The sequence below is a fragment of the Nerophis ophidion genome, linkage group LG12 (assembly GCF_033978795.1).
Source record: "Nerophis ophidion isolate RoL-2023_Sa linkage group LG12, RoL_Noph_v1.0, whole genome shotgun sequence".
Lineage (NCBI taxonomy): Eukaryota > Metazoa > Chordata > Actinopteri > Syngnathiformes > Syngnathidae > Nerophis > Nerophis ophidion.
Genome location: NC_084622.1, coordinates 27,249,800 through 27,378,543, shown reverse-complemented (window position 1 = coordinate 27,378,543; position 128,744 = coordinate 27,249,800). Strand labels below are relative to the sequence as shown.

The following is a 128,744-nucleotide window of genomic DNA, read 5'->3' as shown; positions in this document are numbered from 1 at the left end:
TTATATATATATATATATATATATATATATATATATATATATATATATATATATACACACACACACACACACACACACACACACACACACAGGGTTCCCCGCAACGCTTTGTTGTTAAGGCGGCCGCCTTAACAATAAAGAGTTATTATAAAATATGTTTAGAGACTCTTAACTTCTGTCTCTTGATGTCGCTGGCAAAAGAGGTGAGCTGCAGCGCACACTTGCTTGGCACTGTTGCTTTAGTTTCACTTTCTCTTCTTAAAAGTCGCCACTGTCCTCTAAGTATTTGCATTTGTAGATGGCTGTCCGTGGGTATATCTGCAATATATATAAAAATCAGGTCCACATCACAGACATGCTGACAACGCTCTAGACCAGGCGTCGGGAACCTTTTTGGCTGAGAGATCTATAAATATTTTTAAAAAGTATTTCCGTGAGAGCCATATAATTATTTATTTTTTTTACACTGAATTCAACTATATGCGTGCATTTTTAAGAAAGACCAACATTTTTTCGAGTATAATAAGTCTCTTATTCTTTTTAACATTGTTATTCTGAGGCTAACCAACAATAAATAATACACTTCTTACCATTAATGCGACTTCTTGAACAGGTGCGGTAGAAACCGGATGGATGGATGAAAATGCATGAGAATGTTTATATTTGGAACGTTATTTTTGACACTGTGATTACCAACGGAATTATTCATTACTTATCGTGTTAAGCAACGTCACACACACACACACACACACACACACACACACACACACACACACACACACACACACACACACACACACACACACACACACACACACACACACACGCGCAGGGTTCCCCGCAACGCTTTGTTGTTAAGGCGGCCGCCTTAACAATAAAGAGTTATTATAAAATATGTTTAGAGACTCTTAACTTCTGTCTCTTGATGTCGCTGGCAAAAGAGGTGAGCTGCAGCGCACACTTGCTTGGCACTGTTGCTTTAGTTTCACTTTCTCTTCTTAAAAGTCGCCACTGTCCTCTAAGTATTTGCATTTGTAGATGGCTGTCCGTGGGTATATCTGCAATATATATAAAAATCAGGTCCACATCGCAGACATGCTGACAACGCTCTAGACCAGGCGTCGGGAACCTTTTTGGCTGAGAGAGCTATAAATATTTATAAATAATAGCTAAGATTTATCTGAGAGCCAGAGGCAGTCATCAAAATAACCACATCTGGCTCTAGAGCCGTAGGTTCCCTACCCCTGCTCTAGACAATGCCGTGCGTTTTGTTGACATCCAGTTTCGGTAGCACGGTTTTTGGTGATAAGTCATTTTTCGGTGGTCAAGTTTTCGGCACATCACTTGTTAATAGTGTGCAAATAACAGGCTATATGTATTATATATACTTTAACGACCAGGTAATGGTAATGTTTAATTTCCGTGTGTTTTTTTTCCCATGTTTGCAAACATACTATCCATGCCTGAAAGGTGATTGGCGGAGAATGGGGAAGTGTTGTGTGTCCAGGGAAGAGCAAACTCACCAGACTTGTTGGAATTGTGCCGTTTGTTGTCATAACATTGGTAATAAATGTTAAAAAAAAATAGTGTCTGACTTTGTGGGATTACTTCTGGAGGCTAAATTTGTTTTCAAGTAAAAAAAACTAACAAAACTTATTTTCAAGGTGTGGTGATAATGAAAATGCTGTCGTGGCGCACCACATTGTGTGGGTGAGCGGTTTGCTGACGTCATTATTGTGAATCAAGTGGCCCATGGTGGGGGTGTGGTTATGGTATGGGCAGGCGTATGTTATGGACAATGAATGCAAGTGCCTTTTATTGATGGTATGTTGAATGCACAGATATACTGTGACGAGATCCTGAGGTCCAATTAAGTGCTATTCACCCGAAACCATCACATCATGTTGCAGCATGATGATGCACGGCCCCATGTTTCAAGGATCTGTACACCATTCCTGGAAGCTGAAAACATCCCAGTTCTTGCATGGCCAGCATACTCACTGGACATGTCACCCATTGAGCATGTATGGGACGCTGTGGAGCAGCGTGTACAACAGCGTGTTCCAGTTCCTGTCAATATCTAGCAAATTCACGCAGCCATTAAAGAGTGGAGCAACATTCTACAGTCTATAATCAACAAACTGATCAACTCCATGCAAAGGAGATGTGTTGCACTGCATGAGGCAACTGGTGGTCACACCATGAATTAATTAACGAGTTGTACTTAAACGAGTTGAAAAACTTATTCGGGTGTTACCATTTAGTGGTCAATTGTACGGAATATGTACTGAACTGTGCAATCTACTAATAAAAGTTTTAATCAATCAATCAATCAAACCAGATACTGACTGCTTTTCTGACCGCCCCAGACCCCAATAAAGCAAAACAACACATTTCAGTCGCCTTTTATTGTGGGCAGCTTAAGGCACGCCTGGGTGTAACGCAGGTGTCAAATACTTACATACATTTGTGGAGACTATTAGGCTCTTGCCTTTTTATTTACTCTTTGCGCTCTTCCTGGTCACGTGACCGCCACAGTCCAATCAGCTTTAGTTGTATGCCGGTAGCAGGAAGTGACTGGTATGCTCTAGCTCGGTTTACTCTTTGGGAGCTCAGCGCACTCTTCCTCGTCACGTGACCGCCGAGGTCCAATTAGTGGTGCTTATAAGCCAGTTGCAGGAAGTAGCCAGGAAACAGGACATGAGGGAAGATCGATTGTATTTCAGCTTGAGGTAGGTTTTAAATCTCAGTTTCCCCTGAAAAATTGTGCTGACGGATTTTAAACTGCATGCCTATTTGTAACTTCATAGAGCCGACTTCTAGCGCCGGATTCTTTGTTATTAAGCTGTGTTGACTGTAGAAGCTGAGTTGGTGAGTCCATATTTATGACAATAGCACCTTAAGCATTAATCTTTTTTCATTTCCACATTCTTTGTGGCATATTCTCAATCGTCCATATAAAAGGTTTATGACTTAAACTAATGATCACAATTGTGCATTGAATGTACTTTTATATGTGTTTAGATAAGTGCACTGACTGCTTTGTATAGGTCAAAATTATGCTGCTAATGGTTATTTTAGCATTTTATTGCATATTGTGATTCTGATGTTTATTGATTTATATTGTACAATATTGAGGAAAGAACTAGAAATGATTGAATATTTATTATGAATACTAATAATATTTTGAATAACATATTATGTACACATGGATTTATAAGAATGGTCCTGGCTCTTAGGCAGGCCAGGCTTCTCTTTCTGATGGCGAGCTAAGGAAAAGAATCACCTAGTCCAAGGATCGGTTTTGGAAGATTCCATCCAGCAACCTCACCACCTGCTCTGTCTGGGCTGGTAGGAGGCTCTCAAGCCAACCCTTTACAAATTTTCACCTTTACCTGCAGTACATGCACTGTACTGCCATCCTTTTTTCCAAGAACTATTATCTGAACTGAGATTTGAACAAGATCCAGAGACACTGATTAGTTTAAATTGAATTGTATATATTTATATAGTACTTGTGTTTTTTCTTCAAATTGCGTTCATGTTAAATGGCCATTCAACTCATTGTGTGCGTATATATCTGCTGCCCATCACTAATTCACTAATACACGGTGTCAACCAAACTACAATTCAAGCTCTGCCTCTTTCTACGAGTTGAAACTAGTCTTCTGTTCCTAGCCCATAACACCCCATATGTATATATTGCATTGATTTGTAGCACGTATAGGTAATCATGGTGTTTAACCAGCATCTTGACATGCTACACCTGCGAGGTGGGAAGGATTATCTTGGCAAAGAAGAAATGCTCACTAAAACAGATTTAAACATATTTCTGAACAATATTTAAGAGGAAAATATATTTTGTGTCTATGGTACAAGTTTTAGATCTTTGAGTTCAACTCAAGAAAAATCGTAGCTAAAACAAAAGTGTTGCTTTTACATTTTTGTTAAGTATATATATATATATATATATATATATATATATATATATATATATACACACACACACACACACACACACATGTATTTATTAGGGATGTCAACGTTAACGCATGTGATTAATAAAAATAAATTACTGGGTTATCAAATATGAATTAGGATTAATCACATTTAATCACATCCGGGTTAACCTCACAATATGAAGGTCCTGGGTAGTCCTGAGTTCAATCCCGGGCTACACAGTGTTACCAATTTGGTGACTTTGTCGCTAAATCTGGCGATTATCCAATCCTCCTGGTGACATTTTTGTAAACAGCTAATCACGACAACTCTAGCTACTTTTCCCGGTGATATTGAAGACATTTTGTGTCTGGGAGACTCTGGAAGCACGCAGCAGTCACCGTCTTCGGCAAACAATGACGAGTGCTGCCGGTCAAAGCGGCCGCGCTGATAGCTACATGATAGCACGCTAGCATGAATGCTAGTTACATCGAAAATAACCACAGGAGAACGAAGTTTACTTAGTAATGGTTGTCGACAAAAGTACCACAGTTAAGTTAAACATATGGCTTTTCTAAACAGACAGCCACCGCATGTAGAACACCTAACCTTTGGGAAGACCAAGTCCTGCAAAATATTTCATTATTCATATCACCACAGCTCTCCCGTCCAAAGGCAAAACCCAGTAACTCAATGTTGGTCAAAACTGAGCTGATAATAATTTTGGAGTTCCAAGGTGATATGCTTTACATTAGTGTATGCGAAATTGTAATTTGTTCCATAAGTAAGCTGTTACGCGCATGGTAGGACCTAGCAACTACCACATAACCGCGTAGATACAACAGAAAAACCTAGTATCTCAAGGGACCAATGAGAGCTTCTTTGTCAGTCGCCTTGTCTTTAATGAGACATTTGCACGAATGGGGGCCGACGCTCAACCTGATTATGTGATATTATGGCACGAGGGGATATTTGGAAGATTGGCCCAGGAACTTGCAAGCACCTTCATTAAATGTATTGTTCTTGATTCTTCCCCTTGCATACTCTTTTGGGCAGATAACTGTGGAGGTCAAAATAAAAACTGGACGCTGTACACGGCTCTTGCCCAGTGTGCAAACGCAGAATGGGGCCCACCCGAGATTGTGATAAAATATCTGGAGGAAGGGCACACACGTTCGTTCATGAGATCAGATTCAATCCATGGCTCAATCGGCAAGAAAATGAAAGCTCAAGAAAACATCTATACATTTGATGACTTTGTAAATCTTTGTAAGACAGCATCAAGATAGATTGGTTTTCCTTTGTTTTCTCAAAATCAGCTAGAAGTGAGTTACTAGGATTTGCCTTTGGACGGGAGAGCTGATCAGTCGTCATTCCTGGAGAACATGCATTACAGTTTGGTACATGCTGGTTTGTCACATTAAGAGCAGGGCATCTCTCTTTTGAACTAATAAGGAGTAATGTTTATTTTTTTAAATAGGCATTGTAGTATACAAGTGCATGCTTCTGTCGAAAATACTCGATATATTGCGGGTTTGTCTCTGTGCGATATAGAAAATTACTATATTGTGATATTTGAGTTTTTGAAATATCTTCTGTGACATCATGCACAAAAGTGCACTTTATTTGTTTTAAACTATTGTAGTGGCATTCTGTACAAAAAGTGCACTTTAATTTAGTGTTGTTTTGATATGTCATCTTAGTGACATCATGCACAAAAGTGCAATAATAGCTTGTTTTAAAATGTCTCTGACAATCTTGCATGTTCTGTTTTGGAAATGACATGAATGTGTCTGCCACTGCTTAATAACTATTTGATAAATTCAATTTTGGTATATTGACTTAGTTGTGATTTCCCTTTCTGCATGAAAGTTTAAAATGAGCATATATTAATGCAGCATGAAGAAGAATGTTTTAATGTAGACACAGAATCATCATACTGCTGTGATTATATTCATCAAGTGTTCATTCAAGGCTAAGGAAAAATATCGATTATATATATTGTGTATTGTGACATGGCCTAAAAATATCGAGATATTAATAAAAGGCCATATCACCCAGCCCTACTTCTGTCTTTTAATGGCAGAGGACATCGGTTTGATTCCCGCTCAGTGTCACGTCAGAAAGTAGGCCAAAACCATTCATGTGAGTGACTTGCTGTGGTGACGTCTAAAAGGAAAAAAGCTAAAAGGAGAAAATGAATACATTTGATTAGATAAAGCTAAAAATTGCTCATTGTCCATTTCATAACAATTCAATGTCAACACTTACATGTGCTATAACTGTGACGACACTGCCTGCCGCCTCAACTAAGCTCCCTTTAGTTGATTCCATGTGTTGCGTCAGCACTCGGAGCAATGAGGCAAGGCTCCAACATGTGTCTTAAGTTTAAAAAACAACCACCATTACTGTTGCTTTTAGCAGCTCGTCTGCAGTCACGCTCAATCAAGTCCATCAAGCTGTCTTAAGCCACCTAAGAAGCTTTGCTTCTTGTTTAACTCAACTAATCACAAAGCTGCTACAAGGCCTTCTTCCTTATGTATATTTCCAATCAAGCTTGGTATACAACATAAAAAGGGGTAGCTAAAAAAGGCAGCCGAGTGAGTAAGTGGGGTGGATGAATGAACAGAGGGTACTTGTGACACCCTGTCTGCTACAAGGGGGGCAACACAGCCTCCCAGCAGACTCCTTCCCTCGCTCATCAAGTGACTCATTGTGGAACGTGCCTTTGACAACAGCAGCTCCTGCTGCTTGAAGAAAGTTTTCCATTTCCTCATCTTGAACTCCCAAAAGTCCCCTCCGTGGGGATTTTGAAAGAGGGGGAGAAGACGGAGGAGGGGTGGCAAAGGAGAGCGAAATGGTGGATGCTAGTGCCGGTGGAGAAGACATAAAGGCTTTTGGATGGAGAGGATGGAAAGTCTGGAGTGTGTGCGCCTATATTTAATTCTGGTCGCCCGGCAACTGATGAGCAACACTGGAAGAGAAGGGATGGCGAAAGGAGGGACCACACTGGGTGATGCATGTGACTCAACCAAAAGAGGGCACGTTTGCAGAATATTGTTGGCACACAAAGTGGATGCAGCAGCTGCACCATACAAGTCTATTGGGGGGCAGGCACACCACTAACTCTGAACATGACATCACTGAGTGCAAGCAGGCCAGCACATTTTCGGCTTTGGTGTTCTCCAGGCCAAAGTCATTAATTAAAACAAGCAATATCTTTATGCACGTTAAAGGACCTCCGTTTTACCAGAGGAGTCTGGTCAAAACGTTAATCCCAGGTCTTCTATGTGACAGGCAAGCTCTGCTGTTTTCAAGAACGTACCATGAAAAAACCCTACAAATATTCTACGTGGCAGGAGAGTGCTACTTTTTCAACGACCTTCTACAAAGCACTATCCCAATATCTTCTATGTGACTGGAGCACTCTGCTGACATTGACATATGAAGGTCCTGAGTATTCCTGGGTTCAATCCTGGGCTCGCAATCTTTCTGTGTGGAGTTTGCATGTTCTCGCTGTGACTGCGTGGGTTCCCTCCGGGTACTCCGGCTTCTTCCCACTTCCAAAGACATGCACCTGGGGATAGGTTGATTGGCAACACTAAATTGGCCCTAGTGTGTGAATGTGAGTGTGAATGTTGTCCGTCTATCTGTGTTGGCCTTGTGTTGAAGTGGCAACTTGTCCAGGGTGTACTCCGCCTTGAGTCGGAATCCAGCTAAGATAGGCTCCACCACCCCCGCGACCCCAAAAGGGACAAGCGGTAGAAAATGAAAGGATGGATGACCGGGTTGGCCCATTATATCAACGTATCCACGATATTGGATGTGTGGCAGATTTGCCCCGTCAACTATCCATCCATCCATTTTCTACCGCTTGTCCCAGTTGGGGTCGCTGGAGCCTATCTCAGCTGCATTCAGGCAGAAGGCAGGGTACACCATGGACAAGTCCCCACCTCATCGCAGGCCCCGTCAACTAATGCAAGGAAACGGACCGAACGTCACATACGCTTTAAGTCCATGCCTTTTATTAACACATATTCTCTGTTCGCTTTTGCCACATTCATAATGGCGGTGATGTCTATGTGTGATTCAGCACTCAAAATATATGTTTTTAAGGATGTACTGCAAAAAAGCTAGCCAAAGATCCTCTACAGGACAGGCCCGCTCTGCACTTTTAATGGATTTACAGCAAAAATATTAGTTCAATCTCGACTATGTGACAGGAGTGCACTGATGTTTTAAGGACCTATGCAAAAACATTAGCAAGGACAAGGACCACTCCACATGAGTGCTCTGGAGATACTGTAAAAGATCCTTTATACAGTCGTGGTCAAAAGTTTACATACACTTGTAAAGAAGATAAAGTCATGGCTGTCTTGAGTTTCCAATAATTTCGACAAATCTTATTTTTTTGTGATAGAGTGATTGGAGCACATACTTGTTTGTCACAAAAACATTCATGAAGTTTGGTTCTTTTATGAGTTAATAAAACAATCTGACCACAGAACTTTCCCCCATAAGGTATTATCTTTGTCCATGTAATGTTAGATGAAACAAAATTTGAGCTGTTTGGCCACAATACCCAGCAATATGTTTGGAGGAGAAAAGTTGAGGCCTTTAATCCCAGGAACACCATGCTTACCGTCAAGCATGGTGGTGGTAGTATTATGCTCTGGGCTTGTTTTGCTGCCTATGGAACTGGTGCTTTACAGAGAGTAAATGGGACAATGAAAAAGGAGGATTACCTCCAAATTCTTCAGGACAACCTAAAATCATCAGCCCTGAGGTGGGGTCATGGGCTCAGTTGGGTGTTCCAACAGGACAATGACCCCAAACACACGTCAAAAGTTTATACAGTAACGGCTAAATCAGGCTAGAATTAACGTTTTAGAATGGCCTTCCCAAAGTCCGGACTTAAACGTGTCGATAATGCTGAAGAAAGAAGTCCATGTCAGAAAACCAACAAATTTAGCTGAACTGCACAAATTCTGTCAAGAGGAGTGGTCAAAAATTCAACCAGAAGCTAGCCAGAAGCTTGTGGATGGCTACCAAAAGTGCCTTATTGCAGTGAAACTTGCCAAGGGACATGTAACCAAATATTAACATTGCTGTATGTATACTTTTGACCCAGCAGATTTGGTCACATTTTCAGTACACTCATAATAAATTAATAAAAGAACCAAACTGCATCAATGCTTTTTGTGACCAAAAACTTTGTGCTCCAATCACTCTATCACAAAAAAATAAGAGTTGTAGAAACTATTGGAAACTCAAGACAGCCATGACATTATGTCCTTCACAAGTGTATGTAAACTTTTGACTACAACTGTATATTAAGACTCAACTGCAAAAACACTCGTCTAAGATGTATGACATGTGTCCCCTGATGTTTTTAAAAACCTACAGCAAAAATGTTCCTCCCACCTCCAAAGACATGCACCAGGGTATAGGTTGATTGGCAAAAATAAATTGGCCCTAGTGTGTGAATGTGAGTGTGGATGTTGTCTGTCTATCTGCGATGAAATAGCGACTTGTCCAGGGTGTACCCCGCCTTCCGCCGGAATGCAGCTGAGATAGGCTCCGGCATCCCCTGCGATCCCCAAAAAGGGACAAGCAGTAGACAAATGGATGGATGGATGGATGGATGGATGGATAGTTGCCATCTATTGTACTGGTGGTATGAGGGTAAATTCCTGACTGGTGGTGTTGTTGCAAGGTAAAAATCACTGTTTGGCCTGTGAACCTTTGGTACATTTTCACATTGGCCCTTGGAAGAAAAAAGTTCAAGCACCACTTATAGAGTCTGACTAAACTATTACGCTTTTTCTAGGACTTATTAAAAAAAAAAATAGTCAAATCTCCTCTATATGACAAGACACATTTGCAGTGTTTAAGGATGTAATAAAAAAACACTAGTCAAAGATGCTCAATATGACAAAAGTGCTCATGTTTTTAGGACTCAGCCTGAAAAATGTTGGTGGCTCCCAAATCTTGAACCGATTTCACAGGCCATTTTTTTGTCCACAGGTCACCTGTGGAATATCCCTGCATTAGAATGTGTAGACACTAGACCACTGGTGTCTAACTCAAGGCCCGGGGACCAGATGTGGCCAGCCACTTCATTTTATTTGCCCCTCGAAAGCCTGGAAATAATATGTATCAATAAAGTACTGTGACTTTTCTTACTAAATGCAGTCTTTCTTACAATTTTGGAGAGAAAAAAAATATATGTAATCCATGTAATCGCAAATTATGTTAACTTAAACACTGTCTAATTATGCAAAAATATATTAAACATTCAAACCATTTTTTAACAGAAATAAATACTAATAATAATAATAATAATAATGATTTCAAAGCAAATTATCCATCACATTGTGCAATGTGAATGTTGCAATAGATTTCATGGTAAAATTGTGAAATGTACTGTGGTTTTTAAAGCATTTTTCTCTAAATTAAAATGTGTTTACTTTTTTTTACTGAAATACATTGTTTTGGCATTTACAGTAACACACAGAAAAATCTACAGTTGTTGATTATCAGGGGGGAAAAAAAAACCTGACAGCTCAGGTGCCAAATTTTAACTTTCTTTAATCGAATTTTTACAGTAAAATTCTGGCAACTTAGCTGCCTTTCTTTACCATAAATAACAACAGTGCTGTTTTCCCATTTACAGTAACATACACTAAATTTTGAAGTGAAATTATTGCAATTTATAACTTTTTTTTTTTAATGTTAGTTTAAAAAAAAATCTACTAAAAATGCATCAAAAATGGTGTAATAATAGTATATTCACTGTTAGAAACGGCGCTCTGTGGCCAGACATAACTGCGATGTGGCCCTTAGTTAAAACGACTTTGACACCTCTGCACTAGACCAGGGGTCCCCAACCATTTTTTGCACGACGGACTGGGTTAATTTAGGCATTATTTTCAAGTACTGGTATTCCACTTGTGCCAGATAAATACAGCCAAAATAAGTGCACAAAAAATACAACTCAGTATAATGCTGAATTAGTGGGAGCCCTGGGCTTGTTTCTTTGCAATGAGCTGCAGATGGAAAAAAGCCTTTGGCTACAATCTGTCACATTATTTTATTTGTTCATTAATTTGCATTATATCATGTCACAAATTTGTAACCAATTTAACAAACGACAACTTTCTAAGAGGAATTTTATCGTACATCTATAAACAAGCTTATTGGTGTTTCCAATCCAGTGTTTTTCAACCACTGTGCCGTGAGATACAGTCTGGTGTGCCGCGGGAGATTATGCAGTTTCACCTATTTGGGTTTAAACATTTTTTTTGCAAACCAGTAATTATAATCTGCAAATAGTGTGCCGTTGTTGAGTGTCAGTGCTGCCTAGAGCTTGGCAGCGTAAACACGTTATACCATACCATATCAGTAGGTGGAAACTTTGTAGATGTCGGGAACAAGTCGTGTGAGACGACGATATTTTGTCGTGCTCACAATATGCAGGCGACAGCGGGAGGCAGTGTGCAAGTAAAAACGTATCTAACTCTTAAACCAAAAATAAACAAAAGGCGAGTGAGAAAAGGCATTGAAACTTACGGATGGCTATGCAGAACGAAACTAAAACTGAACTGGCTACACAGTAAAGAAAAACAGCATGCTGGACGACAGCAAAGACTTACAGCGTGTGGAGCAGACGGCGTACACAAAGTACACCCATACATGACAATGAACAATGTTCACTCAAAGAAGGATAGCGTCCGCACAACTTAAATCGTCTTGATTGCAAAAACAAAGCAGGTGCGGGGAATGTTCAAGGAAGACATGAAACTGCTACAGGAAAATACCAACAAAACAGGTAAAAGCCACCAAAATAGGAGCGCAAGAGAAGAATTAAAACACTACGCACGGGAAAACACCAAAAAACTCCAAATAAATATCGGCGTGATGTGACAGGTCATGACAGTACACCTAGTTTAAGACAAGAGCTAAAGTGATGATGATATAAAGTCATATCTAATCGAGGACAATGACTTTTTACTGTCAATAACTGAGTTTCATTTTTTAATGATTTCTGCTGCTGGTGTGCCTCAGGATTTTTTCAATGAAGTGAATGGACGTGAAGTGAATTATATTTATATAGCGCTTTTCTTTAGCGGCTCAACGCGCTTTACATAGTGAAACCCAATATTTAAGTTACATTTAAACCAGTGTGGGTGGCACTGGGAGCAGGTGTGTAACGTGTCTTGCCCAAGGACTCAAAGGTAGTGACTAGGATGGCGGAAGCGGGGATCAAAACTGGAACCCTCAAGTTGCTGGCACTGGGAGCAGGTGGGTAAAGTGTCTTGCCCAAGGACACAACGGCAGTGACTAGGATGGCGAAAGCGGGGATCGAAACTGGAACCCTCAAGTTGCTGCCACGGCCACTCCACCAACCGAGCTATGCCGCCCCAAAACGAAAAGAAAATGTGCCTTGGGCTGAAAAAAGGTTGGAAAACACTGCACTAGACAGTTTAATATTTGGGACTGTATAGCTCGGTTGGTAGAATGGCCGTGCCAGCAGCTTGAGTGTTCCAGCTTCCGCCATCCTTGTCACTGCCATTGTGTCCTTGGGCAAGACACTTTACCCGACTGCTCCCACTGACACCCACTTATCAGTGGTTCTCAACCTTTTTTCAGTGATGTACCCCCTGTGAAAATTTTTTTTGTTCAAGTACCCCCTAATCAGAGCAATAATCAGAGCAAAGCATTTTTGGTTGAAAAAAAAAGAGATAAAGAAGTAAAATACAGCACTATGTCATCAGTTTCTGGCTTCCTCCCACCTCCAAAGACATGCACCTGGGGATAAGTTGATTGGCAACACTAATTGTGTGAATGTGAGTGTGAATGTTGTCCGTCTATCTGTGTTGGCCCTGTGATGAGGTGGCGACTTGTTCAGGGTGTACCCCGCCTTCCGCCTGATTGTAGCTGAGATAGGAACCAGCGCCCCCCGCTATCAATCAATCAATGAATCAATCAATGAATCAATCAATGTTTATTTATATAGCCCCAAATCACAAATGTCTCAAAGGACTGCACAAATCATTACGACTACAACATCCTCGGAAGAACCCACAAAAGGGCAAGGAAAACTACTCCATAGGGAATTAGCGGTAGAAAATGGATGGATGGATGCATGGATTTATAACAGTGCAAAATATTGCTCATTTGTAGTGGTCTTTCTTGAACTATTTGGAAAACAAAAACAAAAAAAACACTAAAAATTTGACGGTATAGCTCGGTTGATAGAGTGGCCGTGCCAGCAGCTTGAGGGTTCCAGGTTCAATCCCGGCTTCCGCCATCCTTGTCACTGCCGTTGTGTCCTTGAGCAAGACCCTTTACCCGGCTGCTCACACTGACACCCACTTATCAGTGGTTCTCAACCCTTTTTCAGTGATGTACCCCCTGTGAACATTTTTTTTTAATTCAAGTATACCCTGTAATCAGAGCAAAGCATTTTTGGTTGGAAAAAGAGAGATAAAGAAGCAAAATACAGCACTATGTCATCAGTTTCTGGCTTCCTCCCACCTCCAAAGACATGCACCTGGGGATAAGTTGATTGACAACACTAAATTGGCCCTAGCGTGTGAATGTGAGTGTGAATGTTGTCTGTCTATCTGTGTTGGCCCTGCGATGACGTGGCGATTTGTCCAGGGTGTACGCCGCCTTCCGCCCGATTGTAGCTGAGATAGGCGCCAGCGTCCCCCGCGACCCCAAAGGGAATAAGCGGTAGAAAATGGATGTATGGATATATAATAGTGCCATGAATTGATTAAAGTGGACCCCGACCTAAACAAGTTGAAAAACTTATTCGGGTGATACCATTTAGTGGTCAATTGTACGGAATATGTACTGAACTGTGCAATCTACAAATAAAAGTATCAACCAATCAATCAATGCAAAATATTGCTTATTCGTAGTGGTCTTTCTTGAACTATTTGGAAAACAAAAACAAAAAAAAACACTAAAAACTTGACAGTATAGCTCGGTTGGTAGAGTGGCCGTGCCAGCAGCTTGAGGATTCCAGGTTGGATCCCGGCTTCCGCCGTCCTTGTCACTGCCGTTGTGTCCTTGGGCAAGACACTTTTCCCACACTGGTGTGAATGTAACTTAGATATTGGGTTTCACTATGCAAAAGCCCTTTGAGTCACTAGAGAAAAGCGTTATAAAATTATAATTCACTTCACTTGACTTAATATCAATTTAAAGGCGACATTCAAACTTGTGTGTAAACTTTATGAGCCATATGGTGTGTTTACGACATGATGCATGATAGTAGAAGGGGAAATGGTGCATCCCTGAAGACTTTGTATGACAGTGGAGATGTCCAGTCTGACTCAAGAAGAGAACGACACAGAGGCATGTGTTGCTTAAGCACGTGATTTGTCATGTTTTAGTGTGGCTAAAACAACTAGTTGTGTTCATTATTAGTGTGATACAGTTGTGGTAAAAACAAAATATGCCGTGTATAGAGATTGCCGTGTCGTGTTTGCAACGTGACACAAAAAGTATCCGTGTGTAACAATGTGTCCAAACAAGCCACGTATGATAGTGCTGATGACGACGCTTGTTGAAGAAAATCAACACAAAGAGAACAATGTGTTGTACCCCAACTTTAAGCGCCACTCGCGGCTAACGGAAATGTTTCGATTAACTCAGCTCTACACTCGTTTGAGCTACAAACCGTACACGTTTCGTTTAAAAGTTGAGTAAAAGTTCAGAAAGTGACTTCCGACCTGGTGGAGCGCTGTCAGGCCGTCAATGTTGGCGTGGTTGATGTCAGCTCCCTGCCGGAGCAGAGCCGCCACCTCTTCCCGGTCCCCGGCGGAGCAGGCGGCCATAAACACGGCACCCTGAGCGAAGCGGACCCTCGCCCGACGTGTCCCCGAGCCATCCGCCGTGTGGCGGGCTTCCGAGCCCGTCTGGTCGGTCTCCGAGCCCAGCCAACGTTGGAGCTGATCCTGCCGTCGCTGTTTGGCAGCTTCGGACCGGGACTGGTCAGTGGCCGCCATCTTCCCAGGTCTGTCCCGGACAGATTCAGCTCATGGTGCGGGAGAAGAGAGTGGATGGCGGATTGGATTCGTGAAACTCTCCCGGGCTTCGCCCCCTGGTGGACAGATGCTGGGGAAGTCGTGAACTGAACAGTATAAAGTACGGTGGGTTCGAGGGATAAGTGGTAGTTCACTGTCACTCGGAAATTCCTAAACGCAAACAAAACAAAAAAAACCCAAAACAATTACTTGTTTTTTGTTTTTGTTTTTTGACTACAATGAATAACTGACTACAGAGGTCAACTGCAGGTATGAGTGAAACCATGTTACATATCCGATACAATTGTGACTCGCCAGATTTTGACGCGCAAAACAGCCTTCCAAACGTATCACACAACAAATGACATTACGTCATCCTAGTGCATCAGTGGCTCTGACATACAAAATACACTCCATTTGATCTAAATACAGAACTCGAAATGAATTCAAACGATACAATACAAAAAGCCTATTAACATTTGTGACTTTTATTGAATAGTTTCTGAACATGTTATCCATTCCTCTGGAATGTTTCTTGTTTTTCTATGTTGTATTGCTCAAAAAGTCAAAGTTCTGAAGAAGGAATAAAGCAGAAGTATCCAAGTAGATACATTACAAGAACCTTACAGAATAATTTGTAATTAATGATAGTGGTAAAACAAGTATATTATGATTGACACGACCAGAGACCAGTTTGCTTATGGTTTAGCCTATTTTGAACATGTTGTTAATTAAATTAATTAATTAAAATTGTTAATTAATACATCACATGTTTACACTTGCACAAATCAACATGTCCAAAAAGGAGTAGGAAAAAGCAGATCTAATTCAACCCTTAAGTCTCAAAGGTTGGAATTGGGGGTTAATTCACCAAAATGACTCCCGAGCGTGGCCATCGATGCTGCTCACTGCTCCTTTCACCTCCCAGGGGGTGGAACAAGGGGATGGGTCAAATGCAGAGAGTAGTTTCACCATACCTAGTGTGTGTGTGACTATCATCCAGCCATCCATTTTCTACCACTTATTCCCTTTGGGGTCGCGGGGGGCACTGGTGCCTATCTCAGCTACAATCGGACGGAAGGCGGGGTACACACTGAACAAGTCGCCACCTCATCGCAGGGCCAACACAGATAGACAGACAACATCCACACTCACATTCACATTTACACACTACTGCCAATTTAGTGTTGCCAATCAACTTATATATAACCCCAGGTGCATAAGCCGGAGTACCCGGAGGGAACCCACGCAGTCAAGGTGAGGACATGCAAACTCCACACAGAAAGATCCTGAGCCCGGGATTGAACCCAGGACTACTCAGGACCTTCGTATTGTGAGGCAGACGCACTAACCCCTCTCTCACCGTGCTACCCGTGTGACTATCAGTGATACTTTTAGCTTTCACTTTTAACTTCACGCTACACCCCTTCTCAGAGACTCAGCAATCACTGATAGTTGGTTCACTTCCTGTGGTTACCATGTTCCAGGTTACCATTTTATAATAAGGAAAGAAAAGGATGTGTAAAAGTAAAGTTAATATGATAGGATTTGAGATATTGTATTCAATAATAAAATAATACAATAATAAAATATTGTTGTCTCTGTATCAAACAATAATAAAATAATGCCCATCCATCCATTTTCTACCGCTTATTCCCTTTGGGGTCGTGAGGGACGCTGGTGCCCAACTCAGCTACAATCAGGCGGAAGGCGGTGTACACTCTGGCCAAGTCGCCAACTCATCGCAGTAATAAAATAATGATAAAATATCATTTTTTGTGTATCATAAAACTACTCTGTTCAAAGCACAATCATTCCATTAACACCATTTTAACATTGCCTACCAAAACTCACCATTATCGCTGTATAAAGTTTATTCTGGTGTACCTACACTATTTTGGCAAAAAGTATTTAGCCACCCATCCAAATAATCAGAATCAGGTTTCCTAATCAATTGGCCCGGCCACATGTGTATAAAATCAAGCACTTAGGCATGGAGACTCTTTCTACAAACATTTTGTGAAAGAATGGGCCGCTCTCAGGAGCTCAGTGATTTCCAGCGTCATAGGATGCCACCTGTGCAACCAATCCAGTCGTGAAATGTCCTTGCTTGTAAATATTCCAAAGTCAACTGTTGGCTTTATTGTAAGAAAATGGAAGAGTGAAACCCACGCAGCTAAGGGGAGGACATGCAAACTCCACACAGAAAGATCCCGAGCCCGGTATTGAACCCAGGACTACTCAGAACCTTCGTATTGTGAGGCAGACGCACTAACCCCTCCTCCATCGTGCTGTCCATGTGACTATCAGTGATACTTTTAACTTTCACTTTTAACTTCACGCTACACCCCTTCTCAGAGACTCAGCAATCACTAATAGTTGCTTCACTTCCTGTGGTTAACATGAGAACAACAGCAACTCAGCCAAAAAGTGGTAGACCACGTAACCTGACAGAGACGGGTCAGTGGATGCTGAAGCGGACAGCGCAAAGAGGTCGCCGACTTTCTGCACAGTCAGTTGCTACAGAACTCCAAACTTCATGTGACCCTCCAATGAACCCACGTACAGTACGCAGAGACCTTCATGGAATGGGTTTCCATGGCCGGGCAACTGCATCTAAGCCATACATCACCAAGTCCAATGCAAAGCGTAGAATGCAGTGGTGTAAAGCACGTCACTGGACTCTAGCGCAGTGGAGACGCCTTCTCTGGACAGATGAATTACACTTTTCCATCTGGCAATCTGATGGACGAGTCTGGGTTTGGAGGTTGCCAGGAGAACTGTACATTTCGGACTGCATTGTGCCAAGTGTGAATTTAAAGACCTACTGAAACCCACTACTACCGATCACGCATTCTGATAGTATATATATATATATATATATATATATATATATATATATATATATATATATATATCCTCATTGATATATATATATATATATATATATATATATATATATATATATATATATATCAATGATGAAATCTTAACATTGCAACACATGCCAATACGGCCGGTTTAGTTTACTAAATTGCAATTTTAAATTTCCCGCGAAGTGTCCTGTTGAAAACGTCGCGGAATGATGACGCGTATAATGACGCCTGCGCGTGACGTCACCGGTTGTAGCGGACATGTTCTTCCAGCACCGCTCACGGCTAAAAGTCGTCTGCTTTAATCGAATAGTTACACAGTATTCTGGACATCTGTGTTGCTGAATCTTTTGCAATTTGTTCAACTAATAATGGAGAAGTCAAAGAAGAAAGATGTAGGTGGGAAGCGGTGTATTGCAGCTGCCTTTAGCAACACAAACACAGCCATTGTTTCCTTGTTTACATTCCCGAAGGTGAAGCTTTACTATGGAACAGAGCGGTCAAGCGAACATGGTTCCCGACCACATGTCCACCGGCAGGTTTCGGTGGGAAAATTGTGGTAATAAGTCGGCTCTTACCGTAGTTATGAGCGGAGCTTGCGTCATCCTGCAGCTGCTGCGGACTATTACCTCCTCCCACCGGAGACACCGGTGGTCACCACACCCGTGGCCACACCCCTCCGACTTTCAGGTACCATATAATCTCACTAAAACACTAGTAACAGAATAAGCAGATAAGGGATTTTCCAGAATTATTCTAGTAAATGTGTCTAATAACATCTGAATCGCTCCCACTGTCCCCGCCTTTTTTTTTCTTTCTAGTTCTTCACTCTCACTATCCTCATCCACAAATCTTTCATCCTCGCTCAAATTAATGGGGAAATTGTCGCTTTCTCGGTCCGAATTGCTTTAGCTGCTGGTGGCCATGATTGTAAACAATGTTCAGATGTGAGGAGCTCCACAACCAGTGACGACACGCGCACATCGTCTGCTACTTCCGGTAAAGGTAAGGCTTTTTTATTAAAGACCAAAAGTTGCGAACTTCATTGTCGATGTTCTCTACTAAATCCTTTCAGCAAAAATATGGCAATATCGCGAAATGATCAAGTATGACACATAGAATGGACCTGCTATCCCCGTTTGAATAAGAAAATCTCATTTCAGTAGGCCTTTAAGTGGAGAGGGAATTATGGTGTGGGGTTGTTTTTCAGGAGTTGGGGTTGGCCCTTTAGTTCCAGTGAAAGGAAATTTGAATTCTCCAGGATACCAAAACGTTTTGAACAATTCCATGCTCCCAACCTTGTGGGAACAGTTTGGAGCGGGCCCCTTCCTCTCCCAACATGACTGCAAAAGGTGGACCGACATCATATTGAACTCTATGGGTTAGGAATGGGATGGCACTTCAAGTTCATATGTGAGTCAGTCAAGGCAGGTGGCCAAATACTTTTGGCAATATAGTGTAACTACTGGTGTACCTTACTTTGTGACCAGGGTCAGGGTGTTCCACTTCCGAGAACTGAAGTCACTATCAAATGAACTGGGACTTCCAGCAGTGTATGGCACCTATAGTGGTGTGGTTCCAAACTCCAGTTTGAGTAACAGCCTGTCATGTATGACACCATGATTCTCGGTGACTTCTCATTTAACTGCTTATGCAGAACATCACTACATATGAATGTCTAGTGTCAATATTAGTGATTAGTGAGACCAATCAATCACTTTGTGGAAGCAACTTATTGATCTGCTGCTGATCAATGAAACATATGATTACAAGCCCAATCTCGCTTTGTTTACATATTTTTAGGTAGATATTTTGTGCTTAAACAGTCTCTACTGCAATTATGCATAATACTACATTAAATTTGCATTTACATTAGAAACAGCTCCACAAGTAGTACAATTCTGAATTGAAATAGTACAACAGGAAGTCCTTTTCATAATATTTGAGACGATCAACACTACTGTGTGTCAGGCAGACTTCTCCTAATCATATAATAGTTTCATTATTTTACTGCTTTACAGTCATAAAATATTAATGAACTGAGAATATTTATCAAATTCCAGGAATTATTTCTCAAAAACATGTTTACAGCTGTTTTTGTAAACATTTGTATATTTCACAGCTTATCTGAGTGGAATGTGGAACGCAATCATAACAACTGTTTAATACAAACAACACCAGTTTATTTGTTGGTCACAAAAATGTTATTCCCTGTATCAGTCTAATTACACATTAAAAGCATTGACATTTAATTACAACATTTTAAGTTTAAGGCACTTTAGGCTCAGTCACACAGTTGCAGTGTCTCATGATGTGAAATAAAAAGCTAAGACAATAGATGTAGATTATCTGTCACTGTACATACCAGTGAATCATTCCAATTCATAATAGACAGGCTGATTCTTTGGTTAAACAAGTTCTTATTGCATTAGACATATTGGTTTAAAAAGGATACTGTAATCAAAAGATACCATGATAACCATGTTTTTAAAAGCTGTAATGAAGATGAAGGGGAAACATAATTAGTATACACATACAGTATATGCTATATACTGTATATATACACACATACACATAATGAATGTATATAAAACACAAACACATACACATATAGTACACACACCTGAGACAAAATACAGTATTATGTTCATAATACTTCATTGGCACTTGCTTAAAACATATGGCGCAACTACCTGCAATTGGCTAAGTTTAGCATTTCCTTCCTACACTGTTTCTCTTTTGTACTACAACCTTTGAAATCATTCAGTTGTCCATATACTATATATTCTCATGCATGAGACCAAACTCCAACTCCTTCCTATGGTTAAGTACAAGTTTAACCACATTCCACAAAAACATAAACACTAACCTTCTTCAGCCATGCTACATCAAGAGTTCATGTTTGTTTACTATTCAAATTTGCACGACTATACACACCTGCCTTTAACCTTTAGAAATGTTACATCTATGGGGTTTTCTGAGCCACTGCGGGCTTATTTGAAATGTGTGCGTTATCATACATATGTGATGGTAAATTAATACGATTTACAATTAGCCTCAACACGAAAACACTATACCTATCAGCTTTTTGAACACATATTTAAAACTGATAGTAACTTGTTTCCTCTGCTCCTGGCTTTAAAAGAGGTAAGTCTGAATCGCAATGCTGCATAGCGGCTTTAGAGTCAGCAGCGGACGGAACGTTAAGACCATCTTTGTGCAACGGGAAGCTTTCTGTGGGGAGGAACAAAGCAGAGGCGTCATCTGTTAACATGGGCCCGGCTTTGAAGGACCCTTTTAGATCCATATTGATGCAAAATGCACCAGAGAGCAGCTGTCTCTTGTACTGGTCTAGACGCGTGAAGATGTCCTGGACTGAAAGGCTGCCGCTGCCCATCCAGGTGGCGAGCAGGCTGGTGGAGCAAAACTGGGAAGGGAGGGATTGGTAGTGGTACAGCTCCAGCTGACAGGAAAATCTAGAGTACACATTAGCATATTGTATGTAGACGTGTTATGGGAACTTATGACTCAACAAACCCTGCTGCTAGTATCACCACCTAACTAACAATTATCATGTTTTTGTGGCGCCCTGCCCAGGCAGTTTTTTGGTCATTATTTCCTGTTCTGCTGTACTGTATGTAATTAATTCTGCTTACAAAACTTGCAAAATACAAAAGCCATTTCTTTTTTTTTGCCAAATAAAATTGACACAATCATTCCTTTCATGAACCTCGGTGTGTCAAGCAAGAGTTTATTGAAGTCGAGTACAAAAAAAAGCCATTCCTCGGCATTTACTTCCAAGCTCTTTTCTTAGAGCACATGCTACCCATTGCATAAAGTGCTGCATACCACAAACAGTTCAACCCTGGTGGATCTCTGCACTTTACATAATGCTATTCTACTTTAGAATGTCTTGCAACAAAAATTGATGTCATGAAATGTATCAACTTTAAACATAAAACGCCTGTTTTGTAATGTATTTAATGTCTTCTGTGGTTTCCTAAATTTTTATTAAAACATTTTTATTTTGCAGAAAATTAAAAAAAAGATTGCAGCATTTTCTATTAGGACTTGGTTAATATTTTAACACCCAACGTGATGAGAATAATCTCTTTTTTACAGAATGTTGGGTCTATGCCACCAAGAGGACCATGTAGATCAGGGGTTCTGAAACCTTTTGGGACCATGGACCTCTTGAAGAGAGAATATTTTCCAAGGACATCCTTATAATTGTAATGCTAATCAAAAATATATATATTTTCTATTTGTACTAGGTACCATAGAAATTAAGGAAGTTCTGTTTTTTGCTGACAATTCCAATACCGATCATAATGAATGAGATTGGCCGATACCAATACTGATATTCAATCAGGTGGGTTAACTGTACATTCTTACATTTATTTATGGTACGTGCTATTGACAGTTTCAACACAATATTGGATTTAGTTCCTTATTCTCTTCCTCTGTGTGTTATATGTTCAGCCTTGTCCTCCAGTGGTAATGCGACTTGATAATGATAGCTAAGATACAAAGAATTGCAGTTTATTTGCCGTGATGGGAGTGATTATTATTAGCTATTATATTACAGCAGTGGCTCCACACGGTGTATTGAGACACATAATTAGCTGATAGCTGCTTGTCAGCCGGGGCATTGAAAATAAATACAGAGTCAGTCAGAGGGGATTAGCAATTAAATGCATTAATCAGCAATGACGATCACATACTTTTCATGAAAATCACCCACAGCTGATCGATCAGCACATCCGTAATGTAAATTATTTATATTAAAACATTTCAACCTGGACTTGTTCAATATGTACCCCCCACAACCCCGAGAGAGACAAGCGGTAGAAAATGGATGAATGGGCATTTTAACCTAAATACTTGAAACATGTTTCTCAGAGGTTTGAATTCACTAACCCTGTACTGTTTGACAATATGCCACAATTTCATGAACAAAAATGTTGTCCCCTAGGTGTTGTTTTGAACATTTCTGATATAAACTGCCTATTTGTGTTGAGTTCCTTCTGTTGAATAGAGTTGTCTCTAAATACATGGAAACTCTAAATGGAATGTGTGAATGCACAGTCACTTACCGGGCATAAACATGCTGGGTAATGCTTTTGGAGGCCTGACGCAAAACATGATGAAGGACTTTCAGTAACTGCTCTCGAATCCAGCTGACATCTTCCTGCACATCTGGCAGCCACTCCAAAAGCCTAAATAGGAAATTAGAATGACATTAAAATCTCAGGATACACACATAATACTACGACAATCCACCAGTACCTGAGAGTCAAGGACAAAGCGGACTCCAGGGGGAGAGTGTAGGGAAGCATCATGGCAGATGCCATCCTGACAGGAAACAGGTTGCTTAGCGACTGCGCCAGACTTCTTCTTTCTGTGCAGGCCTCAATCAGGGCTGTAGGGGGAGACAAAGAGGCACACATTGGAGTACACCTCCAGGCAACTTCAACACTTTACTAACACCCTCCCCTTCACATCACATCTCCCCGGATTGTAAATCTATCCATCCATTTCTACCGCTTATTCCCTTTCGGAGTCGCAGGGGGCGCTGGCGCCTATCTCAGCTACAATCGGGCGGAAGGCGGGGTACACCCTGGACAAGTCGCCACCTCATCACAGGGCCAACACAGATAGACAGACAACATTCACACTCACATTCACTCACTAAGGCCAATTTAGTGTTGCCAATCAACCTATCACCAGGTGCATGTCTTTGGAAGTGGGAGGAAGCCGGAGTACCCGGAAAGAACCCACACATTCACGGGGAGAACATGCAAACTCCACACAGAAAGATACTCAGCCTGGAATTGAACCCGGGACTGCAGGACCTTCGTATTGTGAGGCAGACGCACTAACCCCTCTGCCACCTTGAAGCCCAGGATTGTAAATAAACAAATGTAAATAATCAAATGTATTTCTAATGTATATACTTGTTCCTATGCTATCTGACCTCACTATGTTCTCTGCTCGCTGTACATATCCTACTAAGTCAAACATACACGGTTACAATGTCTATATCTTTGATGATGCAATTGTTGATGACTCAAGTGCTGATATCAACCAAACCCTCCTCATCCCACCCCCCAGATTGTAAATAATGTAAATAATTCAATGTACATACTTTGATTATTAACCTGTGTGATGACTGTATTATCCATCCATCCATTTTCTACCGGTTATTCCCTTTGGGGTCACGGGGGGCGCTGGTGCCTATCTCAGCTACAATCGGGCGGAAGGCGGGGTACACCCTGGACAAGTCGCTACCTCATCTCAGATGACTGTATTATGCTGATAGTATATATTTGTACCATGAATTGATTAACGTAGACCCCGACTTAAACAAGTTCAAAAACTTATTTGGGTGTTACCATTTAGTGGTCATTTGTACGGAATATTTACTGTACTGTGCAATCTACTAATAAAAATGTCAATCAATCAATCAAAGAAGTAGACATTGTGAGGATTTAAAGGTGCTGTTTGCAACTTGCTCAAAGTCACATTTAAAATTAACGAACAAATATAACAAAAACACCACATTGTATATATTTGCACAATTACAAATTATATTGAATAAAAATTAGGGCTGTGATTAATAAAAATAAGTCATTGTGTTATTAAATATGAATGAATATTAATCACAACCCGATCAACCCGGAAGACGTGCACATTGTTACACGGTCTGTGATCACAATGAGAGGCAGTCAATTTTGCTTCAAAACAGAACTTTAGATGAAACTGATGTAACTTTTTGGTATTGCGACGACAGACATTCTCATCATCGGCCTACATCAAGTTTAAAATACCATCTTTAAAGCAAAACACGTACTCGAGGTAGGGTTTGGCGATATGGCCTTTTATTAATATCTCGATATTTTTAAGCCATATCACGATACACAATATATATCTCAATATTTTGCCTTAGACTTGAATGAACACTTGATGCATGTAATCATCTATGTGTCTACATTAAAACATTCTTGTTCATACTGCATTAATATATGCTCATTTTAAACTTTCATGCAGAGAGGGAAACCAAAATTAAGTCAATTGACCAACATTTTTATGTATTAAACAGTTATTAAGCAGTGGAACAAACATTCATGTCATTTCAAAACAGAAAGTGCAAGATTGTCAGAGACATTTTAAAAAAGATAGATTGACAGATAGTACTTTATGTCAGACATCTTAAAACAGACAGATAGATGAATAGTACTTTATGTCAGACATCTTAAAACAGACAGATAGATAAATAGTACTTTATTGATTCCTTCAGGAATCAATAAAGTACAAAAAAAAAGTAAAAACAAGCTATTAGTGCACTTTTTTGCATGATGTCCCTAAGATGACATATCAAAACAACACTAAATTAAAGTGCACTTTTTTTACAGAACACAACTAGTTTAAAACAAATAAAGTGCACTTTTGTACATAATGTCACACAAAATATTTCAATAACTGTCAAATAAAAATGAGCTGCATAACAGGAAATCAAATAGTGTATGTCCTTTGGTGTGTGGTGGGTTAATACGGACTTTATTAAATTCTGTTGTTGACTATTTTTTTCATACAATCTGGAAACGGTTGCTTCGGCATTTTGTGGGTATGGCACCGAACAGAGATGTTGACATGCAGTTTCAAGCCCTCTTCATCCTCTAGCAGGGGATTTTTCAAATGATACTACAAATTAGCAGTAGGTGCTACTTTAACGCTTTTGCCACACACTTGTTCGACATCTTCCCGCTTGAACCCAAACAACCGCCAGACGGGGATGGATCCCATGCTCTTTTTCTTAGTAATTAATTCTTACTTTGTTTGTTACCAGATTCGCACCTTCTCTCTCTCGTATTACCACTCGCACGGCTCTGCTAGCATCACAACTAATGTTACCCATGCTGCTACCTCTCATGCGAGGGCGTATGACGCGGCAGTATGTGACGTATGTAAGAAGGTGCGCTTGTCTGTGAGAAGGAGAGGCAGGAAAGAGTGATAAACACCTGCAGTGTAATGCCTGCAGCTAAAAGCAACTGCGTGAGAACGTATACTTGAATATCACGAAATAGTCATTTTCTATATCGCAGAGAGACAAACCCGCGATATATCGAGTATATCGATATATATCGCCCAACCCTAATTCGAGGATAACGGCGAAAGCATGAATGCAAGCTACATTGAAATGGTAGTTCACCTACGTCAATGTTGTCAACAAAAGTAGCACAGTTAAGTTGAACATATGTCTTTGCTAAACTGACATCTACCCCATGTAAACTACTGAACATCTGTGAAGACCATGTCCTGCAAGAAGATGTCATTCATATCACCACAGCTGATCTGTCGTACAATACCATGGAGAGGGACGATTACAGCAAGGATGAACCAACTGTACCACACAAACAAGGGCATTAATTATAGGCCTACTGAAATGAGATGTTCTTATTCAAACGGGGATAGCAGGTACATTCTATGTGTCATACTTGATCATTTCACGATATTGCCATATTTTTGCTGAAAGGATTTAGTACAGAACATCGACGATAAAGTTTGCAACTTTTGGTCGCTAATAAAAAAGTCTTGCCTGTACCCAGAAGTAGCAGACGATATGCGCGTGACGTCAAGGGTTGTGGAGCTACTCACATTGTTTACAATCATGGCCACCAGCAGCGAGAGCGGTTCGGATAGAGAAAGCGACAATTTCCCCATTATTTTGAGCGAGGATGAAAGATTTGTGGATGAGGAAAGTGAGAGTGAAGGACTAGAAAAAAAAACAAAACAAAAAAAAAACTAGAGGGCAGTGGGAGCGATTAAGATGTTATTAGACAAATTTACTAGGATAATTCTGGAAAACCCCTCTCTGCTTATTGTGTTACTAGTGTTTTAGTGAGATTATATGGTCGTACCTGTACAACCTGAAGGTCGGCCCCACACCTTTCTTCAGCACCAGTCGACGGGTCGATACACGATCTTTCGAAATGATCGCTGCATAATATGCTGTACTTTGTGTGTGTGGTCCAATCTAATAGCAATAGTGTGCGGCAAGAAAGTGGCGTAAACCTGGCCCTTTTGTCAACGAAATTTGGCACAGCAGTGGAAAAAAAAAAGCCGGAGGGGTGTGGTGACTGCCAGTGTCCCCAAGGGAAGCCACGTTTCTCGACGAGGCGAAGGCGGCCGGTGGGGGCGGGCTGAGATTTTTAATTTTTTTCCCCTCATCCACGGTGGAAGCATCCGACGGTCGGGGGCGGCCGGTGGGAGGAGGCAAGAGAGTCCGAAGCTGCCGCACCGCACTGCCTCTTTGACAGGCGCAGGAGGAACGACGCAAGCTCTCCGCTCATGTCTACGGTAAGAGCCGACTTATTACCACCATTTTCTCACCGAAACCTACCGGTTGACATGTGGTATTGGACCGTGTTCGCTTGACCGCTCTGTTCCATAGTAAACCTTCACCGTCATCTTTCGGGAATGTAAACAATGAAACACCGGCTGTGTTTGTGTTGCTACAGCCGGCCGCAATACACCACTTCCCACCTACAGCTTTTTTCTTTGATGTCTCCATTGTTCATTGAACAAATTGCAAAAGATTCAGCAACACAGATGTTCAGAATACTGTGGAATTTTGCGATGAAAACAGACGACTTAATAGCTGGGAACGATACTAGAAGAAAATGTCCTCTACAATCAGTGACGTCACGCGCACGCGTCATCATACTAAGATGTTTCAGCAGGATTTTTCGGCGCAAAATTTAAAATTGCAATTTAGTAAACTAACCCGTATTGGCATGTGTTGCAATGTTAAGATTTCATCATTAATATATAAACTATCAGGCTGCGTGGTCGGTAGTAGTGGGTTTCAGTAGGCCTTTAAGTTGCAACTACTGGCTAAAAGTGAATTTATTTTGCTTCCTTGAGATCATGGGACATCTGTAAGTAATCACAACAAGCTGGGGTTGTATTGTACCAAAATAAGAGATCAAGACTGTAATCTGAGGAGGTAAACAAGCTTGTTTGGTTAAACAACTGGTTGAACTAAAAAAAAAAAAAGGAGTAAACACAGATGGTGCACATGACGTTAAGTTGTTTATGAGTGCGTTTACTATATTAGCGATTAATAACTGAACCTTGTTTGCAAAATTATTGCAAAGACTTTCCAAATGTTAAGTTAAGTTGAAGTACAAATGAGTGTCACACACACACACTAGGTGTGGCAAAATTATTCTCTGCATTCAACCCATCACCCTTGATCACACCCTGGGAGGTGAGGGGAGCAGTGGGCAGCAGCGGTGGCTGCGCCTGGGAATCATATACTGGTGTACTTTCTGTTACCAAGTTTTGAGCAAATCAATGACTTGCAGTTAAGAAAAACATTTAATAAAACATTCTTGTGTGACATTCTGACTACAAAATTGCATTTTTATCCAAATACTGTGGTATGTATTTATTAATCATGATTAATCACATTTCTAGAGTTGGATTAGTCTGATTTAAAAACAATCACTTGACAGCCCGAGGAATTAGTCTGCCGTCAAGCTGTCACTCACCGCTGTCTCGTACACAGTCATGCGCACAGAGCGCAAGAACATATACACAAAAACATTCCGAGAAGCACCTAATAGTTTGCAGTCATGTTGTTTGAAACGATAGGCTATATATTCATAGATAGTCAATGTTAGTAGCTAATCTCAGCCAAATCTTACATGGAGTGTAATTTACGTGTTCAAAGATGTAAGAGGGTGGGACATTATGGTTACAACACTTTAGAAAGTTAGTGCCCTCTATTCAGCTATGTAAACATTGCAAACAGTCCCTTCAACTGTCAAATATGCTGTATATATCTCAACAATAAATGCGATATTGCTGCTTCTAACTAATTTGAAGGGTCATACATTACATTATTAATAAAGTGTATAATGCTTACATACCTTTGTGCAGTGTAGGTGGAAGGTGAACAATGATCTGCTCCTCTATCGAGGGATGAACGGTCATTGCGCCTCCGACCTCCTCCATATTTAGCTTTTCCTCTTCTCCAACACCTCTGGCATCACCATGAGCACAATCAATTTGATCCTCGTACTCTTCCCTGTTAGCGTGCAGAACTCTGTCTATGTGGGGGCCCTGGAAATTGAGTAATCCTGAAAAATAAAAACAAAACGAGTGTTTTATCGCTACGTCGTCGTGGTAAGATTTATGATTGAACTATCTTGACCTCAGCACACAATGTATAACACAATGACAAGCTGTCGAGTAGCCATGACGAATAAACATAATGGGCCACATCTACTAAGATCAGAGAATACCAGGCGCTAAACAGCATGTGCAATCTATAAAATAGCTTGTACTATTAGTGGGTGTGTTGCTTGCGATCCACTATCATTGAACATTATTAAATCTTGCAAACCACCTTGTTGAAATGAAGTTATGTGTCTTTCAGCACGAAGACACTCGATCATTTGAAGTTAAAGTTAATGTACAAATGAGCAGTGGTCGCGCCCGGGAATAAGTTTTGGTAATTTAACCCCCAATTCCAATCCCTTGATGCTGTGTGCCATGCAGGGAAAGAATGGGTCCCATTTTTATAGTCTTTGTTATGACTCGGCCGGGGTTTGAACCTCAACCTATCGTTCTCATGGCAGACACTCTAACCTTTACTGCATATTAATGTTATTCTGCTACTACCGGTGGCGTTTTGGTACGTCTTCAACTAAGTCGGAGACATGTACCACTTTTTCTGGGCATTTTCAAAGCAGTCGTGCAGTGCATCTACATTTTTTTGTATTGTATTGTACCATATGTCCCAGCAAGAAATCTGCGTTCAAAGGACTCCAGCTTATGAGTGATTCCAAGAGCCCAAAAAAAGTCTGCGGGCTATAGAGCGTTTTCAATTTGGGCTCCAGTACTCTGGAATGTTCGAGATGCTACCTCAGTAGAAGTATTTAAGTCTCATCTTAAAACTCATTTGTACACTCTAGCCTTTAAATAGACCCCCTTTTTAGACCAGTTGATCTGCCGATTCTTTTCTTTTTCTCCTCTGTCCCCTTCTGCCTTGTGGAGGGGGTCCGGTCCGGTGGCCATGGATGAAGTACTGGCTGTCCAAAGTCGGGACCCAGGATGGACCCCTCGCCTGTGTATCGGCTGGGGACATCTCTGCGCTGCTGATCCGCCTCCGCTTGGGATGGTTTCCTGCTGGCTCCACTTTAGACGGGACTCTCGCTACTATTTTGGATCCACTTTAGACTGGACACTCACGGTTATGTTAGATCCACTATGGATTTGACTTTCACAATATCATGTTAGACCCGCTCGACATCCATTGCTTTCAGTCCCCTGGGGACTGCCCACATATGCGGTCCTCTCCAAGGTTTCTTATAGTCATCATTGTCACTGTCACCAACGTCCCATTGGTGTTAGTTTTTCCTTGCCCTTATGTGGGCTCTACCGAGGATGTCGTTGTGGTTCGTGCAGCCCTTTGAGACATTTGTGATTTATGGCTATATAAATAAACATTGATAGATTTTTTTTGTGTGCTGAAGGTATACTTATGAGAGAGAGTATGCACTTACTGCACTCAAGATGCAAAAAAATGCACCCTCCAACAAGTGTTTTCATATTGGAGATATTATAATAATATATCATCTGTAAAAAAATTAACAACCCTTAAAAAAACACTATAGGACACCAAAACGCGTCAATTGAATGTTTTTTGATCAGTTAAATTATCCAGCAGTTATAAAATTATAAATGGGTGCGCCCACCTGTGTGCGAAGTGTTTAACCACCAGCACACATCTATAATCTGTCACACATTTTCTGAATTGCAATATAGACTATGAAAACATTTTAACACACTGGCGGTGCTTTCTGTGTGCGAGGCAGTAGATCACATCAACAAAGCACATTTTTGCACCTGAATGATCCAAATACAACAAATGCACGATGAAACATGTTTTTTTTTTTTACATAGGAGATATATTACAATAAATATATTAAAATAAAATGCCAAGACACACTAAAATGCATCAATTGAATTTGTTTTAATCAGCCCCTTAGCATATTATAAAATAATATTGCTGAATGTGTCTAATAACTTTATTTCTGACAGCTCAAATATGTTCTCACAGCAGTGTGCGTGCGTAACTCACAGTTTGCACATACTTTTCAGACATCCATCCATCCATTTTCAGACATGCTAAATAAAATTCTAAATAGTGCTCGCAAGACAGTAATCAGTGTTGATTAACCACATTGCACATTGTATGTTGTATTAGAATGTTCTCATCCTATTTTTATGGGGCGTTCTGATAATCAAAATATACGTTTGTATACTGCATATTCATGAAGATAGGGATGCTAAATGGATTGCGCTCCTTAATCTGCTTACTTAACAGATGTCCACCACGTTTAGTGGATCAGCTTTGTGTGTGCTATCAAGTTTGCATGCGCTTTAGTACACGCAAACCTTTAGTAGATCAGGCCCAATGTGTTGGCTCTTACCATTCTTCTTTAGGAAGTGCAGAGCGTCATTGTATCCTTGTTTACACATGGCTTTCATAACCTAGACACAAGAAAAATCATTCATTAAGTTCACTGGAGTTCATGCAAGTCAATCAATCAGCCCATGGAATGTGTATACATTGAGGAGGGAAGGAGACATACCATTGGATCTGGTGGAAAAAGTGCCCGGGAAATTCTGTAAAGGTTGGTGAGAGTGAACTGGATGCTGGTGTTGGTGAAGCGGAGCTCGTGTATATTGGTGGAAGTGTCTCGCGGGCAGATGTCGCTCTCTCCAGAGAACGGTGACACGGTGATGGTGTTTTTCAGTTCGTAGTGCGGCAAGTTGTCAGAGATACCTCCGTCGACGTACCGCTGAATGGAAAAAGGGAGTTACAGGTTGTACCTTAGGACCAAATATGGTAATCACTGGACTAAATATATGGACATTTCACAGAACCCTGAAACACCACCATGTTGCCTGTGCTTATATATTTCTGACCAATACTTAACATAATAGCACTATTATTAAACCTCAAAGTTTAAGCCCATAAATTGTTGTTGTATGTGCTCTAGAAAACACCCATTGTAACTTTCGGGTGTTTCAACGTATCACCACAACATTTGGTACACACATTTTGGGGAATGAAAATCACATGTCTGTCAAAATTCAGGCGCTATTAGGTGGGAAAGCACGGCTGCCTTAACCAAAACATCACTATAGACCGTGGTCAAGGAGCGCAGGTGAGACGTTCCCTCCAGGGCCGATATATTGTCGGGGGTAACACTTTCCATTTTACCCGGCATTGGGTCCTTGCAGTTCCGCTCTTTGGTCGGAAGGATGAGGCCGTCGATTTGTTACAACTCTCTATTTATGTTTTTCACTAAGCCAACCGGAAATCCACCATGCTATTAACACTGAACATGCTAGCCATCCCTCTCCTAACTTGCCCACTCACTTACACATGTCACTCACCACACATCCATCTTTCTTAAGGCCATCATAAAGCCAGAGATGAAATACTAGAGGCATTGAGTGCCACTCTATCAAATGACATTGAAAATAAATTGCAAAAATCTAAGTTTGTTGGCATTATTTGCCATGAAAGTGTAGATGTGGCGTTTTTTAAACGACTAATGATCTACATACAGGTGAGAATAATCAATTAAATTTATCATATGCATGTATGCCCTGGCACACGATTATCATCATTTCATAACCGAAGCAAAATACTTTTTACACTTTTACACTGAAATAAATACACCTACAACTTATTAAATAAAAATATAGAAAATAATAACGGCAGTGGTAAAGTTTAGATCCATGAAGGAAAGAAGAAAGTGAATGAATGTTTATAACTGAATGCATTTACCTATGGCTAAAAATTTGTTTTATTTATTTTTTTATTAATTAAGTAACATTTATGACAACGTTTTTTCCAAAACATAATATATAATGTGAGATATAACAGGATAATGCATACATGTATCATTTGTTTTCAAAACGGTTACAAAAAAGTGGGACCCCAAAAATGTACTTTGGAATCACATTTTTATGACTTGAAGGGGTCCCTGGGAATTTGTAGCGCCAACACTGATGTATGTGAAATTAATTATAATTACATAGCGCTTTTTCTCTAGAGACTCAAAGCGCTTTACATTGTGAAAACCCATTAGCTACATTTTAAGGAGGGTGAAGTGTCTTGCCAAAGGACACAACAGCTGTGACTACGATGGCAGAAGCTGGCACTCTAGTTTCTAGCTGGCTGCCCTGCGATCTGAACCACATTGATGCATATATGGTAGGTAGCATGTCTTCCAGATTATTTTCAACACAAGCCTTAGATACAGTCAGATCAATCGAGGTCAGGTGTTCCTTCTTAGATCTTATTCAGGCAAAAGTTGTCCCGCTTGTTCAGCTATCTATTGATTTTTAAATACATCAACTCTAAAAAGGCTGAGGTAGAGGAGGTTAAAGGTCATATGAGGGGCTATTTTTGTCAGCAATCTTCTGCAACAAATGTTTTTCAGTAAGGTGCACCACAATTAGGCAGTTACTTAATAAAAAGTGATTTCGAGTTGGTTTACTGCATTTCTTTTCGATAATGTTTTCATTAAAAAGGTTATTTAAGGCCCATTGGGTCAGCTGATAGAATCACAGTGACATCAGCCTTCTGAAATGAGACACAACAGGTACAGTAGGCGAGTACAGAACAACCCGTAAGTCTGAGCCAACATGCTCCCATCTGGCATTGCCACTCTAAAATGTTGGTCACAAGCTCTGTGTACACACAAGCACGCGCAAGCGCTCGGAAATCCATCACAAAGGCCACAGAGGGAGGAGTGCGGAAGGCTGCTATTGCTTCATGACATTTCACAGAAAACCTCTCAAAAAGACATGTCCTGAGAAAAGGGACGGCGTGGCGCATTGGGAGAGTGGCCGTGCGCAACCCGAGGGTCACTGGTTCAAATCCCACCTAGAACCAACTTCGTCACGTCCGTTGTGTCCTGAGCAAGACACTTCACCCTTGCTCCTGATGGGTGCTGGTTGGCGCCTTGCATGGCAGCTCCCTCCATCAGTGTGTGAATGTGTGTGTGAATGGGTAAATGTGGAAGTAGTGTCAAAGCGCTTTGAGTACCTTGAAGGTAGAAAAGCGCTATACAAGTACAACCCATTTATAAAAGTAGAATTTCAACTTTGCCCATTAAGGAGAAACTACAGCACATATATTACTCACAACAGCAACTTTCCTGAGCATAAAAGGGCTTTGTGGAACAGCTCAAAATGAACAACAACAAAAATGACAGGAAACACAGTACTAATCAAATGTTCTGTAGACTCACCACTCCTTGCAGTGTGGGAGGAATAAGGCCACAATACACTGGAATGTAGGCACTGCAAACACATGCCTAGGGAACAAAATGGTCTTTATAACATCATAAGTGTAAAGGATCTTTATTGATAGACTCACCTGTACAATCTCCTCCTTGTTGTTAAAGTGAGACACCAAGACATTTTCTCCATCCGTTACTCTGGTCAGAGAGATTCCCAGCCTCCCGTTGGCGAGATGGTGAGAGTCCACAGGCAGTGTGCGCCGCAACATGAAGCGTACGATCTTCACCAGGTTGAAGGAAGGGTGCATGGGTCCAAGGAATCGCTTTCTTGCTTCTTTGGCAACCTCGATGATACTGGCACCAGCCTCTCCTGTAATTTATGTATGAAAAGTAGCAAACATTGTATGTAAAACTGTTTATTGCTTTACAACAAGGGTACCCACACTTTACCAGCAGGTGATCTACTTATCAAATGACCAAGTCGAAAAGAACTACCTCATAGGAAGAAACACATTGAGGCTATTCCATCCCTAAAGGTACACGTTTCCCTGCTCTTCAGAGGAGTTTTATATGCACGCACGCACGCACACACAAATATATATATATATATATATATATATATATATATATATATATATATATATATATATATATATATATATATATATATATATATATATATATATATATATACACCTCACACCTGTGAAGTGACAACCATTTCAGGTGACTACCTCTTGAAGCTCATTGAGAGAATGCCAAGAGTGTGCAAAGCAGTAGTCAGAGCAAAGGGTGGCTATTTTGAAGAAACTAGAATATAAAAACATGTTTTCAGTTATTTCACCTTTTTTAGTTAAATACATAACTCCACGTGTTCATTCATCATTATGATGCCATTAGAGACAAACCACAATGTAAATAGTCATGAAAATTAAGGAAAAACACAATGAATGAGGACAAGGTGTGTCCAATCTTTTGTGTTTAATAAAAATACAAGCATGTTGAAAGTCCTACTGAAACCCACTACTACTGACCACGCAGTCTGATAGTTTATATATCAATGATAAAAACTTAACATTGCAACACATGCCAATACGGCCGGTTTAGTTTACTGAATTGCAATTTTAAATTTCCCGCGATGTGTCCTGTTGAAAACGTCGCGGAATGATGACGCTTATGTTGACGCGTGCTTGTGACGTTATTGGTTGGAGCGGACATTTTATCCCAGCACCACTCACGGCTAAAAGTCGTCTGCTTTAATTGCATAATTATACAGTATTTTGGACATCTGTGTTGCTGAATCTTTTACAATTTGTTCAATTAATAATGGGGACTATAAAGAAGAATGCTGTTGGTGGAAAGCGGTGGATTGCAGCTGCCTTTAGCAACCAAAACATAGCCGGTGTTTCTTTGTTTGTTGTGAAACTTTAATATGGAACATAGCGGTCAAGCGAACATGTTTCTCTACCACATGTCAACCGGCAGGTTTCGGTGAGAAAATTGTGGTAATAAGTCGGCTCTTACTGGAGACATGAGCGGAGCTTGCGTCCTCCTGCAGCAGCTGTCAAAGAGGCAGCCTCGACTTTCTTGGCTCCTCCATGGCTTCCATCAGAGACACTGTCAGTCACCACAGCCCCTCCGACTTTCAGGTATGACTTTATAATCTCACTAAAAAACTAGTAACACAATAAGCAGATAAGGGATTTTCCAGAATTATCCTAGTAAATGTGTCTAGTAACATCTGAATCGCTCCCACTGCCGTCGCCTTTTTTTTTTCCCTAGTGCTTCACTCTAACTTTCTTCATCTGCGAATCTTTCATCCTCGCCCAAATCACGGGGAAACTGTCGCTTTCTCGTCCGAATCGCTCTTGCTGCTGGTGGCTATGATTGTAAACAATGTGAGGAGTCCTACAACCCGTAACGTCTTGGCACATCGTCTGCTATTTCCGGTACAGGCAAGGCTTTTTTATTAGCGACCAAAAGTTGCAAACTTTATTGTCGATGTTCTCTACTAAATCCTTTCAGCAAAAATATGGCAATATCGCGAAATGATCAAGTATGACACATAGAATGGACCTGCTATCCCCGTTTGAATAAGAAAATCTCATTTCAGTAGGTCTTTAATACATAAAGATTCCCTTATTACATAAAGAAAATAATATAAGTTGGTGTATTATCTTATTCTGATAACTTGCATTGATTGGACTCAGACAGGATTTACGGGAGTTGCTGATAAGTTCCACAACTTTGAATTTACATTTTGGTGGAAGAAAAAGTCTTCCTCTCTTTCCAAAAGCACATGAAGAAATCGTTTTTATAACCTTGACAAGAAATACTGGCACTGACACATCCTCCGTGTTAGACTGATAGCTCGCGATAGACGTCATGGACACAGCCTTTAGACTTTGTGTAAAAGGACATGTCTCCCAGAAACATGCCATACTCCTCCTTCTATCAATATTCATCAGTATCTATGAAAGTTAAGCGATTGCATGTTTTATCTAACATAACTTTTGTTATCAACACTGGTTATCCTTTTTTTACACTTGTATGACAGTTAAGAAAATACAACACAATGAGGAAAGTTTCCTACAGTTTATATTATAGGTACCTAATTATTTCCAAGTTTTACTGTACAGTTTGTATCAGTGTATGTACAGTTAACAGTTTAACGGTATGGAGAATTTGACTATAATTACTACTATTTTCTTTGAGCAAAAATATTCTAAATCCGATTAATTTGTAGGTCAAGAAGCATCTTGAAATAGATTGTGTTTGACCTCAAAAGGTTCCACTGTGACAATGTCCATGCACCCGCAGGGCCACACACATTGTCGAGTATTCATTCAGCATGTCTTATCATGTAACCTCACACTGAGTTTTAGGTGTTACAAGAATTTCCAGTTAAATATCACTTAAAAAAAAAAGGTACTTTCCCTTGCAAAGTTCAAGTCCAGAGAAAACTTCAGAGGAGAAACAGCAGCTTAAAGGAAAATTTCACTTTTTAGTTTTTCCCATCATCCACAATTACATTGTGATCCCACATATTTCCTTGTCTGTGCCTTGTAGGTAGTTGAAAAAACTGCTAAAAACTGTGGCTAACAATGCAGGAAATGGGGAGTCATCTATTCTGCTTGTAAATCCCTCTACAAATATTTTACAAAAAACATAACTTAGACGAGACAACATCGCCAGGAATACTCAGAAAGATGCTCACTTGTGCTCAGTATTGTTTATCTAAGGACTCTTTTGAATTTACCAGTTGAAGGAGTACGCAGGTGTTGTGCTAAAAGATACAACCATCCAATAAGTAAAAATTTCAGTAAGAGGCAAAGTTGTAAGTGACTGTTTGATAATGTTATTATTTTCTCCATGAAACGTTTAGCACTGGTGCTACATAATAACACTCCAAGGCTGTTAGAAAGTCTGAGCAAACACGGAAAGTGCGCTCTATGCTGTTGCTGAAGGAAGTAGCGCTCGTTACAATGGACTCTGTGCAAAGGAAAGAAGTTACACTATAAAATATAACCAGGACTCCACAGCATTCAACAGTATTTTTTTCCGCAGTAAACTACTATAATCCAAATTTACTGCAACAATACAAAAAATAACTGTAAAAATTAGGATATCCTTATATTTCACAGCAAATAACTGTTATTTTTAAAATGAAAACCGATTTGTCTCTTAATAGAGTGCATTGCACACTCTTCTACTGTAAGTGGCAGTATGTTGTTAAACCAAAGGAGTAATTAACTATAAAATTACAATTGTGTAATTACAGCAAACAGTTGTAACTTTATGGTAATTAACCGTAAAATTACAGCTCTGTCGTTAAAGTAACTTGCTGTACAGATATTCCATCCATCCATCCATCATCTTCCGCTTATCCGAGATCGGGTCGCGGGGGCAACAGCCTAAGCAGGGAAACCCAGACTTCCCTCTCCCCAGCCACTTCGTCTAGCTCTTCCCGGGGGATCCCGAGGTGTTCCCAGGCCAGCCGGGAGACATAGTCTTCCCAACGTGTCCTGGGTCTTCCCCGTGGCCTCCTACCGGTTGGACGTGCCCTAAACACCTCCTTAGGGAGGCGTTCGGGTGGCATCCTGACCAGATCCCCGAACCACCTCATCTGGCTCCTCTCGATGTGAAGGAGCAGCGGCTTTACTTTGAGTTCCTCCCGGATGGCAGAGCTTCTCACCCTATTTCTAAGGGAGAGCCCCGTCACACGGCGGAGGAAACTCATTTCGGCCGCTTGTACCCGTGATCTTATCCTTTCGGTCATGACCCAAAGCTCATGACCATAGGTGAGGATGGGAGCGTAGATCGACCGGTAAATTGAGAGTTTTGCCTTCCGGCTCAGCTCGTTCTTCACCACAACGGATCGGTACAACGTCCGCATTACTGAAGACGCCGCACCGATCCGCCTGTCGATTTCACAATCCATTCTTCTCTCACTCGTGAACAAGACTCCTAGGTACTTGAACTCCTCCACTTGGGGCAGGGTCTCCTCCCTGGCCCGGAGATGGCATTCCACCCTTTTCCGGGCGAGAACCATGGACTCGGACTTGGAGGTGCTGATTCTCATTCCGGCCGCTTCACACTCGGCTGCGAACCGATCCAGCGAGAGCTGAAGATCCCGGTCAGATGAAGCCATCAGGACCACATCATCTGCAAAAAGCAGAGATCTAATCCTGCGGTTACCAAACCGGAACTCCTCAACGCCTTGACTGCGCCTAAAAATTCTGTCCATAAAAGTTATGAACAGAATCAGTGACAAAGGAAAGCCTTGGCGGAGTCCAACCCTCACTGGAAATGTGTTCGACTTACTGCCGGCAATGCGGACCAAGCTCTGGCACTGATCGTACAGGGAGCGGACCGCCACAATAGGACAGTCCGATACCCCATACTCTCTGAGTACTCCCCACAGGACTTCCCGAGGGACACGGTCGAATGCCTTCTCCAAGTCCACAAAGCACATGTAGACTGGTTGGGCAAACTCCCATACACCCTCAAGAACCCTGCCGAGAGTATAGAGCTGGTCCACAGTTCCACGACCAGGACGAAAACCACACTGTTCCTCCTGAATCCGAGGTTCGACTATCCGGCGTAGCCTCTTCTCCAGTACACCTGAATAAACCTTACCGGGAAGGCTGAGGAGTGTGATCCCACGATAGTTGGAACACACCGTCCGGTCCCCCTTCTTAAAGAGAGGAACCACCACCCCGGTCTGCCAATCCAGAGGTACCGCCCCCGATGTCCACGCGATGCTGCAAAGACTTGTCAACCAAGACAGCCCCACAGCATCCAGAGCCTTAAGGAACTCCGGGCGGACCTTATCCACCCTTGTGGCCTTTCCCCCGAGGAGCTTTTTAACTACCTCAGCGACCTCAGCCCCAGAAATAGGAGAGTCCACCACAGATTCCCCAGGCACTGCTTCCTCATAGGAAGACGTGTTGGTGGGATTGAGGAGGTCTTCGAAGTATTCCTTCCACCTATCCACAACATCCGCAGTTGAGGTCCGCAGAACACCATCCGCACCATACACGGTGTTGTTAGTGCACTGCTTCCCCTTCCTGAGGCGGCGGACGGTGGTCCAGAATCGCTTCGAAGCCATCCGGAAGTCGTTTTCCATGGCTTCCCCGAACTCCTCCCATGTCCGAGTTTTTGCCTCCGCGACCGCTGAAGCTGCACACCGCTTGGCCTGTCGGTAACTGTCCACTGCCTCCGGAGTCCTATGAGCCAAAAGGACGCGATAGGACTCCTTCTTCAGCGTGACGGCATCCCTCACCGCTGGTGTCCACCAAGGGGTTTTAGGATTGCCGCCCCGACAGGCACCAACTACCTTGCGGCCACAGCTCCGATCTGCCGCCTCGACAATAGAAGTGCGGAACATGGTCCACTCGGACTCAATGTCCAGCACCTCCCTCGTGACATGTTCAAAGTTCTTCCGGAGGTGGGAATTGAAACTTTGTCTGACAGGAGACTCTGCCAGACGTTCCCAGCAGACCCTCACAATGCGTTTGGGCCTCCCAGGTCTGTCCGGCATCCTCCCCCACCATCGCAGCCAACTCACCACCAGGTGGTGATCGGTAGAAAGCTCCGCCCCTCTCTTCACCCGAGTGTCCAAAACATAAGGCCGCAAATCCGATGACACAACTACAAAGTCGATCATGGAACTGCGGCCTAGGGTGTCCTGGTGCCAAGTGCACATATGGGCACCCTTATGTTTGAACATGGTGTTTGTTATGGACAAACTGTGAGGAGCACAAAAGTCCAATAACAAAACACCACTCGGGTTCAGATCCGGGCGGCCATTCTTCCCAATCACGCCTCTCCAGGTTTCACTGTCGTTGCCAACGTGAGCGTTGAAGTCTCCCAGTAGGACAAGGGAATCACCCGGGGGAGCACTTTCCAGTACTCCCTCGAGTGCTCCCAAAAAGGGTGGGTACTCTGAACTGCTGTTTGGTGCGTAAGTACAAACAACAGTCAGGACCCGTCCCCCCCACCCGAAGGCGTAGGGAGGCTACCCTTTCGTCCACCAGGTTGAACTCCAACGTACAGGCTTTGAGCCGGGGGGGAACAAGAATTGCCACCCCAGCCCGTCGCCTCTCACTGCCGGCAACGCCAGAGTGGAAGAGGGTCCAAACCCTCTCGAGAGAAGTGGTTCCAGAGCCCTTGCTGTGCGTCGAAGTTAGTCTGACTATATCCAGCCGGAATTTCTCGACTTTGCGCACTAGCTCAGGCTCTTTCCCCCCAGTGACGTGACGTTCCACGTCCCAAGAGCTATCTTCTGTAGCCGAGGATCGGACCGCCAAGTGCCCTGCCTTTGGCTGCCGCCCAGCTCACATTGCACCCGACCTCTATGGCCCCTGCTATGGGTGGTGAGCCCATTGGAGGGGTGACCCACGTTGCTTCTTCGGGCTGTGCCCGGCCGGGCCCCATAGGAACAGGCCCGGCCACCAGGCGCTCGCCATCGTGCCCCACCTCCGGGCCTGCCTCCAGAGGGGGGCCCCGGTGACCCGCGTCCGGGCGAGGGAAATCTGGGTCCATGCTTTTTCTTCTTCATAAAGGTCTTCGAGCTGCTCTTTGTCTGATCCCTCACCTAGAACCTGTTTGCCTTGGGAGACCCTACCAGGGGGCTTTATGTCCCCGGACAACATAGCTCCTAGGATCATTGGGACACACAAACTCCTCTACCACGATAAGGTTGCAGCTCAGAGAGGAGTACAGATATTCCCAGTAAATGTAACTTTGAAAATAATTATTTGCAAGTAAGTTCCTGTGTATTTACTATTTTGCTTACAATGACCTTACTGTAATTGGGGGTTAAATCACCAAAATTATTCCCTGAGCGTGGCTCAATGCTCCCCTCACCTCCAAGGGGGGTGGAAGAAGTCAATGGGTCAAATGCAGAGGTTACTTTCACCACACCTAGTGTGTGTGTGACTATCAGTGGTACTTTAACTTTAACCTAACTTGAATACATGTTAAAAAATGTTTGTTGTTCCTGTCTCGCATTGAGATTGTGAAAAAAAGAGAGAAAAAAAGTTTGTGTATTTCTGGTCTTGCCATCCCCTCCTGGGTCGAGGGCCGACGCAGCTGCTGAGTTGGATCAAAAGCAACGTCGGAAATGCTTTGCTGAACCAAAAGTTTCTTTATTATATAAACGAGCGTCATTTTACACATCGGTGAAGGCACCATTGATGCTGAATGGTCCATACAGGTTTTTGAGCAACATATGTTGTCATCCATGCAACGTTATCATGGACGCCTCTGCTTATTTCAGCAAGACAAGTGTTACAACAGCATGGCTTAGTAAAAAAAGAGTGCGGGTACTTTCCTGGCCCGCCTGCAGTCCAGACCTGTCTCCCATCGAAAATGAGTGGCGCATTATGAAGCGTAAAATACGACAGCGGAGACCCCGGACTGTTGGACGACTGACGTTTTACTTAAAACAAGAATGGGAAATAATTCTACTTTCAAAGCTTCAATAATTAGTTTCCTCAGTTCCCAAACGTTTATTGAGTGTTGTTAAAAGAAAAGGAGATGTAACACAGTGGTGACCATGTCCTTTCCCAACTACTTTGGCACGTGTTGCAGCCATGAAATTCTAAGTTAATTATTATTTGCAAAAAAAATAAAGTTTATGAGTTTGAACATCAAATATCTTGTCTTTGTAGTGCATTCAATTGAATACGGGTTGAAAAGGATTTGCAAATCATTGTATTCCGTTTATATTTACATCTAACACAATTTCCCAACTCATATGGAAACGGGGTTTGTACAAACTGAGTTCTGAGGGGAAGTGCCGCCAGAAAGACCGCGCTCCACACAAGAAGTGACGTCAGAAAGAACACGCCACAACAAGCTTCATAATAAAGCGGTTTCGTAACTCGGAGCTAACCACAGGAAATATGGAGACGAGTCATCCAGACATGCCCGTGTTTCTCCTTCAGTCTGTACAGACGCTTGTGGAAATCACACATGAATAACTTAAAAGAAAGCGATTGCAGCTATTTCGGGTACAACATTTCTCAGATGGCAAGAGAACTTTCAAATGTCCAGGTCAGCTGTGATTTTAAGGAGTGACAACAAGAATGCGGGCTCCTGTGGATGTGATGAAAAAGGTAGTGTGTGCTTTGTATTACCTGGCCGCCTGTATCAGTTATTGTCCGCCATGTATGTCACGGATTCAACGTCAAAGTCCAGAGAATATAAAGTCACCAAAAACGAATGGACAATGAAGGTGAGGCAAACGAGTGAGGAGTGTCCTGACCAGATATCTAGATCCTTAGTTTGATTGATGTACAATGTTATTTATCACATTGTTTACGTGTCTAATAAAGATTTGATTAATTTATGATGGCTCAGGTGTGATTCACTATGATAGGGCCTCACGGCACACTGGATTCCAGTTCATTGAAATACCACAACACTGGATATTGTTCAGATAAGTAAAATTTAAGAACTTGCGCCCAAAAATGAGGTGACTATGACGTGCGCATTTTCTGCACATGCGTATTAGGTTGCGTTGCGCCAGCGGACGGAGGGTGTCTTAAACGGCGGCAGTTATGTGTGGACATGGATAATGTGAAGTGTGATTTACCCTTCATAACCTTATCCAGCTTAGAGTAAACGGGGCCTTAGTCAAAAATGGAGGATTCCTTCCTTGGAGAAGCCAAACCATCAGTTTATATATTCCCTTTTTGGGTGTGCGCTACGTCTAAACAGCAACACCTGACCATGAAAGGAGATGTTTGTGTGTTAGTGTCTGGAAAACAACTCCTTTAAGTCATAACTTATGTACATAATCATGTACATAGTGTACATACAGTAGTCCCCCCACCTCATTTTTTGTTTATCAAATCACCTGACATGTTTGTATACTGTGTACATGTACATAATGTATCCATTTTTTTAACATATTTTTATATACATGTTACAAGTTATACATCTTTTATTATCAAATGTATCAAATGTGATGGATATTTAATAGACCACAATGGAAACAAGCCTTTTGGCTTTTGGTGCCATCCATTCGTCTTTTTAAAGCATTACATGGATTCAATTCTTTAAGATGTCAATAAACTTCTCAATCAATCCCTTTAAATTTAAAGGTTGGTGTTTGAACTCGACAGGTAGTCTCCTCTCAAAGATATGGCTATCACTTTTGCATTCCCGAAGTCCCAAATGGGGCCTCCTTCCAGCGAAAATTGATCCGATTCACCTGGGAATACCAAACTAAAGGGCCCTTATCTAATGTGCTCGAACTGAAATACCACCGTGTACTCAAACTTGTAGGTTTGTTGTTGTTGTACTTGTACTTGTATAGCGCTTTTCTACCTTCAAGGTACTCAAAGCGCTTTGACACTACTTCCACATTTACCCATTGCTTTCTCCAAGACGATTATGAGCATTCACCATATGTAGAACATAATATCCATCCATTTCCAACCGCCTTTCCCTTTTGGGATTGCGGGGGGTGCTCGAGCCTTTCTCAGGTGCATTCGGGCGGTAGAACTTAATATGAGTTAGTTAATACACTTCACTGTCTTAAGAAATTAATTCATTGTATTTCCTAGAGTGAGACAGTAAACAGAGTTTGGGGAATCCATCTACTGCTTGTCCTTTTTGGGCTGCGATGAGGTGGCGACTTGTCCAGGGTGTACGCCGCCTTCCGCCCGATTGTAGCTGATATAGGTGCCAGATCCCCCCGCGACCCCAAAAGGGAATAAGCAGTAGAAAAATGGATGGATGGATGTCCTTTTTGGGATCGCGGGGGTTGCTGGAGCCTATCTCAGCTGCATTCGGGCGGAAGGCGGGGTACACCTTGGACAATATGTGTCCTGGGCATGACGTTAAAGTGCATCCGGCAATGGAGGCTCCTCAATGGGGTCTTGGGGCACTAGGAGGTTAACCCCTTTACTACTGTTACCCCAGGTGGCCCTTGGCAAAGTAAATGGTAAATGGTAATGATAAATGGGTTGTACTTGTATAGCGCTTTTCTACCTTTTGTTAAGGAACTCGAAGCCTTTTGACACTATTTCCACATTCACCCATTCACACACACACATTCACACACTGATGGCGGGAGCTGCCATGCACGGCGCTAACCAGGACCCATCAGGAGCAAGGGTGAAGTTGACAAGTGAAGCTCAAGGACACAACAGACGTTACTACGATGGTAGAAGGTGGGAATTGAACCAGTAACCCTCAGATTGCTGGCACGGCCCTTTCCCAACTTCGCCACGCCATCCCCTAGGCCTAGTACCTGACTGCCCCTTAGCCAGGGATACGGTGAAGACCTCACCGGCGGAGCAGGCGGAAGATGGTAGATTTTAAGAACTACCACAATGGCTGCGAAGGCGGAAGAAGGCTGTAGCAGAATAGGGTCCCCAGTCGTCTTGGACTCCATGCCACTGAGCCCTGACCCGATTCTGTCAAGGATCGTGTGGTGACTGCCTGTGCACCAGTCTGCCCACGTTAAACTAAGTCACACACAGGCATCCTCCATAAATAGGTCGTGAGTTCAAATCCCAGCTGAGTCATACCAAAGACTATAAAAATGGGACCCGTTACCTCCCTGCTTGGCACTCAGCATTAAGGGTTGGAATTGGGGGTTAAATCACCATAAATGATTCCTGGGCGCGGCACCTCTGCTGCCCACTGCTCCCCTCACCTCCCAGGGGGTGATCAAGGGTGATGGGACAAATGCAGAGAATAATTTCGCCACATCTAGTATGTGAGTGACAATCATTGGTACTTTAACTTTAACTTTAAAGGGATACACCCCTACCAGGAGGATTGTCGTACTCGTTCGAGTGACCGCCGATGACACCCTGGACAAGTAGCCACCTCATCGCAGGGCCAACACAGATAGACAAACAACATTCACACTCACATTCACACACTAGGGCCAATTTAGTGTTGCCAATCAACCTATCCCTAGGTGCATGTTTTTGGAGGTGGGAGGAAGCCGGAGTACCCGGAGGGAACCCACGCAGTCACGGGGAGAACATACAAACTCCACACAGAAAGATCCCGAGCTCAGGATTGAACTCTGGACTAATCAGGACCTTCGTATTGTGAGGCATATGCACTAACCCAGGGGTGACCAATGCGGTGCCCGCGGGCACCAAGTAGCCCGTAAGGACCAGATGAGTAGCCCGCTGGCCTGTTCTAAAAATAGCTCGAATAGCAGCACTTACCAGTGAACTGTCTCTATTTTTTAAATTGTATTTATTTACTAGCAAGCTGGTCTCGCTTTGCTCGACATTTTTAATTCTAAGAGACAAAAAAATCAAATACAATTTGAAAATCCAAGAAAATATTTTAAAGACTTGGTCTTCACTTGTTTAAATAAATTCATTTATTTTTTTACTTTACTTCTCATAACTTTCAGAAAGACAATTTTAGAGAAAACATACAACCTTAAAAATGATTTTAGGATTTTTAAACACCTTTTTACCTTATAAATGCTTCCTCATCTTTCCTTTTTTTATTTTAAAGAATAATAAATACATTTTAATTTAATTCTTCATTTTAACTTCTGTTTTTTTGACAAAGAATATTTGTGAAATACTTCTACAAACTTATTATGATTAAAATTAAAAAAAAATATTCTGGCAAATCTAGAAAATCTGTAGAATCAAATTTTAATCTTATTTCAAAGTCTTTTGAATGTATTTTTAAATTTTTGTTCTGGAAAATCTGGAAGAAATAATGATTTGTCTTTGTTAGAAATATAGATTGGTCCAATTTGTTATATATATAAAGTGCAGATTGGATTTTAACCTATTTAAAACATGTGATCAAAATTCTAAAATTAATCTTAATCAGGAAAAATTACTAATGATGTTCCATAAATAATGTTTTTAATTTTTTCAAAAAGATTCGAATTAGCTAGTTTTTCTCTTCTTTTTTTCGGTAGAATTTTGAATTTTAAAGAGTCAAAATTGAAGATTAACTATGTTTGATAGTTTATATTTTTTGGGAGAAATCATTAAAGGCCTACTGAAACCCACGACTACCCACCATGCAGTCTAATAGTTTATATATCAATGATGAAATATTAACATTGCAACACATGCCACAACGGCTTTTTTAGTTTACTAAATTACAATTTTAAATTTCCCGGGAGTTTCGTCTTGAAAACGTCGCGTAATGATGACGTGTACGCAAGATGTCACGCGTTTTTAGGAAGTATGAGCGCTACGCACACACACAGCTAAATGTCGTCAGCTTTAACGGCATAATTACACAGTATTTTGGACATCTGTGTTGCTGAATCTTTTGCAATTTGTTCAATTAATATTGGAGGAGTCACAGAAGAAAGATGGAGTTGGGAAGCTTTAGCCTTTAGCCACACAAACACACGGTGATTCCTTGTTTAGAATTCCCGGAGCTGAAACTTTCCTATGGATCAGAGCACGGTCAAGCAGACATGGATCCCAACCGAATGTCAACCAGCAGGTTTCGGTGAGAAAATTGTGGTTAAAAAGTCAGTTCTTAATGGACAAAAGCTGAGCTTGTGCCGTCCATAAAGCTGCCGTCGACTCCCCTGAGACATTGCGCGTCAACACATCCATGTAGGCACCCTTCCGACTATCAGGTAATATTTAACTCACTAAAACACTAGCAAAACAATAGAAAGATAAGGGATTTCCCAGAATTATCCTAGTAGATGTGTTTAAAAACATCGGAATCAGTCCCAATGCAATCGCGTTTTATTTTTTTTAACTCGTTTTTAATTTTCTTATTTTTTTTCTAGTCTGCCTCTATCAATATCCTCAAACACGAATCTTTAATCCTCGCTCAAATTAATGGGGAAATTGTTGTTTTCTCGGTCCGAATATCACTTTTTGTTGGAGGCTCCCATTAAAAACAATGTGAATATGTGAGGAGCTCCCACACGTGTGACGTCATCGTCTGCGACTTCCGGTAGAAGCAGGGCATTTCTCCTAACACCGACAGTTGCGAACTTTATCGTGGATGTTCTCTACTAAATCCTTTCAGCAAAAATGGGTTGTACTGGGTTGTACTTGTATAGCGCTTTTCTACCTTCAAGCGCTTTGACACTACTTCCACATTTACCCATTCACACACACATTCACACACTGATGGAGGGAGCTGCCATGCAAGGCGCCAACCAGCACCCATCAGGAGCAAGGGTGAAGTGTCTTGCTCAGGACACAACGGACGTGACGAGGTTGGTACTAAGTGGGATTTGAACCCGGGCCCCTCGGGTTGCGCACGGCCACTCTCCCACTGCGCCACGCCGAAATATGGCAATATCGCGAAATGATCAAGTATGACACATAGAATGGACCTGCTATCCCCGTTTAAATAAGAAAATCTCATTTCAGTAGGCCTTTGAGATGATCAGTGTTTCCACAAAGATAAATATCATTAATTATTAAAAACAACATAGAGTTAAAGGTAAATTGAGAAAATTGGCTATTCCTGGCCATTTATTTAAGTGTGTATCAAACTGGTAGCCCTTCACATTAATCAGTACCCAAGAAGTAGTTATTGGTTTCAAAAAGGTTGGTGACCCCTGCACTAACCCCTATACCGAGTCTAAAACCTACAGATCCCTGTAGGATCAAACCAAGGACTACTCAGGGCTCTCAAATAAATTATTTTTTTGTATTTCCGAGAGTGAAACAGTAAACAGAGTCTGGGGCAAAGTATGTTCCAGAAAATCTGTTTTTTGGTGGACTTTGTAGAGCCCCTGGTTAAGAAAAACAAAGCCTCCAACAATACAAAACAACAGATACGTTTCTATCTCCGTTCTTGTGCGTTTAGCGTGGATTAATGTTATGTTTTGCAGAGCAGGGATCCCCACTAAGTACGTTCTCCCTCCAGTAGTCTACTTGTGATTAAAGTGACGTACCAAGACACACGCCGGAGACCAGAGCGGTGGCGGTGAGGGCTCCAGCGGAAGCTCCGTAGATGTGCTTGGCGTTGTGCACCAGGAAAGGAGCCTGCTCCAGCAGACAGCTGGCGACGCCGACATGGTAGATGCCCAGGAAGCCGCAACCTGCGAACGAGATGTTCCATGGCGAGTCTAACGGGAACATGCCGCGCGTTGACGGGAGGGTCGAAGGTCGTCGGTCCAGTTAGAACACGATGTTCTCTTCCTGGTTTACTTGGCTGAAGAAAAAAAAATAATAACACAACAATTTGCTTTCAAGGTCTCCGCGCCGCTGCTTGGATTAATAGCGGCTGTTTACATGCTGTGTGTAAATTAGCAGTCAATAGCCGTAGAGCGTTCTGACTAGCCCGACCTTTGTCCCACATTACACCGCTAAACTAACATAGTTCTGAAACAGAACACTGAATTTAACTAAACTGAGGATTTGCCTCGGCGAAACGTAGCAGGCACTAAAGTTCACCCCAGAAACTATCTTGTGTTGACGAACATTCGTTACGTTTTTATTCACAAAGGGGGCGGGCTTACAAGGAAGTCACCAGCGAGTCCAATAATGAGCGACGTCGCAAAGCATATCGACCAATGAAAACGGACATAGTTGGAAAACTGACCAATCACATGTCGCAATGCTGGAACTCCAGTGAACTACTAACAAATGTCACGTGCAATGCTATTATTTAACAACTATGTTGTCCCTACTCTATTTAGAAGTAGTTTATGTCTTTATATAATTTGTGAATTTTGGAGAAACGCGTGTATTTTGAGTACACACACTTGCTTGTTTTAAACAAATCGAATACGATGAACTTTTGTACACTAATCTAAAGTTCAGGTTATTGGTTGTCATGGCAACACTCTCACGCTGCGATGTAAAAAAAAAAAACGTCAACACGATGTACAAATGTCGTCACCTGGCAAGTGGAGTGGTCACAAAGTCTCGGGGAAGCCTGTTATAAAACACATTTACACCGAAGTGTTTTTGTGTGGAATGTTCCTGTTTTAATGTTGTTGTGCAGTGATCCAAGTAGGAACATGACTCCCCCAGGAGCATATTCTGTTGTGCAACATGTTCAGGGTATAGCAACAAAAAAACAGAAAAAAAAAGTGTGTCTGCAAGTGCTTATTGATTGTTGACAATCAAGGCAAGATAAGAAGGGCCTAAAAGGACAACACCATCAGATTCACATAGTAGCAATTGATTTGATCTCATCCTGTATTACAATATGTTTTAAGACATTGTCTATGTAAATGTGCTCAAATATCTAAAACTCCCTTTTACTTCTCCAGTGATGAGTCAGTCTGATAACAGACTAACCTCACCACTGATATTGTTTATCTGATTACTGATATTGTAATTATTATATAATCGTTGTATCATGGATTTTTCAAAGAAACGGACGTACATTTGTTTCAATGTTGCCCACATTGAAATTTAATTTGAATGAAACATTGAGTAACTAAAAGACAGAGAGTCAAAGGTTTGTGGATGTATTTTTTGATTATGTTGATGTCATTTACAATATGATTAGGTTAAAGGCCTACTGAAATTAGATTTTCTTATTTAAACGGGGATAGCAGGTCCATTCTATGTGTCATACTTGATCATTTTGCGACATTGCCATATTTTTGCTGAAAGGATTTAGTAGAGAACATCTACGATAAAGTTCGCAACTTTCAGTGCTAAGAGAAATCCCTTGCCTCTACCGGAAGTCGCAGACGATGACGTCACATGTTTGATGGCTCCTCACGTATTCACATTGTGTTTAATGGGAGTCTCCAACAAAAAGTGCTATTCGGACCGAAAAAACGACAATTTCCCCATTAATTTGAGCGAGGATGAAAGATTCGTGTTTGAGGATATTAAAAGCGATGGACTAGGGGAAAAAAAAAAAAGTTACAAAAAAAAAACGCGATTGCATTGGGACGGTTTCCGATGTTTTGAGACACATTTACTAGGTTAATTCTGGAAAATCCCTTATCTTTCTATTGTGTTGCTAGTGTTTTAGTGAGTTTAATATTACCTGATAGTCTGAAGGGTGTCTCCATGGGTGTCTTGACGCGCAGTGTCTCAGGAGAGTCGACGGCAGCTATGGACGGTAAGAACTGACTTTTTAACCACAATTTTCTCACCGAAACCTGCTGGTTGACATTCGGTAGGATCCATGTTTGTTTGACCGCGCTCTGATCCATAGGAAAGTTTCACCTCCAGGAATTTTAAACAAGGAATCACCGTGTGTTTGTGTGGCTAAAGGCTAAAGCTTCCCAACTCCATCTTGCTACTTTGACTTCTCCAATATTAATTGAACAAATTGCAAAAGATTCAGCAACACAGATGCCCAAAAAAACGGTATAATTATGCCGTTAAAGCAGACGACATTTAGCTGTGTGTGTGTGCAGCGCTCATACTTCCTAAAAAAACGTGACGTCTTACATACACGTCATTATTACACGACGTTTCGAAGACGAAACTCCCGGGAAATTTAAATTTGTAATTTAGTAAACTAAAACGGCCGTATTGGCATGTGTTGCAATGTTAATATTTCATCATTGATATATAAACTATCAGACTGCGTGGTGGGTAGTAGTGGGTTTCAGTAGACCTTTAAGACGAACCTGGTACAGTTGAAGTATCTGCAAATAAGAAGCTATCACCAACTGGTGAGTGTACAATGCCTGTTTGTAAAATCAACATACATATGTTACAAAAATAATACTAATTATATATAAGTAAGCAAATGTGGCTTTTTGTTGTAACTAATGCACACTCATTCAAAAGAATTGCACAACATAATAGACATGTGTATTTGTCATTGTACAGCATACACCAAAACTGTAACTGTCATAGTAAATTTTGACTATGAAAAATAAAATTACATTAAGGAATTCCTTAATGTAATTTTTATAGTGTGTGAATATGAGTGTGAATGTTGTCTGTCTATCTGTGTTGGCCCTGCGATGAGGTGGCGATTTGTCCAAGGTGTACGCCGCCTTCCGCTCGATTGTAGCTGAGATAAGCTCCAGTGCCCCCCGCCACCCCGAAGGGAATAAGCGGTAGAAATGGATGGATTGATGGAATAATAGTAGCACGCCTTGTGTTATTACAAATCCATTATTTCTAAGTTCTAATGTGTTAATTTTTTCAGATATTGTGTTTTTAAAAACAATGGAAAATATGTTTAGAGTAAAGAACAACAGCCTTCCAGCTTGTATTCTTAGGTTATTTAAATTAAGAGGAGAAAACTATAGTTAACAGGGATATGGATTTTTGAAATAGTTAAAGTAAGAACGAATATAAAATACAAATGTATTTCAGTTATAGGAGTTAAATAGTGGAACATGCTCAGTGATGAGCTGAAGAGACGTAGTTCTTTGTTAAGGTTTAAGAAAACCTTGAAAGGTCAAATGAAAAAAAATACAAAATACAGTAACAATTATTTTCATCCATTTTTTTTTTTTTTTAACGTTGATGTTCCAGGCAATCTCATAAACAGCGGCTATTAATCCAAGCAGCAGTGCGGAGACCATGACGTTAAAGTGCATCCGGCAATGGAGGCTCCTCTATGGGGTCTTGGGGCACTAGGAGGTTAACCCCTTTACTACTGTTACCCCAGGTGGCCCTTGGCAAAGTAAATGGTAATGATAAATGGGTTGTACTTGTATAGCACTTTTCTACCTTTTGTTAAGGAACTCGAAGCCTTTTGACACTATTTCCACATTCACATTCACACACTGATGGCGGGAGCTGCCATGCACGGTGCTAACCAGGACCCATCAGGAGCAAGGGTGAAGTGGACAAGTGAAGCTCAAGGACACAACGGATGTTACTAGGATGGTAGAAGGTGGGGATTGAACCAGTAACCCTCAGATTGCTGGCACGGCCACTCTCCCAACTTCGCCACACCGTCCCCTAGGCCTAGTACCTAATGTAATAAAATTACATTAAGGAATAGTGTGTGAATATGAGTGTGAATGTTGTCTGTCTGTGTTGGCCCTGCAATGAGGTGGCGACTTGTCCAAGGTGTACGCCGCCTTCCGCTCGATTGTAGCTGAGATAGGCTCCAGTGCCCCCTGCGATCCCGAAGGGAATACGCGGTAGGAAATAGATGGATTGATGGAATAATACACAAGGCGTGCTACTATGAACATAGAAATCCATTATTTCTAAGTTGTAATGTGTTATATTTTTCAGATATTGTGTTTTTAAAAATGGAAAATATGTTTAGAGTAAAGAACAACAGCTTTCCAGCTTGTATTCTTAGGTTATTTAAATTAAGAGGAGAAAACTATAGTTTACGGGGGATATTGATATTTTAAATAGTTCAATCAATCAATCAATCAATGTTTACTTATATAGCCCTAAATCACTAGTGTCTCAAAGGGCTGCACAAACCACTACGACATCCTCGGTAGGCCCACATAAGGGCAAGGAAAACTCACACCCAGTGGGACATCGGTGACAATAATGACCCAGTGGGACGTCGGTGACAATGATGACTATGAGAACCTTGGAGAGGAGGAAAGCAATGGATGTCGAGCGTAAAGTAAGAACGAATAGAAAATACAAATGTATTTCAGTTTTAGGAGTTAAATGGTGGAACAAGCTCAGTGATGAGCTGAAGACATGTATTTCTTTGTTAAGGTTTAAGAAAACCTTGAGAGGTGAAATAATTAAAAAAATACAAAATACAGTAACAACTATTTTCCTCCATTTTTTTTCAACGTCGATGTTCCAGGCAATCTCATTTTCAGTGAGTGTATAGAATGGGCAAATATAAGCTTTGGCTTCAATTCCTTTTTTTGGTCTTTTTTTTTTTCTTTTCTTTTTGTGTGTAAATGCGTATGATTATTAAATATGTCTAATCTGTACTGTTACTCTGGTAACATAAAATGGTTGATTATATGACCGAAATAAATGTATGTCACTCATTCAATATTATATGATACGGTTACGCTTATAAATTAAACAAGCCCGAAAAGTAGTAGGGAGAAGCCTATCATACCAAACCCTTACGTTTAAATATAAAAACATATTAACAGTACACGTTTCATATTTTGCACAAACCATAACAAATATGTCAATTGGAGGCAGTAAACAGCGCAACCTATTGAGGGATGGAAGCAGCCACAAGTCCCAACCACATGGCTCCCCGCCATGAGTTTAGAAAGCCGAGCTGAGAGCAGGGATGACCACGCCCCGCGCTCCCCTGACCTCATTTGATTGGTCGATGCACAGTCCTTTCTTCTTCTTCTGGCTGCTCTCGCTGATTTCTCACGCAGTGCGTCTCTTTTGCCCCCATCGGTCGCCGAATAGAATAGAATGCCTTTTTATTGTGACTATAGACCAGGTCTAGGCAAATTAAGGCCCGGGGGCCACATGCGGCCCGTTGAGCTTTTCAACACGGCCCACCGGACATACCCAAATAATTTTTTTAGATCTTTAAAGGCCTACTGAAACCCACTACTACCGACCATGCAGTCTGATAGTTTATACATCAATGATGAAATATTAACATTGCAACACATGCCAATACGGCCGTTTTAGTATACTAAATTGCAATTTTAAATTTCCCGCGCGTTTCTTGTTGAAAACTTTGCAGAATGATGACGCGCACGCGTGACGTCCCAGATTGTAAGGAAATATTAGCGCTGCACCACACACAGCTAAAAGTCGTCTGCTTTGATCGCATAATTACACAGTATTTTGGACATCTCTGTTGCTGAATCTTTTGTAATTTGTTCATTTAATGATGGAGACTATAAAGAACAATGCTGTTGGTGGAAAGCGGTGGATTGCAGCTGTCTTTAGCACCGAGACACAACCGGTGTTTCTCTGTTTGTTGTGAAGCAGAGCGGTCAAGCGAACATGTTTTCTCTACATCAACCAGCATGTTTTTGGATGGGGAAATTGTGATATATGTCTTACCGTGGACATCAATGGATTATTCGTCATCCTGCAGCAGCTGGCATGTCAAAAAGGCAGCTGTGAGCTTGGCTCCTCGGCTTCTCTCTGAGACACTGCGTGTTCACCGCAGCCATCCGACCTCGAGGTATGCCTTTACAATCTTTAAAATCTCACTAAAACACTATTAAAACAATAAGCAGATAAGAGATCATCCAGAATTATCCTAGTAAATGTGTCTATTTACATCTGAAACGCTCACTCTGCTGCCGCCCAGAGCCGTCGCTTTTTTTTCTTTCTAGTCCTTCACTATCAATATCCTAATTCACAAATCTTTCATCCTCGCTCAAATTAACGGGGAAATTGCCGCATTCTCGGTCCGAATTGCTCTTACTGCTGGTGGCTCCCATTATAAACAACGTGAATATGTGTGGAGCCCTGCGACTCGTGATGTCACGAGCTCATACTTCCAGTAAAGGCAGGGCTTTTCTATTAGCGACCAAAAGTTGCGAACTTTATCGTCGATGTTCTCTACTAAATCCTTACAGCAAAAATATGGCAATATCGCAAAATGATCAAGTATGACACATAGAATGGACCTGCTATTCCCGTTTGAATAAGAAAATCTCAATTCAGTAGGCCTTTAAGATGGAAAGTGCAGCTGCCATTATGATGTGCAGTGATGTTTTCTACCGACCGTAAGTCTTGAACTATACAAAGTATTTCAATGTTTGGAATCTGCGCTTATGGATGATATATACCAGTTACTATGGTCATCTAATTAGTTACTATGGTAATGTAAGTCACAGCAGCTCAGACGGGGCACCAAGCAGAGTGGGTGGGGAGCATTTCCACAGACGCGGAGGGAGATTTTCACAAAAAAGTTCCAAAGCTTAGTGATGTATCAGATATATCAGATCGTAGGTGGGTTTATTTTGTACCCTTCGCGTTCCTATTTCACTGTTTGTTGCACTTTTGTTGCATTTCACTTGATAATAAAATGTGTCGATCGAAACGGGGTGTGACGCTCATATTTTGTCAATATTCAGCATTTTATCCTTAATAGAAAAATGTAAAATTCCATTATGTTTTTTAAGGCGGTCTGTCATAACGTTTTTAGCATTCAATCAGACTTTATTGTGAGGTTTTGTATTAGTGTTCATAAAAATAGATATACCGGCCCCCAAACACATTGTTTTCTCTAAATGTGGCCCCTGAGTCTAAATACAATCACACAATGAGAATAAAAGCAACTCCAGTATCAGTGCGACAGTCTACAAATATGAAAAACATAGGAAGAAAAGAATGAAAAATAGTGCAACAGGAGGTAAGGTGCACAGTCCAGTCCTGAGAACGAACTTTCACAATGCGTTGTTTACAGGAATAAATATTATACTATGTACATTGATTGATTGATTGATTGATTGAGACTTTGATTAGTATATTGCACAGTACAGTACATATTCCGTACAATTGAGCACTAAATGGTAACACCCGAATAAGTTTTTTAACATGTTTAAGTCGGGCTCCACGTTAATCAATTCATGGTAAAAATATATACTATAAGCATAATACATCCATCCATCCATTTTCTACCGCTTATTCCCTTTGGGGTCGCGGGGGGTGCCGGTGCCTATCTCAGCTACGATCGGGCCAACAGCATAATACAGTCATCACACAAATTAATCATCATCCAAGCATTTACATTGAATTATTTACAATATTTACAATACGGGGGGTGAGATGTGGATGGGGTTGGGGCGGATGAGATAGGTTTGGTTGATATCAGCACTTCAGTCATCAATAATTCTATCATCTGAGAAATGGACATTGAAACAGTGTAGGTCAGACTTCGTAGGATATGTACAGCAAGCAGTGAACATAGTGAGCTCAGAAAGCATAAAAATACGTATATAGATTTGATTATTTTAATGTGATTAATTACAATCCGGGGAGGTGGGATGTGGTGGGGGGAATACAGATACAATTTGAATACAGAAGCATTTAGATTGTGGGTGGAAAGTAAAAATTGCACACAAAGAGGTGCTAAACTATAAAATCAGTGCCTATGAGAATTCCCCGTGGTTATGGCTTTCGGGAAAAAACTGTTCTTGGGTCTGTTTGTCTTAGACCTGATGATCCTTTAGTGCCTTCCTGAGGGCAGCAGGTCAAACAGGTCGGAGCCAGGGTGGGAGCTGTCCTTGATAATGTGATATCCATTAATTGATTAACGTGGACCCCGACTGAAACCAGTTGAAAAACTTATTCGGGTGTTAACATTTAGTGGTCAATTGTACAGAATATGTACTGTACTGTGCAATCTACTAATAACAGTTTCTATCAATTAATCTAATAAAAGAAGTTTCAATCAAACAGTGAGTGCGCACACAAAATAAATTACAATAAATAGAAAGAAACAAAAAACAGATTTCGGCCATTTTGCATGTTTTTGCAAGTTATGCAGGTAATCTATAACATCCATCCATCCATCCATCTTCTTCCGCTTATCCGAGGTCGGGTCGCGGGGGCAACAGCCTAAGGAGGGAAACCCAGACTCCCCTTTCCCCAGCCACTTCTTTTAGCTCTTCCCGGGGGATCCCGAGGCGTTCCCAGGCCAGCCGGGAGACATAGTCTTCGCAACGTGTCCTGGGTCTTCCCCTTGGCCTCCTACCGGTTGGAGGTGCCCTAAACACCTCCCTAGGGAGGCGTTCGGGTGGCATCCTAACCAGATGCCCGAACCACCTCATCTGGCTCCTCTCGATGTGAAGGAGCAGCGGCTTTACTTTGAGCTCCTCCCGGATGGCAGAGCTTCTCACCCTATCTCTAAGGGAGAGCCCCGCCACACGGCGGAGGAAACTCATTTCGGCCACTTGTACCCGTGATCTTATCCTTTCGGTCATGACCCAAAGCTCATGACCATAGGTGAGGATGGGAACGTAGATCGACCGTACCGATCCGTTGTGGTGAAAAAGGAGCTGAGCCGGAAGGCAAAGCTCCTTCTTCACCACAACGGATCGGTACAACGTCCGCATTACTGAAGACGCCGCACCGATCCGCCTGTGGATCTCATGATCCACTCTTCCCTCACTCGTGAACAAGACTCCTAGGTACTTAAACTCCTCCACTTGGGGCATGGTCTCCTCCCCAACCCGGAGATGGCATTCCACCCTTTTCCGGGCGAGAACCATGGACTCGAACTTGGAGGTGCTGATTCTCATTCCGGTCGCTTCACACTCGGCTGCGAACTGATCCAGTGAGAGCTGAAGATCCCGGTCAGCTGAAGCCATCAGGACCACATCATCTGCAAAAAGCAGAGACCTAATCCTGCAGTCACCCAACTGGAACCCTCAACGCCTTGACTGTGCCTAGAAATTCGGTCCATAAAAGTTATGAACAGAATCGGTGACAAAGGACAGCCTTGGCGGAGTCCAACCCTCACTGGAAATGTGTTTGACTTACTGCCGGCAATGCGGGCCAAGCTCTGGCACTGATCGTACAGGGAGCGGACCACCACAATAAGACAGTCCGATACCCCATACTCTCTGAGCACTCCCCACAGGACTTCCCGAGGGACACGGTCGAATGCCTTCTCCAAGTCCACAAAGCACATGTAAACTAGTTGGGCAAACTCCCATGCACCCTCAAGAACCCTGCCGAGAGTATAGAGCTGGTCCACAGTTCCACGACCAGGACGAAAACCACACTGCTCCTCCTGAATCCGAGGTTCGACTATCCGGCATAGCCTCCTCTCCAGTACACCTGAATATAACCTTACCGGGAAGGCTGAGGAGTGGGATCCACGATAGTTGGATCACACCCTCCGGTCCCCCTTCTTAAAGAGAGGAACCACCACCTCGGTCTGCCAATTCAGAGGTACCGCCCCCGATGTCCACGCGATGCTGCAGAGTCTTGTCAACCAAGACAGCCCCACAGCATCCAGAGCCTTAAGGAACTCCGGGCGGACCTCATCCACCCTTGGGGCCTTGCCACCGAGGAGTTTTCTAACTACCTCAGCGACCTCAGCCCCAGAAATAGGAGAGTCCACCACAGATTCCCCAGGCACTGCTTCCTCATAGGAAGACTTGTTGGTGGGATTGAGGAGGTCTTCGAAGTATTCCTTCCACCTATCCACAACATCCGCAGTTGAGGTCAGCAGAACACCATCCGCACCATACACGGTGTTGATAGTGCACTGCTTCCCCTTCCTGAGGCGGCGGACGGTGGTCCAGAATCGCTTCGAAGCCGTCCGGAAGTCGTTTTCCATGGCTTCCCCGAACTCCTCCCATGTCCGAGTTTTTGCCTCCGCGACCGTTGAAGCTGCACACCGCTTGGCCTGTCGGTAACTGTCCACTGCCTCCGGAGTCCTATGAGCCAAAAGGACGCGATAGGACTCCTTCTTCAGCGTGACGGCATCCCTCACCGCTGGTGTCCACCAAGGGGATTTAGGATTTCCGCCCCGACAGGCACCAACTACCTTGCGGCCACAGCTCCGATCTGCCGCCTCGACAATAGAGGTGCGGAACATGGTCCAATCGGACTCAATGTCCAGCACCTCCCTCGTGACATGTTCAAAGTTTTTCCGGAGGTGGGAATTGAAACTTTGTCTGACAGGAGACTCTGCCAGACGTTCCCAGCAGACCCTCACAATGCGTTTGGGCCTCCCAGGTCTGTCCGGCATCCTCCCCCACCATCGCAGCCAACTCACCACCAGGTGGTGATCGGTAGAAAGCTCCGCCCCTCTCTTCACCCGAGTGTCCAAAACATAAGGCCGCAAATCCGATGACACAACTACAAAGTCGATCATGGAACTGCGGCCTAGGGTGTCCTGGTGCCAAGTGCACATATGTACACCCTTATGTTTGAACATGGTGTTTGTTATTGACAAACTGTGAGGAGCACAAAAGTCCAATAACAAAACACCTCTCTGGTTCAGATCCGGGCAGCCATTCTTCCCAATCACGCCTCTCCAGGTTTCACTGTCGTTGCCAACGTGAGCGTTGAAGTCCCCCAGTAGGACAAGGGAATCACCCGGGGGAGAACTTTCCAGTACTCCCTAGGGTGTTCCCAAAAAGGGTGGGTACTCTGAACTGCCGTTTGGTGCGTAAGCACAAACAACAGTCAGGACCCGTCCCCCCACCCGAAGGCGGAGGGAGTCTACCCTTTCATCCACCGGGTTGAACTCCAACGTGCAGGCTTTGAGCCGGGGGGGAGACAATAATTGCCACCCCAGCCCGTCGCCTCTCACTGCCGGCAATGTACCCTCTCGAGAGGGTACATTCCCTCTCGAGAGAAGTGGTTCCAGAGCCCTTGCTGTGCGTCGAAGTGAGTCCGACTATATCCAGCCGGAACTTCTCCACTTCGCGCACTAGCTCAGGCTCTTTTCCCCCCCAGTGAGGTAACGTTCCACGTCCCAAGAGCTAGCTTCTGTAGCCGAGGATCGGACCGCCAAGTGCCCTGCCTTCGCCTGCCGCCCAGCTCACATTGCACCTGACCTCTATGGCCCCTGCTATGGGTGGTGAGCCCATTAAAGGGGTGACCCACGTTGCCTCTTCGGGCTGTGCCCGGCCGGGCTCCATGGGAACAGGCGCTCGCCATCGTGCCAGAGGGGGGGCGAGGGAAATCTGGGTCCATGCTTTTACTTTTTCATTGAGGTCTTCGAGCTGCTCTTTGTCTGATCCCTCACCTAGAACCTGTTTTCCTTGGGAGACCCTACCGGACAACATAGCTCCTACGATCATTGGGACACGCAAACTCCTTTACCACGATAAGGTGGCAGCTCAGAGAGGAGTAATCTATAACAGTGGTTCTCAAATGGTGGTACGTGTACCCCTGGGGGTACTTGAAGGTAGGCCAAGGGGTACATGACATTTTTGAAAAAATATTCTAAATATATCAACAATTGAAAAATACTTTATAAATATATTTATTGACTAATACTTCAACAAAATATGAATGTACGTCCATAAACTGTGAAAAAAATACAACAATGCAATATTCAGTGTTGACAGCCAGATTTTTGTGAATATGTTCCATAAATATTGATGTTAAAGATTCATTTTTTTAAGAAGAAATGTTTAGAATTAAGTTCATGAATCCAGATGGATCTCTATTACAATCCCCAAAGAGGGCACTGTAAGTTGATGATTACTTCTATGTGTAGAAATCTTTACTTACAATTGAATCACTTCTTTATTTTTCAACAAGTTTTTAGTTATTTTTATAACTTTTTTTTCCAAATAGTTCAAGACAGACCACAACAAATGAGCAATATTTTGCACTGTTATACAATTTAATAAATCAGAAACTGATGACATAGTGCTGTATTTTACTTCTTTATCTCTTTTTTTCCAACCAAAATTGCTTTGCTCTGATTAGGGGGTACTTGAATTAAAACAATGTTCACAGGGGCTACATCACTGAAAAAAGGTTGAGAACCACTAAACTATAAATAAAAGTAGAGTTGCGTTTCCTTCAGTGCTCAAGGCACAAGCTAGAGACTTTGCAGCGACCAATCAAATGAGCTCCCGGGAGCGCGGGGCGTGGCCATCTCTGCTCCGTGCAATATCAGTGTCTAAACTCGCTGCCCGCCATGAGTTGAAACTTTCGCGGCGTTTGCAAAAGTGCGTTTGCTATATTCACAACAAAAGCCCAAACGGGCGGTGCGCGCTGCTATTTAACAGCAGTCCATGTTTCCATTCTTCCCGCCGGCAGGGAGCGGTATCCAAAACGAGCCAACGTTCGAGACGTCAGTTTTTTTTTAAGCGAGAAGTCCAAGCTGAGTGTGAACCTGTAGTTTTGTAAGATATTGTTTAACGTCATTGCTACTTTCTATGTACAATATTTCATATAACAAAAACCCACATTTTAAGCCGAATCGTGGTGCTGAAGTTCAGGTTTAAAAAATGTCTCGCATTCGTGTTAACTCGGTGAGTACTACCAATGGGGATCTATCTAATAACATAATGGCTTTCAATGGCGATAAACATGTCTAGACGTGTTCCGCACACACACCCATGAAACAGATAGGACAACTCCACGTTGCCGCACTTTGTTCACCGTCGAGAAACGTAAACTTTAAAGTGCGTTTTCTATGGAGAACAGCGACGAGGAAGATAACGCCAACGATGAAGATGGGGCAGAGGTGAACAACCTGAACTTGAGGCGTGGCAGGTTGGAGGAAGAACATGATGGAGTGACACCCGAATGTGAGGAACCTGACATTTTCGGGCTGGACTGGGAAGGACTATACAGTGAACAGGTGGAATCAGACAGAACCAATGGAGAAGAGACAAACAGTGATGGGAGGGAGTATCTTTCTCTGTCTTCCTGCAGCTTCATGAACACCTGCAATCCTTTTATACCCAGCCTCTCCTCCTCAAACGTCTCCACCCATTATCATACTTGTATTTCAACCTCATCCTCTTCCTCTTCTGTCTTGGGTCTGACACCACCCTTACCTCCCACCGTGGACCTCTTGGCTGTTTTGACTGATACCAAGCTGAACTTGGATGTTTACCGAAGCGGAGCATCTGTACTGCCAAGGCTATGGGCCTCCATTCCAGAGCACCTGAGAGGAATTCACTACCTGAGACTTGGCTCTGAGGATAAAACTGCATTGGATGGCGCACTTGATGTCCTCCCAGATTTGAAAGATCTTCGCTCACTCGCCATTCGAGGTACTTCCTGCACACGTTTGTTGTTGACATCACCTCATTTTCTACCACTCATGTATGGAAGTAGAATTGTCTCACATCAACTTATATATATATCAATATGATTATAATACATACGTATATCTTAATAAATATACAAATACATATTTTGTATAAATAAAACGCATATTTGTAAATATATTTTCCGTACATGATATGACAATCAACAATGTCCACACAAAAGTAGATAGCAACAAATTAAAGGCCTACTGAAATAAGATTTTCTTATTTAAACGGGGATATCAGGTCCATTCTATGTGTCATACTTGATCATTTTGCGATATTGCCATATTTTTGCTGAAAGGATTTAGTAGAGAACATCCACGATAAAGTTCGCAACTTTGGGTCGGTAATAAAAAAGCTTTGCCTTTACCTGAAGTTGCAGACGATGACGTCACAAGGGTGAGGGCTCCTCACATCCTCACATTGCTCATAATGGGAGCCTCCAGCAGCAAGAGCTATTCGGACCGAGAAAACGTCAATTTTCCCATTAATTTGAGCGAGGATGAAACATTCATGGCTTAGGATCTTGATAGCGAAGGACTAGAAAAAAAAAAAAAAAAAAGTTAAAAAAAAGGCGATTGCATTGGGACCAATTCAGATGTTTTTAGACAAATTTACTAGGATAATTCTGGGAAATCCCTTATCTTTCTATTGTGTTGCTAGTGATGCCAGTCTTTGAGGGAAGTCAATGGCAGCTGCATGGACGGTGCAAGCTCAGCTGATCTCCGGTAAGAGGCGAATTTTTACCACAATTTTTCCACAGAAACCTGCCGGTTGACAAGTGGTCGGGATCCATGTTCGCTTGACCGCTCTAAACCATAGTAAAGCTTCACCTCCGGGAATTTTAAAGAAGGAAACACCTCGTGTTTGTGTGGCTAAAGGCTAATGCTTCCCTCCTCCATCTTTCTACTTTGACTTCTCCATTATTAATTGAACAAATTGCAAAAGATTCAGCAACACAGATGTCCAGACTACTGTTTATTTGCGCGATGAAAAGAGATTACTTTTAGCCGCAAATGGTGCTGCTCTAATATGTCCTCTACAGTCCGTGACGTCATGCGCACGCGTCATCATCCCGCGACGTTTTCAACAAGAAACTCCGCGGGAAACTTAAAATTGTAATTTAGTAAACTAAACCGGCCCTATTGGCATGTGTTGCAATGTTAATATTTCATCATTGATGTATAAACTATCAGACTGCGTGGTCGGTAGTAATGGGTTTTAGTAGGCCGTTAAATATTCTTGATTAAATTCAAAAGTATTTTTTTACATTTCAAAAAACACTCACTAGTCACAATGGAAACATCGCTTAATATGACTCATATCTCATTTTGGAATAGCATCTGGTTTGTTTCTAAGTATTTTTGTATCTAATCATCATTTTCTCTTTACTTTAAGGGCACGTTGTGTATGATTCACAAGGGACCCCTCTGCCAGGCCTCCTTACCACTCTACCCACATCCCTCTCTTCCCTCTCTCTTCTGGTGCATGTGGATCTCTCCTTTAACCAGCTCTGCATCCTTCCATCTTGTCTTCTCCGCTTACCTGTGCTGTCCACCCTAGTCCTTAGTTACAACCGCCTGCGGGAGCTGCCCTCTAATGTCGGCCATCTATCTACTCTCACCTACCTCTCTCTCATTGGGAACAAGCTGGTTTCTCTTCCTGTGAGTTTAGGCCAGCTGAAAGCACTACAGTCGCTGGATGTTTCGGATAACCTCCTCGAGGAGCTGCCAAATGAAATTGGTTCTTTGGGAGAGCTTGTTACACTGGTACTGTCCAACAACAAGCTGAAACGGCTACCGGAGACCATAGGTTAGAGAATGTATCTGTAGTTTATTAGAGGAAAATGAAAACAATAATTCAAGGAAACACCTGTCCTTTATGTCTAGGCTGTCTCCACTCCCTGAGGGAACTTATCACCTTCAGCAATGACCTTCGCTTTATTCCACCTTGCCTGGAAAAAAAGCCTCTGCTGAAAATTGATGTTCGTGACAATCCTTTAGGCCGACCGCCAACACCTCCCCCACTCCCCCTCAGACCTGGTGAGCACACAAACAGGCTTCAAGCAATTATTGTTTTGTCAGCGGATGCTTTATTTATGTGCATTTAGATATTCAAACTTGAAACCGTTTTCTCACCAGACTTAACAAATATTCCCGAATGGAATCTTCTTTTCAACCAGCGCAGGTATTGTATGGAAATGTTTTTGTTCGTTTCTCTTACGAGTTTTTCAACATCTAAAAGTAAAAAAACACAAATTTTTCTATTCAGTTTTAGTGTTACGTCTGCTGGATGTCATGTTTTTCTCCCAGGGGGGGCTGTGCTGCTGTTCCCCCCGGGTTGTGTGCATAAACCCACAACACTGGAGTGGGTCGAGAGAGGACCCCAAAGAAAGTGGGTGCTGCTCGAGGAACATGATATCCTCCTCAGCCGTCCACTAGAACTTCGTCCTCATGGGGTCACGTTCCTTAAGGTACTGTGCATTGACTGGACTTATCTTATTTGGAAAAAAAAAAAACCCAGCTTTCTGGAAATGTGTTGTGATTATTTGCATAATCCTTTAAACAGCCAGTGGAAGTGTGTGTACCACACCACCGGAAAAAAGGCAGGGAGGTGGTTGTGAGGAAGTACGATGGAAAATCATGGAGCACTTTGACCACGGTCCTCAAGAAAGGAATTAAGCGACACTGCATTCGGTCAGATGGACGTCCAGTTAGGGTAAAAAAAAAAAGCATGTACATCCAAATAATATCGGCAATAGTCTAAACCAAATGGGTTGTGTGAATGCAGCTGGCTTGCTGCTTTGTGAGCCAATTTTCCTGGTTTATTGTTGTGGCCCGCCCAGTGACAGACAGCTGCTCAGTTACACCAGCAGGAGCACTTTTGGTGTCCAGTGCTGAACCTGGAGTCAAGCTTTACTTCCCCCCAGACTCCACCAGTCAAACCTGTGCCATAACTTTACAGGTCAAGACAATGTGGTGTATTACTTACATTATGTGTCAGTGTTGTATACACGGTCGTGAGGTGTTTCTCTGTTTGTAGGTGCTGCAAGTGTCCGTAGCAGAGGTACAGACGCTTTGTGGTGATCCACAGGCGAGCGTCAGCCCTCTCCTCTGCCTCTCACAGATTCCCAGCATACAATTCCTGCAGCCAATCAGAGTGCAGGTCCCGCTGCCGCCCGGGGTTACAGGTAATGTTGCTCTTTTATTCATTATTATTTATGCAACACAATTGGTTCCATAGTTTCCTCACATACAATCTTCATGTTTAACATTTCAACAAAGCTAAATGTTTCCAGCACAGTAGATCAAGTGGTCCGCATAGCTGCCCTATAACCAGGTGCTTCTGGGTTTGGATCTCAGTTCAGACACCTCTGTGTGGCGTTTTATTGCTCTCGTTGAATGCTTCTACTGTATGAGTCCTACAGTATAAACATGCGTGCTACATTAATTGGAGAATCTAATTTGTCCATTGGTGTAAATGTAAATGTGCATAATTCTTGGTCTGTACTTGTCCTCACATAATACAATGATACAATGAGACTGTATAATGCATATGTTCCTTCTTGACAGCACTTAAATGTAGAATATATGTAGAATATATTTATATTATTCATATATTTTGTATTATATATATATAATATATTATATATATATAATATATTATATATATATTATATTATTTATTATTATCATTGTTTATTGTGACCTAACTGTGGTGCTGAATTTCCCCCAGGGATCCATAAAGTACATTCTATTCTATTCTATACTATTCTATTGTACAAGAAATGACGCCGACGGGACAAGCGGTAGTAAATGGATGGATGGATGAAGAAATGTCTACAAAGCTATCTAGCCATTTAAATGAGGATAAAAGGACCATAATGTCACTCTGTATCAACTATCAAAAAAGCAAAGTTTTCATCATTGTCTTGTGAGTGCGACCACAGCGGAAGGGCACTGCACGTATATTGGCCGTGTTTTAAGATCCCGGTACAAATATACAACGTATTTAGACCACAGGTATGAAACTCATGGCTCGGAGGCCAGATATGGCCCGCCACATCATTTTATGTGCCCTGCAAATATCAGAAATTATTATGCATCTTTTCTTACTAATTGTTGTCAACTTTCCATTTTGACAGAAAATATACGTGTTTTCTGCTATCAATATCACATCTTTTAAACAGGATCTAATATTACATTACAAAACATTTTTTGTTAAAATCAAAATAAATAATTAAATATTGACTCATGATTTTATAGAAAGTTATCCATCAAATTGTGGACTGTAAAAATTATTTTTACGGAAAAAGCTCAGTCACCAATATTTTACCGTAAATAAAAACAAAGCTGTGGTATAGTTTTTACACTTACACTAATACATCGTAAAAAAAAAGTTGATTCTACTGTAAAAACTGTGGTACTGTTTTTCATTTTGCATTTGAATGAAGTAAAAAATATTAAAATTTAACAACAATAGGTTTTTGAGTCTTAAACCTACAGATTTTTTTCCACGCTGAATGCAAAAAGTCTGTCAAGTGAATAATTTTTAATCAGATCAATCAAACTCTAATTCAGTGATTAATCATGATTATCCTGAAGAGACGGACAGAAAGCGGTTTGAAAACAGTCGGTAAAACCTAATCTATGCAAAATGTTGACCCAAAGAACCACCATTACATGTTTTGTAGGCCACAAAAAAGTTTTTTAAATGTAGGGAAAAAAATCACAATATCACAATATAAAAATCCCTTTAAATACTTTTGCCTGATTTATGTCGAATGTGCACATTTGGCAGGCTGGATGGGAGAATATTAATAGAATAAACTTGCGTATTTTAAAGCATGTAAAAAAACGCTGAAGTACAAACGGCCCTTAGTGACTTCTGTTAAACATATATTTCTATACATATACATTATTCTCAAATCAGGTACTATTTGTTTTGCATATATATTTTTAACCTTTTTGTTTTTAATATCTTATACAATAGCTGTGTATTAGTTACACTGCTGATACGAGTTTCACTAAGATAATTGTTTTAATTTGTGTAGGTGACACAGTTGATATGTCCTGTTTATATCTGCTGCATGGAGACCCTACTGCTGAAACCTGGACGGACATCACCTCTCAAGTATCTCTCTATGTCACCCATTTGTATGCTATATTCTACATTACGCATTTCTCTTGGTACGTCTCGCCAATGGATTCTCAAGTTGTTTATATCTGTTTATCTGTTATAAGTTGTTCAACTTATTACTGTAGCTTACTTTTACTTTTTAGGTACTGGTTGTGGTACAAGAGTCAGACAATTGTTGGCGGCATGGTTAGAAAGGTATACCAAAGGCTAAAACAGTTCAAAGTCCAATTCTTGGTCCTCCAGCGGAAAACTGATCCTTCACAAGTCCTGCTACAGTGTTTACCGACTAACAAGGTGAGGTATTTTGTCCGTGTGCACTTACTACTACAGTATTGGGCATGTAATTGCAAATGAAAACCAATCACGATCGTAGTTCGAGACATAGTGTGTTTAATACGTCAACTTGAGGATCATCACTACTGTTTGTGATGGTTTCTTCTTAGGTGGAAGACCAGGTGCAGTCACTGTCAGAGCGGTATGACGGACCCCAGCCTTCAGACCTGTGCGAACTACTCGAAGGAGAGCAGTTCTTTGCTGGCTTTGAGAGAGGCTTAGATATTTACACAGGTCGGAAGTCCTTTTTTACAAGCTTCATCAGAAATCGATATTTACGCTCAGCTTTTCAAGTATGACATGCGGTTTTGGACCAACTTTTGTGTAATGGGTTTTACAAGCAGTGTTGAGAGACCTATTTCCTGTTCTAACCAGACAGGCCAGACTGTGTCGGGGGGAGACTGTGTTTTGTGTTTCACTCCAGCTGGAAGAATCTGAAGGAAGTTTACATCTCTCCTGCTCAGGGCCTCCAGGGGCCAGTGAGGGGACAAGTAAGATCATTTAAAAAAATAATCACAGTAATTGGAATTGCAATATTTTTTATATTACATGACATTGACTTGGAAATTCATAGTCCAGTCCAAATAAGTCATAGATTATACCAATGTATAAATGTTATACCAACCGTTCAAATATTTTATACCAGGGTGTCCAATGTGTGCAACGGGGGGCAGTTGTTGCTTCTGGAATGTACTTGAACACAGGTATCAAAGTCAAGGCCCAGGGCCAGATCTGGCCCACCATATATGGCTTGCGAAATTCTGGAAATAATATCTAAGTATCTTTTCCTATCAAATATATTCATTCTTCATATTTTGACCCCAAAAAAATACAATTGCATATTTTTTTACATTTATTATCTAATAATACAACTAATATTTACTTGAATATCTGCATGACTATTGTGTCAAAGCAAGTTATCCATCAAATTTTGCACAGGAAAAATGTCAGCAGATTTTACAGGAAAAAAACTGTCAAGTTAGTCACCAGAAAATTTTACCGAAAAAAAAGTAGTATTGTTTTTCCATTACAGTAATACACCGTAAAAACAACAACCATAGATTTTGTATAAAAAAAACTTGCAGCGCAGGTCTTTTATTTTGAAATGCTACTTTGGACCTAAATCAAGCATCCTTGGTGACATCCTGGGATAGCTGTGATTAAATGAACTATTATTCATAATTCCACTTATGGTGAAGTGTAAGTCTATGAGATAAATTGAAAGAAAACAAAAATCAACCTTTTCTGTTACGTTCTGTTGGACTGTAACCCCAAGATGCAGAGACGGCAGGTGGCAGCAAGTAAACATAGAGTACCGTATTTTTCGGACTATAAGTTGCAGTTTTTTTCATAGTTTGGGCGGGGGTACGACTTATACTCAGGAGCGACTTATGTGTGAAATTATTAACACGTTACCGTAAAATATCAAATAATATTATTTAGCTCATTCACGTAAGACAGTGGTTCTCAAATTGGGGTACGCCTACCCCTGGGGGTACTTGAAGGTATGCCAAGGGGTACGTGAGATTTTTTTTAAATATTCTAAAAATAGCAACAATTCAAAAATCTTTTATAAATATATTTATTGGATAATACTTCAGAAAATATGAATGTAAGTTCATAAACTGTGAAAAGAAATGCAACAATGCAACATTCAGTGTTGACAGCTAGATTTTTTTGTGGACATGTTCCATAAATATTGATGTTAAAGATTTCTTTTTTTGTGAAGAAATGTTTAGAATTAAGTTGATGAATCCATTGATTACAATCCCCAAAGAGGGCACTTTAAGTTGATGATTACTTCTATGTTTAGAAATCTTTGTTTATATTTGAATCACTTGTTTATTTTTCAACAAGTTTTTAGTTATTTTTATATCTTTTTTTCCAAATAGTTCAAGAAAGACCACTACAAATGACCAATATTTTGCACTGTCATACAATTTAATACATCAGAAACTGATGACATGGTGCTGTATTTTACTTCTTTATCTCTTTTTTTCAACCAAAAATGCTTTGCTCTGATTAGGGGGTACTTCAATTAAAAAAATGTTCACAGGGGGTACATCACTAAAAAAATGTTGAGAACCACTGACGTAAGAGACCAGACGTATAAGATTTCATCAGATTTAGCGATTAGGAGTTACAGATTGTTTGGTAAACGTATAGCATGTTCTATATGTTATAGTTATTTGAATGACTCTTACCATAATATGTTACGTTAACATACCAAGCACCTTCTCAGTTGGTTAATTATGCATCATATAACGTACACTTATTCAGCCTGATGTTCACTGTTCTTTATTTATTTTAAATTGCCTTTCAAATGTCTATTCTTGGTGTTGGGTTTTATCAAATAAATATTCCCCAAAAAATGCGACTTATACTCCAGTGCAACTTATATATGTTTTTTTCCTTCTTTATTATGCGTTTTCGGCAGGTGAGACTTATACTCCAGAGCTACTTATTCTCCAAAAAATATGGTATATGTAATCACAAGCAAAACAAAGAATGCATCGAAGCAAAACACCATGAGCAAGGCAAGACTAAGGGCCTGATTTACTAAGATCCAAATACCACGTGCTCGACAGCGTGTGCAAAAAATAAATTATTAGCGTGTCGTAGAAGTGGGTGTATTGTGTGTTATCTACTGGTTTTGTGTGCATACGGGGCTTTTACAACAGAGATAATAATTTTTTGCACATTGTTATCATGTTCCTCTTACTTGTGTGCGATGTGTTGAACCAGCAGCACACATCTATAATTCGTAACACTATTTTTTGAATCGCAATCTAGACGACAGAAACATGTGCACAGCAGGGTTGTCCCATTACCAATATTTTGGTACCGGTATCGGTACCAAAATGTTTATCGATGCTTTGCGACACTTTTCAAAAGAAAGGGGACTAGAAAAAAATAAATGATTTGCTTCATTTCACCTAAAAAATCTTACAATCCATTAAACATATGTTTCTTATTGCACTCAAAGAACAATTTTAGAAGACTAAAACAAAAAATTTAATTAATTAATCACATTTAGCTTTTCTTATTGCACCGAAAGGACAATTTGCAATTTTACATACAGGATTACATACAGCCTGCCATTATCTAGGATTAGATTAGAATAAAATCGAGCGTTTTATTAAAAATATATTAAATGCTTCATGATTTATGGTTGCCACTCTTGGTCTGTGCATGCTTTAAGAAAAAATAAAATAATTAATAAATAATAATAAAAATCATACTATGTCTAAAACTACACATATAAGACATGTAGCAGGTAAAACACACATTGGTTAAGATAAAACACAAATTAAATTGTGGGAATTTTTTACAAAATTCAGTCATTTCACTTGCATTAGTTTATGCTAAATGGGTGGTTTCGACTAATAATTGGCAACAAGCTAACCAATTGTGTATGCGTCTACCTATCTACAGTATATGTGCACAGCAGGGGAGCTAGTTAACTGCCATACATTACCTGTCACTCTTTAAAGTCCTTGTGGTTATTTAAATATTTCCTACGTCTGAGTGCAATGCAGTATACAGAGACCTTTGGCAAGGCATGTTTTTATGCTTGCTTTTGTGTTTAAAGCCTCACCTTAATTGTTCGGGTTTAAGGCCAGATACCTCCATATTGCGCTTCACACACAATTAACCAGTAGAATTGCTCTTTTGTGCCATTCTTCCTCTGTACACTGTTTTCTGCTTGTATGCGCTTTGTGTGTGACACACTTAACATGCACCTCAGCCCAGCAACGTCACCGTTGTACGGCATTATGGGGATGAAAAAAAAGTCTGTTATTTTTCAAAGGAAAGTTTTAGAGACTGGTATGGGGAGCCAGCGCGCAAACCAAAGTGGTGGAGGCAGAGTAGACAGGAAGTAGAACTGCGAATAGTAGCACTGAAAAAGAAACCATACAAAACACAGTGAAATAATTAAACAAAGTCCAAACCCGTCATGATACTTTCCCTGTATTGCAGTGGTTCCTCAGGGTGATTTAATGACAATTAGCAGTGTTATTTGAAATAATTAATAATGATAATAATTTTCACTAACTCACCCTTTAAAGGCCAATAGTTGGACCTTTCAAAAAAGCAATACTGTCATAGTAGTACTACAGGAGGTGATTTCCACCCAGTTCCCTCTCCACCTGCATGAATACAGAAGTTCTAATCAAAGATACAGTTGTGGTGTTAATCCCCTGAAAGAGAAACCCCTCTGTTACAGGTCTCCTTTTACAGAGGGGAGAGTTCCAGGAATTTGCCAGAGGAAGTAGCGAGGAAGAGGAAAGGACAGGACAGCCAGTGGCTCGCAACATTACCCCTGAGACTTCCTGTCAGTTCAGTATATTGCATTTGGACATGATCTAATGTCATACAGCAGATTGCCTGTTTTTCTGGGGGGACTGTTATTTGTGTCAGGCTAATGTTGTTGTACACAACCTAACCTAACCGGTGCAAAATTATTGTGTGCGGAAAAAGTTTTTTGTGTAAGAGAGTTTCCTTTCCTGCTGACAGTTTAGGCTAAAACTTCAGCCTTCGTCAGAGCTGTTGTAGCTTCGTGGTGCGACATGTCAAAACCAGTTGACTGGATCGGGAAAACTTTCAAAATAAAGTACCCCGACTTTGCCTTATCTGTTCTCCGCCCTGGATTTGCCGATGAAGGACAATGTCCCAGGTGTACGGAAGAATGTATGCCCCCTCGTCCCTATTGATGGTTTTGGCCCTTTGCTTCCAGATTTCCATAGCTTCCTTGATCCATTTTTTGTATTTATTGGTTTCCGATGATATGACCTCTTTCTTGTCCCAGTCTATGAGGTGACTGTTCCTCCTGCAGTTGTCTGTAATAGCGGATTTATTTTTGTTTTATTCTGCTGTTTGTTATTATGTTCTGTTAAACTCTGCAACTGTCTCCTGCTCGCATTCGTTTTTGTGTTCTTTTTTCCGAGTGCTGAAAGTTTGTCCAGTCTCTCAAATATATGCATGGGGTTTTGTAGATGATGTCACATTTTCTATCCTGTGTTATTGTATCTTTTGTGTGTACGAGTTGTTGTTTTTATTTATCCGTATGGTTTTATTGGTGTGTTTATTTGAAATGTTTTCATGGTGCGTTGCATGGGTTCTTTTATTCCTCTGATTTATGGTAGGGTTATCATATCTTTATTTCCTGCGGCTGTTTTTTGTTTTTGTCTTTTTTCTGCCTTGCTTATTTTATCTTCTACATAGCCCATTGGCAGCATGTGAGAGCATGTTGGATGTATTTTTCTTTCTCCTGCCTGTCTTTTTCATCCATTATGATACTATTTGGTTGTAAATAGTTCTGACTGCCGAGTTTGTTTGCAGTGGGTTGTTCTGATGTCCAAAGAAGGTACCGGTCCGTATGTGTGTTTCCTGTATACTTTGGTTTGAATGTTATCATCTTCTTTGTGGTGTAAGTTTACGTCCAAAAATGATATTGTGCTGTTTATTTCTTCTTCATGCCTGAGTTGTATCTTACCAGTGCTGTTTATGTTCAAGTGATCCGTAAGCTCTTGTGTGTGTCCAGTCTTAATTATTTCTAACATGTCGTCTAAATAACGCTTTCAAATAATTGTTTTTTATTGCAGGGAGGCAGTTTGAATGGCTGTTTTCTCCAAGTCCCCCATGAAAAAGTTGCTCATGACAGCGGATAGTGGGTGTCCCGTGGCGAAACCTTCTTTCTGTCTATATATCAGAGTTGTACTGGAAGTATGTTGATTTGGTTATTGTCAAGTTTGTGCGTGTCGTGAGGGTTCTGTCTTGTTTGAGTCTTTTTTGTGGCAATATGATGGATTACATCTACAGGGTTTTGTGAACAATGCGGGGACATCACGAGATATGATGTTTCATCCTTTTTACGAGTTATGTTTTTTAGATCCTGTGTCAGCTGTTGGGAGTTCTTGCAGTGGTGTTTTGTGTTAACGAGCAGGGAGCTGACAATATCAACCATAGTTATATGGGAGTTAACCTATGCTGTCAACTGTTGTTCGAAATGGTGTGTTTTTCTTGTTTGTTTTTATAGTTTTATATATACGAGGGGTAACGTTGGCTGTGGGTATTAAATCGTTGTGTTATTTAGTTGGATTCTAGTACTACATTGGGTAATGTCATCTACATCCTTTTCTTTTCCTCTCTGGGGTCTTTTTTCAATACTTTGTATGTGTCATTGTCTTGGAGCATGGTTTCCATCTGTTTGTGATATGTGTCTTGTGTCTTAAACAAAAAACTTTGTCTGAAGACAAACATTTTGCACCTATTTATTTGAGAAGATAAAATAACGCGCTCACTTTACTAATTAGATCTTATACAAGAGCTGTATAGACACTCAAATCTTAACTACAATAATGAACAAAATGTTTGATGAATACATTGTTGTGAATGTATCTATAGAAGAGAGGCATACTAGACTAGCAATGGTAAGATAGGGGTTAGTCATTGAAATGTTATTCACATGATTGTGTTATTCTGTTCAATTCAATTTGCTTGGATGCACTGTTCCATGTAAATCTGAATCAAACATAGTACAGACTGTTCATATTGCCTCCTCGCTGGTCTACTGTCAGGCTCTCAATTCGGAGAACAAGTGCATTGTGGAAGAGTTCCAGATACCTCCTCTGAACTTGGGAGACCCAGAGAGCGGCTACCTGACAGAAGCCAACTTGCTGTCAATCTCTCTTCGGATTGGACAGGATTGGCACATTATTGGCATCAATCTGGGTTTAAAATACCAGGAATTAGAGCGCATCCAGTACAAATACAGGTTAGTGTTGGCAAACACAAAAATATGTTTAATCACAGTGGATCCAAAAATGTTGCAAATACTAAGCTTTTCTGTTTATTTTACTGAATTGTTGAGTATCATTCATACACACAACAGGGCCTCTTCATGTATTTATGTTTTTTTCACTAAGTTTAAGGGAATTCTATACTACAGAAATAAATACTGACACAAACATGATGGTATCTCTTCTAGGGATGGTCTGATGTGATAGTTTGGATTGTTATTGCTCTGATACTGGCCAAATATGCTTGAACAAATATTGAAAAAAATATATAACCAAAACCCAAACTACAATGTAAATGGTCAACTCTGCACGGATTACTATCAACAGAAAGGCAGCAGCTGCAAGACAATGTAGCACAGTAGCTAGCAAACACTTTTAGTTAGCCTCATATCAGCTGTGTGGAGTTACTTTACATACAAAGAAAGTAAAAGAGCTGAGTGCAATTCATGCAACGCAAGTTTGTCAAGGGGCTACATTTCAACACCCAACTTTTTTTTTTTTTTTTTTAAACATTCCTCATGCACGCAATCCAAACGGTGGTGCCAAATGACTCTACCCTAAATGTGTCAGAGCTTTTCTTCCTGCCACTCTTACACCATTGAGTTGGATATTTTTTAAGGTATTGATGATCAAGTCCTCAAATACATTTTTACCAGTTAAGTCACATAAACAAAATAAATGTGGAATATAATTTCACTGATGGTGCAAATGTGCTAAAATGTTTGTTTGCCATAAAAAAAAGATTGATTGTCTTTTATTGTTCCAAAGGGGGTTTCTAAAGCAATTGAATAAAAAAGATGTAATGTCACCTATTCCACTTACTCAAATATTTTATTAATATATACACAAACATGCCAGAACAAAATACAATTACAGTATTATGTTTAAAGCATTTACAGATGAATAGGTAAGAGATGAAATTGTGGTGTGCATGTGTTAGTGCAACTAAAAGAGTGTAATAACAGAGTGAGATGTGACGTGACTGCAGAAATTGTAGCGAATTCCGACTGTTTTAATCTGCGCCGTCAAATTCTGCTAAACCATCTGGGGCATTGCAGGAGATTACAAAGACATGCTGATGCTCATCTGGCCCTCCCACTGCGTCTCATGCTTGCACGCTGCATCCCGCAGGCGTACCAGCAAAAGAAACTACATTGATGCCATGGTTTAGAGAATGAGGGATATGTTTTATGAAACATTGGGGTTCTTTTTCATGTCTCTGCTGTGTATAGTTAGTGTGATCAATATTTACAAAACAAATGTGTGTACATTAATGTTTCTAGTTTAGCAGTGCCCAAAGCACTTAAAAATACTTATCAGGTCCATTCATCCAGATGGTGGCTTTAATATCATGTTTAGTTTGGTTCTTGCCTCCACTTGATGTGGTGAAATGTGACAGTCTTCTCTCCTCACTAGGGACAATCTTGGTGCGATGGTACTGGACATGCTATTCCTATGGGCCCAAGGACAGACGAACGCCGGGCCCGGGGCTGTTTCGCGATTGGCGTCTGCCATGATTCAGAGCGGCAGGAAAGACATTGCAGATGAGCTCGAGGACATAGTCTGCCTAGGAAGGCAAAAGTACAATGAGTCACTGAGAAGAGTGGGCCTGGAGGCGGAGGAGCAGCCCCTCTGTGAAAGTCAGCAGGAGAGAAACCCTCACAGTGTGCAGGTGGCCGACACGTGACTTCCTTATTTTAATGTGCCCTTGTTTTAGCTACACAACTGTAGTCTCAGATGCAGGAATTGCCAAACAGAAATGCTGTTAAGTAAATAATAAAAATAAAAAAACAACCCCCATTTCAACTCACTCTAATTAATGTAAGCAATACATGAGTTTTTAACAAAATAAAAACCTGTAATGTTGTACATGGTAATTGTTATATATTGTACATGTGATATAGACATAATATAATATATCAGTATATATAATATACTGTACATGTATTATGTAAATATTACGTTTTTATTTTATATTTTATATTGCTATATTTACTCTATTTATACCTGCATTGTCCTTTCCATCATTGTAACTGAGCTACTGTGTGGAAATATTTTCCCTTGTGGATCATTAAAGTTTGTCTATGTCTAATTCAACCATGTTGTCTTAACACTTTCCTTTCATTTGACTCTCCATTGAACTAACGTTGAACCGCATGGGTTTCACTATGAACTGGCAGGATAAGCAAACACTAGTATCTGTTGCTCTTTTTCACAGGTCAAACTATTGTACCATAAGAGCCAGACATGGCTGAGTTTGTTAAATAATTCACTTAGAAGCCATTTTAGCTACCTGTCAGTTTCACAAAATAATGTGATGCTCTAATATTGTTGGAATATTTATCCCATTCCTGTCATTATTGTTCCACTTGTTAACTGATCACTCTAAAAGCATCATTTGATAAATAAAGTAGGGGCAGGTAAGCTATTATTTTACTAATCTCAAAGACATTTTGATTTCTTTTTTCACAAGTAGTATCAATGGCAAAGTTAATGCAGAGAAAATATACTACGCTCTAGTTGCACTTGAAGGTATTCAACATGTTTTGTCAATTACTTTCATTTTCAAAATGCACAAACCTTTAATGGACAGCCAATTGAATAATTTCTAAAGCTATTTTACTCACTACCAAATGGCATATTTACATTGTTTTCTGTAGTTTGCTATAATATGCTCTGATGTGTTGACCATCTAAACAAATTATGTAATAGTGTTTCTATGCATCAATCCATCCATCTTCTTCTGCTTAGCCGGGGTCGGGTCGCGGGGGCAGCAGCCTAAGCAGGGAAGCCCAGACTTCCCTCTCCCCAGCCACTTCGTCTAGCTCTTCCCGGGGGATCCCGAGGCGTTCCCAAGCCAGCCGGGAGTCATAGTCTTCCCAACTTGTCCTGGGTCTTCCCTGTGGCCTCCTACCGGTTGGACGTGCCCTAAACACTTCCCTAGGGAGGCGTTCGGGTGGCATCCTGACCAGATGCCCGAACCACCTCATCCGGCTCCTCTCGATGTAAAGGAGCAGCGGCTTTACTTTGAGCTCCTCCCGGATGACAGAGCTTCTCACCCTAAGGGAGAGCCCCGCCACCCGGCGGAGGAAGCTCATTTCGGCCGCTTGTACAATATATTTTTATTCCCAGTTCTATTTACATAGTAGCCATTTTAAATGTTAAGTAAATCTGTGATTAGGTGGCGACTTGTCCAGGGTGTACACCGCCTTCCGCCCGAATGCAGCTGAGATAGGCTCCAGCATCCCCCGCGACCCCAAAAGGGACAAGCGGTAGAAAATGAATGGATGGATGGATAAATATATGGCTTTAGAGTCTGGAGATTCAGGTTCAAATCTCTGCACTAATCTCCCTTCTACAGCGTGAATCAGTGGTTCTCAACCTTTTTTCAGTGATGTACAGCCTGTGAACATTTTTTTAAATTCAAGTACCCCCTAAGATAACAAAGGTAAATACAGCACTATGTCATCAGTTTCTGATTTATTAAATTGTTTAACATGCAAAATATTGCTCATTTGTAGTGTTCTTTCTTGAACTATTTGGAAAAAAAGATATACAAATAACTGAAAACTTGTTGAAAAATAAACAAGTGATTCAATTATAATTAAAGATTTCTGCATAAAGAAGTGATCATCAACTTAAAGTGCCCTCTTTGGGGATTGTAATAGAGATCCATCTGGATTCATGAACTTAATTCTAAACATTTCTTCACAAAAAAAGAAATCTTTAACATCAATATTTATGGAACATGTCTGCAAAAAATCTAGCTGTCAACACTGAATATTGCATTGTTGCATTTCTTTTCAAAGTTTATGAACTTAAATTAATATTTTGTTGAAGTATTAATCAATAAATATATTTATAAAGGATTTTCAGAATATTTTAAAAAAATGTTACGTACCCCTTGGCATACCTTCAAGTACCCCCAGAGGTACATGTACCCCCATTTGAGAACCACTGGCTTAAATCATGCAAGTTAGGCAAATTGGAAGCTCTAAATCATGCTATTCAACTGGCGGCCTAGGAATGACGCCATACAGTATAAACATTTTGCAGCAATTTCCTAAAAACACTAGTTTCTCTGTTCTAAAGAGGAACTTGGACCACTGTAAACACATTGGCCGATCCTTGCATTGACACTTTAGCCTTGCTAGTAAACATGCACTGGGATCCAAATATGCAATTTACACAACTGAGGCATTCCTCCAGGCAACATTTTAAATCCTCTCCTTATTTGGCAGTTAATTTTTTTTTGTATTGGGATTTACAGTATATAACTGAGGTGTTGCTGTAGTTTGTTTATGCCAGATACAGCCAGTGGTCATTTGTTTGACTTGGGTTATACTAATAGTGTTCCTCAAGGTTCCATTTTAGGTCCTCTCTTTTTCATCATTTGGGTTTGTTCAACTGGTGGTTCAGTTAAAAAAACTGGGGGGGGGGGGAGACTCACATTTTTACAGCAAATTCATAAAAACTGTGTTGTCATAGATATGATCTCTGACTAGCTTTTTTGCAGAAGGTCCTTAGAAACAGCGGCGCTCTCCTGTAACTCTGACATGAAGTGTGAGTGTGCACGGTTTGTCGAGATGTGACCTGTGGTTGACTGGTGACCAGTCTAGGCCGTACCCAAGTCAGCTGGGAGAAGTGGGTAGTCACCTGTGACTCTACAAGCAATAGAAAATGGATGATTTATTCAAACTATTATATTTAAACTACTGCAAGTGTATAAAGTCGTGGTCAAAAGTTTAAAAACACTTGTAAAGAACAAAATGCCATGGCTGTCATGAGTTTCCTATAATTTCTACAACTCATTTTTTTTTTGTGATAGAGTGATTGGAGCACATACTTGTTTTTCACAAAAAAACATTCATGAAGTTTGGTTCTTTTATGAATTTATTATGGGTCTAATGAAAATGTGACCAAATCTGCTGGGTCAAAAGTATACATACAGCAATGTTTATATTTGGTTACATGTTCCTTGGCAAGTTTCACTGCAATAAGGCACTTTTGGTAGCCATCCACAAGCTTCTGGCTGAATTTTTGACCGCTCCTCTTGACAAGATTGGTGCAGTTCAGCTTAATGTGTTATTTTTCTGACATGGACTTGTTTCTTTAGCATTGTCCACACGTTTAAGTCAGGACTCCGGTAAGGTCATTCTAAAACCTTAATTCTAGCCTGATTTAGCCATTCCTTTACGACTTTTGATGTGTGTTTGGGGTCATTGTCCTGTTTGAACACCCAACTGCGCCCAAGACTCAACCTCGGAGCTGATGATTTTAGGTTGGCCTGAAGAATTTGGAGGTAAACATCCTTTTTCATTGTCCCATTTGAAGCACCAGTTCCAATAGCAGCAAAAAAGGCCAAGAGCATAATACTACCAACACCGTGCTTGTCGGTGGGCATGGTGTTCCTGGGATTAAAAGCCTCACCTTTTCTCCTCCAAACATATTGCTGGGGGTTGTGGCCTAACAGCTCTATTTTAGTTTCATCTGACATCACATAGACAAAGATAAGCCCTTAAGTGCTTTTGGTAGCCATCCACAAGCTTCTGGCATGCTTCTGGTTGAATACTTGAACACTACTCTTGACAAAATTAGTGCAGTTCAGCTAAATTTGTTGATTTTCTGACATGGACTTGTTTCTTCAGCATTGTCCACACGTCAGGACTTTGGGAAAGCCATTCTAAAACCTTAAAGGCCTACTGAAATGCGATTTTCTTATTTAAACTGGGATAGCAGCTCCATTCTATTTGTCATACTTGATCATTTTGCGATATTGCCATATTTTTGCTGAAAGGATTTAGTAGAGAACATCGACAATAAAGTTTGCAACTTTTGGTGCTGATAAAAAAGCCTTGCCTGTACCGGAAGTAGCAGACGATATGCGCGTCACATCACGGGTTGTGGAGCTCCTCACATCTGAACATTGTTTACAATCATGGCCACCAGCAGCGAGAGCGATTCGGACCGAGAAAGCGACGATTTCCCCATTAATTTGAGCGAGGATGAATGATTTGTGGCTGAGGAAAGCGAGAGTGAAGAACTAGGAAAAAAAAAGACTAAAGGGCAGTGGGAGCGATTCAGATAGGGAAGATGCTGTGAGAGGCGCTGTGGCAGCCGTGGGGGTGTCAGGACCACTCGGCCAGGCCCAACCGCAACAAGGGATAGAGCCATACCGCTTTGAACCCGACGCTGACGGTGTTGGTCAGGAGGACGCTGCTGATATTGATGCTGGAGTAGCACACGACATAGATCGCCTTCAGAATACAGAATGGTAAAATGTTATTTATTTTTTTGAAATGATCGCTGCATAATACACTGTACTTTGTGTGTATGGTCCAATCCAACCCTGTTTGCTTGACATCTCTGTTCCATAGTAAAGTTTGACTGTCATCTTTTGGGAATGTAAACAATGAAACACCGACTGTGTTTGTGTTGCTAAAGCCGGCCGCAATACAGCACTTCCCACCTACAGCTTTCTTCTTTGATGTCTCCATTGTTCACTGAACAAATTGTAAAAGATTAACCAACACAGATATCCAGAATACTGCGGAATTTTGTGATGAAAACAGACGACTTAATAGCTGTGCACAAAATGTCCTCTACAATCCGTGACGTCACGCGCAGGCGTCATCATACCGAGACGTTTTCAGCAGGATTTTTTGGCGCAAAATTTAAAATTGCACTCTAGTAAGTTAACCTGGCCATATTGGCATGTGTTGCAATGTTAAGATTTTATCATTGATGTATAAACTATCAGACTGTTTGGTTGGTAGTAGTGGGTTTCAGTAGGCCTTTAATTGTAGCTTAATTTTTGTTTCATCTGACCACATAACTTTCTTTGTCCATGTGATGTCAGATGAAACAAAAATTAAGATGTTTGGCCACAACCCCCAGCAAAATGTTTGGAGGAAAAAATGTGAGGCCTTTAATCCCAGGAACCGTCAAGCATGGTGGCAGTAGTTTTATGCTCTGGGCCTGTTTTGCTGCCAATGGGACTGGTGCTTTACAGACAGCAAATGGCACAATGAAAAAGGAGGATTACCTCCAAATTACAACCTAAAATCATCAGCCCGGAGGTTGGGTCTTGAGTGCAGTTGGGTGTTCCAACAGGACCATGACCCCAAACACACAAAAGGAATGGTTAAATCAGGCTAGAATTAAGGTTTTAGAATTGCCTTCCCAAAGTCCTGACAATGCTGAAGAAACAAGTCCATGTCAAAAAACCAACAAATTTAGCTGAACTGCACCGATTTTATCGAGAAATGGTCAAAAATTCAACCAGAAGCTTGTGGATGGCAAACCAAAATCGCCTTATTGCAGTGAAACTTGCCAAGGGACATGTAACCAAATATTAACATTGCTGTATGTATACTTTTGACCCAGCAGATTTGGTCACATTTTCAGTAGACCCATAATAAATTCATAAAAGAACCAAACTTCATGAATGTTTTTGTGACCAACAAGTATGTGCTCCAATCACTCTATCACAAAAAAAAAAAATAATAGTTGTAGAGATTATTGGAAAATCAAGACAGCCATGACATTATGTTCTTTACAAGTGTATGTAAACTTTTGACCACAACTGTACAGTAGATACTATGGGGGTTAAATCATTTTGGTTGCAACAACATATCACTTGAGGGGATTTACTTTATGTCGTGATGTTTTAACACTCATCTCTTTGCAAGAATTTGCCATTTTAAATTCTATTTACATACGAGTCATTCATAAAACGGTACTCTAATGCAGTGGTCCCCAACCACTGCATTAGTACATCGATTGGTACCGGGCCGCAGAAGAATTTTTTATTTTATATATATATATATATTTTTTTTTAAATTAAATCAACATAAAAAAAACACAAGATACACTTACAGTTAGTGCACCAACCCCCAAAAAACTCCCCTTTTCATGACAACAAACAAAAAAAAAAAGAATCCCTCACTGGGCCGCGTTACAAATGATCAAGCGTTGACCGGTCCACAGCTACAAAAAGGTTGGGGACCACTGCTCTAATGCACAAAACAGAAAACCATAGTTGCACATCATGGCATTTAAGTCAGGATAGTGGTAATGCCTTTCTTTCTGTTAATATTTTCTTCTTACTCATCCCTGTAGATCAGACCTGGACAATTATTTTGGCTCAGGGACCACATTTAGAGAAAAAATGTGTCTGGGGGCCCGGTATATCTATTTTTAGGAACACTAATACAAAACCTCACAATGTCTGATTGAATGCTAAAAACATTATGACAGACCGCCTTAAAAAACGTGATGGAATTTTTAATTTTTCTATAAACGATAAAGCCCTGAATATTGACAAAATATGAATGTCACACCCGCTTTCGATCGACATATTTTACAATCAAGTGAAACGTAACAAAAATGCAACAAACAGTGAAATATGAACGCGAAGGGTACAAAATAAACCCACCTACAATCTGATAACTCTGATATTTGCTGAATTCCTCCCAGGGATCAATAACGTACTTTCTATTCTATTTTATTCTATTCTATACATCACTAAGCTTTAGAACTTTGTTGTGAAAATCTCCTTCCGCGTCTGTGGAAACGCTCCCCGCCCACACTGCTTGGTGCCTCATCTGAGCTGCTGTGATTTAGATGACTATAGTAACTAATTACATTACCATAGTACAGGGGTAGGGAACGTATGGCTCTAGAGCCAGATGTGCCTCTTACGATGACTGCACCTGGCTCTCAGATAAATCTTAGCTGAGATTGCTTAACACGGTAAGTAATGAATAATTCCGCTGGTAATCACAGTGTCAAAAATAACGTTCAAAATATAAAACATTTTCATGCATTTTAATCCATCCATCCGTTTTCTACCGCACCTGTTCAAGAAGTCGCATTATTGGTAAGAAGTATTTTATTTATTGTTGGTTAGCTTCAGAATAACAATGTTATTAAAAATAATAAGAGACTTGTTATACTCGGAAAATGTTGGTCTTATTTGAAAATGCATGCATTTAGTTGGATTCAGTCTTAAAAAAATATTATATGGCTCTCACTGTAATACTTTTTAAAATATTTGGCTTGAATGGCTCTCTGAGCCAAAAAGGTTCCCGACCCCTGCCATTGTACAGAGATGGGAATTTTCCGCGGATCCGCGGAATTCAGCCGATTTTGGCGCCGCCAAGTACATTTATATAGTATAATGTGTTAAGGCACCAGATTGGCTAGCTCTACTATTAGCTGACGACATCAACCAATGCCATTGCCCGTTATAAGCATCTGCACGCGTTGTTTGCCGACAATATCTAGTCCCTGATCCTCAATCATTGTGAGCGTTTCTGAACTTGTATTCTGTTCATATTGGTTGTGTTTATCGGCGACTAATCTGGAAAGAAAACACAGTAGCTCTCAATTAACACGTTTTTTTTATTGACATAACAGTTTCAGATATGGTTAAGCTTATTCAAGATAGGACTGCTTCATTAGCGAAATATATCAATAAGGGCGTGAGAAACAAGTGGAACTGGGCATGGCTCGATATAGCTCTCAAACTGAAGGTGAAGATTAACAACAATATCGTAGAAGTAGACGAACTGATCTGCGATTTCATTGCAAAGTGCGATGAACCGGGACGTGCTCAGTGCTTATATTGCAAGGACATTGTGTACTATGGATCTCGGGGAAAGGTGGCACTCTTTGACCACGCGAACTCGGCAAGGCATCGAAGTAAGGTGAGTTTACGGGGAAGTAATTTTTCACTGGGATCTGCCTTCAAGCTGAAGTCAAACATCGTCACAAATGCAGCCTCAAATCAACTATCGAAGCCTCCCACCTCCGACTCGGCTCCTCTCACACCAATCTACGACAGACGAGTCCATTCAGAGGTACAATACACGATCGTATGTATTTCAAAATTTTTATATTTTGAATTCTGGTTAATCCATTTGTAGGCGTATTTTTGTCTATAATCCAAAAGTGTGCAATAATTTTATATATGTGTAAACTTGTATACAAACATTTCATCACATGATACATTTTTATGACAATATTTACTAATAAATGTGAAATTTTGGTCAGGAGAATATTGTTACATTTTGACTCAAAATAGCAGGAAATGCATCCTAAGCTAACATAGATTTCCAAATTTTTAGGGGGGGGGGGCATGCACCCAGACCCCCCTAGCAGTGGGGGCCTCCCGCAAAGCGGTGTTTTAGGATTAAACAATTTTCAGCTGGGCTTTGTGGACTTGGAGAAGGCATTCGACCGTGTCCCTCAGGAAGTCCTGTGGGGAGTGCTCAGAGAGTATGGGGTACTGGACTGTCTTATTGTGGCGGTCCGCTCCCTGTATGATCAGTGTCAGAGCTTGCTCCGCATTGCCGGCAGTAAGTCGGACACTTTTCCAGTGAGGGTTGGACTCCGCCAAGGCTGCCCTTTGTCACCGATTCTGTTCATAACTTTTATGGACACAATTTCTAGGTGGAGTCAAGGCGTTGAGGGGTTCCGGTTATGTGGCCGCGGGATTAGGTCTCTGCTTTTTGCAGATGATGTGGTCATGGTGGCTTCATCTGGCCGGGATCTTCAGCTCTCACTGGATCGGTTCGCAGCCGAGTGTGAAGTGACCGGAAGTCCGAGTCCATGGTTCTCGCCCGGAAAAGGGTGGAGTGCCATCTCCGGATTGGGGAGGAGACCCTGCCCCAAGTGGAGGAGTTCAAGTACCTCGGAGTCTTGTTCACGAGTGGGGGAAGAGTGGATCGTGAGATCGACAGGCGGATCGGTCCGGCGTCTTCAGTAATGCGGACGTTGTACCGATCCGTTGTGGTGAAGAAGGAGCTGCGTTCCCACCCTCACCTATGGTCATGAGCTTTGGGTCATGACCGAAAGGATAAGATCACGGGTACAAGCGGATAAAATGAGTTTCCCCCACCGTGTGGCGGGGCTCTCCCTTAGAGATAGGGTGAGAAGCTCTGCCATCCGGGAGGAACTCAAAGTAAAGCCGCAGCTCCTCCACATCGAGAGGAGCCAGATGAGGTGGTTCGGGCATCTGGTCAGGATGCCACCCGAACGCCTCCCTAGGGAGGTGTTTAGGGCACGCCCAACCGGTAGGAGGCCACGGGGAAGACCCAGGACACATTGGGAAGACTATGTCTCCCGGCTCGCCTGGGAACGCCTCAGGATCCCCCGGGGAGAGCTAGACGAATTGGCTGGGGAGAGGGAAGTCTGGGCTTCCCTGCTTAGGCTGCTGCCCCCGCGACCCGACTTCGGATAAGCGGAAGAAGATGGATGGATGGATGGAATTTTCAGCTGATTTTGTAAATCTTCATCCCCATCCCTGATTGTACATGGTATATCATCCATAAGCGCAGATTCCAACCATTGAAATACTTTCTACAGTTGAAGACTTACGGTCATTAGAAAACATGACTGCGCGTCATAATGGCAGCTACACTTTCCATCTTAAAGATCTAAAAAAAATATTTGGGAATGTCCGGCGGGCCAGATTGAAAAGCTCAACGGGCAGCGTGTGGCCCCCGGGCCTTAATTTGCACAGGTCTGCTGTAGTGAAGTGAATTATATTTATATAGCGCTTTTCTCTAGTGACTCAAAGCGCTTTTTACATAGTGAAACCCTCTATCTAAGTTACATTTAAACCAGTGTGGGTGGCACTGGGAGCAGGTGGGTAAAGTGTCTTGCCCAAGGACACAACGGCAGTGACTAGGATGGCGGAAGCGGGAATCGAACCTACAACCCTTTAAGTTGCTGGCACGACCACTCTACCAACCGAGATATACTACTACTGCGCATATTTATGGCTGCTCAAGGTCACCATAGCAAAGGCTTGCCATCCCCATCCCCCCACCCCTACACCTTGTTCTGTACAAAATGCATGTGCACTTCCGCTATGAACCACTAGAGGACCCCTTTTTAATTCAAACCATTCTCCATGGAGTGTCAGCTTCCCTCTCTCCCTCTCCTCTTCTTCCCATTCCCGGTCCTCAGATGCAAGTAAGACGGGTGCTCAGCAGTTCCCTGTCAGCCTAAAACCGCTTTCATTTGACCTTATCTTCACTGACTCCACTGGAAAAAAGAGGGGATAATCGCAGCAGCTATTTGTGGTATGTAGTCAACAACAATATGCCTGTTTTTTTTGTCTATGTGGCGGCTGTCCGAACCAGCAAGATGTCCATTATCGTGACAATATACCTGCGTTTTTGTAACATATCCATCCCAAAAAAATTAGGTTAGTGCGTCGTGAGGAGAATGAGCTCGACGAGAGCGAGCTAGCTTTGCTCGATAAAGCCGGCGAGGCTTGTGTTGCGTTATTTGACATTTATGCCATTTTAATAGCAGCTATGATTCATTTGGGGGTGGTACTTAAGAGGGAAACTGTTTTTAGTGGTTCAAATATTATCAATTACCAGTATAGTAGACCTGCTATAGTAAAATACGATATATGTCAGCTTGTGTACTCGGGAGCCGTGGTCGTCTTATGCCGGTTTCCGTGCCTCATCAGCGGTCAATCACGTGGGATTGTAAGCGGTGGCAGAGATGGAAGCAATGGAGGACGAGCACGCCTCTTTTTTCATTTAATCCAGAGAGTCAATTATCAAGCATAAATAATTATACTATTTTCGAAGCTGAGCAGATTTAAAGGTATTGTTAGATTTAGAAGGTCAAAAGTGCATATTTAAAGGCCTACTGAAACGCACTACTACCCACCACACAGTCTGATAGTTTATATATCAATGATGAAATATTAACATTGCAACACATGCCAATACAGCCTTTTTAGTTTACTAAATTAAAATTTTAAATTTCCCGGGAGTTTTGTCTTGAAAACGTGGTGTAATGATGACGTTGTACGCAAGATGTCACGGGTTTTAAGGAAATATGAGCGCTGCACACACACACAGCTAAAAGTCGTCTGCTTCAACGGCATAATTACACAGTATTTTGGAGATCTGTGTTGCTGAATCTTTTGCAATTTGTTCAATTAATAATGGAGAAGTCAAAGTAGAAAGATGGAGGAGGGAAGCATTAGCCTTTAGCCATACAAACACACTGTGATTCCTTGTTTAAAATTTCTGGAGGTGAAACTTTCTTATGGATCAGATCGCGGGCGGTCAAGCCAACATGGATCCCTACCAAATGTCAACCAGCAGGTTTCGGTGAGAAAATTGTGGTTAAAAAGTCAGTTCTTACCGGAGAAAAGCTGAGCTTGTGCCGTCCATAGCTGCCGTCGACTCCCCTGAGACACTGCGTGTCAAGACACCTGTGGAGACACCCTTCTGACAATCAGGTAATATTAAACTCACTAAAACACTAGCAACACAATAGAAAGGTAAGGGATTTCCCAGAATTGTCCTAGTAAATGTCTCTAAAAACATCGGAATCCGTACCAATGCAATCGTTTTTTTAATTTTTTTAACTTATTTTTTTAAATCATTTTTTTTTTCTAGTCCGTCGCTATCAATATCCTCAAACACGAATCTTTTATCCTCGCTCAAATTAATGGGGAAATTGTCGTTTTCTCGGTCCGAATAGCCCTTTTTGTTGGAGGCTCCCATTAAACACAATGTGAATACGTGAGGAGCCATCAAACATGTGACGTCATCGTCTGCGACTTCCGGTAGAGGCAGGGCATTTCTCTTAACACCGAAAGTTGCGAACTTTATCGTGGATGTTCTCTACTAAATCCTTTCAGCAAATGATCAAGTATGACACATAGAATGGAACTGCTATCCCCGTTTAAATAAGAAAATCTCATTTCAGTAGGCCTTTAAAGGCCCTGCAGTCATGAAATTATTGATGAGCTAAGCCATTTTTGGTGTAGGGTGACAGGGATTCAGTGCTCCTTTCGCCACATTTCTTTTCCCTTCTGTTACAATTAAGGATTGTTGTACTTGTCTGGTCAGGAAGGGAAGCGTGACTGTCACTTTTCTTTTCATGTTGTAAGACAGGAGTGTCAAACGTACGGCCTGAGGGCCGTATCAGGCCCTCGAACAGGTTTTATCTGTCCTGCGGCATGAGTTTGCTAAGTATAAAAATTAACCTGAAATTTCCGAGTGAAATAAATTGTTGTTCTAAGTTTGTCCACTGGATGTTGTAACAGCAATGATTTCTACAGTACGTACAAAATAACCCACATGATGTTAGTACATCAGTCGAGGAAAATGATCAAACTACATAAATAACATTCTGTAATTTGATTTTGATATATTTTAATCTTGATAGATTGAAAATTTACACCAATGAGTTGACTGATGGGCAGCACGGTGGTAGAGGGGTTAGTGCATTTGCCTCACAATACGAAGGTCATGAGTTGTCCTGGGTTTAATCCGGGGCTCTGGATCTTTCTGTGTGGAGTTTGCATGTTCTCCCCGTGAATGCGTGGGTTCCCTAAGGGTACCCCGGCTTCCTCCCACCGCCAAAAACATGCACCTGGGGATAGGTTGATTGGCGACACTTAATTGGCCCTAGTGTGTGAATGTGAGTGTGAATGTTGTCTGTCTATCTGTGTTGGCCCTGCGATGAGGTGGCGACTTGTTCAGGGTGTACCCCGCCTTCCACCCGAATGCAGCTGAGATAGGCTCCAGGGACCCCCTGAAACCCTGAACGGGACAAGCGGTAAAAAATGGATGGATGGATGGAGTTGACTGATAGGCACCACTTTGGAACAGGAGTTAGTGCATGTGCCTCACAATACAAAGTTCCTAAATTCAATCCTCTGACTCGGAATCTTTCTGTGTGGCGTTTGCATGTTCTCCCCGTGACTGCGTGGGTTCCCTCTGGGTACTCCGGCTTCCTCCCACCTCCTAAAACATGCACCTGGGGATACGTTGATTGGCAACACTAAATTGGGCGAAGGGTGTGAATGTGAGTGTGAATGTTGTTGGTCTATCTGCGATGAGGTAGCGACTTGTCCAGGGTTTACCCTGCCTTCCTTTTGAATGCAGCTGAGATAGGCTCCAGCAGCCCCCGCGATCCCGAAAGGGACAAGTTGTAGAAAAATGGATGGATGGATGGAGTTGACTGATGAACATTATCGCATAGTTTATTCAGAAAGTATAAATAACGACAAATAAATATAGAATACTATTAACCGCAACATGTAAGTGTAAAAAAAGCCCAACAACATTATAATTTGTATATTTTCAGAATGTGCTTGTTCTATTTTTAAACAACGAAAACAATCTGAAGTTGTCTTTATTTTTAAGTTATCGTGCCGGGATTTTACCAGTCCGGCCCACTTGGGAGAAGATTTTTCTCCATGTGGCCCCCGATCTAAAATGAGTTTGACACCCCTGTTGTAGGAAATGCTGAGTTTACTGTCTGAAAGTTATTAAGAGATTGACCGATTCTTGGGGGGAGGGGGAGAGGGGCGGCGCGGTGGCGCTAGGGAAAATAATCGATTTTCATGACATTTAATTGTCATTTTTGCAATATAATCAGTTATGATACACAGCACAAGCATGTTTCATATTTAAGTAGTTTTAACCAAATTTGACCACATTTTGAATAAAATTGTAAAGCGTACTCCATTTTGAGATGCCACCTTATCGTAGTAGAGGAGTTTGCGTGTCCTAATGATCCTAGGAGCTATGTTGTCTCGGGGATTCTATGCCCCGTGGTAGGGTCTCCCAAGACGAACAGGTCCTAGGTGAAGGATCAGACAAAGGGCAGCTCAAAGACCTTTATGAAAAGTACAAATCGAGGACCTAGATTTCCTTTGCCCGGACGCGGGTCACCGGGACTCCTCTCTGGAGCCAGGCCCGGAGGTGGGGCACGATGGCGAGTGTCTGGTGGCCGGGCCTGTCCCAATGGGGCCTGGCCGGGCTCAGCCTGAAGAGGCAATATGGGTCCCCCATTCAATGGGGTCACCACTCATGGGATACTGATTGTACCACTTTTCTTGTATAATTAGTGCAGACCTGTTACCTGCGTCTGCAGGCCACTAGGCCAGACGCCAGTGTGGGCAAAAGACCTCAGCAGAGAAAGCCACACACGGTCAATATTGCCTTGTGGCTATCGGGGTGCTTGGAAGACATTGCTACAGTCAAAATGAGAACAAAATAATAATAGCAAACGGGGAACGGCGTGGCTCGGTTGGGACAGCGGCCTGGTTCGATCCCGGGCTTCCACCATCCTAGTTAAGTCTGTGAGGTCTTTGGGAAAGACACTTGGTTAGGGCCTTGCATGGCAGCTCCCACCATCAGTGTGTAAATATGTGTGTGAATGGGTGAATGTGGAAATAGTGTCAAAGCGCTTTGAGTACCTTGAAGGTAGAAAAGCGCTATACAAGTATAACCCATATATCATTTAGCATATGTTTATTGGATAACTATGGAGCAATACTTACACATATGTTACAGACAATAAGGCTTAATTGATAAACATGCATTCACGCCATGATTGGGCAGTCAAAAAATGGAGCTGGACTTTTCATAGGCGTTTGGAAAGATGCATCGGTTGCGTGATTGGCCACAAAAAAATTGAATCAGCCCGGTGATTGGTTTAGGAAAGATGGGCTCTGCCTGGTACGTGAAGGGACAGGAAAGAAAAGTTCATTTTGCGCTGTGTTTGGGCGGTCAAAAGATGGCGGAGACGTCACGAGTGAGACGTTACAAATGGGGTAAATTCCAAACAACTCTTTTAAAACAGTGATGCAACAGAAAAGGTGGTTTTGAATAACAGGGCCCTAAAATTTCAGAGCGTGGCCTGAACTGGGGCTAAAAAGATTTCTGACAAGGCTAATGCTTGGATTCAAAATGACATCACGTCCGGTTCATTTAATACGCACAGTGGTCAAGCCAGCATCTATTCTCAATGGGTACTTGGCGCCATTTAGCCTTTCTTGAAAAAAAAAAAAACGCCCTACGCTTGCATTGTTTTCGGCTGTACGAACTGTTTGAATCACAAAAAGGATAAACGTTTTTTTATAGTTCCTCGGGAGGTAATCAAGAAGGACGGAAGAGTGTAAGATTTTATGAAAGAGGACAAAAAAAGTATAACGCACAGATATAATAATAATGCACATGTTTGTGGTGATCACTTAAAAAAAGTTAAAAGTTTAAGGCCGCAAACATTAACATTTTGTGTTTCCCATTTAAGTATTATTTTGATATTATTTGTGTCTCTTAAGAGACATTTTTGCTACGTGTGTTCCGTAAAGCACTAACTCAGTGAGGCTAAATAAAACAAAGCAAATGTGAAAAAAAACGAAAAAAGTCAAGCTTTTACCAAATGCAACAATAATGAATGAAGCTTTCACGTTGTCATTTATAGTGTAAAAAGACGGGGGAAAAACATGCGTACTTGTAAACAGCGCGTCCAGCAGCAACAAACATGGCAGTAGACGCAAAGTTAAATCATGCAATGCAACCTTATCTAGGCCAAAACTATACATATTTATCTGGGAGAGTCTTGATACCAATGTCTTTGACCCAGCCACGCACAACAAAGTTTTAGACCTTCATGCTTTTCCAAGTTTTCATTGGTTTTGTCGCGATGAATAATGTCTGGAGCACATGATAGTTTGATGTTTGGAAACTCCACCAAAGAATAATTCTTTATTTTTTGACAAATGTTTTGTTTTATAAAGTATAGGGATGTGTTCTAGTTGGATTTTTTGCTTGTATCTGCTTTTTGCAGGAAGATATGGGCCCCCTTGTGTACTCTGTTTGTGCGCTGCTTGCTGTACAACAGCCGTCTTAGCTTGGTTGACCACCACTGGTTTTCACTTCTGGGAAAAAATCAGTTGTCAGGATACAAGCAGCCCCCTAGCCGTGGTGTAGCGCCGTCCCTGTTTAGAGTCATTCCAGGTTTTACTGTGATCTGTGAAGTGAAACCAGATGCTCCAATGCTGCATGTTGGCTTTGTTTCTTAGACGGTTTTGTTATTTCTCATCCAGGCTGTATGAAAGCAAAGGCAAGCATACTGTGTGAACAGGGGCCACAGAGGATAAAGTATGTGTGCCGTCAGGAGAGGGACTAAAACTTTACACCACGAGTCTGAAGATGTTGTTTACTGAAGATGACTTGGCTACTGTGCACAGGGTACTTTGGTTTTGATGTGGTGAAATGGGTTTTAGGTCACACACAACTTTCATAAGAACTAATGTTAAAGGGAGATTTCATCGGGTAGGTTTATAATCCTCATGCTGAAGGCAAGAGGGAATAGTACCGGTAATCAGATTTATCTGTGACACCACAAAGTTCATCCCTTGTTTCTGCAGTGGTGTCTAAAAATAGATTGCCTTTCATAAATCTCCGCAAAAAACAAGCCTCATAACCACCGGCCGCCTCAGAAAATTAATGCATATGATTTATGTTTACCAATGGTGGAATATTCTTCTTGGTATTTGTACTATTTGGAACATTTTTGCTGGCTCCAACTCGGCCTGCAGTAACCAATAGTGTTCCAAGCGTAAGTATTTTATATATAAAAAACACACATATGTGGTCCCCTCCAAGGTTTCTCATTGTCATCCCACCGGGTTGAGTTTTTCCTTGCCCTGATGTGGGATCTGAACCGAGGATGTCGTTGTGGCTTGTGCAGCCCTTTGAGACACTTGTGATTTAGGGCTCCATAAATACACATTGATTGATTGATTGATTGAGTTTCCCCTCATCTGAGTGGTATGGTCTTTTGGTGGTTTCATGGCTATTCTTTATTAGAAACATACTGCCTCCAGATGAATTTGTGGAAACAAACACCTTTTTAAGAGAAGTTTCCCATGTGTGTTCTCACACTGTATCCAATCATCTGGGACAGGATTCTCAAGTACTTGTGAGCACACTTCCTGTGGCGAGTGCTGATCATATCCGTTTTTTTGTAACTGTCAGCTCTAAACTAGCGCCAAGTACCATGTGGAATTTTTCTTTCTGTGTCAAGGCGCAGTCACCTGACTACCAGAGTCTCTGTAATCATTCACCAGATGTCACTGAGTGAGTAACCAATTCTACTGTGTCTGCCACATGAGGACTGAGAAGCAGCCAGGGAGGCGTGACACGCAAGGTACTCTTGATTTGAATGAGTTGTAAGAATTTGACTAGTGAAATAACTTACTGATAATAGTGATAATGGCTTCAGATTTTACAAGGTTATTGTTTAGCATACTTGCGCTGCTGGAGAAGAATCAGAGCTGATAAAATCAAGTCGCACAGCCATGCTTTGTCAACACTTTGGACTGTGCAGCCACTTTTGAACCCTCAATGTCACTTTCGATGTTGCAGAGCACTTCCAAGTATGACTACTCTTTTACTTCCTTTTGACTAAGTACATGTAGATACAAACATAAACAAATTACATTAGCTAATTGTAAAAATAATTGAAAACAAAATTGGTCTAAAATTTATTTTATAAAAAGCCGTTGTTAAGATTTCATTTGTATTTAACAAATACAGTATAGTGATTTTTCTTGTATGAATTTTGTTTATCTATTTTAGTCATCAACTTTGTGGAAAATATTTTTCAAAAGTATGCACATTGTTCACATTTTTCTAACGGCTTGCTCGACTTTTATAAACAGCATATTGCAACTCATTTATTCATCTGTTTTTTTTAATAAGGTACTGTTTGTAACATCTATCTCAGGTTATCATGATAGTTAATAGTTGACTATTTCTGCTACTTCTTGATTAGTTTGAATACTATTACCTACAGTTGCTGTATTTGCAAGCAGTATGCTAACCAATCAAGTACCGTATATGTTAGCATCTACATTAAACCCATTCATTAGATTACAACATACATGATTTCTAATATACTTTATTCCATCTTCAAATGTTCTCTGTTATGGCAGAATTGCTTATTGTGCCTTTAACAGTATGTGTTTAGTTGCACAGTGCTTTTGCCCGCTTCCTGTCCGTTCTTGAATGCAAGGCAATATTTACAGCTTCATTGTTGAAATGATGAACAAGGGTCAGAACAGAGCTGTTATCTGTCGGACTCAGTGGCCGCTACACGTGTCCTACGGCAGCTTTAAGTGCCTGAGTTTACTTGTTAGTTCAAGGTTCTGCAGCACAGGCCAGTTTCACAATCATTGTGACTTATCTGCATACCAGCTCAAATTAAATGTCACCATGTGTATGCTTGTTGGTAGAACTGCTCCAAAGAGGTCTATCTGACTCGTGCTGTGCAAGACTCCTAGTAGAATAGTGCCTGTAACACTCCAGTCCTGTAGGTGGCAATAATATACATTTCAATATAGAAACTCAGGAATTTTTTTTCCCCCCACTGCATCTGTATCTGGTTGATTACTGTACTTGGCATTAAAGCAAGCAGGCTGTGACTGCACAAATACATGTGCTTGTGGGGCACTCAGCTTTGACACGCCTGAATTGTGTACATTTATAATATGTTTATTATTGTAATTATAGTCTAATATTTGGTTTTCTCATATACTACAGAACAACTATTTGAAGTACAGTAATCTAAAAACACATTTTAATAGGATTACTACATATTTATAACCACAGTTGTAAACACATTCTTAAAGTAATACAGCAGTACCTAAATTGTAGCTGAGATAGGCGCCAGCGCCCCCCGCGACACTAAAAAAGGGAATAAGCGGTAGAAAATGGATGGATGGATAAATCCATCCATCCATCCATCATCTTCCGCTTATCCGAGGTCGGGTCGCGGGGGCAGCAGCCTAAGCAGGGAAGCCCAGACTTCCCTATCTCCAGCCACTTCGTCTAGCTCTTCCCGGGGGATCCCGAGGCGTTCCCAGGCCAGCCGGGAGACATAGTCTTTCCAACGTGTCCTGGGTCTTCCCCGTGGCCTCCTACCAGCTGGACGTGCCCTAAACACATCCCTAGGGAGGCGTTCGGGTGGCATCCTGACCAGATGCCCGAACCACCTCATCTGGCTCCTCTCGATGTGGAGGAGCAGCGGCTTTACGTTGAGCTCCTCCCGGATGGCAGAGCTTCTCACCCTATCTCTAAGGGAGAGCCCCGCCACCCGGCGGAGGAAACTCATTTCGGCCGCTTGTACCCGTGATCTTATCCTTTCGGTCATGACCCAAAGCTCATGACCATAGGTGAGGATGGGAACGTAGATCGACCGGTAAATTGAGAGCTTTGCCTTCCGGCTCAGCTCCTTCTTCACCACAACGGATCGATACAACGTCCGCATTACTGAAGACGCCGCACCGATCCGCCTGTCGATCTCACGATCCACTCTTCCCCCACTCGTGAACAAGACTCCTAGGTACTTGAACTCCTCCACTTGGGGCAGGGTCTCCTCCCCAACCCGGAGATGGCACTCCACCCTTTTCCGGGCGAGAACCATGGACTCGGACTTGGAGGTGCTGATTCTCATTCCGGTCGCTTCACACTCGGCTGCGAACCGATCCAGTGAGAGCTGAAGATCCCGGCCAGATGAAGCCATCAGGACTACATCATCTGCAAAAAGCAGAGACCTAATCCCGTGGCCACCAAACCGGAACCCCTCAACGCCTTGGCTGCGCCTAGAAATTCTGTCCATAAAAGTTATGAACAGAATCGGTGACAAAGGACAGCCTTGGCGGAGTCCAACCTTCACTGGAAACGTGTCCGACTTACTGCCAGCAATGCGGACCAAGCTCTGACACTGATCATACAGGGAGCGGACTGCCACAATAAGACATTCCGATACCCCATACTCTCTGAGCACTCCCCACAGGACTTCCCGAGGGACACGGTCGAATGCCTTCTCCAAGTCCACAAAGCACATGTAGACTGGTTGGGCAAACTCCCATGCACCCTCAAGAACCCTGCCGAGAGTATAGAGCTGGTCCACAGTTCCACGACCAGGACGAAAACCACACTGTTCCTCCTGAATCCGAGGTTCGACTATCCGGCGAAGCCTCCTCTCCAGTACACCTGAATAAACCTTACCGGGAAGGCTGAGGAGTGTGATCCCACGATAGTTGGAACACACCCTCCGGTCCCCCTTCTTAAAGAGAGGGACCACCACCCCGGTCTGCCAATCCAGAGGTACCGCCCCCGATGTCCACGCGATGCTGCAGAGTCTTGTCAACCAAGACAGCCCCACAGCATCCAGAGCCTTAAGGAACTCCGGGCGGATCTCATCCACCCCCGGGGCCTTGCCGCCGAGGAGCTTTTTAACTACCTCAGCGACCTCAGCCCCAGAAATAGGAGAGTCCACTACAGATTCCCCAGGCACCGCTTCCTCAAAGAAAGACGTGTTGGTGGGATTGAGGAGGTCTTCGAAGTATTCCCTCCACCGATCCACAACATCCGCAGTCGAAGTCAGCAGAACACCATCCGCACCATACACGGTGTTGATAGTGCACTGCTTCCCCTTCCTGAGGCGCCGTATGGTGGTCCAGAATCGCTTCGAAGCCGTCCGGAAGTCGTTTTCCATGGCTTCCCCGAACTCTTCCCATGTCCGAGTTTTTGCCTCCGCGACCGCTAAAGCTGCACATCGCTTGGCCCGTCGGTACCCGTCCACTGCCTCCGGAGTCCTATGAGCCAAAAGAACCCGATAGGACTCCTTCTTCAGCTTGACGGCATCCCTCACTGCTGGTGTCCACCAACGGGTTCTGGGATTACCGCCACGACAGGCACCAACAACCTTGCGGCCACAGCTCCAATCAGCCGCCTCGACAATAGAGGTTCGGAACATGGTCCACTCGGACTCAATGTCCCGCACCTCCCTCGTGACATGTTCAAAGTTCTCCCGGAGGTGTGAATTGAAACTCTCTCTGACAGGAGACTCTGCCAGACGTTCCCAGCAGACCCTCACAATGCGCTTGGGCCTGCCAGGTCTGTCCGGCATCCTCCCCCACCATCGCAGCCAACTCACCACCAGGTGGTGATCGGTAGAAAGCTCCGCCCCTCTCTTCACCCGAGTGTCCAAAACATAAGGCCGCAAATCCGATGACACAACTACAAAGTCGATCATGGAACTGCGGCCTAGGGTGTCCTGGTGCCAAGTGCACATATGGACACCCTTATGTTTGAACATGGTGTTTGTTATCGACAAACTGTGACGAGCACAAAAGTCCAATAACAAAACACCACTCGGGTTTAGATCCGGGCGACCATTCTTCCCAATCACGCCTCTCCAGGTTTCACTGTCGTTGCCAACATGAGCGTTGAAGTCTCCCAGTAGGACAAGGGAATCACCCGGAGGAGCACTTTCCAGTACTCCCTCGAGTGTACCCAAAAAGGGTGGGTATTCTGAACTGCTGTTTGGTGCGTAAGCACAAACAACAGTCAGGACCCGTCCCCCCACCCGAAGGCGAAGGGAAGCTACCCTCTCGTCCACTGGGTTGAACTCAAACGTACAGGCTTTGAGCCGGGGGGCAACCAGAATTGCCACCCCAGCCCGTCGCCTCTCACTGCCGGCAACGCCAGAGTGGAAGAGGGTCCAGTCCCTCTCGAGAGAACTGGTTCCAGAGCCCTTGCTGTGCGTCGAGGTGAGTCCGACTATATCCAGCCGGAACTTCTCTACCTCGCGCACTAGCTCAGGCTCCTTCCCCCCCAGTGAGGTGACGTTCCACGTCCCAAGAGCTAGCTTCTGTAGCCGAGGATCGGACCGCCAAGTGCCCTGCCTTCGGCTGCCGCCCAGCTCACAATGCACCCGACCTCTATGGCCCCTCCTATGAGTGGTGAGCCCATTGGAGGGATGACCCACGTTGCCTCTTCGGGCTGTGCCCGGCCGGGCCCCATGGGAACAGGCCCGACCACCAGGCGCTCGCCATCGGGCCCCAACTCCGGGCCTGGCTCCAGAGCGGGGCCCCGGTGACCCACGTCCGGGCGAGGGAAATCTGGGTTCATTTCGTTGTAATTCCATAGAAGTCTTTGAGCTGCTCTTTTTTGATCACTCACCTAGGACCTGTTTGTCTTGGGAGACCCTACCAGGGGGCATGAAAACCCCCAGACAACATAGCTCCTAGGATCATTGGGACACGCAAACTCCTCTACCACGGTAAGGTAGCAGCTCAGAGAGGAGAGGACAGGCAGGCCAGTCTAGTAACCGCAATCTTTTACTATGAAGCCACGCTGTTGTAACACGTGGCTTGGCATTGTCTTGCTGAAATAAGCAGGGACGTCCATGATTACGTTGCTTGGATGGCAACATATGTTTCTCCAAAACCTGTATGTACCTTTCAGAATTAATGGTGCCTTCACAGATGTGTAAGTTACCCATGCCTTTGGCACTAATACACACCCATACTATCACAGATGCCGGCTTTTCAACTTTGCGCATAGAACAATGCGGATGGTACTTTTCTCTTTGTTCCGGAGGACACAACGTCCACAGTTTCCAAAAACAATTTGAAATGTGGACTCCTTTGACAAAAGAACACTGTTCCACTTTGCATCAGTTCATCTTATATGAGCTCAGGCCCAGCGAAGCCGGCGGCGTTTCTGGGTGTTGTTGATAAATAGCTTTTGCTTAGCATAGCAGAGTTTTAACTTGCACTTACAGATGTAGCGACAAACTGTAGTTACTGACAGTGGTTTTCTGAAGTGTTCCTTAGTCCATGTGATGATATCCTTTACACAATGATGTCAGTTTTTGATGCAGCACCGCCTGAGGGATCCAAGGTCATGGGCATTCAATGTTACGTGCAGTGATTTCTCCAGATTCTCTGAACCTTTTGAAGATATTACAGACCTTAGATGGTGAAATCCCTAAATTTCTTGCAATAGCTCGTTAAGAAATGTTGTTCTTAAAATGTTTTACAATTTGCTCACGCATTTGTTCACAAAGTGGTGACCCTCACCCCATCCTTGTTTGTGAATGACTGAGCATTTCATGGAAGCTGATTTTATACCCAATCATGGCACCCACCTGTTCCCAATTAGCCTGTTCACTTGTGGGATTTTCCAAATAAGTGTTAGATGAGCATTCCTCAACTTTCTTAGTCTTTTTTGCCACTTGCGCCAGCTTTTTTGAAACATGTTGCAGGCATCAAATTCATCCGTCCATACATTTTCCACCCCTTGTCCCTTTCGGGATCGCGGGAGGTGCTGCGGCCCATCTCAGCTGCATTTGAGCGGAAGGCGGGGTACACCCTGGACAAGTTGTCACCTCATCACAAGGCCAACACAGATAGACAGACAACATTCACACACAAGGGTCAATTTAGTTTTGCCAATCAACCTATTCCCAGGTGCATATTTTTGGAGGTGGGAGGAAGCCGGAGTACCCGGAGGTAACCAATGCAGTCACGGAGGGAACACGCAAATTCCACACAGAAAGATCCCGAGTTTGAACTGAGGACTACTCAGGACCTTTGTATTGTGAGGCACATGCACTAACCCCTCTCCAACCGTGCTAATATTTGCAAAAAATAAAGATTTCCAATTCGAACGTTAAGTATCTTGTCTTTGCAGTCTATTCAATTGAATATAAGTTGAAAAGGATTTGCAAATCATTGTATTCTGTTTTAATTTACCATTTACACAATGTGCCAACTTAACTAGTTTTGGGTTTATTATTAAAAACATCACAATTGTTTGTGATTTATTTTCGGAAGTGAAAACCAGTGGTGGTCAACTAAGCAAAGGTGGCTTTTGCACAGCAAGCAGCGTGCAAACTGAGTACATTAGAGGCTTAGATCTTCCTGCAAAAAGCAGATACGAGCAAAAAATCTAACTGTGCAATGGAATAGATCCCTATACTTAAAAAAGATTTGTTGAGTGATATCAAGGAATATACGCCGGTCGCATTCTATTGTACTCCAGATGCCATTATACACGACAAATCAGATAGAAACTTGAAAAAGCATGGCGGTCAACAACTTCTTTGTGTGTGGCTGAGTCAGGGAAATGTGTATCAAGACTCCCGTATAAATCATGCCTTGTTTTTGTTCAACTGCATTTCATGATTTAACTTTGCGTCTATTATGTTTGTTGCTGTTGCACACACCGTTTATAAGTTTGTTTATCAAAATATAACTATAGCTATATAGCTGCTCCCTTAAATTGGAGTGTGAGTTGCATGCTTTAATAGTAAAATCTTGCACTTTTCCTCCCGTTTATCATTTTTGCAATTTTAACTATTCGTAAAGGCGAAAACAACACATGCATGTTTTCTTCAAGAAAGGCTAAATGGCACCTAGTACCCATTGAAATCAGAGCTGGCTTGACCATCACGCTACAACTACTGACAAATACAGTGGTTTTATGAAGAAATGAAATAATATTGTACAGTATCTCCTTCCAACTGCTTCTCCGTCAAAAACACAATCAGCAGTTTGCTTCAGTATGGTCCAGATTAGCAGTAAGAACGCGCCAATTGTTTCGCTATGTTGGCGACACGCTCAACCATTTTTCAAAGATTTCTTTCTTTAATTCAATTATCAATTATTCAATCATTCAATCCAAATGTATTTATGTAGCGCTTAATCACAAGTGCCTCTAAGGGCTTTACAAACCACAATAACATCCTTGGATCATTTGCTTCTTCTTCTCAGCAGTGTCCTTCACACTCACTTTCTTCCTTCGCATGTTTGGAAAACAAAGTTATGTTGATCTATAGCTATAAGCTAATTCCAATAAGTTGGATCAAATGTTTTGGGCACATCTTTCACTGTGACATTTGTTACATCCACTAATCGTCAAACAAAAATTTTGGCTTGCAATTTAAAGCATAACAATGAGCCGAGAGACAGCTCTACTCTCAAAACACTGTTAAATTGGGCCACTTTTAAGTTGAGGAGCCAGTGTACCTCAATCAAAACTGAGAAAGATTACATTTGTAAACAATATACAACTCAAATTTAATCGTCCAAGTCTTCTTAATCCAATGGTCTCTATACGGTAAGGTTACATATCGAATGATCCAATTATTTGACGGGAGGTTATTGTAGCATAGCTGCCGTGACCTGCACCATTTACTTCCAAAAAGTAGTTCCTTTGGGATTTGGTCGGCGAATGATGGCACTGTGATACGGACATTGAGGGCCACTTGTTTCCACACAGACTGTCGTGATTTTCGTGAAAGCACAAGCATGTGAAAAGACTGTAGGTCAAATAAATGTCCTGATGCAGACGGAGAAGTGTGTGTAGACGAACTAAATTGGACAACTGGAAGCTGAGAGCATGACTTAAAAGATTGTAGATGCCAGCTTGTCGGGTGACTCATGGAAGTGTGTACAGCTAAATTATATTAGACTTCTCTAAATTGTTGCACAGGGCGAATAAAGTGAAAGCACGATAGGTATATTATAGTGCAGGGGTTCTTAACCTGGGTTCGATCGAACCCTAGGGTTCGATCGAACCCTAGGGTTCGGTGAGTCGGCCTCAGGGGTTCGGCGGAGGTCAAGACACACCCGACTCATCGTGTGAATAAAAACTATTCCCTATCGGCGTATTACGGATACGGCAACAGCAGAAGTAATTTGTTGTGAGTTTATGCACTGTGTTAGTTTTGTTCTTTGAACAAGGTCATGTTCATGCACGGTTAATTTTGTGCACCAGTAAAAATACATGGTAACACTTTAGTATGCGGAACATATTCACCATTATTACTTGCTTATTAACGTACAAATTAGTAACATATTGTCTCTTAACTAGTCATTATTAAGTACGTATTAATGCCTTATTCGGCATGGCCTTATTATAACCCCAACTCTCTAACCCTAACCCTAACCCTAACCCTAACCAAATAACTCTAAATTAAGTCTTTGTTACTTAGAATTAGGGCTGCAACAACTCATCGATAAAAATCGATTAAAAAAATATTTGGCGATTAATTTAGTCATGGATTCGTTGGATCTATGCTATGCGCATGCGCTGAGGCTACTTTATTTATTTATTAATAATAAATAAATACATTTAAAAAATAAAAATAAACCTTTACTTATAAACTGCAACATTTACAAACAGCTGAGAAACAATAATCAAAATAAGTATGGTGCCAGTATGGTGCCAGCATGGTGCCAGTATGCTGTTTTTCAATAAGGATAGAGATGTAGTTTGTCTCTTTTATCCGATTATTAATCGATTAATCGAAGCAATAATCGACAGATTAATCGGTTATCAAATTAGTTGTTAGTTGCAGCCCTACTTAGAATATGTTCCCCTGGTGTCCAAAAAACTCTAAATTAAGTCTTTGTTACTTAGAATATGTTCCCCATACTAAAGTGTTACCAAAAACATAGACCGTATTTTTCGGACTATAAATCGCTCCGGAGTATAAGTCGCACCCTTGGCCAAACTATGAAAAAAAACCTCGACTTATAGTCCAAGAAATACGGTAACTCTGTCTTGAATTTGAAAAAAACTATTAAATTGTATTTTTCACTAAAGAAGGGTTCGGTGAATGCGCATATGAAACCGGTGGTGTTCGGTACCTCCAACAAGGTTAAGAAGCACAGTTATAGTGGTTGTAGTTTGCATTGTGCATCATCGTCCTGAGAGCTGTTTCTTGTAGTCCTACACTCAGTTTACTTCTACACCACTGCAAACAACAACAGCAACCGGCATTGGATATCTTGAGGTTTTTGAAATACAGCTCTTATGCAAGATTTGAAAGAAAGCAAGTCATTGCCTATCGATAAAAAAGCAAAAGTCTTGTTGTCAACCTCTTCATCAAAACAAATAAGAGCTACAGAATGTTCTTGTACAAATACACCACAGCATAGAACAAATTGCCAAGGCCACATGATTGTGTTGATGTTTGTATTGGCAAAGCTAATAGTGTTTGTTACGTCACTTTAAACGTAACACCTGCTTTGTCTTACATTTGGACATTACAGTATGTTCTCATCTGACCTCTCCCTCACTCGCTCACTTTTTTCCGCCTTTTTCCACCTCTGGAGGAACTGGAGGCCAGAGGGGTTGAATGGGGGCTTTAAGCTGTCCCAAGCTAAACACCCCAAACCGCATCACCCTATGGAAACATGCTCACATGCTGCGCAATCTGTCCAAGACCTAATGATATTTGCTTTCGAGGGGCGGATGGGTACACAGAGAAACCCACCACTCAGCATGATTGTGTGTCGTGCTTGTGCGTCGTGACTCGTGACTTTGAGACATGACTAGTAGGAGGCGGGCTTCAGCTGCTGCAGAGGGAGGTGACAGGTGATTGGTGGAAGCAGTGGGTGGAGAGATGAAAAGAGGGAAGAGCAAGCATCTTTACACACTGAGGCATAGTGTAGTGTGTCAAAAATAGGAAATATCTTGGTAATCAGGCCTATTACATGTGTTGGCTAAAATGATTTGTTTAAGCAAGTACCACAGACGTTATGGCTTTCTCTGTTTAAGATGACTTTCATAGTGATGGCGTGTCTACCCTGAGGTTTAGAAACAAGCCACACAGTGAGTGTTTCACCACGGAAAAACAGTTTTAAATGAAATTATATAAAAATGTATACAACTTCAGTGATAGTTAAATGTATGTATTACAGTTGTACTGTATGTGCTAATAAAACATGGAATACATTAAGCAATGACCTCTGTGTACCAGTATGAGACCGTTTAAGACCCACCATAAGCATATGTTGTTTACACAGTACTTTATATGGAAAATTGCGTCTTGTGTAATTTATCCTGTATTCCTTCATCATTAGTTTTTAATAAAGTGTTATACATCACAAATCTTCTTGACAATGCTAAATGTAAACAATGGTTAACCTGCACATTTAATGCAGTTTCTATGCCGCTAGACAAAGCTCAAACTCTCGTTGACATGCATGACTTAAGTGTTATTATGACAATGACAATAAAGGAATTGATTGATTGATTGATTTATTTATTAATTGATTGATTGATTGAGGATTTAGGTTTTTATCTACGTATTACAATGTTCCTGTTTGTTTCCTCTATAATAAATCCATTATTTATTAATTATTGTTTAGTGTTTTTCAGTTTTTACTCATCATTTGTATTTATTTTTAATTCATGTATCTACACACACTATCACAAGCTATTAAAGTGACTATTACGCATTTTAAAAAAATCATTATCATTTTCCTTCACTATGAAAAAATAGTAACATGTTTAACAACGAAAATTAACAAACGATCAGTAATTGCTGGAACTAGGGTTAATTAAGATCTTCTTCTTCCTACTTTTTTTCCGACATGTTGATTTGTAGTGTTGAATTGCAATGTTGTACTTTACATACATTTTATCTTACTGTAGTATGTCTGCATGTCATTACAGGTACAACTACCCCCCATTTGAAGAAGACTGACCAGACTAAATCACCTCTTAAAACCCATATTCCCATGCAAGGCACTTTTTAACAATCAACAAAATATATATAACAGCTGCTCTCACCATCCGCAGTACACAAATACATTGACGGCAGTGAGGAATCAGGGCTTTACATAAATGGCTGACAAGCAAATCAGGTAAGCTAAAGACTACAATAAATACAGCCGCATTTATGCTGCAATATCATGTTTAGGTTTTTTCCTACCCTCTTCATCAAGTTTGCCTGCCAAATTGATCAATGGGGGGATCGCCGGCCTAATTGGAGTCACTTGTGTGTTTCCTATTGACCTGGCCAAGACTCGCCTGCAAAACCAGCAAAATGGAACTCGCCTTTACACTAGCATGTATGTCTAATCTGTTTACTATGACAATAGTCTTGTTTTTTTGTTTTTTTTCTGTGTGACATCTGTTGTTTTTTTATTATATAGGTCAGACTGCCTTATTAAGACCATCCGGTCAGAAGGGTATTTTGGGATGTACAGAGGTAAGGTTTAATTTTGAGAAAAAACTTGATAAGGGTTAGAACAGGAAGAAAAAGCGAAGAAAGATCTTGCAGCCAGGGTAAACAATCCAGATTAGAATGTTTATTATTGGGCGAGCGATAACCAATTTAAACTTTTCAATCTAATTGTCTGAATGTTCTCATTCATCCAGTTCGTTGTCATCTCAGGGCATTCAATTGATCGCAATCGACTGCTTGGTTGTTTGTCTTGTAAGCCGTTTCGCCTCTCATCCGAGTAGGCTTCACCAGTTAGTGCTCATAGACTTAGATTGGTCAGATCTAGCCTAGCGGCGGGTGACAAAACCTAAATGTTTATACTTCAAAACCACAGGCATGGGATTTTTCCGTCTATAGTTGAAAATCCGACTTTTTTATCTCTGTAAAAATAAAAAATAATTTTCCGTTTTTCTTCGTTTTTTCCGACCTACAATGTGTGTTGAAATCTTCATCTGTCTCTTTGTCATACCTGCCAACAACTGCGGTTTTCTCATATCGAGTATGAATTTTGATAATCCATTACGGTTTAAGGCTGCAGTGATAAAAACTATGGTTTTTCCATTAGAAATTATTAACTTAAAAATCAAAGCTACGTAGCGAAGCAACTCTAAAGGCATGGGACAAAATATACGGGAAAATAATTTTTGGTTTACGTTTAAGAAAATCCATGATTGGTTGGTTGGTTTACTATGGTGAGTCACGATTGGTTGAGATTAGGGAAAAACATTACGGACAAGCCAATCAGAGGCAAGATAGGGCGGGTCATCAACCAGGGAGGGAAATCACAACAGGCGCGCACATCCCAAATTACGACGAGAGAGTCGGGGAACAGAAGAGAGTGTACTCAAGCGATTTATGTATTAAAAAAAAAAGTGGAAGATGGCAGATGGATTCTCTTCCTTAGATTTTTCTTTTAGCGATGTACACAACGTCCAGAAAACCCATAATGTGTATTCTTGGCCCCATGTGGACAAATGTATGCGTCTGTATAAACCAATGCCCAACCCATTTATTTTACTCGTTTACCTTGTAACCCCAAATCAAAACTTCTCTCAGCATGGAAGATGTGGAATTCACATTTAAGAACACACATGATTGTACCAGACATGGGATAGCTTATGCTACAGTATAGCCTGTCTAAATGCTAAATTTTGTTTTCATTGTTTTTTTAGACAAGACAGTAGCTGACATTTTGTTGATTATTTCTACTGTTTGTATTTTGATATTGAATAGTTGAATCATTTTGAAACATTAACAACATGACTGCAATATATTTAGTTCATGCTATAAATCACAAATGGTTATTTAGATAAAGGAAGTTAACTAATAGAATAAAAATAGTTTGTAGTCTTTATGATTTTTGCATTGGGAGCAGTTATAAGTGGAGAGGGAGTCGAAGAGACAGTAATTGACCATAAAATCCAAGGCATTATCTAATAAAGCAGAAACAAAAAGGAAAATGCAAGCTGCTCAGAAATTTGTCAGGAAGGCTCATTTCAGAGCCATCAAAGCAAAAATGCCAAAGTAATGTGTAAATAATGTAAATAACTTGATGAACCATCTGTGGCTGTGAAGTGAACACTAGTAAGGTTGTAAACACTGTATAGAGTAGGCTAACCCATGTGGTTTCTGTGAATGTGAACACAAGTTGTAATTTCTGTAGTGACTAAATAACATAGTGACACCCACAAAAACCATCTGGTGTATGCTATCCAGTGTAATGATGAATGCACTGATTCATATATTGGGGAAACAAAACAACGTTCGAGCCGACGCATCACACAGCATAGACGGGCAAACTCTTCAGGCCAAGATTCAGTTGTCTTCCATCACAACATTTGTTTTTTCTCACTATGATAGGGAGAAAGCGTCTTTGCCTAGGCACACCCTTCTTGTTTTGGAATATAAACATTTGGGTTTTGGCACCAGCCGCTAGACTAGATCTGACCAATCTAAGTCTATGAGCACAAACTGATGAAGCCTACTTGGATGAGAGGCGAAACGTCTTCCAAGACAAACCAAGCAGTCCAGTTGCGATCGATTTAATGCCCTGCGATTTCAATCTAATTGTCTCTTTCTGGTCTTTTCTGGTCCTTTCTGGTCCTCAAATTCATCATGCCTCACCAGCATCTCCAGATGTTGCCAAGTTTGCAATATACTCCAAAATCACAAATGTCTTAGTGCCCACAGTTCTGCTCGCATCCTCCAATCATTTGTGGCAGGTTTAGAGTACTTTGAACGGCTGCCAGCATCTTCTAATTTGTCGATTCCCAGGGCAATAATATTAATATAATATTGGATAGATATAATTGCTATTAGATGGATGTAATTAATATAAAAACTCACTAAAATTGGTATTGCACGCCACGAAAAATACCATCATAGTAATCACATAAGTGCATTGTAAAGTCCCTTGGCTGTGGGTAGAAAGGACGTGCGATAGTGCTCCACACTGTGAATGTAACATAGGTCTCCCTGTGGGTAAAAGTCAGACTACATTTTGAATTAATCACAGGGCACATACTGACAAACAATTATTCACACTCACAGAGACTGAGAGAGACTCAAGCCCATGCTCACTGTATGAAACTCATCTGTGTGTTCCAGGACACTATCCAGTGACATACTGTGCATAGTAAAATGTCAGAGCAATAAAACATTTCCTTAACTTTGCTGACAATAGATACAGCTGCTAGATGCTGATCACTTATGATACTGCAAATACAACTACTGCCATCCTGTGGAGTTACTAAAAGCTACATTGGGATGTTTCCTACAGCCGCATCTGTAATTGCAAAAAAATGTTTGACCTGGTGCTAATTAGAAACAGCTGCAGATATTTGCTTTAGTAAAGTATGGAGTCTTTTGGTGATTTTGGACGAATAGTGTTAATTGGAGCATATAAAATGTTTTTTTTATATCATGTTTTCCCCTTCTTGTGTTATAAAATTAAGCCAAAAATGTTACAGTAAAAGTAAAACACATGTACAGTTAGCCTTTTAATGCTAACTAAAGTCTTGTACAGCTGTCCAAATTGTACAACATTATTAGCATTAAAAATGACAAGTTACACTATATTCACTTCCTAAAATGTAAACAAAAATACATGTTTTTCATTGTTTCTACTCCTCTCTTCCTTTGCTTTGCCCGGTTTTTTCTCCAGGAGCGGCGGTTAACCTCACACTAGTGACGCCAGAGAAAGCCATCAAATTGGCAGCCAATGACTTCTTCAGGCATCGCCTCTCCAAGGATGGGTGAGTGATTTACGCGCACAGACACACATATGTACGTGCAGACACACACACACACACACACGAACGCACGCACGCACGCACGCACGCACGAACGCACGCACGCACGCACGCACGCACGCACGCACGCACGCACGCACGCACGCACGCACACGCGCATACACACGCGCACACACACACACACACACACACACACACACACACACACACACACACACACACACACACTATCCACTTTTTATTCACACAGTGGTTAACTAACATGTAACCTGACACATTAGCTGTCTGTATTCATACAGTTGGTCCCCACCCTTCTTTTATCATCACCCAAGTGCCAAACATTACATTGCAACAGTTTGTGGTTATCGAGTTACGTGTATGCAAGACACGCGTGATCCTCTCTATAATCCTACTTACAGTGTAAAATGATCACATCTGTTTTGTATGCTATATTCACCAGCTAGTACGTGCACTGGGCCCCAGGAGATAAATGTTGCCGGGGCTCTGTCTCCATCTCTGTGGTGACAAACATTCAGGCTGATGAATGATTGACTTGTCTGGCCCAGCAACTCGTCAATTATTTATCTTCCCTGGTGTCTGAACAGTTGGTGTGGCAGACACAGATAATCAAGACTCTCGGGGCATTCAATCAATCGCAACTGGACATCAGTTCATGCTCATAGACTTAAATTGGTCAGTACTAGCCTCAAGACTAGATCTGACCAGTTTAAGTCAATGAGCATGAACTGATGAAGTCTACTTAGAAGAACGGCGAAACATCTTCGAAGAGAAACCAAAAAGCCCGGGTCGCAATCGATTAAATTCCCTGAGATTACTATAACCTGGATGAATGAAAACATTCATAGTCATTGCCAAGTCTGTTTTCAATACATCTGACTCTCTTGTAACTTCAGTGCTTCAATCCGATTACTTTTTTAAAATGTGTTTGTTTTATTTGCAGAAAACTCACTTTGTTGAAAGAGATGCTGGCTGGGTGCGGTGCGGGTACATGCCAGGTAAGTAAAGGCTCTGTTTCCCCATGTGCTTATGTGAAAAAAAGTGCGCAACTGAGCAAATTCTGGCAGCATTCGCCCACACAAATTTTGGGGAATGTTGCTTATCTTTCACAATCATTATAAGAAACAAAAAGACAAAAGTTGTTTTTTTTGGTTGTTTTTTTGCATTGTAACATAAAAATTGGCTCGTTCTAGGTGGCTACCAATACAGCTACTGGGAGCAATCAATTCTACCTCTGAATTACTTTAAAAATGCATTAAAAAAACGTCCACAATACTTCATTTACATTCCATAACCCGTATGATAAACATGCTGTAGCAATGTTATTATTTTAAGAGCGAACAATGAGGAACTCTTTTACTATCGTAGCAAGACATCAGCGTGCTACGGTACTAGCTGTAAAAAGCTAACATCGGCAAAAGATAAGTTAGCTTCTAGAACAACACGAAACCCGTTTGGGTTTGTAATGTTTAACACTGCGATATGACACCAATCCGTACTGACTGAAAAACATGTCATATGACAGCATCTGTAAAGTATTAGCCCACATTTCATGTTTTGTTTATACACAGCTAGTCAAGCAGTGTATGTACTGTAGTTGTACTAACACGCATGGCGTGCTGCGTGTATCATGGTCGACATTAAAGTGACTCACTCAATGGACATTTGTTTGTCTGGTCCAGACGGCTGTTTCCTGTTGATATTGGATAAGCAATCCATTTATGTAAAGATAGCTTGGCTCCAAGTTCCATATTTACAGTGTCAAAATCGCTTTCATTGTAAATCTTCCTTTGTGTCAAAAAAACTGTGGTTTTCGTTGTCTGTAACCAAGTCTGCCATGATTAGAACACACACTCCTTCCTGTTTGATTCACACATGTTGCCAGAAGTCAGACGTGCGCAGCTATGGAAACACAAATCAATGTGCAAAAGACATAAGTCCCGGATATGTGTAAAATTATCAAAATACGTTAAACATTGAACATTTTACATAATGTTATGAACGTGTCTGTTACATTATATATAGACCTGCTCTGTGTATATAAAACGTTGCTGGAGGGTTTGGAATTTGTTTAAGAAGGCTTTAAAGGTTACAATGGTGACTCCATTAGCCCCTTCTTTCAAGCGTTTTTTTTCTCATCTTTAAAATCGTTAAACAAAACGTGTGTTCTTATCTCTCATAATAATTGTGAACGATAGGCAAAATTCCAAAAACAGTGCAGTTCCTTTTTTAAAGGGGTCATAATATGATTTTTGTTCTACATTTAAGACACTACCTTGTGGTTTGTAGCATGTAATGGTGGGTCTTTGGTCAACATTTTGCATAGATTATGTTTTACAGATCATCTTCAAGCTGCCTTTTGACGGTCTATTGAGAATGCTCTGTTTTGTGGGTAGTCTTAAATTACACGGAGAAATTCTCCTCCAGGCCAATCCCCCTCGACTGTGTCTCCACCCCGTCTCCACCCTGTCAGCCATGTTGTAGGTGTTTGTACTTCCATCTTGAGTCTACGTCAGATATAAGTTATATAATATATATGATATACATTACAATAACTTTACGCTACAGCTGAGTTTTTTTTCATGCACGTATGAGCCATTCTGACTCACAACAAGAGGATAGAGAAAAATAAAAAAACTTATTGACTACAACTTTGGACTACAACTAGATAAAAATGGGGGACTCACACAAAGCTCTACTATATGTAGAGATATATGCTAATGTAACTAAGGCAAATTACTGCATGTCACAGTCATCGCAAATTCCAAACGGCTTGTTTTGAACAAGTTTGCTTGAAGGCGAGTTTTATAAATATTTCTGGCATGGTATGTTATCTTTTTTTTTTTTTACAAAAACAGGTAACAACAAAAAAAGTTGGTTTTGCATAATAAGGCCTCTTTTAGTCTGTTATTGCGTGCCTTTATTCGAGATGTGCACAAGATGGGTGGAGCAAGCCTTGAATGTGGGCGTTCCTTGTTAAATCTGACCTTCCGCATATTCTCCCATCGTCTTAAGTACTTCCTCTCTGGAATGATTGAGAACATCCATAGACATGTTTCTCTCTTGTGCGCCTGTATATATATATATTTATATATATATATATATATACACATATATATATACAAACCCCGTTTCCATATGAGTTGGGAAATTGTGTTAGATGTAAATATAAACGGAATACAATGATTTGCAAATCATTTTCAACCCATACTCAGTTGAATTTGCTACAAAGACAACATATTTGATGTTAAAACTGATAAACATTTTTTTTTGCAAATAATCATTAACTTTAGAATTTGATGCCAGCAACACGTGACAAAGAAGTTGGGAAAGGTGGCAATAAATACTGATAAAGTTGAAAAATGCTCATCAAACACTTATTTGGAACATCCCACAGGTGTGCAGGCTAATTGGGAACAGGTGGGTTCCATGATTGGATATAAAAGCAGCTTCCATGAAATGCTAAGTAATTCACAAACAAGGATGGGGCGAGGGTCACCAATTTTTAAGCAAATTGTCAAACAGTTTTAGAACAATATTTCTCAACGAGCTATTGCAAGGAATTTAGGGATTTTACCATCATCAAAAGGTTCACAGAATCTCGAGAAATCACTGCACGTAAGTGATGATATTACGGACCTTTGATCCCTCAGGCGGTAGTGCATCAAAAACCGACATCAGTGTGTAAAGGATATCACCACATGGGCTCAGGAACACTTCATAAAACCAATGTCAGTAACTGCAGTTGGTTGCTACATCTATAAGTGCAAGTTAAATCTCTGCTATGCAAAGCAAAACCTATTTATCAACAACACCAAGGAACGCCGCTGGCTTCGCTGGGCCGAGCTCATCTAAGATGGACTGATGCAAAGTGGAAAATTGTTCTGTGGTCTGACGAGTCCACATTTCAAATTATATTTGGAAACTGTGGACGTGGTGTCCTCCGGAAAAAAGAGGAAAATAACCATCCGGATTGTTATGGGCGCAAAGTTCAAAAACCAGCATCTGTGATGGTATGGGGGTGCATTAGTGCCCAAGGCATGGGTAACTTACACATCTGTGAAGGCACCATTAATGCTGAATGGTCCATACAGGTTTTGGAGCAACATATGATGTCATCCAAACAACGTTTATTTCAGCAAGACAATGCCAAGCCACGTGTTACAACAGCGTGGTTTCGTAGTAAAAGAGTGCAGGTACTTTCCTGGCCCGCCTGCAGTCCAGACCTGTCCCTCATGGAAAATGTCTGTCGCATTATGAAGCGTAAAATACGACAGCGGAGACCCCAGACTGTTGAACGACTGAAGCTCTACATAAAACAAGAATGGTAAAAAGTTCCACTTTCAAAGCTTCAACAATTAGTTTCCTCAGTTCCCAAACGTTTATTGTGTTGTTAAAAGAAAAGGTGATGTAACACAGTGGTGAACATGCCCTTTCCCAAATACTTTGGCACATGTTGCAGCCACGACGTTCTAAGTTAATTATTATGTGCAAAAAAAAAAAAAATAAAGTTTATGAGTTTGAACATCAAATATGTTGTCTTTGTAGTGCATTCAACTGAGTATGGGTTGTAAAGGATTTGCAAATCATTGTATTCCGTTTATATTTACATCTGACACAATTTCCCAACTCATATGGAAACGGGGTTTGTACATATATATATATATATATAAATATTTCATTTGGACCGTGATTCTTGACTATTTAATAGAAAATACATATATAATGTAGCAACTTTCAATTGATTCTATTGATTATTTGAAAGTTAACATCAAAGTGTCACACGCACATACACTCACACACATGTACACACACACACACGCGCGCACGCACACACACACACACACACACACACACACACACACACACACACACACACACACACACACACACACACACACACACGCACACACACACACACACACACACACACACACACTTCCTCTGTCACGTCATGGCTTCACAAACATTTGCACTAAACAGAACTGTTAATATCACAAATTACGTCAGGGAGGTTATAATAACAAGTGAGACAAATTTAATCTATATACTATGATTTATATACGGTCATGAAGAAGAAGCTGTTGTAGCGTGCATACACATGACATGTTCACATAACATTCACTGAGATTGATATGGTCTTTTCAAACTTGAAGTGTTGTCTTTTACTTTGATTTCAATGACAATCACAGGTGTTAGTAAAACGGCACTCTCCACAGGCCGCACTTACACAGGGTGGGTATGTCTGCAGGCTGGATGGGAGTATACAAATCAGAGGAACATGCATAACTTCAAGCACATAAAATAACACTTTAATGGGAGAAAAAGTGAAATAATAGCATTCAATCATTCATAGCATTCTGTTCTCCATCTGGAGCTGCTGCTGCCTTTAGCACTTCCAGTGTCTGTCGGCATGCTAACCACCGAACCTCAGCCTCATTTGTCCCGGCCTGTAGGAAGAATTAGACAACGCCATATGTAAATGAATAATAAGATTGTTTGTGACCCAAAAGAACCATATTCAGGTGAAACACGCAAAGCTTGGGCATGTGCAGTGAGTGAGTGACTCAAAGGCTTGGAGTCCAAAGAACATAATTAGATTAAATGTAGCAGACATTGTATTAAGATTGCTCTTGAGAACATGACCATCTCACCCTTAATCCAGTTAACCAGTTACTGCTCCTTGGATTATACAGGCAAACAAGGACTGACATTTAACTACCGGCAATGGCAGCCAGTATATTAAAACAGGACAAAGCACATTAAAGCACATTATAATGCAATACATACTCATACCCTTAGTGTATGAAAAATGCCAATAAATTTGCAGTTTTTAACGGCAAACGTTGTTCTCTTGTAGGTTATTGTCACCACGCCTATGGAGATGTTGAAAATTCAGCTCCAAGACGCTGGACGTATTGGTAAGCAATTCCTCATCATGATGCCTCAGTATTTGTGTGTTAAATTGGAGAAACAGTGGCCTTTTGTGGTCTTCTTTGGGATTGCAAAAACTTTATCCTCGTTTTTTACAGTAAGAAAGACTTGGGAATGTACACTTTTAACCCCAATTTGTTTGTTTTCTTTTAATGCATTATAATATTGTATAGTAGTTAAACATACATTTTCATTGTATTGTACCCCGCTTTCCGCCCGATTGTAGCTGAGATAGGCACCAGCGCCCCCCGCGACCCCAAATGGAATAAGCGGTAGAAAATGGATGGATGGATGTATATTTTTCTGGTATTTGGCTGCGTGTGGTACAAATTTTGACTTTTTAAATCATCAAATATGTTTTTTTTGCTGTCTAACGTGTATTACCTTTTAGTCTGTACTTATCCAGGTATATTTGAGCTCACTTTCTATTGTTTATGGTAATTATTAATCTTAAGTTTAAATGTTTTTAAAAAATGAGTAACAACTAAACATTTTAAAATTAGAGTAGACCACTATACTGTAGCACTGAGGGATTTAATTCATTCCGTAAAAGCTCTTTATTACACCTTCAGGTGTTTATTCAGCGCAACTGCAAAGTGGATGGGATGCTATTTTGGAGCAGATGATAACTGTTTATATTAGGGATGTCAGATTTAATGCGTTAACGCATGCAATTAATAACACAAAATATTGCATCAATCATCTTTAAACACAGATTAATCATGCAATTTAATGTGACTGCACTTTACTTTAACAGCGAATGGTCTCAGCTGCGTGGGTGGTTGTACGTTCAATGCATACGCCAGTGCAAAGATGAGTGAGGCAGATGGTTTCAAAATACACCCTGGCAGAACTAATTTGCATAAATTGCAGAGATGAGTTTTCTTAAAATAGTATCTAAAAGAAAAACATGTTATTAGGCAGCCACTAACAGGAATGCTACTATTACATTGAACATAGTTTGGTGCAGTTTACCCATGCTGATGTTGTCAACAGAAATAGCATAGTTAAGTTAGGCAACATTTTTTCTGAGAACTGCAATTAATCGTGAAAGGCCCAAGCTGTTTGTTTACATGCTATTTTTATTTCTCTTTGCTATTTGGGCTTATTGGACCCTAATTAGATTAAAAACTAAACATATTATTTTGATATGATGTACTTAGTCCATAAGTACACATATGTGTACTTATGCAAATTTTATATTTTTAACCTTTTTTTGTTTCCAAATTCCATTGTATGTTATACTCTTCTGACACCACCAGATAGCATTATAAGTGTCCATGTGTCGGCATAAGACCCCAATTTAGTAGTGTACACAATTTTGGAAATAAGAGCTAAAAGGTGCTGTCCACGCATGTGGCCACTAAGGGGTTTAGAGGTTTTTAGTCAACATTTATACGTGTGATTAATATGAATAAAAACATGTGATAATTTAATAATACTAGTTTATATATATATATATATACACACACATACAAATATAGATATATATACTGCGATGAGGTGGCGACTTGTCCAGGGTGTACACCGCCTTCCGCCTGATTGTAGCTGAGATAGGCACCAGCGCCCCCTGCGACCCCAAAAGGGAATAAGCAGTAGAAAATGGATGGATGGATGAATGGATATATATATATATATATATATATATATATACATATATATTTTTTTTACTTTCAAGATACAATGATTTGGAGTGCATGAAAAAGGGAAAAAAAAAAACTTTTTCACCACTTGGCCATTTATTGTCAAGTATATTGCACAACACAGCAGCAACACGTCATTGTAGTAGTACTGGTACGGAGAACATTGCTCACACAGCAATACAACTGATCAGTGCATTACAAACAACAGAATGGCAAGTGTAACACCAACAACTAAGTAGCTTAAACAATTTTTTAAAGTAGAAAAGCTGCTGGATGTTCGAGATGAAGCTACTGCCATCTAGTGGAGTGTATACCAATTACATCAGGGGGTTGCCTACAGCCACAGCTGTTAATGCCAATGTTTTTGACCCGGTTCTAATTAGGGTTATTTATTTTTATTACCTGTTATGGACCATAAACCTATAGGGGACAGTGTGTTTAATTTAATATAGCATAATGGAGGAATTGTTCTGTACTCCTTAGCGGCTCAGAGGAAGCTGATGCCAGAGACGGTGGCTGCAAGCACAGTGGAAACCAAGTCGCCAACAGCCATACAGCTCACCAGACAATTACTGAGTGAAAAGGGAATCGCTGGATTATATAAGGGCCTAGGTGCCACATTGCTCAGGTAAAACAATGGTGATGAACAGCTGGTATCTTTAGTAAGACTGTAAATGTATTTTTGTCGTCTTTCCTTGTTTTATAGGGATGTTCCATTCTCTATCATATACTTCCCTCTTTTTGCTAACCTGAATAACATGGGGAAGCGAGGCGCAGAAGGACCCGCTCCTTTCTACGTGTCCTTCCTATCAGGCTGCTTAGCGGGCAGCACGGCAGCAGTCGCAGTCAATCCAGTTGATGGTAAGTGGTGAGGCCAGCCTGTGTGCGATGTCGATGCAATGTGTGCTGATTTCAAACGCTGATATGAACTCGGTGTGCTGCAGTGATAAAGACAAGACTTCAGTCTCTGACCCGGGGTAGCACCGAGGACACGTACAGTGGCGTGACCGACTGTATCAGGTTACCTCATTGTGTCTTTGTTATGTTGGCTCAGCGCATCTTCAGTGTATGTAATGCATGTCATTATGTACTCTGCAGGAAAATCATGCGTAACGAGGGTCCAACCGCTTTCCTGAAGGGGGCATACTGTCGAGCGTTGGTCATTGCACCTCTCTTTGGCATCGCCCAGGTGGTCTACTTTCTCGGCGTGGGCGAGTTTCTCCTCAGCTTCTTGCCTAAAAAAGACAACTAAGGAACCGCATTCTCTCTAAAGCCTCCCGCCCAGATCGCATCACACACCCCCACTTACGTGAGGATTCATCTCATTCTTACAGAACTTTACGTTCGTATTTTTAATGCTCACATGCTACATTTTGTTTCAAATTTGTTGTCTTGAATGTCTGAATCATGCAGGAGGGAGCCTTCGTTTTGCTGCCAAGCTGCCTGTGTCGGCGCATGTCGATTCGATATGAAGCCGCAAATGTCAGGTTAGGTTTTGAAGAAGTATGGCTTTATAATTACAACATATGATATTTTATATAACGATTGTCAAAATTTCAAGGTCGACGAATGGCCCTTGGTTGCTGCAGTCTTACGTGCTCCATTTCCAAACACACACAGACTAGTGATGCATTCAAAATAGGATTATGAAAATATCTAAATTAAAAGCACACATAACTTACTTAGATATTTGATAGATTCTTACTTAAAATTATATTTAGTTTATTGCCCAAACTTCACTGCTCCAAAAGTACAGGGAACACTTGCCATAAAGTGGTAAAACATGACATTGCATTTCATACTAGTGTGTATGGCTTCTGTGGGCCTGTATGAACAAGGGGTGTCCCGATCCGATATTGATATCAGATATCATCCGATATCAGCAAAAAAAACCCAAGTGTCGTATTATATCAGTTTGCATCTAAGATCTTTGTACTTTGATACCAGCAGTCCAGCTATGTGTTTCCTTGCGTTAGGTCAGTCTTTTCTTGTATTCTAGTGAAGTTATATACTAAAGGTAAACATGGTAGGCTTAAGGCTACCTGGAGCTAGAAGCTACACAACAACGTACCAAACAATTGCTCACAAGCTAGACATATGTAATAAATGTCCTTAATTGAAAAATATTGCAGTCTAAAACACATTTAAATTCAAACAAGTATAAATAATTATAGTTATATATTACTTACACATACAAAGCAGAGAATATTAGGAAGTATTCAGTAAAAAAAAAGTGTCCGCATCATTCAATTTACTGTGTCATGACTCTTGAGCTTAACTAAATGAATTATCGTGGCCACTATGTGTCCCAAAAAATAATTACGACTCCACTTCAACCTAAAGACGCATAAGTCCATTCCAGACAATTAATAATACATAGGTTTGTGTTTTTCATACCTACTATTGTTTTCTGTTTGTCAAATTGTACTTGATCAAGCCTTTTCTAACATTCCACACTATAGAATAATTAAATTACTGTATGTGAGTCATGCTCTTGTTTTGGATCAATATCGGTATTGGGCAATACTTAAGGCTGCAACATCTGCAGTATGGTAACCGTCAGTGAAAAAATTGTATCGAGACACCCCTAGTATTAACACGCACGCACACACAAAGTCTGTTCGAGGTCAGTTTATAGTGCTTTAGTAGTGAGTGCTTCTCTTGTTCCTTCTTGCATGAATGAGCATGTAGCGGCCGTCCTGCTCCCCTCCTATAAGCCCTCTTGACATACTATCTACAGTATAGAACACTCTTGAAACACTGTGCTGGGAGACCCTCCTAAATCTTTTAGCCACAGTGTATATGAAGGATCTGCACTACCCGTATGTTCCTTTTACGTTTTGAGCAGTGTAGTTAGAAACAGGAAAAATCTATGTCGGAGCAAACCCAGAGAAAGTGTTTATTTGATACCAGCACACCTGCTTCGACCTAAGAAGCCACACCCCTTCAGCCACAAGATAACTTGCATTGCCTCAGCTTTTTTATAAGTAGATCAGCTTCCACAGTGACTCTATTGTTCACCTTCTCTCAAAGATCTCTCTGTTCTGGTGTGCATTCAAACATTAGACATACCATGAAACACTGCTTTAACAATCAGGCATATTTATGGCCAGTACCAAATTGGTGATGAAATTGATTTTTATTTGACTCACAATTACACCGAGTCAATCAAATGATCAATGCTTTAAAATGTTGGTGGTTCACAGAGCAATGAAATATCTTTGGACTATATGCAAGATTAGAAATAACTTTGAGTAGTCAGTGTGCAGCTTAAAATTCATTGTAGATTTACTACTATTGGAAAATAAGTCAACTCTAGGCTAGGATAGGACTTTATTGTCATTGCTCAAGTACAACAAAACTAGGTTTTCAGCAGGATGTGATGGGCGATCCGGCCTAAAATCTATTGCAGCTTCCTGGGATAACAATTTGTATAAAGAAAACCTTTTTGGAATATAAATGATAATAGAATATAGGAACGGCGTGGCGCAGTGGGAGAGTGGCCGTGCGCAACCCGAGGGTCCCTGGTTCAATCTCCACTTAGTACCAACCTCGTCATGTCCGTTGTGTCCTGAGCAAGACACTTCACCCTTGTTCCTGATGGGTGCTGGTTAGCGCCTTGCATGGCAGCTCCCTCCATCAGTGTGTGAATGTGTGTGTGAATGGGTAAATGTGGAAGTAGTGTCAAAGCGCTTTGAGTACCTTGAAGGTAGAAAAGCACTATACAAGTACAACCCATTTATCATTTATCATTTAGAACCATTTCAAAATGGGTTACAAGGGCTGCTAATTTGGCTGCTGACGTATACAGTGACGTATTGTTTTTTCGGTTATTATTATTTTTTCAAAACAATTTTTTATCTACTTGTTAATGTAATAGCGGGTTACTTTCTGTTGGAAAATGGTTCTAGCTTTGTTAAAATGTAATAAGCTCCTTTTGTTCTGTTGTTTTGATACTTTACATTAATTTGATTTGGGCAATGCCACACATTTGGCAATCCATCCAATACCAAATAGTTACAGGGGCTGTATTGGTTATACCAATGCTGATAATGAAACTTCACATTTTCAATTGAAATATTACATTTTCAAGATCATTGAATAATAAAAATGTTTAAATCTTTGAATGATTAAACTTTTGATCACAATTATAGTCACACAAAAACACAGGATGGCAATGTAACAATAACAAGTAAATATTTCGATTATTTATTAACGTTGGCTCTAATTTAAATCCTAAGCTTTTTGCCCTTAAAGCCCTTCTGTTTTCAAAGACATACTTCCTGATATAATACCAAAAACAAGAAAATATTTTTTGATGAGAAAAAAATATCGATCTTACCCCTGTAGTGTCGCCCATATACTGATACTTTACTTGGTGCCATTACGGTCGGTATTTTACATTCAAGAGCTCTAGCTTGCAGTTAGCGGTAAGCATATGTGCCCACGGCATGTACTGTAGCATGTTTAGCTGTTCCTTGTTATCCAGTGATAATGATACTTGTAAGAAACAGTTTGCCGCCATAGAGGTGAGGATTGCTGTTTAGAAGCGGCTTCGGACTATGAAGGACATTAGCCATTAGCTTTGATGCTACATTGCATTGAGGATGCCTTTATCTCCTTGTTGCTGTCAAATTTGCAGACAGACATAAAATGTGTCAACAACATGTTTTATCACGCTATAACGATCGTTGGACAATATGTATACCATTTATAGCAGATATTGTTTGTAGTGAATATGTCCAAATTGGGTTCCAACTCCTAGTGTCAATATTTAGCATGAGCACCATTGTTATCTAGCACTGCCTTAATCCTATTGGGCATAGAATTATCCAGCAATTCTCCTCCATGATGAGGACATCACTGGTGGATGTTTAGCAGCCTTGTTAGTAACTTTGCGCTCCTCCAGATCCCGCTTTAGGAAGCGCCATGTGTGCTCATTTGGGTACAGGTGTGGAGACATACATCACCTTCACCTTTCATCTTGGAGGTGTGTACCTGAGGTTCTAGATGTAGCCCAATGAGTACATAATAGTATATGACGTACATTATGATGTAATAGGATAAAATTAGCTGCGATGAGGTGGCGACTTGTCCAGAGTGTACCCCTCCCGGGATAGGCTCCAGCCCCCCCGCCACCTCAAGAGGGACAAGTGGTAGAAATGGATGGATGGATTGATATGATTGGAGTAGGTTATAAATAACACAGATTAATAGGAATAGATTATAATACAGTATAATAAAATACAATAAATTTGGAACTAGTTTGTGTTGCAAGATATTTAGAAAAATAATGGCTGTGTGTTGACTAATTTTCAGTGGATAGTAAGCCCATACTGCTATGTAAGCCCTACACCAGGAATATTCAAATAAATAAGCCACATTTCCAGAAAGATAAGGACTGGAGGGCTATTAGTCTTATTTTGTATATTCTGGTGAACCAACGTCCTCTACAATAGACAATTGATTTTTGTCTATTTAATTTGTCAGAGTCACAGGAGCGCTCTGCTGCTTTTAAGAACCTTGTCCTAAAATGTGAGTCTTTCACAAGTTTTTTTATTGTTAACTTAACTCTAGGGCCACCAGTTGAATAGTTGAAAAGATGAAAACGAGAGCACCCAAAATGGAAACCTTGAGTAACACTACTAGCCTCGTTACATAAATTGATTGATTGAAATATTTATTTCAAACCTGCACAGTACAACAAAACACTTTTTTTTCCCATTTATAAAGCTCATTATGAACGAGATTGGAAACTGAAAATGAAAATGGGAAACTGACAAAAACACATTGAATAGTGGAAATATCTAAATTAAAAGCACACATAACTTACTTAAATATTTTATAGATTCTTATCAAAAAGCTATTTAGGATATTGCCCAAACTTCATGTCTTATACACTGCTCCAAAAGTCGAGGGACCACTTTCCATAAAGTGGTAAAATATAACATTACATTTCCTTAAGACAGTTCATACTAGTGTGTGTGGCCTGGGCAAATGGTAATTGGTAAATGGATTATACTTGTATAGCGCTTTTCTACCTTTTTAAGGTACTCAAAGTGCTTTGACACTATTTCCACATTCACCCATTCACACACACGTGTGTGCCTGTATGAACTAGGGGTGTCCAAATCAGATATTGATATTGGATATCGGTCCATTATCAGCAAAAACTCAGATTGTATCGGCTTGCGTCTAAAATTTTAGGCATAAGCGCTCCAATACCAGCAGTCCTGCAACATGTTTCATTGAGTTTTTTGATTGATTGATTGAAACTTTTATTAGTAGATTGCACAGTTCAGTACATATTCCGTACAATTGACCACTAAATGGTAACACCCGAATAAGTTTTTCAACTTGTTTAAGTCGGGGTCCACGTTAATCAATTCATAGGTTGGTCTTGTCTTGTATTTTAGTGAAGGTCTTTACAAAAGGTAAACATGGTAGCCTGCAGGCTACTCGGCGCTAGCAGCTACACAATAGCTAAGCACATAAGCGACACACAATGTGCTTGGAGTGGACCAAGTTCCTCAATAAAACCGGAGCACTCTGGTGTTTTTAGGAATTAGCTGAAAAATGTTTTTTTCCAAAGTTTTAAACTGAACTTGGGGGCCAACATGGTTTCATTACCGATTTGGCCAGAGGGCCAACAGTTGAAAAGCCTTGCTCTACACTGACTACTCCAAAGTAAATCTATGAATTATTTTCATTTAGTGATGTCCTTTGAGTAAATATATCATCATAAACATAGCTATTGAGAGATACTGTAGTTTTAAAATAATCATGCTAGTAGATGGTCCACTGCAGTTGCTTTTATGGTGGATAGCAGTTTTTACACTATTGTTTACAGTACGGATCAGTCAATTATCAAACATATCCGTTGCAACTTGAATTCACTGGCAGGGCCCAAAGAGCTAACGGGAAAACTGTCATCATAAAACCCCAAATCAAACCACTTATTTGTTCAGTTCACTTGTTTGCTTGAAGCTGCAGGGAAAGCAGCAGCGTTTATACATCATATCTCACGTACGCATCACACTTCCAAAGCCCTGCCATTGGTTTATCTAACCGGAGATCAAGGTGACTTTGACGTCTTTTTTATCAAATCACATTCCACTTTGTAGCTCCCACTTGTGGCACTGTTGGCGTTTAATGCAACTTTTTAACGTGTACTCATGTGTGGGAGTGAGAAGTGTTTATTAATCTATGGGTGGTATGATATTGTATATTTGTGTCTCTTGAATCTGTTGTACACATGCAAATGGTATAACGTCTATGCTTTATTGTTTGTTTTGTACATGATGGCTTATTTGCACACCTACCTCCCCCATCCCCTGTTATTCAGTGTGGTGATTTTACGTGATGATGCGGATACAGCAGATGAAGGGATGCAACAAGCGTAATTGGAGCTTGCTCATGTGAAAAAGGGGACATGCTCGAAGGTGCCATTACCTCTTGGCCAGTGCTCAAGTCTGCGGGTCGGCCAGCGCTCCTGTTGTCACTTGTGGACCAAATAAAGCATCTTATAATGATGGCGATATAAACATAATAAGCTCCGAGCCAATAATACTGAAATGAAGTGTACCCCAGACAAGGCTAATGAGGACCTGCTGACTTGAGACTGTAAATGTAACTACCATCAGTGATGCTGCTTCCATTAGGTAGACATCATGATGGCGGCTGAATCACAAGCAGTCCTAAAGTGAAAGCCATAAAGTTTCCGACTGTAATGACTTGAACAGCTGAGCCATTTAAGCTCTTCACCAAGAATCTCTCAACATTCCAAATGCCGTTTTCATCTGCTGTTCCTGCGGTCTATTTTGATTGTGTTATTGATGATCGTTTTAAATCATTTCCCTGCTTTATTTAAAGCTTTTGACAATATTGTGCAATTTCTTTTAGCTTTAAGCCCACTATGAATTATCGCTGACTTTGTGTGTGTCCGCATATTATAGTGCTGTAGCTGATGTGTAGTTCTTTCTGTCTGTCACACTCCTGTGACATCCCTCTTTCGAATTTTTAAATGTTTTTTAATTTTTTTTAAAGAAGAGCACAAAGGATGGTTAAGGCACATGAGATCACACATGGGATCATAGTGATAATAAAATCCAATGTGAAATGTATTTAATGTATGTCCCTATAACATGCAAAGACCCATGTAGTGGTGGTGTGCGCTGAGCAGTTACCCACAAAATATATATTGCCTACATATTCTAAATGAATCAGATATATGAATGTAAAATAGATATTATAAGATGTATTATTTAGTGAATAATTTATTACATTATGATCAAAACATTTATGCTTTACACACACACGCACACACCAACCAGCTCACTGATATGCAATAAGTAGAAACCGCACACACAAACAACAAAACATGTCAATGTCAGCATCACAATACTGTATACACAATGTGACCGGGGACCTTCAGAGCCTTTTTTGGGGGGTCTGAGTCCTCTTCACGACCTTTGCTTGCTTCCTCCAAGAGGAATTGCGCAACACACAGCACTTTATATCAACCACAACCCCCAATACGACTCTAACCATACAGGGTGTTTAGAATTCTGTGCATTGAATGACACACACACAAACACACACACATACGTCCTATGCATTGTTTACGATGCCATGGTGAAAGAAATAAAGTGTTTCATGTCACAATTTGCTGTTCAATAAACTGACTGTCCCTAAACCTTTGAAGGTCATGCTTGTTTTTATTCAGAGTGTAAAGGTGACTAAAGATTGGTATTTCATGTCTAGTGCTTTCAAAATGAGGAACAATGTATTCAGAAGGTCATAAACAAGTTTTTTATGCTCTCACTATGGAAATATTTGATTTGTAATGAATAATTCATACTTTGCGGAAATTCCTTTTTTGCAGTCATGTTTTGGAACAATCCAAAGCGATAAAAGAAGGACGACTGTAGGTAAATCTTGAATATTTTTTGTTCTTCTATTTGTTGTATTGTTTTTATTCATCGACACATTGAGGGCTGAGGGCAGGGTTTCTGTGAGTCTGTGCGCAAACTAGCGAAGCTAGACTCAGCGAAGGGACAGAGCTGAGGCTTGCCTGCTTGACTCGCTGTGCATTTGAAATGAAATGCTAGTGATGCTGCTACAATTTTTGCCAGGAGTCCCCCCACCCTCTGGTAGCCCCTTTGCCCTCTCCCTGGCCACTCCGTCCAGTTCCATTCTGGGGATCCTAAGTTTCCGGGCCAGCTGGGAAGCATCCTCCCTTCAACATGTCCTGAGTCTTCCCTTTGGCCTCCTACCGGTCGGACGTGCCCTAAACACCTCACCACAGGGAGGCCTTTTGCGGTCAAACTGATCAGATGCCAAAATCACCTCATCTGGCTCATTTCGAAGTGGAGGAGCAGTGGCTTTACTTTGAACTCATCCCGGATGACACAGCTTCTCACCCTATCTATAAGGGAGAGCCCCGCCACCTGACAGTAGAAACTAATTTCGGCCTCTTGTACTCGTGATCTTGTCTTTTTGATCACAACCCAAAGTTCATGACCATAAGTGAGGATAGGAACATAGATTCACCGGTAAATTGAGAGCTTTACCTTCCGGTTTAGCTCCTTAAAGGGGAACATCACCAGACCTATGTAAGGGTCAATATATACCTTGATGTTGCAGAAAAAGGACCATATATTTTTTTAACCGATTTCCCAACTCTAAATGGGTGAATTTTGGCGAATTAAACGCCTTTCTATTATTCGCCCTCGGGGCGATGCATTGACGTCACCTAGGTAGTCAATCCGCCATTTTCTCAAACACATTACAAACATCGAGTCAAATCAGCTCTGTTATTTTCCGTTTTTTCGACTGTTTTCCGTACCTTTGGGACATCATGCCTCGTCGGTGTGTTGTCGGAGGGTGTAACAACACGATCAGGGAAGGATTCAAGTTGACTTACGTGGAGTGTGCTAATCGATGCTAACATGCTATTTAGGCTAGCTGTATATACATATTGCATCGTTATGTCTCATTTGTAGCTATATTTGCATCCAGCCTTTCCCTCCACCCACATTTAATGCCAAACAAACACTTACCAATCGACGGATTCAAGTTGCACCAGTGTCAAAAGATCCGAAAGTCCCTCGTCTGCACATTTTACCGGCGATGCTACGACAGACATGGCACAGAGATGTATGTATACCCTGCGACACTCAAAGCAGATGCATTTCCAACGATAAAGTCAACGAAATCACTAAAGTAAGTTTTGTTGATGTTATTGACTTATGTGCTAATCAGACATATTTGGTCGCGGCATGGCTGCCAGCTTATCAATGCTAACATGCTATTTAGGCTAGTTGTATGTACATTTGTAGCTATATTTGCATCCAGCCTTTCACTCCACCCACATTTAATGGCAAACAAACACTTACCAATCGACGGATTTAAGTTGTTCCTGCAGATTTTACCGGCGATGCTACGACAGACATGGCACAGAGATGTATGGATACCCTGCGTCACTCAATCGTTGGTTAGAAGGCGATCGCCGAATAGCTTCAATAGCGATTCTTCTTCAATTTCGTTTTCTCTGTCTGCCTCCATACTCCAACCATCCGTTTCAATTCATGCGTTATCTGTTGAATCGCTTAAGCCGCTGAAATCCGAGTCTGAATCGGAGCTAATGCCGCTATATCTTGCTGTGCTATCCGCCATGTTGGCATCACTAAATGACGTCACAGGAAAATGGACGATGGATTTAAAGATAGCGAAAATCAGGCACTTTAAAGCTTTTTTACGGGATATACCATGATGGGTAAAATTTTGAAAAAAACTTCGAAAAATAAAATAAGCCACTGGGAACTGATATTTATTGGTTTTAACCCTTCTGAAATTGTGATAATGTTCCCCCTTAACAATGACTGATCGATACATTACTGCAGATGCTGCTCCAATCCACCTGTCGATCTCACAATGCACTCTTCCCTTGTTTATGAACGAGACTTTTAGGTACCTGAACTCCCCCACTTGGGACAAAATCTCCTCCCCAACCCAAAGATGGCACTTCACTCTTTTCCAGGCAAGAACCATAGACCCGGACTTGGAGGTGCTACTTCTCATGCCAGTCGCGTCACACTCTGCTGCGAACCAATCCCGTGAGAGCTGAAGATCCAGGGCAGATGAAGCCAGCAGGACCACATAATCTGCAAAAAGCAGAGACCTAATCCCGCAGCCACCAAACCGGGTCCCCTCAACGCCTCTACTGCTCCTAGAACTTCTGTCCATAAAAGTTGTGAACGGAATCAGTGACAAAGAGCAGCCCTGCCGGAGTCCAACATTCTCTGGAAACGGGTCCGACTACTGCCGGCAATGCGGACCAAGCTCTGGCACTGATCATACCCAAAACAGACCGCCTCAATCAGGACCAAAGCCCCATACTCTCTGAGCACTCCCCACAGGTCTTCCCAAGGGACACAATGCTTCTCCCAAGTCCACAAAACACGTGTAGACTGATTGGTCGAACTGCCATGCACCTTAGAGAATCCTGCCAAGAGTATAGAGCTGGTCTACAGTTCCACGACCAGCATGAAAACCATACTACTCCGCCTGAATGCGAGGTTCGATGAACCGACGTAGCCTCCTCTCAAGTACACCTGAAAAGACATTACCGGAAAGGTTAAGGAGTATGATCCCACTACATCCGAACTCTTCTTAAAGAGAGGAGGCACCACCCCAAAAACTCCACACAATGTTGCAAGACAGCCCCACAGGATCAAGAGCCTTAAGGGACTCTGGGCGGATCTCATCCATCCCCGAAGCCCTGTCACTGAGGATCTTTTTAACCAACTTGGCAACCTCAGCCCCAGAAACAAGAGAGTCCACCACAAATTTCCCAGACACTGCTTCGTAATAGGAAGACATTTATTTATTAGGTTATTCTTTATATTTGTACTAACTTCTCTCCTGAACAAAACACACTTGTGGCGTCTGCAAATAATATTAACTTTAAGTCCTTTGTAACTTTATAAATATCGTTTATATAGCGATTGAGCAACTTTGGTACCAGTCTTGATCCCTGGGGTACCCCACAATATACAGTACAGTTAGCGCTGTTCATGTTTGAAGTGGCTGGGGAGAAGGAAGTCTGGGCTTCTCTGCTTAGGCTGCAGCCCCCGCGACCAAACTTCGGATAAGCGTAAGAAAATGGATAGACAGATGCGTTTTCTCCTAGATTCTCGTATTGCTTCCCGGTTAGTTAACTAGCTTCTTACTCATTTCAAGAACCAACCCTATGATGCCATACCATGCTAATTTGTGACATTAAGACAGTGGTCCCCAAATTGAGGCCCGCCACCGTCCAAAATGTGGCCCTACAAAAGTGCCAAGTTAAAAATTATTATTTAAAAAAAATCTTTCCTTTCTAATCCATTTTCTAGCACTTGTGTGTATATATATATATATATATATATATATATATATATATATACACACAAACCCTGTTTCCGTATGAGTTGGGAAATTGTGTTAGAGGTACAATGTTTTGCAAATCATTTTCAACCCATATTCAATTGAATATATTTGAAGTTAAAACTGATAAACATTTTTTTTTTGTGTGCTAATAATCATTAATTTTAGAATTTGATGCTAGCAACACGTGACAAAGAAGTTGGAAAAGGTGGCAATAAATACTGATAAAGTTGAGGAATGCTCATCAAACACTTATTTGGAACATCCCACAGGTGTGCAGACTAATTGGGAACAGGTG

General features: G+C 41.3%; 4 protein-coding genes across 11 annotated transcripts in view; 2 read left to right on the top strand and 2 right to left on the bottom strand.

Annotated features, from left to right (window-relative positions):
• The window catches only part of zmp:0000001167 (protein phosphatase 1 regulatory subunit 12A), a 53,375-nt gene extending 38,270 nt beyond the window's left edge, over nt 1–15,105 (bottom strand). For all 3 annotated transcript variants that reach the window (XM_061917201.1, XM_061917202.1, XM_061917203.1), the window contains exon 1: nt 14,688–15,105. In XM_061917201.1, coding sequence (XP_061773185.1) covers nt 14,688–14,963 — 276 coding nt within the window. In that variant the 5' untranslated portion in view covers nt 14,964–15,105. The remainder of the gene's footprint in view (nt 1–14,687) is intronic.
• A 4,910-nt stretch (nt 15,106–20,015) lies between these two features.
• On the bottom strand, nt 20,016–49,143 carry pnpla2 (patatin-like phospholipase domain containing 2). 2 transcript variants are annotated; one of them, XM_061917208.1, is made up of 10 exons: nt 48,584–49,143; nt 34,329–34,561; nt 34,201–34,266; nt 31,522–31,731; nt 31,360–31,420; nt 28,792–29,001; nt 23,144–23,276; nt 22,951–23,073; nt 21,179–21,330; nt 20,016–21,088 (listed from the first exon to the last, which is right to left on the bottom strand). In XM_061917208.1, the coding sequence occupies exons 1-10, from the start codon at nt 48,768–48,770 to the stop codon at nt 20,955–20,957; spliced, it is 1,509 nt and encodes a 502-aa protein (XP_061773192.1). In that variant the 5' UTR covers nt 48,771–49,143; the 3' UTR covers nt 20,016–20,954. The 2 variants fall into 2 exon arrangements, with proteins under 2 accessions (XP_061773192.1, XP_061773191.1); XM_061917207.1 differs by having other exon boundaries at nt 20,016–21,330; nt 48,584–49,142.
• An 11,966-nt stretch (nt 49,144–61,109) lies between these two features.
• pidd1 (p53-induced death domain protein 1) lies at nt 61,110–76,580 on the top strand. 5 transcript variants are annotated; one of them, XM_061917198.1, is made up of 16 exons: nt 61,111–61,447; nt 61,623–62,197; nt 63,635–64,048; nt 64,126–64,278; nt 64,378–64,423; nt 64,508–64,709; nt 64,805–64,954; nt 65,027–65,200; nt 65,279–65,426; nt 67,290–67,425; nt 67,519–67,669; nt 67,819–67,942; nt 68,084–68,199; nt 71,937–72,044; nt 74,290–74,486; nt 75,928–76,579. In XM_061917198.1, the coding sequence occupies exons 2-16, from the start codon at nt 61,858–61,860 to the stop codon at nt 76,196–76,198; spliced, it is 2,730 nt and encodes a 909-aa protein (XP_061773182.1). In that variant the 5' UTR covers nt 61,111–61,447; nt 61,623–61,857; the 3' UTR covers nt 76,199–76,579. The 5 variants fall into 5 exon arrangements, 4 of the variants coding, with proteins under 4 accessions (XP_061773182.1, XP_061773181.1, XP_061773183.1 ...); XM_061917200.1 differs by lacking the exon at nt 61,111–61,447 and adding an exon at nt 62,900–62,964 and having other exon boundaries at nt 62,078–62,197; nt 75,928–76,580; XM_061917197.1 differs by having other exon boundaries at nt 61,111–62,197.
• Nucleotides 76,581–86,411: 9,831 nt separating this feature from the next.
• On the top strand, nt 86,412–124,712 carry slc25a22a (solute carrier family 25 member 22a). Its single transcript, XM_061917196.1, has 12 exons — nt 86,412–86,603; nt 93,382–93,504; nt 104,619–104,809; nt 104,891–105,016; nt 105,101–105,156; nt 108,335–108,425; nt 109,384–109,438; nt 114,301–114,361; nt 116,501–116,645; nt 116,724–116,878; nt 116,962–117,037; nt 117,116–124,712. Exons 3-12 carry the CDS (start codon nt 104,790–104,792, stop codon nt 117,267–117,269), a joined length of 939 nt encoding a protein of 312 aa, XP_061773180.1. The 5' UTR covers nt 86,412–86,603; nt 93,382–93,504; nt 104,619–104,789; the 3' UTR covers nt 117,270–124,712.
• The last annotated feature ends 4,032 nt before the right edge of the window (nt 124,713–128,744 follow it).

Coding starts and splice junctions, on each gene's coding strand:
- pnpla2 (XM_061917207.1), bottom strand. CDS start 48,770: ATGTTCCCGTTAGACTCGCCATGGAACATCTCGTTCGCAGGTTGCGGC. Junction 34,562..48,583: donor GGTCTCCGGCGTGTGTCTTG/GTACGTCACTTT, acceptor CATAAATTACAG/GAGAGGCTGGTGCCAGTATC. Junction 21,331..22,950: donor ACCCAGCATGTTTATGCCCG/GTAAGTGACTGT, acceptor TGTGTACTCTAG/ATTTTCCTGTCAGCTGGAGC.
- pidd1 (XM_061917197.1), top strand. CDS start 61,612: ATGGAGAACAGCGACGAGGAAGATAACGCCAACGATGAAGATGGGGCA. Junction 72,045..74,289: donor CATTACCCCTGAGACTTCCT/GTCAGTTCAGTA, acceptor GTCTACTGTCAG/GCTCTCAATTCGGAGAACAA. Junction 74,487..75,927: donor CGCATCCAGTACAAATACAG/GTTAGTGTTGGC, acceptor TCTCCTCACTAG/GGACAATCTTGGTGCGATGG.
- slc25a22a (XM_061917196.1), top strand. CDS start 104,790: ATGGCTGACAAGCAAATCAG. Junction 109,439..114,300: donor GCGGTGCGGGTACATGCCAG/GTAAGTAAAGGC, acceptor GTTCTCTTGTAG/GTTATTGTCACCACGCCTAT. Junction 114,362..116,500: donor CCAAGACGCTGGACGTATTG/GTAAGCAATTCC, acceptor TGTACTCCTTAG/CGGCTCAGAGGAAGCTGATG.